The sequence below is a fragment of the Papaver somniferum genome, chromosome 1, assembly GCF_003573695.1.
Source record: "Papaver somniferum cultivar HN1 chromosome 1, ASM357369v1, whole genome shotgun sequence".
Classification (NCBI taxonomy): Eukaryota; Viridiplantae; Streptophyta; class Magnoliopsida; order Ranunculales; family Papaveraceae; genus Papaver; species Papaver somniferum.
In genome coordinates, this window is record NC_039358.1 from 175022572 (window position 1) to 175152397 (window position 129826).

Below are 129826 nucleotides of genomic sequence, written 5' to 3' on the forward strand. Positions count from 1 at the left end.
GATGCTGATTGGGCAGGATGTGTAGAAGATCGTAAAAGCACTTCTGGTGGTTGCTTCTATGTTGGTCAAAAACTTGTCGCTTGGCATAGCAAGAAACATAATATACAGTTCTTGTCAACCTGTGAAGCAGAATATATTGTTGCTGGTACATGTTGTACCCAACTATTATGGATGAAACAAATGCTCATTTATTATGGGATAAATATTTCAACTATGAGCATACTGTTTGATAACTCAAGTGCTATTGGATTGACTGAAAATCCAGTTGAACATTCTCGTACTAAACACATAGATATCAGATATCACTTTATTAGGGAATTATATGAGAATGGTGTTATCAAATTAGAATATGTTCCATCTGAGCGTCAGCTAGCTGATATTCTCACTAAACCCCTATATAGAGCAACTTTCGAAAATCTAAGGAAATCCATAGGGATAGTCAAGGTACATTAGTACCTTGTGCTTCCGGTTTTCAACTTTTGCTTGCAATAGTTAAAAAACCGGTTTTCGACCTTTCTCTGGTAAAGGTTGGTTGTTGTTATCCTTTTTTTTTTGCATAAGGATGACAACATAATGATATCTCGATATGAATTCTCCCTGGAAAAAGATGCAAACATATTGGAGAAGAGGATGCGAAATTTGAGGTAACGAGTTTGTTAGTTAATCGTTTTCCTGTTTAAGAAAAGCCTGATTTTATTTCATATATTTATTGCTTTTGCTTAACAAAATTTCGGTACAATTGATATTTTATTCCATTATTTTTGTATGGATGTGTGTGTGATTCAATTGGTTCTGGTTAAGAAAAACTATTGTTATCTTGCTTTATTGTGTAGTATCAATTGTTTAGGCTTACAAAATTTCGGTGCGATTGCGGTGCTTTAATGTCTATGTTGTTTCAATTGCTTCCGGTTGAGGTGAACAAATATGCAAGTTGATTTATTTGGTTTTTATGAATTGTTTATGGCTTAACGAAATAAAAGGTTTACGGGATGAATTGTTTAGTCCAATTCGATTCCGGATAAGAGAAACTAAGTTAATTCTGATTTTATTTAGACTTATCAAAGTGGAGGTTTCGGTTATTCAAGTCTAATCGAATGCCTTAACAATAAATGCTAGTTAACTAACCTAATACTTGTCTTCTTTAAAATTTAAAGGTCTAAGTTATATGGATAATTAAAACCTAATGAGAAAAATAGAGTTATCTTTATTTTGGTCTTATCGAACAAGCGATTGTATTTATACAATCGGTTTAGCAAAGGAACTAAGGTGCTTAGTTGATTTTTGGTTTGCTAAACTATTAGGGAAAATTGCTTCGGGCAATTGTTTTCTTGGTAATATATCAAAATAAAATTAGTTTGTAGTTTCGGTTTTTATATTGGTTATCAAAAATGGTGTGGAACCCTCGTGCTTATCTCTATAGGTTGCAAGTCTATTAAGATTTGTAAGATCCTTTCGGTTTGTCCTTTATTTTTTTGTTTCTTTGTCATTTTGTGACAAAAAGGGGGAGAAATATATGAAGTAAACAAGTGATACTGGTATTGATTTATATTGATTGGTATCACTAAGGGAAAGGACACTGGTGCTTAAACCTTTATCTAACGAAAGAGTAAAAGCATAGACTAAGGGGGAGTAGCATATCATATAATACTTGTAGTTATATGGACTACAAAGGGAATAACAAAGACGTGCGGGTTGATAAAATCTACCTATATTACCTTCAGGGGGAGTATTAGCTTTGTTATTTTAATGTCAATAGCGGCATTTATGGATTGAATGTATACAGGTTATTGTGTTGTTGAATTCGGGAATCAAGCTTATGTGTAATGAATTCTTGTAATTTTTTTATCATATGATGTAAGAGTTTTGTCACTAAAATTGACAAAGGGGGAGATTGTTAGAGCATAGCTCGGTTGAACCCACCAAGCGTTGGTATGTCAAGTTTGGTTGTCATATTTTAGTGAGCCAAAACTCATTTTAAGAGTCACTTGATTATGTACTAGAGTCAACTTAGTATAGGTTAGCTTGAAAGTATTAGGATATGAGACATTACAAGTATTGCGAAGACTTGAAGAAGTGAAGAAGTAAGGAGCTACAACGACAACATCATCCTTCCACTTGAGGTTAGTGATATTTGACTTGAACTGTTTCATTCCCTAAAGTATCTTTCAAGTCGTGCATATTGAAAACAAAACTGCGAAGCATGAATGATTATACTCTAGTTAGACATAGTATTAAGGAATACAATACGAGGTTTATTGCTTAACCATTAAACTTTGTAGATAAGACATTGACATAATCGTTTGAATGCTATTGTGATTATGTATGGGTATAAGGTGAAGATTTCATCCTAGGAAATAATGTTTTACATTTGTTTTAAGGAAGTAAATTCATGAACTTGTTTTGTGAATCGAAAGAGAAATCGCCAGACATTATTGGTATTGTTATTCATTGCATATCTTTTGAACTACCAATATGTGTGATTAGTATAACCGCTCATGACTTGTTTATGTTCTTGGTAAAACAATTCACAAAGGCCTGACTTTTGTATTGGTATAACTTTTATTAGTGAAACTGATCTTAAGTAACCACCTGAGATGGTATGATCGATTTAGTGTTATTGTTATGACCGACTCTGGGTAAAGGGGAACCGATCCTAGTAAGAGGTGCAACCTATCACAAAGGGGAATCGATCCTTGTATGAGGTGCAACAAGTTTTTAGCAGAAAGGGGAACCGATCCTATGGACATGTGCAACACGTTTTTAGGAAAAGGGGAACCGATCCTATGGACATGTGAAGCAAGTACAAGTTAGATACCATATATATGTGGGGAACCGATCCTAGAAACTAGTCAATCGAATTTTGGTAACTAGCGTGACTATGAAAAGTACTCAGATGGAGGTAGAACCGAAACTTGTTTTGGTAGAACCGTGAAACCCATGTTTAGTGATTGAGTGTTCTTGATCAATCACGTAATTCTTGAAAGTCAGATGAACCAATTCTAAACTTGTTTGTAAGTGTGGAAAATCGGTTTCAAGATTGTAAGTATGAAAGAGGACTTACAAAGTAAAGATGTCGACATACTTTGAACATGTGCAGTAACGCTTATCTTTAATTGTTCAAAGTTATTCCTTAATAGCTGAAGGAAGAAATAAATTGATAATCTTTTATTTTAGGTTTTTAATTTTATTTTTGGAAAATGAAAATTAGTAATGTTCATTTGCTAGTTGGAGATTTTCTAAGAGATTTTCGGTCATTATTTGGACAAAGCGTTTCCAGGAATTATGGAAACCGAATCTGGAATATATTGCATATCTTGAGAATATTTTCGGTTTTGGAAATTCCTTGGTGTCCAAACTTCCTTGGTCTATAAATATCAAAGTTTGCATTTCGAGCAAACTAATCCTCAGAGACAGCAAAACTATCTCAGTTGTGTTGCTACTGGTGAAGCCGCCTATCCGGAGAGGAGAGTAACCTAATTAGGCGAAATCTCTTACGGACGCGCAGTTTAAAGACTTCTTTGGGATTGAGAAGCTCTATTAATACCGTTGGTGGGAAACTAGATAATTGTGGTTTATCTTTTGTTTTCGATTGATTTGATTGACTAACAATGGTTGAACTTTGATTGCACCTAGTTTGTTTATACTTGAGAATCTTCTCTTCTGATATAAGATTCACTCAAACTAGATCGAACTTTTGACGGGGATCTTTAGACTGTTTGTAGATCTAAAGACGTCTTGTGATAATCCATTGTTAACGAACTCCGTTCTGTGCGTGATTGATCATAAGAGATTCAAGTTGATTGTGTGCAGGTGTTTATTGAAGATCTAAGAAGATTTGAAGACAAAGAAGACTTTGAAGATTTCTGATTTGGGTTCATAATCTTTGGTGTCCACAATATTTCTTTCGGTAAAATAGGATCCAACTATAATCGGTTTATCCTTGTGGTAGATTAGATTGACTAGTTGTGTAGATCGGCATCAATACAATTATTCGTGATTAAAAGTATTGATTGCAAAATCTTAACAATTACTTTGGTAGTTGATAATAAGATAGATCTAAGAACCTGACAAATAAGTTTATTGAGATAAATAGGAGAGCCTTTTGTCGAACTCACATCACTTGGTTGAAAAGAGTTGATACCAAACAGATTTGTTGTTCCTTTACTGTTTGGAATACGAACCAAAGGAATTGTTCCAAGTACGTGACTTATTACAGGTCGGAGGCGTGGGAATACAGACGGAATTAGGGGAACTATAGGTTTAGTTGCTTGGTCTCAACTATACGAAGTTGGTTTGATTTTGTATGGAGGCTTAATCCTGAGAGTATTCAATTCTGGACAAGGTCCCGGGGTTTTTCTGCATTTGCGGTTTCCTCGTTAACAAAATCTTGATGTGTCATTTACTTTTATTTTCCGAAATTATATTGTTGTTATTATAATTTAAAGTAATTTACACAAACGTTAATTCCTATTTACTTGATAAGTAATCCTATTGTGTTTGGTTAAGTCCGAACCTTTTATCAAGTAAACATACTTCGTTAGTGTATTGTCTCTGTTAGAGCATTTCTCGGTCGAACTCGCATGTGTTGCTATCTCAAGCATTTTGTCATTGTTAGTGATCAAAACTATAAGTCTTGATTTCTAGTCTACTATAGCTAAGGTCTCGGACTAGGATAGAAAGTGTAGTTGAACTCAAGAACTCGATGGCAATCTTCATACAAGACGAAGGACTACTCAAGGAACCGGTGGATCTTCATCGACTAAAAGGTATGTGGAAACTTGAACTTATCTATCACTCAAAAGTCTATTTATCTCCTATCTTGAGACAAAAGTCGTTTTGCTATATAGACTTAGATTATACACATTTACTATTTCGAGCCGAGTTTATCTCGCCTATCTATTTCTCGAAATATGTGTTGGTAAGCTTTCGCTTTAACCAAGTTCATCTTTACCTAGTGACGAAAGTCATGACAAGTTTCGATCACTTTGAAAATTGCTTACTTTGACGAAAAATAGTTTGTGAATAACAACTATAGAATATCAACGTCCTCTAAGAATATTTCAATGATTGAAATGAGAGTTTAGATTATATAACCATTGGAGGATATAAGCATTATTGTGGAAACACATATATGTATAAGTCCTTATTCCTTGAACCGAAGTTTGCGAACTTTGTTGATCAAGAGAACCGGCATGGTGGCGTGAGCCAAGTCCGCGAACTCAGTCCAGGAACTGGCGGAAGTTCTCGTCCTGAGAATTTCTGCCGGAGTATGTGAACTCCGTCCGGGAACTTAAGTCCGCGAACTTGAGTAGGTTATATCTAAAAACAATGTTTGTGAACTTATTCTTATATAAACTAACGAATGCAAATTGCAAACCGTAGCTATATAGTTCATGAACCGATTCGAGTGAATGAAATCGTTTTTGCTTCAATTGTATCTTGTTAGTTACATAAGATTTCCTTGCAATTGAACAACTCTCTAACTAGTTCGTTTGAGTCACTTGAACTAGTTATGGTGAAGAAGAATATGGTTGATATGAAAGTGATCATATGGCTAACAATTTGGTTAACTATTGTTGAACCAACAAATGTACAAGTTTGGGTACGGTTACCCAAGCCTAGAACGTGCATTTCATTTGTGTGTAACAAGCTAGTTTTCGATCTAACAGTTGAAAGATATTAGCTTGAATCTAATCAGGTTTTCATCTAACGGTGAATATTGAATGCTTTGTTACCAAGATGACATTGATTGCAAACCCTGATTTGAAAGACTATATAAGGGAGAACTCTAGAAACTGGGAAACCTAATCCCCACACCTTCTGTGTGATACTAGTTATGCTAATCTGGAGCCGATTCTCCTTTAACCTTTGGTTTCTTCTTCCAAACCAGGTTAACGACTGAAAGACTTCATTGAGATTGTGAAGCCAGACCGGTACTACTTTCTCGTAGTTGTGTGATCTGATCTTGTTGTTTCTATCGTACGAGTACAATTGTAATAATTGGCTTGAGATTGATATCTCCGATAGGAAAGATATAAAAGTAATCACAAACACTTCGTCTCATATTTTGTGATTCCACAATATCTTTTTTCGCTGCGTCGATTAAGATTATTGTGAGGTGATTGATAATACTAGGCTGTTCTTCGGGAATATAAGTCAGGTTTATCAATTGGTTCCTGTTCACCTTGATTTATCAAAAGACGGAACAAAACTCGTAGGTATATTCATGGGAGACGGATTTATCTATTACCGTAGACTTTTCTGTGCGATACAGATTTGTTTATTAAAGTTTTCGACTTTGGGTCGTAGCAACTCTTAGTTGTGGGTGAGATCAGCTAAGGGAATCAAGTACGTAGCATCCTGCTGGGATCAGAGACGTAGGAGCATAACTGTACCTTGGATCAGTGTAAGATTGGTTGGGGTTCAACTACAGTCCAGACCGAAGTTAATTTGGAGTAGGCTAGTGTCTGTAGCGGATTAATACAGTGTGTGTTCAATCTGGACTAGGTCCCGGGTTTTTCTGCGTTTGCGATTTCCTCGTTAACAAAATTCCGGTGTCTGTGTTATTTATTTTCCGCATTATATTTTGTTATATAATTGAAATATCACAGGTTGTGCGTTGTTCAATCAGTTAGAATATCCGACCTTTTGGTTGTTGATTTAAATTGATTGACACCTGGATATTGGTCTTTGGTACCATCCAAGTTATCTCTCTAGTATTTGATAAAGACTCACAGATTTCTATTTTCTTGAGTATATATCAAATCGAGAGATTTAGATATAAACTCTTTGATATACTTTTTATCTTGATTGAGTCTGACTGTCTAGTTGATTCTCTATAAAGTATATTGGAGTCTGTCCATACAGATTGCTAAGCGAAACATTGGGTGTGGTTGTTGTACCCCTTCTTTTTCAATTTGTATCAGAGCAGGAAAACACGTTCAAGACCTTACAAGTCTGTATTTGTAGCGATCTGACTCTATGGACAGTAGTGTTATCTCAATAAATGCACCACCAGATCCAGGGATTTCAGAATTCTCTTGCATGACTGATTTAATAAAATCTGTAGAAGAAATTCTATCTAAACCTCCACCAGGTTTAAAATCCCTTGAAGTGTTTTCAGGGCTTGAAAAGAAGCTTGAGAGCTTATCTATTGATGTTGAGTTATACCTCCAGAAAGAGCAAGAATCTCTTGACAGGCTAAATCAAGTTATGATGAATAACATTCATGTTGAGATTGATATTGATTTACTAATCAGTGAGAGCAATGCTCCTCCTCTGCGTAATCCAATTAGTTGTGATAAACTAAACGAATTACAAGAGGAGTTTAAATCTCAGTTATCTGAGTGTATCACCTCAAAGCATGAATTGATTCTTTGCTCAATTCCTGATACTTCCTATCAAGATAGTGGTGTTGTCTTCTTTTATGAAGAATCTAGGACGTCTCTTTTTATCAAAAGAGTTTCCCTTCGCAATACTAAAAACTGTCTGCAGAAGCTGTTTTTTATAAGTTGGAAAACAAGAAATCAGAAACACAAATCTTTTTGGGTTCTCGTGAAGTTCTTTGATAGACTTATAAAAACAGTTCCTTGGGTGTTTCTCAACACTACAAGATTTAAGAGTTGTTGGAAAGAAACTCTTTCTTGGTGCCATGGTGAGCAAGACATTGTTCACCTCAACACAACTTATTTGTGTTGAAAGTGCATCCTCACCAAGAAATGCCCTGCTATGTATACGGTGAGGGAAGCACAGCAACTGGGGCGCACAGATTATATTCGGTAAGGATGTAGAATTCAATTGGACTTTTCTAAAAAGGTATGTATATAAACTTGAGCAAGTTTTATGTTTTTATTACTTGTTTGAGTACTTGTAATGATCATGTACCTTGCTTATCGTCCATTTCTACCTAACTTGATCTGTGTTTAAGGTTCTTAAATGTTTATGAAAAAACGGGGGTCTAACAACACCACCCAATATTTCGCTTATCTATCTGTATGGACTAACTCCGAAATACTTTCTAGAGAATCAACTAGACAGTCATATTCAATCTAGGTAAAAGTATTTCAAGGAGTTAATATTTCTCTCTTGTTTTGATTTACTCAAGCTAATATAAATCAACGAGTCCTAATCAAACACAAGGAATAACTTGGACGGTACCAAAGACCAATGTCCAAGGATCAATCAATGACAATCAAACAACCAAAGGTTGGATTATACCAATTGATAATATACACGCACAACCTGTATTATTTCAATTATAAAGATAAACAATATAATGCGGAAACTGAAATAACACAGACACCAGAAATTTTGTTAACGAGGAAACCGCAAATGCAGAAAAACCCCGGGACCTAGTCGAGATTGAATACACACTGTATTAAGCCGCTACATATACTAGCTTACTCCAAGCTAACTTCGGACTGGACTATAGTTGAACCCTAATCAGTCTCCCACTGATCCAAGATACAGTTGTACTCCTTACGCCTCTGATACCAGCAGGATACTGCGCACTTGATTCCCTTATCTGATCTCACCCACAACTAAGAGTTGCTACGACCCAAAATCGCAGGCTTTAACAATAAACAAATCTGTCTCACACAAACAAGTCTATCAAAGGATCAATCTGTCTCCCACAGAAAAACCCTAAAGTTTTTGTTCCATATTTTGATAATAATCAAGGTGAACAGGAACCAACTGATAATCCAGTCTTATATTCCCGAAGAACATCCTAGATTAATCAATCACCTCACAACATATTAATCGCATGGTAGCGAAACAAGATGTCGTGGAATCACAAACAATGAGACGAAGGTGTTTGTGATTACTTTTTATATATTTCCTGTCGGAGAAATCAAACAATCTCTAGCCAATCAATATGATTGTACTATTACGATAGAAGATGCAAGATCAGATCACACAACTACGATAAAAGTAGTATCGGCCTGGATTCACAATCCCAATGATGTCTTCAAGTCGTTAACCTGGTTTTAGAAGAAGAAAACCAAAGGTTAAAGGAGAACCGACTCTAGTATGCAAACTAGTAGCACACGTAAGGTATGGGGATTAGTTTTGCAAAGTTGCTAGATGTCCCCTTATATAGTTTTTCAAATAAGGGTTTTTCCTTAGTTACAAAGCAATTAATATCCACCGTTAGATGAAAACCTGATTTAGATTCAAGTTAATATTTCTCAACCGTTAGATCGAAAACTTAGCTTGTCATACACAAATGACTGTACGCTTCTAGGTTTGTTAATCGCACCCAAACGTGTACGTTGTTGGTTCGACAATAGTTTACCAAAAAGGTTAACCATAAGAGCATTTCATACCAACCATGTTCTTCTTCACCATAACTAGTTCAAATGACTCAAATGAACTAGTTAAGAGAGTTGTTCAATTGCAAGGAAATCTTATGTAACTACACAAGACACAATTGAAGCAAAGATGATTTGATTCACAAGAATCGGTTCATGAACTTTAATAGCCACGGTTTGCAAAAGCATTCCTTAGTCTTTTAAGATTGAATTCAGAGATCATCTTTAGATATATAACCTTCTCAAGTTCGCAGACTAGGTTCGCGGACTTAAGACACCGGACAGAGTTTACAAACTCCAGCAGAAATTCTCGGGTTTGAGAACTTCGCCGGTTCGCGGACTGGGTTCGCGGACATGGCTCACGCAAGTAGTTTGTCAACTCCAGCAGAAATTCTCGGGTTTGAGAACTTCGGCAGTTCGCGGACTTGGCACTTTCCATACTTCCGGTTCTCTTGATCAACAAAGTTCGAGAACTTCGGTTCAAGGAATACATTAGTTATGTAATCTAAAATCTCATTCCAATCATTGAAACATTCTTAGAGGATGTTATATAGTTGTTACACCATTTCTCGTCAAAGCAATTTTCAAAGTGATTGAAACATTCATGACTTTCGTCACTAGGTAAAGATAAACTTGGTCGAAGCGAAAAACTTACCAACACATATTTCGAGATATAGATAGGCGAGGTATACTCGGCTCGAAATACCAAATGTGTATAATATAGTCTATATATATAGCATACGACTTTTGTATCAAAGAGTAGGAGATAGAATAGATATACTTTTGAGTGACAGATATGTTCAAGTCTCCACATACCTTTTTGTCGAGAAGTTCCACCGGTTCCTTGAGTAGTCCTTCTACTTGTATGATGAATCGCCATGAAGTCTTGAGCTCAACTACACTTGCTATCATAGTCCGAGACTTAGATATAAGAGACTAGAAATCAATACTTATAGTTTTGATCATTAACATTGACAAACATGCTTGAGATAGCAACGCATGCGAGTTTGACCGAGTAGTGCTCTAACAGTTTAGGTTTGAAAACATTAGTTTGGGATGTTTGGACTTCATGGTACACATACCAAGTATGCATAACATCAATTAAAACCAAAATCCAGGGGTTTAAGTTCGCAAACCCCGTGTGCATACTGCTCCAGGATACGAAAATTCGTTTGCAAACCCGTATGCATACTTGACGTCGATATTCGGTAAACGTGTTTTGGACGTAACTTATTCGTCCGAACTCGGATTGACCTCATTCTTTTTGCACTCTCTTCCTATTTAGATTATATTCAAAATGGAGATGAGAAACCTTGAATTTGGATGAGTTAAGATTGGTATTTGTCCTGTCTCTTGTTTTTAGAGTATTTTGCTCCGTTTCGTTGCACTTGTTCCATTTCTCTTGAACTTGGGCTCTTGGATTCTTGGAGTACTACTCTTCTAAGCTAATTTGTAGCTTTTACAAGAATGTTTTTGGTGAATCACAAAGAAGGAAGTTCAAGAATGGAAAGTAGTATGCAGTGCTGTGGAATTCTTGAATGTTCACAATCATCCTTTGTGAAATATGGTGCCTAGTCGTTATTGACTTTGTATGTTCTTCTTTGTTAAGAAAATATTTTTATACGCATTTGGTAGCTATTATTGGTGTAAATCCATGCAAAAATATTGAGTCTACCCTATAAGGACAAATCATCTTGTATGTGCATTACGAGTTTGTCTTGTTGCCTAGGAAACTTCTTATGAGAATTTATTCTTATTTTTGAGAAGGATTACTAGAGTTTGGAATAGCCATTATTGTGATTTCACATAGCTATGTCCAACGCTTTCGTCTTCCTGTTTCTCGATTTATTGGTTTAAATTCTAAATTTGTGTTGGAAGATGATTTTTGCAGTATTAATCTTTATGGTTTTATATATTGGAATATTGTTATGGGATATGTGTGTTTACGTCCGTGAACTATAATTGTCCCATAACTTGTCAAAAGTAAAGTCTTTCGTATGTCGATATGTCTATATTGATAAAAGAATGAATAGACTTTTGACAAACACAAAAGTTAAGCCTATTATGTCAATTATTGATGGAAGATAGGTTAAAATCTTTTGTTTGCAAGGATTATGTCTATTGAATGTTGTTAAGAGAATAGTGATGGAAAATAGAATGAATCCTTGTGTATTCCGCAGTATTGATCTTCCCTGATCCATATATTTATGTATTACTGTGAGGCTCCGTAAAGTGTCTTATGTTGAGCATTAAACGACCAAGTTGATTATTTTTATGATTAGCTATGTTGTTGTTCCGTGAGGTACTTTATGTCGAGCATTTTTCAACTAAATTAATCATCTTGTTTGGTTATTTAGTTGTTGCTCCGTAAGTTTTCTTATGATGAGCATGACCAATTAAATTGATTACTTTTGTGATTAGTTTGGTTGTGTATTTCGATTAGATTAATTATGGGTTCTCTTATGATTAATCTAATTGTATATTTTTGAGTCTCCATAAGTTCACTTATGTTTGAGCATTTTTCGATTAAATTAATCATGGGTTCTCTTGTGGTTAGTTTAATTGAATATTTTGGATTCAAATTCATACTTGTATGTGATTTGTTATGTCCAAAGAAATCCTTATTTTCTTTCGAAACTAAGGTCGCTCTTGTTGTTCTTTCGGGAATGACATTAAATGGGGGAGAGTTCTTAACTGAACTTGTGCTTAATTGCCAAATCTTTGTGAGGAGTGCGGCTGTGGAATATTATAGGGGTTATCTTGTATCTTTATAAACTCCTTGATGAATGCATTTAGCTTCGGATTTATGATTGCATCTAAATAAGATGATATATTTTTGCTTTCTTTTGGTCAAGAAATGTCTCTTTCGGAAATTCCATTAGGATCTCGTTCTTGTACCTTTGCCAATTTTATTGACAAAAAGGGAAAGCATTAATATGTAGTTCACACTAAAAATACATATGGTTTTCGGATCATTATGTAAGGGGGAGTGGTTTCCATGTGAGATGGAGTATTGACTAAGGGGGAGTGATACATATCACCATAGTATTGTTGTTGAAGTTGTGATACAATTGAACTCTGACGCTGTGTAATGATACTATGACACTGTAAAACAATGATTGAGAACACTTGTTTTCTCGTTTTTATAGCTACAGATTTTCAACAACGATGATGCTGAACTCACAACCTTTGGGATCATTGGAGTACTTGGAAGTGACGAAGATTTCGAGTAATGTTGAAGATTAGGCGTATGGAATAGGAGCTACAAAAGTTAATTTATTTATCTTTTGTATTCCATATGTATTGATAGTTTTGTCACTAAAATTGACAAAGGGGGAGATTGTTAGAGCATTTCTCGGTCGAACTCGCATCCGTTGCTATCTCAAGCATGTTTGTCAATGTTAGTGATCAAAACTATAAGTCTTGATTTCTAGTCTACTATAGCTAAGGTCTCGGACTAGGATAGAAAGTGTAGTTGAGCTCAAGAATTCCATGACAATCATCATACAAGACGAAGGACTACTCAAGGAACCGGTGGATCTTCATCGACTAAAAGGTATGTGGAGACTTGAACTTATTTATTACTCAAAATTCTATTTATCTCCTATCTTGAGACAAAAGTCGTTTTTCTATATAGACTTAGATTATACACATTTGCTATTTCGAGCGGAGTTTATCTCGCCTATCTATTTCTCGAAATATGTGTCGGTAAGCTTTCGCTTTAACCAAGTTCATCTTTACCTAGTGACGAAAGTCATGACAAGTTTCAATCACTTTGAAAATTGCTTACTTTGGCGAAAAATAGTTTGTGAATAACAACTATAGAATATCAACGTCCTCTAAGAATGTTTCAATGATTGGAATGAGAGGTTAGATTATATAACCATTGGAGGATATAAGCATTGTTGTGGAAACACATATATGTATAAGTCCTTATTCCTTGAACCGAAGTTTGAGAACTTTGTTGATCAAGAGAACCGGCATGGTGGCGTGAGCCAAGTCCGCGAACTCAGTCCATGAACTGGCGGAATTTCTCGTCCCGAGAATTTATGCCGGAGTTTGTGAACTCCGTCCGGGAACTTAAGTCCGCGAACTTGAGTAGGTTATATCTAAAAACGATGTTTGTGAACTTATTCTTATATAAACTAAGGAATGCAAATTGCAAACCGTGGCTATATAGTTCATGAACCGATTCGAGTGAATGAAATCGTTTTTGCTTCGATTGTGTCTTGTGTAGTTACATAAGATTTCCTTGCAATTGAACAACTCTCTATCTAGTTCATTTGAGTCACTTGAACTAGTTATGGTGAAGAAGAATATGGTTGATATGAAAGTGATCATATGGCTAACCATTTGGTTAACTATTGTTGAACCAACAAATGTACAAGTTTGGGTACGGTTACACAAGCCTAGAAACGTGCATTTAATTTGTGAGTAACAAGCTAGTTTTCGATCTAACAGTTGAAAGATATTAGCTTGAATCTAATCAGGTTTTCATCTAACGGTGAATATTGAATGTTTTGTTACCAAGCTAACATTGATTGCAAACCCTGATTTGAAAGACTATATAAGGGAGAACTCTAGCAACTGGGAAACCTAATCCCCACACCTTCTGTGTGATACTAGTTGTGCTAAGCTAGAGTCGATTCTCCTTTAATTTTTGGTTTCTTCTTCTAAACCAGGTTAACGACTTAAAGACTTCATTGGGATTGTGAAGCCAGACCGATACTAATTTCTCGTAGTTGTGTGATCTGATCTTGTTGTTTCTATCGTACGAGTACAATTGTAATAATTGGCTTGAGATTGATATCCACGATTGGCAAAATATAAAATTAATCACAAACACTTCGTCTCATCGTTTGTGATTCCACAATATCTTTTTTCGCCGCGTCGATTAAGATTATTGTGAGGTGATTGATAATACTAGGCTGTTCTTCGGGAATATAAGTCCGGTTTATCAATTGGTTCCTGTTCACCTTGATTTATCAAAAGACGAAACAAAACTCGTAGTTATATTCGTGGGAGACAGATTTATCTATTGCCGTAGACTTTTCTGTGTGATACAGATTTGTTTATTAAAGTCTTCGACTTTGGGTCGTAGCAACTCTTAGTTATGGGTGAGATCAGCTAAGGGAATAAAGTATGTAGCATCCTGCTGGGATCAGAGACGTAGGAGTATAACTGTACCTTGGATCAGTGTGAGATTGATTGGGGTTCAACTACATTCCAGACCGAAGTTAATTTGGAGTAAGCTAGTGTCTGTAGCGGCTTAATACAGTGTGTGTTCAATCTGGACTAGGTCTCGGGGTTTTTCTGCATTTGCGGTTTCCTCGTTAACAAAATTCTGGTGTTTGTGTTATTTCTTTTCTGCATTATATTTGTTATATAATTGAAATATCACAGGTTGTGCGTTGTTCAATCAATTAGAATATCCGACCTTTTGGTTGTTGATTTAAATTGATTGACACTTGGATATTGGTCTTTGGTACCATCAAGTTATCTCTCTAGTATTTGATAAAGACTCGCAGATTTATATTTTCTTGAGTATATATCAAATCGAGAGATTGAGATATAAACTCTTTGATATACTTTTTTATCTAGATTGAGTCTGACTGTCTAGTTGATTCTCTAGAAAGTATATTGGAGTTTGTCCATACATATTGCTAAGCGAAAATATTGGGTGTGGTTGTTGTACCCCCGCTTTTTCAGCCTCGATCTCGTATCCATAGACGATCACACGAAGTGTGAACCGATTTGTTGTATTGTCTCGACTCAGTCCATAGACAATCACTTTCGGAGAAAGGATTTATAGGTGGAAAAGTTTTAGTTTGAGGTATATTTGGGTACCCTCGTCTTTTCAGTTTGGACCTTTCCAGTTCAGATTATTTAGGATAGGAGACTGACTAGAAATGAGTGCCAATCTAACAACGTTAGAATTTTGCTGAGGAGTTAACTTGATTAGCTTGCCTAACACAAAAGTAATCGCTTCAAATTTACCACCATTGCTGTGAGAGTAACTTTCATGAAATCGTTCTTGAACTTCCATTTGGTATCCTTTCTTTATAGCTTGGAGGGTTTCTTCATCTTTTGCAGCAAAGTCGATGTTGGACTTCTGCATCTCCATACCCCATTCTAGTGCTAGTTGAGCTCCTCTGCTGGCTATATCTGTTCTGCTGAGTCAAATTGCTGGGTCTTTGAAGTTTCTTGCTCCCACACATTGACCTGAGAAGGACAAAGCAACAAAACCAAAGTTAGTGAAAGTTTGTGGATCACCATTAATCATGATATTATTAACTTCCATAATTTTCATGCAGATAGTGATGCCAAATTTCTCCTTGTGATTTCTGGTCAATCTCTCAATTGTCAACTGGTGATCATCTGCATTATCAGTGTAGTAAGGGTTATCAGAATATGCCCAGGATTGTTTATCACTCTGTTATAGGTGCGTAAGTGTTGAGTGATCTTCAGAGTAGTTTGGTCAGCTGTTGGAGTTGAATTCCTGAAGACCGTGTCACATCTGGCTTTCTAGATAAACCAACAAATGGTAGCAAACATAGCATTCCAGCTTAAGTTCGGGTTTTCCATGCAGAGCCAGCTGTTGAGCCAATCATGGAAGGTATTGAAAGCAGTGAAGCGTTGGTGTGACTGACCAAAGAGTTTTTCCCAAACTCTGGAGGCAGTAGGACAAGCCAGGAGCACATGAGTAATGTCTTCTTGAGCATTGTTGTAGAGGGAGCATATGGGATCAATATAGCTCAGGATACTAGCAGACTTGGCATTAATTGGCAGAATTCCATGAGCACATTTCCAAATAAATAGATGAATATCTGGTGTAGTGTCCAGCTTCCAAATTCCCCCCCCCCCCCCCATTGAGCTCTGAAGATATCACTAGCATATTTGTCATTGATTTGTTTATCATATAAAGGTTTCACAGTGAAATTTCCTGTATGAGTTAGGCTCCAACTTATAGTATCTTCATTATTGGGGTTATGATGTGTGGGGATAATGAGGTTTTGAACATCTTGAGTGAACCAAATAGCTAACAGATCCAGATCCCAGTCACCATTGGTATTGATGAGTTGATTGACAGTTGTAAGGTTTGAGGGACAATTAGGGTTTCGTTGGAGGATGTAAGGGTAGTCTTTGATCCATCTATCTTCCCAGATTTGAATGCAGGTACCTTTTCCAATCTTCCAGATATAATGGCTTTGAATTTGAGTTATTCCTTCCAGGATTCCTTTCCAGATCCATGAGTCATTGTACTTAGGCTTGATGTCCATTCTGATGACCTCAGTGTTAGGATAGTGTGATACCTTCATAGTGCAGCTCCAGAGAGAGTGTGGTTCAACAATTAGTATCCAGGCAATCTTTGTGATCATTGCTATGTTGAAAAATTCCATATTCTTGAATTCTAGGCCTCCCAGTTCTTTAGGTTTGTTGACAACATCCCAGGCTATGTAGAAGAGACCTTTATGTTTATTAGGGTCTTTATTCCAGAAGAAATTCCTTTGAATAACATTTATCTCTTTGCAGGTTGCCTTTGGGATCTTGAAACAATTCATTTGATAGATGCTGGAAGTAGAGGTGACAGTTTGGATCATAAAAACTTTTCCAGCAGTTGACATATTGGTTTTCCAACCTGCAAGTCTAAACTTTAGCTTTTCCACACAAGGCTTGAAGGATTGTACTTTTCTTCTGTTGGTGAAGAGAGGAGACCCCAAATATTATTCCTTAGGATTGATTCTTTGAACTTGCAGAGATTGACTTATGAAAAAGCGGGGGTCTAACAATACCACCCAATATTTCGCTTAGCAATCTGTATGGATTAACTCCGAAATACTTTGCTAGAGAATCAACTAGACAGTCAGACTCAATCTAGATAAAAGTATCTCAAGGAGTTAATATCTCTCTCTTGATTTGATTTTTACTCAAGCTAAAAGCAATAGCGAGTCTTTATCAAATACAAGGAATAACTTGGACGGTACCAAATACCAATGTCCAAGGATCAATCAATATCAATCAACAACCAAAGGTTGGATTTCCAATTGATGATCACGAACGCACAACCTGTATTATTTCAATTATATAAAATATAATGCGGAAAAGAAATAACACAGACACTAGAAGTTTTGTTAACGAGGAAACCGCAAATGCAGAAAAACCCCGGGACCTAGTCCAGATTGAATACACACTGTATTAAGACGCTACAGACACTAGCCTACTCCAAGCTAACTTCGGACTGGACTATAGTTGAACCCCAATCAGTCTCCCACTGATCCAAGGTACAGTTGTACTCCTACGCCTCTGATCCCAAAAGGATACTGCGCACTTGATTTCCTTAGCTGATCTCACCCACAACCAAGAGTTGCTGCAACCCAAAATCGCAGACTTGATAATAAACAAATCCGTCTCACACAGAAAAGTCTATCAAAAGATAAATCTGTCTCCCACAGATAAACCCTAGGTTTTGTTCCGTATTAAGATATGAAATCAAGGTGAACAGGAACCAATTGATAATCCAGTCTTATATTCCCGAAGAACAGCCTAGATTAATCAGTCACCTCTCTACAATCCTTCCTGACTACACAGGCGGTTTGTCGAGGAATCACAAACAGTGAGACGAAGATGTTTGTGACTTCTTTATCTTGCCTATCGGAGAACTCTCACGATCTCAAGCCAATCAAAGATTGTACTCGTACGATAGAAGATTCAAGATCAGATCACACAACTACGATAAAAGTAGTATCGGTCTGGATTCACAATCCCAATGAAGTCTTTAAGTCGTTAACCTGGTTTTAGAGAAGAAAACCAAACGTTAAAGGAGAATCGACTCTAGCGAGCGCACTAGTATCACACAGACGTGTGGGGATTAGTTTTGCACAATGTTAGATGTCTCCTTTATATAGTCTTCAAATCAGGGTTTTGCCTTAGTTACAAAGCAAGCCATACTCACGTTAGATAAAAACCTGATTTAGATTCAAGCTAATATTTCTCAACCGTTAGATCGAAAACTTAGCTTGTCACACACACTTGGGTAGACGTTTACTGGGTTTGTGAAAACCATGCCCAAATGTGTACGTGTATGTTGGTTCAACATAGTAACCCAAAAGGTTAACCATATGAGCATTTCATATTAACCTTGTTCTTCTTCACCATAACTAGTTCAATTGACTCAAATGAACTAGTTAGAGAGTTGTTCAATTGCTATGAGATCTTATGTAACTACACAAGACACAATTGAAACAAAGATGATTCGATTCGATTGAATCGGCTCATGAACTTTATAGCCACGGTTTGCATAAAGCATTCCTTAGTAATTTAAGTTTCATGTTCAGAGCACATCTTTAGATCATAACCTCTTAAGCTCACAAACAAGTTTGCGGACTTAAGACAACCGGTGGAGTTTTCCAAACTCAACAGAAAATCTCGGCAAAGATATTTTCACCAGTTCGTAGACTACGTTCGCGGACTGAGTTCGAGGACTTACACGCAAACGAGTTTTTGGAAAATCCCAGCAGAAATTCTCGGTACAAGAACTTCCGTCAGTTCGCGGACTGAGTTCGTGGACTGGGTTTGCGGACTTGGCAAAGCCAATTCCTCTGGTGTCTCTCAATCAACAAAGTTCAAAAACTTCGGATTAAGAAATACATGGTTATGTAATCTAAACTCTCATTCCAATCATTGAGACATTCTCAGAGGACGTTATATAGCCGTTATTCACAGACCGTTTCGCGTCAGAGCAATTCTCAAAGTAATTGAAACTTTTCATGACTTTCGTCACTCGGTGAAGATAAACTTGATTAAAGCGAAACGCTTTACCAACACATGATTTCGAGATATAGATAGGCGAGATATACTCAACTCAAAATATCAAATGTGTATGATCCAGTCTATATAGCATACGACTTTTGTCTCATAAGAAGAAGGAGATAGAAGAGATAGAATTTTGAGTGATACATAAGTTCAAGTCTCCACATACCTTTTTGTTGATGAAGTTCCACGTTCCTTGAGTAAATCTTCGTCGTTGTATGATGAATCGCCATGAATTCCTTGAGCTCAACTACACTTTTCTATCCTATTCCGAGACTTAGCTATGTAGTCCAGAAATCAAGACTCATATGATCAATAACATTGAAAAACATGATTGAGATAGCAACGCATGCGAGGTCGATCGAGCTATGCTCTAAAAACTTATACTATCAGCAATAGCAGGGTCAATATTTTTGCTGAATAAGATGCCAGATTTAGCAAAGTTTATCAGTTGCCCAGAAGATTGACTAAAATCTTGAAAATTTTTCTTTAAGTTGTTGCATTCCTCTTTATTGGATTTGCAGAATATCATGCAATCATCAGCAAAGAGGAGATGGCTGATTGCTGGAGCATTATTGCAGATTTTAGTTCCATGTATAAGATCTTGGGTTTCTGCAAAAACCAGATATCTTGATAAAGCTTCCATGCAGAAAAGAAATATGTATGGGGATAAGGGGTCTCTTTGTCTGAAACCTCTAGAAGGGTTGAAGAAAGTTCCTGGAGAGCCATTGACCAAAACTGCAAGGTTGGTGGTGTATATGCATTGCTATATTAAGTTGCACCATTGTGTGTTGAAGCCCATTTGAAGCATAATTTTGATGAGAAATTCCAGTTCACCCTATAAAAGGATTTTGTCATGTCAATCTTGATGCCCATAGTTGAATTAGCTCATTTTTTCCCTTTTCTGGTATTCATATGATGAATAAGCTCATGGACTATGGAAATGTTGTCAGATATTTGCCTGCCATGTATAAAGGCTGATTGGAATGGGGATATCAGGTTGGGGAGAAGAGGTTTAAGTCTTTGGGCTAGAAGTTTAGAGATGATTTTGTAGGTAGTATTGCAAAGGGATATGGGTCTGAATTGAGAAGGGGTAGTTGGGTTATCAGTTTTAGGGATGAGAGAGATAAATGTGGAGTTCATCTCTTTTAGGAGGAATCCAGTAGTGAAGAAGTTCTGGATCATGGTAATAATATCTTCACCAACAATTTCCCAATTTTCTTGAAAAAATTTGGTGGGAAACCATTTGGGCCAGGAGCTTTGTCTCCTGCCATGTCAAAGAGGATAGCTTTGATTTCAGTAGCTTCATGGGTTCTTAAAAGATTGTTATTTTCAGCATTGGTGATAATGGTGGGGATGAGGTTGATGATGGATTGGTTGATGGCTATTGGTTCAGCTGTGGACATATGAGCAAAGTGGTTTGTAAAGCATGTGGCAATTTCCTTACTGTTATGTAACCAGGTGCCATCTTCTTTTTGAATTGAAACAATGTTGTTTCTTCTGTATCTTTTCTTAGAAGAAACATGAAAAAAGTTGGTGTTTCTATCCCCTAGTTTTATGAGTTGCTCTCTGCTTTTGGTTTTCCAGAAACATTCTTGAACATTCTGTCAGTGCTCACTTTTTTATTGGCTTCTCTGATGTCACGTCCTCTAGAATTATTGAACTGCTTATTTGTGATCCATTCCAAATGCCGGAGACATTCTTCCAGATTAGTCTTGATATTTCCATAAACTTCTTTGTTCCAGGTCTTGAGCTTAATTTTGATATCTCTTAGTTTCCTTGCTATTTTGATAGCAAGAGAGCCTTTGTGCTTAGTCTTCCAGCATTCAGTTATGATGTCTTTGCATTCTTGATGTTATATCCAAGGACCAAAAAATTTGAATGGGATATGTCCATGTCTCCAATTGGGATTGGTATTGAGGATGATTGGGTTGTGATCTGAGCCAATGGCAGGGAGGTTGAAGATTGTTGAATTTGGGAATAAGTCTATCCATTCCTCAGTAGCTAAACCTCTATCAAGTGTTTGTTTTGTAAGATGAGTTCTTAGTCTTCTGTTAGTCCATGTGAATGGACACTGAGTATACCCCAAATCAGTAAGATTGACTTCCTCCACTTTTTCCAGAAAAATGTTAGCTTCACAAGAATTTAAAGCATGTTGACTAAATTTTTCATGTTCATGTAAAACAAAATTTAAATTCCCCATCGTCAGCCAAGGAAGATTATTGTGTTTGCTAGTATTTTCTATCATTTTCCAAGAATGAAGTTTATCTAAGGTAGTATAAGGACTTCCATAATAACCTACGAATAGCCAAGGGTCCCCTATACTAGGTTGCACAATAACACTAATGTGATTATTAGAAAAATCTTGGATGGTGACAATTAAATTGGTTTTCCAAGCTAAGACAAGGCCTCCTGCAGTTTTATTTTTTCCTTTAGGTTCTACAAACCAAAAGTTAGTGGCTCCTATGTTGCTAAGGATAGATTTTAGATTATCAGTTCGTTGTTTAGTTTCACACAGAAAGAAAATATCAGGATTCTGTTTGTTCAACATGTTGTTCAGATGTCTACTAGTATGAGGTTTTCCTAGTCCTTGACAGTTCCATGACATGATAGAAAAAAATTGCCAGAAATATGAGACCATTGGATATAAGAAAATAAGGATGATGTATCCTATGCATTGGAATTTATGGATTTTGTTATTGATATGGGTTAGAGCTAGGAATATTAAAATATATTAGAAATAAGCCATGCTTACTGATAGAAATTTGAATGGGGATAAGCATTTTAGTAAGAGTGTAGGATTGTACCTTGGGGGTTTGGAATGGGTTAGTTCCCACAAGGTTGCTAGTAGTTAGGTTGGTCAGATGATCTTCTTCCATATCCATATAAACAATGTAATACGGGAAAGGAAAAACATAAGACACCAATTTTCCCAAGACTGCTCATGGGAAACCAAATTACTTGGGAGCGTACTAAAGTACAGATAAGACAAAACATTCATTGTCTTTGGGATGGTACACTTCCAAGCAATTCAGAAGTGATAGGGCTACCGCGGGATTATCCCGACAGATAATCCGCCTCTCACAATTTGGCGGTCCCCGTCCCACCCAATCCCACCAAGAAAATAGGGGGTCCCATCATTATGTTAGAGGCGGGATTATCTGTCGGGATAATCCCACGGTAGCTAAATCATTTCCGCAAGCAATTTGTACCCGTATTAGTAATCTTGAATTTTCCAAGCATTCCCTTCTAGGTTGCACAGACGCGGACGTGAAACACTACAAAATTCTCAAAAAAACTAGGACACGGACATGTATATGCACTAAGGAATGACCCGTGTCGCATCACACCGTCTCATTTTGGGGTGCTTTGCTGTCGCCCAAGCCCCACAGTTCGCTGTTTTTTTCAATAAAAATTTAACTGAGGATTTTGTTGTTATATAACGATTAGTCAGAACCTCCACTACTGTTCATCAATTCAATTGACAAAGCAATAACTTCAATTGACTGAATACCATCAAAGTTCTTCAAATATGGATGAAAATTGAGAATGTTTTCATTTTAAATCGATTCGATAAAATTTCAATGGGTCAATGTAATTAAAGTTCAGGGGATTTTTTTGTAGCTGTGGAGATAATCGAAGGGAGGTTAGAATACAGTGGAGTTCCCATAGAGAATGAAGTGTATGGTGTTAGTACCCCATTTCTTGATGCGAGCTATAAGAGAAGGCGATGATTGAGATAATGGAACATCATTTAAAAATCCATGGTAACACTTCTATTTGATTAAATTTAGTCAATATCGATTTTGGTATGTGTTAAATGATATTTTGTGCTATGATTTTGGTTTCTTAGATTTTTGAATGTGAGTTAATCAATGAATATTTGGGTATTCTATTGGGTTCATTTATAGGGCACAACCTGTTTGTGAAAAAGTCTGAATGGTTGTATAATTGATTCATTGAATTTATGCAGACAAAGCTCAAAATCATGAAAACACCAACTCTTTTTGGCTTGTGGTTCTATGACATACCAAACCTCAAAAAATCATGCTACTGCGAAACAAAGCAAACTGTCCATCTCGTTTCTGCGTGGTAAAAAATATAAAAAGAAACTATCCATAAGCAAGCATTTGGTTTCATGATTTTTTGAATGAAAAAAACATGCAGCAGATAGTGCCTGTGACTATAACAAAAGAGACTAAAAATATTTTGGATGGGAAATTGTGCCAGGAAAAACAGAGTTACAAAGTGTAAGAGATGCAGTAATAACTAATAAACCATCATTACATCAACAATGTCTGTAACCCCTTCAACTTTCACAGTCGCAAAAACACCTTTGCCTAGAAGAGCAGGGGAGTTAATGCGGGTGACGGTAAAGCTGATCGGTATTTTATGTTTCATGTTGAAGGAATTGATAGTAATTTGGAAATCAACCGCTTGCTGAAGTATCTGCAAGAATCCAGATATTACCGCAGATTTTGCATTATCCTGCGATATTAAGAGTTGAATGTAACATTAATTTGATGGATGAACATGAAATAATAAGACATAAATATTTGGGTCTATAAATATCAATCTCCTCAGGTATTCAATTCAATTTCTACTCTAAACTCTCTACTTAACTCTTTTAATTTTTTCAATTTCTATACTAAACTCTCTACTTAACTCTTTTAATTTTTTTAAAAATTACCGATTGAGAATTGATTTACTGTGTTTCCTTAATTTCATTTTTCAGATGAAAGACTCCCCAAATCTTTCAAAGATATTTACAGATGAAAATAAAAAATGGGTTTATGATATATAGGTATGCACGTATGGGTGGACCAAAACTCAATCGCAAAGAATGCAAGTTTGCCGGCTAATGTCATACACAAAATATATCATCAAATCCGAAATCTAGAGACGGGTTTACCTCTGAGGCTCCTATGAGCTCAGCCGCGGTAGAACGGACCAATTTATGGACTTCACTATCTAGGCTACAAAGACTGTGGTGCCAGTGGGTCCTCCGCCTCAAAGCGGACCATGAACCTGTGATACAAAAAGGAACAAACCTGTGATACAAAAAGGAACAATCGACCCGTGCAGTGGTTAAGTGATGGATAGCTTTCGACATTTCTGAATCATTGAAAATTAGGTTCTGAGTGATTACCTTGCAATGGCATTTCAACTTTGGCTTCACATTTAGTGCACCAAAGGTCTCCATCATCACCCATAACCTTCTTGCTACACCGATGGCAGGCAAGATAGTGCCAACCATTTTCTATCAGCACATGGGTGGCGGGTTGCATTACATATGAGAACGTTAGAGGCCTGCATATAAATATGGACAAAAATAAAAAATGAAGTATTGGTTTATATAAGCATGCACACATCTGAATATGGCTTTCATTATACACACAGTGACGGCAGCGAGATAAGATTGATAATGAAAAAATCACTGCTTACCAAGTAATCTCTGAACTCGTGAAGTGGAGTGAAATACAAAATTACACATTATAGTCAATTATTCTTATCAAAACCTAATTAAATGTTTCTTTTAAACCTAATTATCCCTTGGGATACCTTGGTAGTTCTTAACAAAAGTGGAGCACACAACAACCAACACAGCACATGGGACGAAGTTGCAATCAATTGGGTCATACCCTACTTGGCGGCAGAACCCCATAGAGCAATTTTCATAGTTGTGCCCCTGTGGAAGGAAAAAAGAATTTGATTATGCATTGGCACTAACGGATTCATTATTTGTAAAATCAAAGTGCGGTCACCTGAGATTTTCAATTGTGATCTCGCGCATTCGGCTTGATTGCCCACCGGACCTTTGAAGCACCTGGATGTTGGTCACTGTTTTTAAGAAACCTACGACATCTGCATCAGAAAGGTTGCAAAGGTCAAGAAAAAAAATGCATGTGTCACAGAAGTTAAAGTAAAATTTTGTGCTACGTAAAATACATTAGACCCTTCAAAAATACTGTCAAGTTGTCATGTTACCGGTGGTTGAATTGAAAATGCTAATCATGTCGCGATCATGCTATGTGGAACTTCTAACGGTGATTAGGTGCAAATATGGTCATCAAAATGAGAAACAACACATGGATAGTACTCAGTTTCAATTTACCTGTAAGATGTATGTTCTGGAGGTTCGATTCTATGGCCTCAAACTCAGTGAAACAGAATTTCTGGGGAATAATGGACACAGAGTAGGCATCCAATGCAGAAACGGAGGTGGTGCTCCGGAAGAAAGCCAGCTTCTCATTGTGCGCAGGACGGAACTTGGGTTTAGCAGTGGTCAAGTGTAGTTTCTGCATAGAGTACAGACCTCCCTCCCGAATCAGCTTATCAAACTTCCAAATAAGATTTTTGGGTATGACCGCATGTAACTCTTCCCCTATACCAATCAACGTGTTAGCGCATCACAATTTTTAAATGGTGTATTTAAATTTAGGTGCCTATCTAGTCTGGATTGTTACCTGCTTATCAACAATAACCATATCAATGCTGGTAACGTCATTGGTCGACATGAAGTCCAGTTCTTCCCATTTCCGGGTAACACGGACGATAACGATGCTTTTTTTTCCTTCGTCAAGCGATCGTAAGCTCTTGAGTGTGTCCTGGCCCCTGGGTGGCTGAGGGCCCAACCTTCTGAATATTGCAGATAACCTGTGACGCCATTTCTGTCTTTGTATGTGAAGCTACATGCATTTATACCAAAGATCAGAGTACAATTCAAAAATTATGGTTGATCAAAACAGTTTCACTGAACATTAGCACATAACTACAGTTTGAATTGGACGATAATACTTTCAATTGAGATGGTGTATCGATTGGAAACAAATTCCCGAAATACTGTAAAATAAAAATTAACATAATTGAGATTAAATTCTTTTTTTTTTTTGGAATTTTTAAATAAAAATAAGAAGCAAGCGATTCTGTTAATGGACATTGAATCTAGATAGACCAAAAAAAGGAAAATCAAGTGCGATTTTTATCTACTGGTGCTAATTGAATCCATGGTTGCATCGTCAATCACAACCATCACTAATCAAGAAAAAATATCGACAGATGTGTTGGGGCACCGCTAACGATGTCAGAGCCTTAGACCCTAACTTGCTACCGTAAAAGATTACAATGTTCTCGCCAATACTAAGCTCGGAAAGAATTACAATTAATCGACAACACCAAACATAAGTGGAAACTCTAATGAAATTTTTTTAAAATTGTTTTTGTCAAATAACTTTGATAGAAACTGTAAACGGAAGGAAGAGAGCAGAAAATTACATATTGAACCGGTGAGACTGATGATTTCCTGTGATTTTCTGAGACAATTTATAGAGGCAGCATGCAATGAAATTCATGGCGTGCGTTTCTTTTGGTTTAATTTCACCAATTAATCATTCCGAACGGAAATCAAATTATTAGGGCAAACCTAAAATTGTTACTTATTTCAGAAGCTGTGAAATTGGTTGAAGGGGAATTTCGAGCGATCATGAGATGCTATTGGGATAACAGAATTAATGGATATGGGAGATTCAATCACAAATAATGGAAGAAGTGAATCGTACAGAGTAAATAGAGGCTTTGGAGTTTGTGGGCCATGATAATAATGTGTAGGTGGCATTTACTAACGACAACCAACGATAGCCACATGATCAAATAAATCTGGGAGGGAAGGGACAGATCACAGCCGTAAGTTGATACAAAGGATTTATCACAGCCGTCCCGTGACACAGCATACACTGTTGTGTAAGCATTTATTTATATATTATTTTTATATATATAATCATGTATTTATACAGCAAAGTCAAGTATTTTTCGACCCTAAAAATTAGAAAGTGACGCTATATGTGTATAAATTTCGAAAGAAAAAAAGAAATCGTTTGTTTATACACGTCGAATGTCAAACAATCAGTCACTATTAAATACATGACACAATTAAAATGTATTCTTAGATTAACACATGTCCAACTAATGTCATTTCCAATTACAAAATCCTAATAAAGACCTAAATTATTGATCTAAATGTTTGTCTTTCTTCATTAGGTTAATAATAATAAAAATAAAAAAAAAAATTTAAATGAAAATATTAAAAAAAGCGCCGGACACACGTTATCCAAACCAGACGCGTAAATTGGTGCGTCGGACACGGCTCAGGAAATGGAGTGTCCGTGCAACCCAGATCCCCTTCATCGTTCTCTTTCCTTCTTTACTAAGAAAAAGAAAACCGCCGAAGCTTTCCGCGGACATTGTCATCGATTAATTATTAAAATCGTTACTTCCTTAAAACCCTAACATTTTCTCAATTCAACTGAAGAAGAACCCAAAATCTTACAATTATCATGTCTCGTTTGCACACAACCTCACCTCGTTTATTTCTTGTACTCTGTCTAATTCTTTCAACTTCATTACTACCTGCCGAAGCCGTTTCTTTTGGACAGTTACGAACCCTAATTTCACTAAGCAACTCACTAATGAATAAAGTGTCAAATCTTCGAGCTTCTAGAGGGGATTATCCAGGATCACAAAGAGCTAAAAAGATAGCTGATCAATTAAAAGGAGGAGGATTAGGGCTTTATAAAGGAATGTGGTCAATGGGTATTGACTATTTGAAGAACTATGCTTGGAGAGATGTGGGTTCATCAATGGACATGTTTAGAGCCATTTCTGAAATCAAAGATATTTTGATGGGTTTGAATGAGTTGACTCGGTTGAACTCGGATCAAGAGAGAGCTGCTTGGGTTGTTAGAAATTATCAGAAATTGTTTAGTATCTCTAAATCAATCTTGTGGAAACTCCTTCAAGTGTTTCGCCGATCGGTATGTATAATATTTCATCTCTGTAAAAGCATATTTGTTATCAAAATTAGTAGGTGTAGTATAATTACCGCATTTATAACCCAACTTAGAATAATATCTGTTGATTTAGAGAAAATGATATGGAAAGCTAGGGTATCAGGTTGCAACATTAGGAAGCCCCTGACTTGCAAAAATCGATTTGAAGTGGTGCAACTATTGTAATTGAGGTCAAAACTAACTATAAAGAAGTATCAGAGCATTATTTAAGCTGCACAATCACTTTTGACTGGCTTCTGTTAATCAAATTCGTTCTCCTTATATGTGTGTACAGTGTGCGTTGTTTCTGAACAAGTGGTGGGTTAGTTAGTGTCCAGAAACTAAGAAAATTTGTTGAGTAAGAGATACTAATAGGAATGTTACCAGTGTGTTAGCATCACCTTTTGGCTAGTCAAACACCAAAACTATATGGCATCAACATAGAGAAGGACCTATAGTCTATAAGGGATCGAAGTTGTCACCAGTAATGGTGCTTGCTTGACTAAACAGTTTCCATTAGTATGTAACGAACTTACCGAATAGAAGGAATTCGACTTCAAGTACAAAGTTTTTATTTTTTCAATATTGCAATTTATAGAATAGGGAAGAAGAGATATGGCAACCATGTTAATTTTCAGTCTGTCATACGATGGTCTTCTGGTCAAAACTAACTATCAAGTATTAGAGCATCATTTAAGCTGCTCAATCACTATTGACTGGCTTCTGTTAATCAAATTCATTCTCATTGTATGTGTGTTGTTTCTGTTTAAGTGGTGGGTTAGTCAGAGTTTAGAAAGTTAAGAGAATTTGTTGAGTAAAATATGCTAATTGGAACGGCACCAATGTGTTAGCATCGCCTTTTGGTTAGTCAAAACACCAAACTATATGCGGAATCAACATAGAGAAGGACCTAGTATTCTTCATTTCTTTTCCGTGAAATGGTGTAATTATCTGGTCGTAACTTTCAAAATAAATGTTGTACTTGATACAAGTAAGAGTTCTTTTTTCGTGTCAATCCTCTGTATTGCATGGTTGTGAAACTTTGTTTTTGTTTTGCTAATCTGTTGATGGTCTTTAGGGTCCTTTGAGAGAGGTTGTACTGATATTGCAAGAAGAGATCGAAGGGGGCTTGTTGAAGGACTGCCTTGAATTGGGAGCAAATGACTTGAAAGGATTGGTTCAAATAGTAAAAGATCTCGCGTTACAGTATTCTACTGCTTCTTCCAGTAGCAGTCGGGCCGATCTGTAGTTGAATATGGATCACACTGTATCCGACAGAAAGCGTCTGGGAGGAGCACATATGGTAAGTTTGAATTTCACTTTAGTCAGTTATTGGTTTGACTATTTTGCCTAGGTGGAAACTATCTTAAAAGTGCTTTTGAGTGGATGCTCCCCAATGGTGAAGATCCGACCCTTGTAATTTTCTGGAAAACTGTAATTTGGCGACCTGTCCTGAATTAGCAATAATTCCACATATCCTCTTGAAAAAACACACCATTGATTATTTTGGTTGTGGGGCTCAAATTGATGTAAAATGATCCGAGGTATGGAGCCTCCCCCCAGTTTATTGGTGCACAGAATAGTATAAGTTTTGTTGAGGTGGCACATTGTGAGGGAGAGTGACTAGAAGACTTTAAAGATTTCTGCATTTGCTTCTTGTCTTACTTTTACATTTTACATATTGTCAGATTTTCGCTCCACCCATTGACGGGAAACTGCGGATGAATGATACATAACTGAGCAACTCAAAACGAGAAGCCATGCAATGAGTGAGTGAGGATTTTCATCAAACATCAAGAGGTTTTGGCCCCTTCCGACCCATATAATCAAGTGTAGATGATTTTGTTCGGAATCCTGAATACGAATTTATCAGGAACTGTGAATTTGGACCTCAAATCAGTTAACATAATTGGATATTGTATGAATCCATAATTGGAACTGAAATCAGTTAACTTCATGATGTTCCCACTGTCTCCATTTTTCCTTTTCACAAAAATACCCTTCCGGATTTTCTATTTTTCTTCTTAAACTTACGTAAAAAAGGAAATGTACAAAGGTTATATTAGTAAAATAATGACATAATGGATCCAAGATCGAATCCCACTGTCTCCATTTTCCCTTTTTTCTTTGTTTTTTTTTTACCTTTTCTCTCTTTCTTTTCGCATCTTTAGAGTATCTCTCTTTCGTATCTTCAGAAGAGAGAAAGACAACCTGCGTTTCGATCAGAATAGCGACAACTGATATCGTATCGATCCCTAAATTGCACAAAACAACTTCCTGCAAATGACTGAAATTTTCTATAAAATTGATGATCATGTTGTCATGTTATTTATATAAGTAATTAGATGACACTAACCTGAAGAACTTTGATTTGGGGAGAATTGTTTAATCCTGTGAATTGAAACCAAAGACAGATGTGATCGGTAATCTGAAACTTCATGTAACGATAATTTGTTCAATTGAAATCGGGAAAAAAACCCTAATAACGTTGTCGATCGATGAAAACTGTTGGATTTAATTGATTTTGATCGATACGATATCAGTTGTCGCTATTCTGATCGAAATGCAGGTTGTCTTTCTCTCTTCTGAAGATACGAAAGAGAGATATTCTAAAGATGCGAAAAGAAAGAGAGAAAAGGTAAAAAAAAAAAAAAAATGGGAAAATGGAGACAGTGGGATTCGATCATGGATCCATTATGTCGTTATTTTACTAATATAACCTTTGTACATTTCCTTTTTTACGTAAGTTTAAGAAGAAAAATAGAAAATCCGGAAGGGTATTTTTGTGATGTGAAAAAGCTTCACCAAAGTGAGAGCTTCACCAAAAAAAGGGGTCTTTTCTTTATTATAATAAGATAATTGATAAGTGATAACAGTTGGGGGTTTATCTACTTGGGGATCTTGGTAGAACTAAGTTCCTGGCATATATTTTGGATTATTTTCAATGTTAATTGTCATTTAAGCATCTCTGGGGAAAAGAAAAAGGTTCCCTGGAAATCGGTCGATGGGGTTTCTACGCGATATCTGATACATTTATGATAAAGTTTGCTTAACAAAATGTCTTGGAGTCAGAATGGCTACTGGTCTATCCAGTTAAGCCACTGTTTACACCCACAGTGCGGACATTTTCTGGATGAACGTATGGAATTCAATAATCATGACAGCTTTCAAGCAGAATTGTGTCTTCTCAGACCAAAGCCGCTCTAGTGATGTATTTTTCCGATGTCCATACTAATTCCAGTTAGAAAACTTAGTACGTACATCAGTTTATCAGTGAGTTTTGCAGTATCAGAGAAGCCTACCTTGAGGAGTAGGTAGAGGCTGGATGAATTGATGGAAGTTGTCTGGAGTTGGGTGAAGAAACATTAGTGTCTAAAAACCACATTGTCAAGATTACAAGCTGTTATCGAATATCGAAGTGCAAGCTGCGGTGTTGGACTTGTATACATGTTACTCTCGGTAGTAATAAATGACGAGGTGGTAGTTCATGAAAGACGACTAGGGTGGCAAGTGGCATCTATTATAGTTGGTAGTTGAGTTTGCCTTCCGAAAACAAGGTCACTTGTCTAGGATTGAAAAATGTGGAGGATCATAAATGACAATGTCATAAACGCATGATGGAATCATTCTGTTTCCCATTCTTGCAGAATATACATGTTCCTTTACATTGTAGGCGAGGCAGGACAATCAACAAAGTAGTAAAAAAAACCATCAAGTGTTTCTTCGTGTAGGTGAGCAAATCTTGCTATTAGATTTATCAGTCTCTTGATAAATTTGTCCACGTATACATATTTACATAAAAAAAGATAATATCAATCACTACCATTACTCAATGATCTAAACATGGAAAGAAGATTAGTAAATGCAATCTAAACATAGAAGGAAGATTAGTACATGCAAGATAATACGTGATTGATGTTATGCAAAGAAGAATATGGAAAAAAGATCAATGCATGCAGAGAAGATTATATGTGATTAAAAATATGTTGTAATTATATTTAATTCCTTTGATATATTTATAGTATTAGGATCTTTACTCTTGTTATGTAACAACAATCAGTATATATACATAATAAAATCATCAACCTTCACACTGTTGCGTGAGAAACCAAAACTTGTGTTACCCAATTTTATTTATGGTAATCTAGAGCTAGGTTTATTTTTTTTTCCCCTACAACATCATTATCATGACTAACAGAGGCGATCAATCTTCCCCTTCGACTGTCATTCCAGAGAAGGATACTGGTTTATCTCCTACCAGTCCCTATTATGTGCATCCTTCTGATAATCCCACATCAGTCATTTATTCTCCCTTGCTCACAAGTGAAAACCACTGCACCTGGAGTCGAGGTATAATGAAGGCACTAAGTGCAAAAGGCAAACTAGGATACATTGATGGAACGGTAAAAAGGTCAACTAATGCATCAGATCTTGCTCACTGGACGAGATATGATGACTTAGTAGGTAGCCGGATCTCTAATTCCGTGGATCCAGAAATCCGTTCAAGTACTCAGAACTTCCCCTCGGCATATGAACAATGGTTAGAAATGAAATCTCGTTTTTCTCATCATAATGCCTCAAAGTTATATGCTATCAAACAATCTATTGCTTTGTTGAAACAAGAGAATCTGAGTGTTGCTATGTATTATACCCGGCTCAAATCACTCTGGGATCAATTAGATGCTTTTCGACCCATTGAACCTTGTATACGCGGAGCAGGTAAGAACTATATGAGTCATCACAGTCAGGATCGCTCCATGGAGTTTTTGCAGGGTTTGCATGATAGATTTTCATCCCTGCGTAGTCAAATACTTCTTATGGAACCCATGCCAACACCTGCGAAGATATATAACCATGTCAGGCAGGAAGAAGAACATCAAGGACTCAATTCTTCTTCCATTCCTTCTGTGGACTCTGCTGCCCTGAATGTCTCTCGCAGCTTCAATCCTCGTCAGTCAAGGCCTTTTCAAAATCCTGGAAACAACAAACGACAACGACCCTTCTGTGACCACTGTAACAAACACGGTCACACTAAGCAGACCTGTTGGAAGCTTAACGGGTACCCAAAAGACTTGCCCAAGCCAAGGGATTCAGAACCTTCTGTGGTCGCTGCTATCACTCAAACCCCGGATGTTGCACCAGCTATAAGCGCTGCCCAGTATACACGCATGTTATCTCTACTTGAAGTTGATAATGATCGCACTGATGTAGCACCATATGCTCATTTTTCTGGTATGTCTCTTTCATGTTCTAATGATATTTGGATTATTGACAGTGGGGCAACTCATCATATTTGTTCTTCCTTGTCTTTTTTTCTTCTCATCTTGTGGTTAATAAACCACTCACTGTTCAGCTACCAGATGGTACACATACATCTGTGACACACATTGGCACTGTGAATTTATCTCCTCATGTTCAATTGCTAAATGTATTTCATATTCCGAGTTTTAAGTTCAACTTAATCTCCGTTAGCAAACTAACCAGCACATCTAATTGCTATGTTCAGTTCTCACACGAATCTTGTGTGTTTCAGGATCGTCAAACCAACAAAGTGATTGGATAGAGTAAGCATGTGGCAGGCCTATATCACTTTTGTTTTCAACCATTTTCTTTATCATTAGCTGCAAATAAGCCTGTTGATACATGGCATTGTCGTCTAGGACATCCGAGTGTGGATTGCTTTAAGTTTTTATCTCGTAATTTCCCTTTCATTAGTTCTTCATGTAGTCATGGTTGCGATGTGTGCCATCGTGCTAAACAGACTCGTCTCAAGTTTAATAAAAGTATTTCTTTGTCTAAACATCCATTCCAATTGATTCATGCTGACATATGGGGACCGTTCTCAACTCCCTCTCTGACTGGTGCTAAATATTTTTTGATAATTGTGGATGATTATTCGCGCTGCACTTGGGTATTTTTGATGAAATCCAAGTCAGAAACTTTAAAATATCTTCATTATTTTTTCAACTTTTTTGTCAAACAGTTTGGTCGAAAGATCTCTACCATTTCATCTGGTATCAATTCGTTGATTATCCCTAAACTCCAGACTTTCCGGTCTGATAATGGATCCGAGTTCAAATCCAATGAACTACAATCATGGTTTCACCAACAAGGAATCTTACATCAAACTAATTGTGTGTATACTCCGCAACAAAATGGCATTGTTGAAAGGAAACACCGCCATTTGCTCAATGTATCTAGAGCATTGCGTTTTCAGGCTAATCTTCCACTTCGTTTTTGGGGTGAATATGTACTTGATGCTACTTATATTATCAACAAGTTACCAACTCCTGTGTTGTCTCATAAGACTCCACATGAAATTCTCCTGCATAAACAACCAGATTATTCATCCTTGCATGTAATTGGCTGTCTTTGTTTTGCAAGAAACACTCAAATTTCTCACAAATTCGATCAACGTGCCAAGCCTGGCATCTTCATTGGTTATCCTTATGGTCAAAAGGGATACTCTATTTATGATCTAGAATCAAAATCCATATACACGTCCAGAGATGTTGTATTTCATGAGAATACTTTTCCTTTTCATGATGCTGTGAACAAACTCAATCCCACCTGTTCTGTACCTGTTCAACAATCTGAGTACATTGATTTCGATCCAATTTTTTCATCTTCATCTTCGCCTGTATTCTCCCCTGACAGTTCACGTCTGTCAGGTCCCAGACCTACCAATCCTGAAACTCAGGATTTCTCTCATTCTGGGATTCCACCTCATCCAATCTCTACGGATCCAATTGGTTCCCACACTCAGGAGTCCTCTACCGTATCTCCAACTCCACGTGGTTCTTCCACTCTGGACCCCTCCACTACATCATCATCTCCACGTGTTTTTCCTAACTCTGACGAGTTTTCTAAATAAAGTTCAACAGACACTTCTGTCACACCAGTTGTGGTATCTCATGCACCATCATCATTACGTATTGATTCTTCACGTACTTTAATCTCGTCTCATCCTTCTGAGACTTCAAACTCTTCTGTGCTGCCAACACCAGTTGTGAATCCTAGGCCAATTCGTTCCAGGAATCCGCCTGGATACTTGAAGGACTATCATTGTGCTGCAACAAGCTGTCCCTCTACATCAGTCCACCCCATGACTGATTATCTATCATTTGATACTTTCAATCCAACTCATAAAGCTTTTTTGGCTGATGTTGTCCTCACAGCTGAACCAAAATCCTTTTCCCAAACTATTCAATGTCCTAAATGGCGCGCAGCTATGGCCAAAGAAATCCTTTCTTTACAAGAAAATAATACTTGGGTTGAGGTTGATTTACCACCTGGTAAGACGGAAATTGGATGCAAGTGGGTCTTCAAAATCAAGTTTAATTCTGATGGCACCATTGAACGTTACAAGGCTCGACTTGTTGCAAAGGGTTACACTCAACAAGAAGGTATTGATTATTATGATACTTTTGCACCTGTCGCTAAGCTTGTCACTGTTCGTGTTTTATTGTCAATTGCAGTAATCAAAGGTTGGTCTCTCCATCAGTTGGATGTCAACAATGCATTTCTTCAAGGCGAGTTGGATGAAGAAATTTACATGAAAATACCTCCTGGTTTAGCTCGCAAAGGTGAGTCTAAAGTTTTTCGCCTTAATAAATCTCTCTATGGCCTTAAACAAGCCTCTAGGAAATGGTTTGCCAAACTTTATTTGGTTTTGTTAGCTGAAGGCTTTACAAAATCTCTATGTGATAATTCTCTCTTCACATATAATCGGGGTTCTACCTATATTTTCGTTCTTGTCTATGTTGACGATATCATCATCACTGGCACAAATGATAACTTCATTTGTTCTCTTAAATCACGTCTTGCCTCTCATTTTTCCATTAAGGATCTAGGTCGCTTACAATATTTCTTAGGAATTGAAGTCTCTCGATATCCTAAAGGTATTTTTCTCTGTCAAAGAAAATATGTCCTAGATATTCTAAAAGACTCAGGTCTCACTGGAGCTCGTGTTTCATCTTTTCCTATGGACACGCATATTAAATTGCTCCCTACAGATGGAAAAGCTTTAACTGATCCAAGCTCTTTTCGTCGTCTAATTGTCCGCCTTTTATATCTCACTGTCACTCGTCCTGATATTACATACGCAGTCAATTACTTAAGTCAATTTATGCAGCATCCACATACAACTCATCTTGATGCTGCTCACCGTGTCCTTCGTTATCTCAAAGGTACAATTGGACATGGTATTTTTCTCTCTTCTTCCAGTGTACTCTCATTACATGGATACACTGATTCGGATTCGGAAGGATGTCCAATTACTAGAAGATCTACTACAGGCTATTTTGTTTCCTTAGGTTCTAGTCCTATTTCATGGAAATCAAAGAAACAACCCATTGTTGCTCGCTCTTCCGCTGAAGCTGAATATCGTGCCATGGATAATCTTACGGCTGAACTTCAATGGTTATGTTATCTTTTCAAGGACTTGCATATTCCTTGTCCTTTACATATCACCATCTCCTGTGATAATCAAGCTGCAATTCACATTGCCAAAAATCATGTTTTCCACGAACGTACGAAACACATAAAAATTGATTGTTACTTTATTCGTGAGAAGTTACTGAACGGGTCGATTTTGCCAAAATATCTCCCATCTTCTGATCAACTCGCTGACGTTTTCACCAAGCCACTAGGAGCACAACAATTTGGGCGGCTGGTTGGCAAGTTGGGCGTCCATTCAGGCTCTCCCGCTCCAACTTGAGGGGGGGTATTAGATTTATCAGTCCCTTGATAAATTTGTCCATGTATACATATTTATAGAAATAAAGATAATATCAATCACTATCATTACTCAATGATCTAAACATGGAAAGAAGATTATTACATGCAATCTAAACATAGAAGGAAGATTAGTACATGCAAGATAATACGTGATTGATGTCATGCAAAGAAGAATATGGAAAGAAGATCAATGCATGCAGAGAAGATTATATGTGATTAAGAATATGTTGTAATTATATTTAATTCCTTTGATATATTTATAGTATTAGGATCTTTACTCTTGTTATGTAACAGCAATCAGTATATATATACATAATAAAATCATTAACCTTCACACTGTTGTTAATTTTCTCTACGTGGGTTTTATAAAAAAATGAAACCTATTCTGAGGCATACTCATTTTTTTGAGACATACTCATCCATTATATTATCTAGGGTGGGTTTATAAAGGGTGTCTAAAGGTAGTGTAATTACATATATATCCATAAATAATTTCAATTTTTCATAGTTCCCTTATCCTCAAAAACCTAAAATTAAAAATCAAAATAAACTTTAAACTTAAACATTTAGGACTCCAATTCAATAAAGAAATTAATCAAACAAAGGAAACACGAATCGAAGTGAGCGATGTTGGAATGCGAAATCCAAATCTCAATTGCTCTTAGATGTATTTTAGAATGTATGCGTAACAAACCCATCTTGTTTTTGATTGATTTTATTTTGTTTGATCGGTAGAATATGATTTCAAAGATGAAATTAGGGTTTTCAGAAGATCAGTTCGGCTGATCTTGCAGTATCAATTTTGATCCGAACTTAGTGTGTGATTTAGAGAAACACTATGCTCGGCTAATGCGACTTTACAATATATTCAGTCGAACCTCAATTTTCCAGCCGAACCTCAATTTTTCAAGCCGAACCTAGTGGATGATTCAGTTTTTGAGTGAAGTTCGGCTGATAACTTTTGAGTCGAACCTCTGTTTTTTTGAAATTATACCTAGGTTCGGTTGACAAGTTATCAGCCGAACCAGGTATAATTTCAAAAAAACAGAGGTTCGGCTCAAAAGTTATCAGCCGAACTGTTCATCTGGTCAGCAGATCTGGGTTTTAAAAATTCAATTTTTTGACAGATTCAACTTATAAAAGGAAATTAAACCTCGATAGAAGTTTACCTCTGATTTGAATCACACATTTTGGTCACTTCTAATCACTAAAATCTCAAAAGTCAAAACCCAAGCTTTTTTTCTTCACTTCTTCTTCTTCCTCTCAAAAATCCCAACTCTCTCACATAAATTTGATTTTTCTACTAATTCACCACTAATAATTTAATGTTTAATCAATCCTTAAAATTCATAATTAATCAATTCTAATCATAATCATTTACACTAATTATATAAGGGTAGTTATTCCATTATCAAAAATGGTGGATGAGGGGTGATGTTGTTTTTTATTTAGTGACCCTATTTTGGCATTATCTAGTATGCCTCAAAAAAATCTAGTATGCCTCAAAATAGGTTTCAAAAAAATTAGGTGCTAGACAATCATGTGGATGTTGTAACCATTTATGATTCAGAAGGAAATTCTTTTTTTTCAGCCCACAAAAATCTTAATCTATACTCTATTTTCCAGCCATGCTAATTTTTGAAAATTTCAAATTAGAGTAGTAGTACATAATGGATCAAGTGAGTTGGGGTTTGGTGTGATTTTTTTATTTATTTAAAAGTTTACTTAATTTGTATTAAAATGTTTTATTGTTTAAATTTATATGCTTATTTTGTTATCTTAAAAATCTTCGAACATCAAAAAGTTAAAATCAAGGTCAAACATTCAAATTAAAACAAGATCACAATTAAAACGAGATCACAACACACTTAATAAGAATTAAAACTGGAAAAAAATGATCAGAGTTGTCGAGTTTTGAAGAGTTATATTATATATACACTCTCACATGAACTGCTAACATATACAACCACCCCTAAGTGATATATTAACAGTTACAATCCCCTACGTGAACGTTAACATTTATGATCGCCCCACATGTGTCTCAGCAAAATATTCATTTTCTTTTGCATATTTAAGGTGCATCACTTAACCTTGGCTATTAAATCAAATAATACAAATGATACCATTCCAGAAACTATAGAATATCCTCTAATAGGTGGTTGGATATACTTCCAGAAGTTGTTTTTCAATTTAATTAAGTCGAAATTTCGGAAGTTAGTTTGGCGACACAATTTGAATATAAATTTTAGAAGAAAAAGAACTTACTTCTTGTGAAGCGGACTATTTTTGCTTATGACTTTCGGGTTCGACTTTTGTTTCTGATATCCAGACATGCTGTAAAAATTATAAGGTTTGACCTAAAACTGATTAATATAGAAAACGACAAAAAATAAGCTCGAAAGTTCAGACAGACAAACAATATTTTATTTCATATTTTTGTATGAACTTTAGGATCATTTTTAGTCATTTTCTCATATGAATTGACATTAGTTTAAAACTAAAAAGTTTAGAGGATCTTCTCCCGTTTTCAAATAGTGGCATCATTTGCATAATTTGGTTTACTAGTCAATGATAGATGATTATTTGCATGATGTGTCTCAAATTTAAATAATAAACTGAATGTTTGCTAAAAATATATGCAGTGTACGTAGACGTGTATATTATCTAGAAATTTGAGATGACATTAGCATTTCATGCAATGCAGTGTTTTTACATGTATGTGAGAATAAATCAACCGTACAAGTAATTTCATCAACGAATCATCAATTGCAACTATATGAGATATACCCTCAATGAGATCCAACAATATTCTCTCCATCTCGAAATAATTGATACATTTTTCCTCGGTCCCCAAAAAATGTTTAACTTTTCTTTTTATATATGATATATTTCCGAGCAATCTTTTATAACAATTAGTGCTGTGAGATATTGTTCGGGTAAAAAAAAATCTTTTATAATTATTAGTGTTGTGAGATCTTATTCCAGTAAAGATAAATAATTTGATATTCATGTCTCCACTCGTTCTGTAAAGCTTATGTCTGTTACTTTGAAAGACTTGTCACTTTTAAGTTTTGTTATGTTGATACACGTAAGTGTGCATATATAATGAAAAAAATAAAAAATCATCATTTCTCATATTTCCATGAATATCGCTCAAATAGAAAAAAAGATATTACGACATCAAATAACGTTATAAAACTAATATTGTTGATAATTGCTTGTACCACGAAGTTTGCTACATGGAAAGTGGGTCAAGCAGGTCTTCATCCCAGTGAATCCTAGTCTAACTGGGACTAAACAAATAAGAGGACCTTGGGATGTATCTACAAAATATTAGTAGCTCGATCGGATAATGTATTTCCAAAAAGACCAGATATATTCTATCTTCAAGATAAGATTTATATGGATGATAAGTGCGTCACGTACTTGATCAAACTTAAAGATATGAATGAACTTCTACGATTACTAGTCTGGGTACATAGTCATAACCTAATTATCATAATATATTGTTTAAATTTTTTTAGTTTCCGATCCAGATACAAAATATTTATTTAATTATCTTTAAATTGAGGATGAACTTGGAAGACAGCTGGTTCAGGTACATAATCAAAATGAATCCATATAATTATAAGTATGGATACATATCCTCTACAACCTATAAATGGAGATGAAATCCCATCTTAAAAGCAACACATTTTCTAATCATTTTCTCGTCACAATACCTGAATTGAGCTTTTACTCACTTGAGCATCGGAGAATCCTGCAGCACCCCACCCCCCCCCCCCCCCCCCCACACACACAATCTTCATTCTCCTACAACCATTAGAGAGTTAAAGTATTTATCAAGAGTGAACAAACATCACCAAATCAAACAAAATCTCGAGGATTTGTAACAATATTTTTTCTATAAGATCTTTGACGCCCAACATGGGGTAGAATATTCAGGGAAAAAATAGGAACCGAATGATTATATCATAAAAAAAGTTTGAGAACAAAAATACAAATGTAAGAATATGAGGAACTCGAAACACTATTGATCATCCACCTCGAGAAGTAGTTGAAATTGAGCATCACTCAGTCGAACTCGGTAGTATCGGTATCTCAAGTTTGTTGTTAATGTTAGATGTGCAAAACTATATCTTGATTTCTAGTCTACTAAAGTCAAGTCTCAGACTAGGACTAGAGCATGCTAGTTGAGTATCAGATATCACCGAATACATTTGAAGATTGAAAACTGAAAACAAACGGAGGCATTTGGGAGAACTTCATCAACAAAGAGGTATGTGAAAGACCTATCCTATTAATTATTCGTGGCATCCACCATTCTATCTTATGAGAGTATGTCGTATGATTTTAGTAGATTTAATATTGCAAAGAAAAAATTTCGAGCTCAAACTTATCTTGGTTAAACTCTCGAAATATGACCCTGGTAATAAATGTTCATAGATTCTTATCAATTTTAGTTAGAACAATTTATTGTTCACAAACTATTTTTGTTTGAGTTGATCATTTGGAAATTTTCTAAGCAAACAGTACAAATTGTCTATGGCTATTGGAAATGCTTCAAATTAAGCATGAGAGAATTACTGAACTGCTTGGAGCAAGGGACGCATACCCAGTGTGGATACTTATTCGATCAAAATTTCGTGAGCCTGTATAAGTGTTCATACCAGTATGCATTCCCTTTACATATGAGTTCGGGAATAAAGGGAAATACGTATACTCGATATGCATACTGAAAAAATGGGGGTATAACAACCACACCCAATAATCCGTTCGGCAATCTGTATGGACTAAACTCCAACTTAATTCCGAGAGTATCAACTTAAAAGCGAGACTCAATCAAGAATTAATTCAAAGAGTTTATATCTCTTTCTCAATACAATCAGAAAATCAAACAAATAGAAATCTGCGAGCCTGATTGATATGAGAAATAACTTGGATGATACCAAAAACCAACGCCCAAGCGTCAATCAAGTTCTATCCAACAAACAAGGTCGGATTTATCAACAGATTGATGATAGGTGTCTAAAACACCTTTATATTTATCTATTGTTTATGCTTTCTTTGCGAAGTTTTCTTGTAAATTATGTATTTTATGTTTAATTTTGAGTTTTAGGTACTTTGGAGCAAAAGAAGAGGAAACGTCGTTTAAAAGGGCTAAAGTGTCATTTCATGTGCAACTACTGTTGGAGGCGAATTATTTCTCATTATTTTCTTTTATTTCTTCATCTCTATCTGAAAAACATGTCGGCTTTAGTGATGCAAGTTATGTCTGAAAAGCATGGAAGTTTTAGTGATGAAAAGAATTGAAGAAAAGAAGTGGATATGAGAGGTAAGAGATGGCTGCTCGAGAAACTACTAAAGGCACCCCCAGAAATGACCCGGGGGAGTTGATAAAGGCACCCAGGAGTTTTCACTATTTACAGGCCAAAAGTTATCTTTGTACCCCACAAATTGCTATTTGCACTCCAGGGATTGCTAAACATAGCCCAAATTGCTAAAGGGACACCGTTGTTAGATAAGGGGAGGTCATCTTCAACCTTTTGAATTTAAATTTTGGCGGGAAAACTGGTTGCAGATTTAGGGTTTGGATTTTGGGTGATTTGTAATGAGGCTAAAGCTCTGAAATTCAATGGGTTTGCTCTAGTCCGATATACAAGGATGGTAATGGCCTTAGAAGCAATCAGAATTGACTTGATAATAAGTATTTCATGAAAACAGAGTTTTCAGTTTGGCGGGAAAATATTGTTCTTCACGGACAAATTAGGGCTCGAGTTCTGAAGGTGTTTCGATGAGATTCAATGACCGAAATCAAATGGGTTTGTTCATAGGACCTAAAAAAATATGGTATGGGTCTTTGTTTCGATCATAATTGGCTGTAAACATTGATTTGGAGAATGAACAGGTTCTCGGGTTTATCTTCATGCGGAAAATCTGTTAAGAAATTGGACGAGTTCGACTGAGACTATACCACTGGATTTGAAATTTCATTTACGCTCTGCAACCCGGCGATGAACTCGGTGACTTATTTCTTCCTTCATTTCATCATTTTCTGTGTAGATCTTCATTAATTCAGGTGTTTTTCATTGATTTAATCTTTGTTTTTATCATATCCTCATGATTAACAACCATTAATTCAGGTGGTTTCATGGATTCTGGCCTGAAATCCACCTGTTTAGATGAATCTCATTTAGATAATTCAAAACCTAATTCATATATGTCTTCAATTAAAGTTCCATCAATAGAACTGCCTGATGATTTGTTTGAAGAGGCTCTTAATCCATGGAGATTTTCACTTATCGGAAGATTAAACTTACAACATATCAAATTTGTGGATGCTGCTGTTATTTTACGACAACAGTGGAAGTTAACTGGTGAATGTAAACTCATTCCATTTGGGAGAGGATTCTTTACGATTAAGCTGGATAATGAAGTTGATCGTAGAACTATCAAAGATGGTCAATGGGAAGTACTAAATCAGGTTTTACAAGTAAGAAATTGGATTTCAAATTTCAGACCATCTAATCAACGTACTTCCAAAGCTCAAGTTGAGGTTCGTTTTCCTGGATTGGGTTTATAATTCTGGAAGGAATATATATTATTTAAGATATGTAAAGAAATTGGAACTTCTATCAAGATTGATGTTGCTACTGCAAATTGTGAATCAAGGTATTATGCAAATGTTTTGGTTGAGATGGATTTCGCTCAACCAATTCCAAACAAAATATGGATTGGAACAAAATATGGGTTTTTTTTCTTCAAAATATCTCAATTCCAATCATTCCAAAGTACTGTCATCATTGCAAGATTATTGGCCATTCAACTCCAGATTGTCGAATTGGGCAACCCAAAAGTAATACTGAAGGTAATGCTCCACAGAAAACTAAAGCAAGTGTAGGATCTCCTCACACACCTTTTGATATATGTGATAGATCAGAAATTGAAAATTCACCATCCAAGGTACATGCTAGTACTTCTTTTTTAAATCACAAGTTGCAGTTAACAGAAGACTCACTAGTCACTAATATTACAAATCCAGTAACACAACAAAATTCCAGTGCTAACATAGTAGGAGGAAGATTTAGTGTGTTGAATTCTGATGATGACAAAGAAGAAAAGGATACGAGTAAAGAAGATTCTAATGCAGAGATAGCTCCACCACAATTAATGCAAATTGCTGAGGTTACAGAACTTGAAAACAGTGTTGTCAAGTTTATTGATGCTGGCACAGGAAAGGTAACTTCACAACTTGTACCTTTTACTACTTGGTCCTCAGTAGTTAAAACTTCAGCAGAAAAGATTTCAAGTTCATCTACTATGAGTAATACCTCAAATACACAAACTAGTCCTGTTTCAAAGAATGCAAGTGAAGTTGTTAAGAATGTCATCCCAGGTAATAACTCTGGTGGAAAATTTGTTAATCCAGTAGCTCATAAATACACTTTTAGAAGAAACATTGGCAAAGGAGGTCCAAAAAATCTCCAAACCAAACCATGAAAATTCTCTTTTGGAACTTAAGGGGCCTTGGAAGACTTAGGGCTCAACAAAAGTTACATTCTTTAGTTAATCAATTTAATCCTTGTCTTGTTTGGATTGCTGAACCAAAAATTAAGTGTACTTCTTCCTTTTGTAGTAAATTAAATTTACCTGGTATGCAATATATGGTAATTCATAATGAAACTAATGATCACAAAAGTAATATATGGTTATTCCGGAGTAGATCAATTGTTGCTCCTTTTGTTTCAATTACAAGTCAAATGATTACAGTGGCTGTGGATGAAATGCTTGTTTCTGGTGTACATGCTCATGTTAATGTTGTTCAAAGAAGGTATCTATGGTCTGAAATGCAAGCTATTAGTGAACTCAAAAAACCTTGGGCTGTGTTGGGTGATTTTAATGCAATTATATCCATGGAAGAAAAGGTGGGTGGTAGATTTCCTTCAAGAAGATCAATGATTGACTTTAATGATTGTTTAAATGCTTGTGAATTAATGCAACCTCCAAAAATTGGTCTAGAATTTTCTTGGTCTAATTATCAGCAAGGTAGCAAGAGAATTTTATGTAATCTTGATAGAGTGGTTTTCAATATGAAGTGGTTACAAATACATAGTGATTGGGGATACAAGGTGGGTCTCAGGATTGCTTCTGATCATGCACCATTATTGGGTGGTTGTGCCAGTGTTCCAAAGCCAAAAAATGTTCCTCTAAGATTTCAAAAAATGTGGTTAGAACATCCCACATTCATGAAAGTGGTACAAGATAGCTGGGCAGAACAAGTACATGGTGATGTAGCTTATATATTTATGAAAAAACTCAAGAATCTCAAACAAATTCTTAGAGATTGGAACTGGAAAGTATTTGGTGATGTTAATGTTCAACTTCATAAAGCAGAAAACAATGTTAAAGTTAAAATGCAAATGTCAGATGTTAATCCTCATGATCAACAGGCTTTGGATGATTTGGTCACAGCTCAAAATGAATTAAATTCAAAAGAAGTTCAATATAGCACAATGATGAAACAAAAATACAGAATCAAGTGGGTAATGGAGGGTTCATTCAAACATTAAAATCAGGCAAACAAAAAATGCCATTTGTGAATTGGAAAATGAAAATCGTAACTTGGTTTCTGATCAAACAAGAATCACTAAAATCTTGGTGGACTTCTTTGAAAATAGATTTCAAGCTCATAATGTTGTTGTTGATGATTCTATTCTTGATGTCATTCCTAATGTTATCACTGAAGATGATCAATTCATGCTTGAAGTCATTCCAGAGGCAGAAGAAATAAAAACAGCAGTGTTCAGTATGGATGGTAATAGTGCTCCTGGACCAGATAGTTTTTCAGGAATGTTCTACAAAGCTTGCTGGGAAATTATTCAACATGACTTCATCAGAGTTGTTCAATACTGTTGGAGCAGGAAGTACGTACCTAAAGGTTTAAACTCTAACTTTTCGACTTTACTACCCAAAATTCCATGTGCAAAAAATCCCAATCAGTTTAGACCAATTGGTCTTAGCAATTTCAGTTTTAAAGTCTTCACTAAAATCATTTCCCTAAGAATGGCTAGTCTTATGCATAAATTAGTTGCTCCTCAACAAGTTGCTTACATTAAGGGTAGAAGCATTCATAAGCAAATTCTGTTAGCCTCTGAATTAGTTAATGAGATGAAAAATAAAAGAAGAGGAGGTAATTTAAGTTTAAAACTTGATATATCTCAAGCATATTGTAGTTGCAGGAAATCCTACACTACACCCCCCATATGATTTCATTGTTGATCAGCTCATTTTTAGGTTTACACTCTTAATTTTATTGATTAATTTTTTGATGTTCTTACAAGAAAGATAAAGAAGTCAAGAATGATCTCTGCTCTGAACTTTCTCTCCCCTATTTACTTGTTTCTTACTCAAAAAAGATATCTCCCCTTTTTACAACTCGGATGACTATTTATAAGGAAATACATAGTGGATGACAGCTAATCTGTCCTTTATTTTCGGATATGGTTTGCGACATTCTCGCAACCTTACAGATGTTAATTTTGCAAACTCTCTAATATTTCGCAGGATTATCATATCTTTCTCGTGATCTTAGCTGACATCATTTATTTTATCATTTCTGAAATTGTTCTGCGACGCTGTTGTATTGTGTCACTAATAATTTCGCTGAAACATCATCATTGCGAGATTCTGATCCTACATCTTGCCTCTTCTCATATCTTCTCTGTAAAGTAGAGAATGATGTGAGAAATGCCGTAGTTGTCCATCTTTTCATATTCCACATTTATCACACGTACTCTCTCTTCCATTTAATTCTTGACACGTCTTCTGTAACCTGATAGACACATTTTTCTGTTTAATTTGATCTCAATACTATATATTGTTGGCACTCGAGTTTGTACTAATTTTGGTGTTTTATGTGTTTGTAGGCACCTTTGGAAAATTCGGCTCGAAAAGTTGGTAAAAGCCCCGGAGGACACATGTTATTCGGACTCTCACCGTTGGATAAGGGGCACCTCAATTACTAAGGGGCACCCCAGGTCACCCCAAAAGGCATCTGCTATTCGCACCCCAGTACAGGATTAGGGGGAGGTCATCTTCTCCATTTGAATTTTGTTTTTGGCGGGAAAATGGAGAACACTTCTGCAGATTTTTGATCAAATTGTTGAACGTGTTCTAAGGAGATTCAATGGATGATTTTTGGTAGATAGTTGTGATATGGCCTATTAAACACACTGTGGGCGTTTGGTTCGACCAGAATTGGCTAGAATCAGCTAAACAATTCACGGGTTGAAAACAGGGCAGTTCGTGTATATCACGGGTTTCACGTGATTTGGAGAAGATTCAACGTGTTTTGTGCGTACATGGAAGACCCTCACAGCCTGTTGGAGCGTGAAGAAGTTAAATATGGTAATTTGGAGGCTTGAAAACGCGTGAGAAGATGAAACAGGAAAGAAAATATTCCCAGAAATATTTTCTTTACTGCCGAGTTAAAGAGAATTATATGGAGTGAATGAGCGAGATTCGATGGGTCTATTGGCTATAAATAGGTTGCTGGGGTTGAGTAGAAAGGGTGTCGAGAGTTTGGGGTCGACATGAGAGCTCAGGAGCGAGAAATCAAGAGTTGATGAAACACTGTTTCTGCTCCTGCTGATGATGAAGAACACCAAGAACACGAAGAACAGACTCGCAGGGACAGTCGTTTATCAACAGTGAAACAGACTCACAGGCGTGGGTCGTAGGTGTGGGTCTTAGAACCACAGCGACAATAGCACTTCTCTTTTATCGTTCTTTTGTGACGCTTCATGTGGGTCGCACATTAGCTGTTTACACCATTTTCTCTTCTTATCTTCATTGTAAACACCATTTGAGCAATAAATAAATATTTTGAGCGTGTTTTTATCATGATGAGCTAAACCCAACACTGGGACGACGGAGGAGGGTGAATTTCATACACGGGTAAATTTATTTTATTCTTTTTTATGACTTTTGCATTAATTTAAAATTGAAATATGATTTGAATTAATTGGTTGTTATTTAATTTGATGATGGATGCTTAGCTTAGGTGTTTTGATACATCATGATTAGGACTTACAATCGATGTTTTGAGAATCTATCTTGGAAAAATCAGAGTCCATGTTAATTTTATTGAGTTTTAAATTGTCAAAGAATATATGAATGAACCCTGTGTAGTGAATTCGGCCAAATCCTTAGTCCCAGTACCTCTCGCCCATTGTTAATATTTTTTGTATGTATATATTTTTTTTTAAATCTAAGAATTCCATTTCCTTCACAAGTCTGAAACGAATCTTTTTACCACTATCACTACAACCATTTGAAAATACATCAAATTTTTGGCGTCGTTGCCGGGGATTTGTGCTTAGGTAGAATTTTTAGGTTTTTATTATTTTTTATTATTCCATTTGTTCTTTTTACGTCTCTTTGGTTGTGTCTTTGTATTACAGGTTTGAAATTGGATACTAAAGACCTTGGAATCAAAGCTTAAAGCTAAAAGAGAAGGAAAAAAGACAAAGCAAACAAATAAAGAAAAAAGAGAGAAAAAAGAAAAAGAGAGAGAATTATTATTTTATTTATTTATTTTTTTTAAGAGACTTTCCTTTTTTTTTGTAATTATTATTATTATTATTTTTGTATTTCTTTTCATTGGACTGGACTTTGGACAATTTATTTTAATTTTAAACCCTACGGAAGGGTTATATATAAAAAAAAATATTAAATATAAACTGTTTGCAGGGAAGGACGACGATTGCAATATCGTCTCGACCCCTCGGGTTCGCACACTGACACCGGAGTCAGTGTCCCGAGTCGACTACAGCGGTTCTTCGCCCGTCTGGTACAGGAGGTAAACTTCTAAACACTCGCGAATCTCCTGTCAGCGGGTTTACTGTCTGCCTTAAGGTGATTATATGTTGAGGACTGAACCGGCTGCTTTAATTTCCTAGTAAAGGGCAAGAACTGGCCATATAAGATAACGGTTCGGATTTCATCACCGTTCCCTTCTTGCCCGCCTTAGGTAAACGAAACCTAACGCGAACCCAAGCTTAAAATCTGATTAGAACGAGACCGATAGGGTAACGAGCTTGGTAGGAAAATCTTTCGAAAAATATTGGTTACTCTTTTAAGCATACTTCAAAGTTCTTGATGGTTTCTGTAAGTTGAATGCGTGACTGCGCCGCCTTGTGATAGCGGTGAGGCCTTGGGTATCAAAGCTTCACTGAGCTTCCCTCGCCTCGATTCAACTTACATTAGCTCGGATTGATTCCATAGGGGTGTGCTCAAATTGTAACGAATTCCTTTTCGAAGGAATAGAAGCTGGTCTAGAAAACAATCTAAGTGGAGCCATCATGCTTTTTGTTTGCTAGATTCTATAGGTTTGATTTGGTCGAGTCAGCCTTGTTTGTGATTGTGTAGAATTCCCTTACAATTAAGAATGTCGAACTGGTATGATAGAAGCCAATACAATGATCATCGACCTGAATTTGAATATGGACATCATCCTTTTTATGACCATGTTGGGAATAGTGGTTGGGAACGCCATCCTTTGGAAGGATATGGGTCATACCCTAGTGAGCCCAATTATTATCCACACATGCATCAGTCTTACGAGCAAGAAGATTATAGTACTAGTTCTTCGTCTCTAGAGGATACAATCAAACTATTGAAAAGTAGTCCTTTTTATGATCCCTCTGTTCCTATTCCTCCTTTAGAAGAGTCCCTCATGAAGTTAGCTGAGTCGACGCGTAAGTTAGCTGAGATGAATAGTATAATTATAGACGAAAGAACTACAATAATGAGTGAACTTCTTTAGAAACCCTCAAGCGGATAGCTGAGACGAACGAAAGAATTGCTCGAAATTACTTGAATTGCCAATATAGTGTATCCAATAATACCCTTGAGAATGAAGATAGTTATTTACATAATCAAGATAACAAGGTTAGAATTGGTAGCACTACTTGTTTTGATGAGGTTCGATCATTTTTCATGTTATTATGATGAGGATAGTGTTGATGAGAATCATAATTGTAGGATAGTGATCAGGAAATGGATACCAATTGAGCTTTACAATGATATATTATTTCTATTCAAATCCAAATAATTTTAATATTATTCACCTATTCAAAAGGACGAGGATTTGACTAGAGATACCTCGTTTTAGACGATGTAGTATTTCTGTTTACAAAGCCGATAATGATTTAGAGGAAGTTTATTATGAAAATGTTTTAGAGTCTAGCGATTAGAAACAATAGTCTTAGACGAAGAAGAACTCGTAGAGCTTTAAATATGAGTGAGGATGCATCACTTGAGTATAACCTAACAGAAGCAATTGACTATTTTCAGGATTCCATGATCTAGAAATTAGGAAATTGTAGTTAGTCTACTAGAGACACCCAAAACTCTAAGTTTGGGGGTGATTATCATTCTCCTGTGCTTTACCTTTAGCTCTTAGAATCCCTCATGTAGGGCTTGACATTTGCCTCACCATTACAAGATTACTCATACACGTTTTCCCGAACCTAATATGTCCAGAAGAAGTTCAGTCGTTAGAAACCCATCCTCTGGTTGATGTGGTTTGCCCAGGCTATGATACCCATTGACTTTGTTTTCCCACCAAATAGTTTTCTTCCAAATGTGGGAACGTTTATATTTCAAATGTGTCGAATATTAAGTTGTGAGACTAAACCTAAATGCTTTAGGAAATTAGAATCGACACATTTGCTTAAGAGTGACCACTACTCTCATTGTGGTCAATTTTGTAAGTCAAATCTTATGACTTAGAGGATCCTCAGTTATTTAGGTTATTATTGTGCGCTTCTAAGATCATATTGAGTTTTTCCAGACTCTAGGACCTAATGATTCGGATCCCACCTATGAAGAAACGCAACCAATGAAAATATTTTATTTAGACCCTTTCTTAGAACCTGAACCTGAACCACAATTAGATATAAATATCTTAATCAGGAAACTAGATAAGGGCATGCTATCCTTGTTCACTTTCTTGGGTTATTGTAGTTTCCTTTGGTCAGCTCTTTTTGGTTTTGAAGACCCACAGTTATTTCGGCTGTTACTTTTTGATTCTATGAGGTGACTAATTCCTTCCGATGTCTGGCTGAAGACTTTAAACTTAGCACTTCTTGGGAGGTAACCCAATCTCATGCGACACGGTAATATCTTTCCTTAACTCTTTTGCTTCAAATGGTAACAGTTTCTCCTTGTTCATATGCTTTTAATTTTATCTTTAGAACATTGAGGACAATGTTAGATTTAAGTTTGGGGGTATGGGAGAAACTTTTTAGTTGCACTTTTGAAACTTCTAGCGTCACATGGTATCCGGTTAGCTAAGTTTACATACTGTTTCTCACCGAAAAGATAGAAATTGGAATGCTAGAGATAACAACTTATTGAGACATTAGAGAAAAAGACATTGAGATCCTTGAAATTCAGGAGAGAACTTGTTCCTTTTAGAGGGTAACCGTGATGGACCTAACCATACATGATGGAAAGGCAAGTAGGTCAGGAAATGCCAGAAAGACAAAGCAACCTCACAATGTAGTCTTAGTTACTGGATTGCGACTCTCTCTCAGTAGAAACTTATCATCATCAACAAGCGGAGCGACATCAAAATCTATGAAGAAAGTTGAAGACGTTTTAGGTTTAGAAGCAACAATAGAAGAGAATAATTCAAAAATCAAAGTTGAAGTTATAAGAGCAAATGATATAAGTTGTTAGAATCCATGATACCAAGACATCACAAGTTGCGAAGATCCAAGTTTTGAAAGTCCTTCTCTCATGGCCATGTAAATTTTTGTCTTGTAATTTTTTTTTCAAAAAAAAGAAAAATGAAAAAAAAAAATGAAAAATGAAAAATAAAATAAAAAATGAAACATCATTACGTTCTTTTTGTTCAATAAGGCCATAGGGAAGAAGAAATTTATAAGTCAAACAAGAAATCGAAGAGAAGAGTTAATTGTCAAGGTTCTATGAGGTTCGAGAGTTTATCATCAACAGTTGAAGACCGAAGAAGGCGTTGTTTCTACTGAGCACTGTGAGAGAGTCGAAGAAAGATGCATTTTGGTTGCTTTGTTAGTCTGCTTTCAATCTGGCACAAAATATTTCTAGCACTGGTTTAACTCATCACACGTAATTAGTCCAGCTGTGTAGCAGATGTCCCTCTCATTTTTATCTCTCTCCTAATCTTATCCAGCTGTAAAGCAGCGGACGCATCTTATAATGTTTATCTAGCTGTGTAGCGGATATCTCTTTATCTTGCAGTGGTGTGGATGTGTCTCCCCTTTTCTTCAGTCATCTTTAGAGCTGACACCTTTAATTTCTCTGGCATTCTACTTACTTGGAGATAGGTTGAGAATATGTATGTCCTCATAGCTCTTTGGATACTTGTGACCAATTAGGAGTAAAGGTTTTTTGGGTACACCTCTGGTAAACCCTCCGGAGACAACACTCCGTCGCTAGGGCCATCTAGCGGTTTAACGGCCTGCTGCACGTGCTAAGTGTAGTCTTTTTATCTTTTCAAAAATAAATTTTGCTCGAGGACTAGCAAATAATAAGTTTGGGGGTATTTGATAGACACATTTTTGTGTTTAATTTGATCTCAATACTATATATTGTTGGCACTCGAGTTTGTACTAATTTTGGTGTTTTATGTGTTTGTAGGCACCTTTGGAAAATAAACATTTTTTGGAAAATTCGGCTCGAAAAGTTGGTAAAAGCCCCGGAGGACACGTGTTATTCGGACTCTCACCGTTGGATAAGGGGCACCTCAATTACCAAGGGGCACCCAAGGTCACCCCAAAAGGCATCTGCTATTCGCACCCCAGTACAGGATTAGGGGGAGGTCATCTTCTCCATTTGAATTTTGTTTTTGGCGGGAAAATGGAGAACACTTCTGCAGATTTTTGATCGAATTGTTGAACGTGTTCTAGGGAGATTCAATGGCTGATTTTTGGTAGATAGTTGTGATATGGCCTATTAAACACATTGTGGGCGTTTGGTTCGACCAGAATTGGCTAGAATCATCTAAACAATTCATGGGTTGAAAACAGGGAAGTTCGTGTATATCACGGGTTACACGTAATTTGGAGAAGATTCAACGTGTTTTTTGCGTGCATGGAAGACCCTCACAGCCTGTTGGAGCGTGAATGAGTTAAATATGGTAATTTGGAGGCTTGAAGACGTGTGAGAAGATGAAACAGGAAAGAAAATATTCCCAGAAATATTTTCTTTACTGCTGAGTTAAAGAGAATTATATGGAGTGAATGAGAGAGTTTCGATGGGTCTGTTGGCTATAAATATGTTGCTGGGGTTGAGCAGAAAGGGTGTCAAGAGTTTGGGGTCGATAGGAGAGCTCAGGAGCGAGTAATCAAGAGTTGATGAAACACTGTTTATGCTCCTGCTGATGATGAAGAACACCAAGAACACGAAGAACAGACTCGCAGGGACAGTCGTTTATCAACAGTGAAACCGACTCACAGGCGTGGGTCGTAGGTGTGGGTCTTAGAACCACAGCGACAATAACACTTCTCTTTTATCGTTATTTTGTGATGCTTCCTGTTGGTCGCACATTAGTTGTTTACACCATTTTCTCTTCTTCTATTCATTGTAAACACCATTTGAGCAATAAATAAATATTTTGAGCGTGTTTTTATCATGATGAGCTAAACCCAACACTGGGACGACGGAGGAGGGTGAATTTCATACACGGGTAAATTTATTTTATTCTTTTTTATGACATTTGCATTAATTTAAAATTAAAATATGATTTGAATTAATTGGTTGTTATTTAATTTGATGATGTATGCTTAGCTTAGGTGTTTTGATACATCATGCTTAGGACTTACAATCGATGTTTTGAGAATCTATCTTGGCAAAATCAGAGTCCATATTAATTTTATTGAGTTTTAAATTGTCAAAGAATATATGAATGAACCCTGTGTAGTGAATTCGGCCAAATCCTTAGTCCCAGTACCTCTCGCCCATTGTTAATATTTTTTGTATATATATATATATTTTTTTTAAATCTAAAAATTCCATTTCATTCACAAGTCTGAAACGAATCTTTTTACCACTATCACTACAACCATTTGAAAATACATCATAACCGCTGCTTTTCAACCGCTCATGTCTCTTCGTCTTAATGGTGTTTATTTCTTCGAGTAAAAAATCTCTTTTATATACTCTTCTTACCCCCTTATTCCACTTTTCTTTTTACTTTCTCTTCTATTTTTATTCTCTCATCTCTGCAACTCTGTTATTCTTCTGCAAATTCTGCTGCTATAATTTTTTCTTCCTTCAATCCTTTTACTTCTATACATTCCCATACTCTATATTCAAACATGGCTCCAAGTGGTCATAGATATGAGAAGAATTTACAAGATGTCCAAAAAGATCTTGCTGATAAAGGTTTCACACTCTCCACCATTCCTGGTGAGAATGCCAAATCAATTCTTTCTGTCAAGCTTTTATCTGATCAATATTGTGATGATCAATCAATCATAATTTCGCTAGGTCAGATTCTCGCAGGTCTCCCTATTCCTCTTTATAACCCAGATCTTCCTTTATTTTATGAAATTCTCGCTCATTCGGGATTTTCGCGAGCCATCTTCCAACTGAGTGGGGACTGCATCCTTCTGATGTTAGAGTTCGCTAATCGTGGTGCTTGTAGAGGATCTCTTTACTCCAAAGAAATTATGGATCCAAAGTTCGCAAACCTAGAGATAGTTGTTGAGAAGTATACAGTGGCGAATTTCTTTGAGAACTACGAACTTATCTCCATGAAGAAAGAGAATACTCGCTGGGGTATTCGCTTAAAAAGGAAAGATAACATTGACGAAGCCAAAATTCTTATGCAAGATATTGATTGGCATTCTGGTAAAAACACAACTCCTCGCCAATCCAAAGATGATAAATGTTGTGTTTTTCCTTTAATGTTAAAGGGACCCTACATTGTTGGGTCAAATGTTCTTCCTGCGAATCTCGCCGCTTATCAACCTTGGGTTTTCTCTTGGCCCGAAAAGGAGAAAGAGGTATGTTTCTCCCCTTTAACTCATTTTATATTTCTTTATTGATTTTTACTATTCTATTCGCTAACTCTTGCGACATTCCTCAGATCCAAAAACTGAAGGATAGTTATAACAGGACTGGGAAATCTAGTACTCTGTTAGCTCTTCGCTCATACACAGATGAGGTAAGAAATTTTCTCTTATGATTTTAAATAGTACTGTTACTTCCATGCTTCCATTTCTTATTTTTATCTGTATGTGAAGATTATTGCTGAAGTAGAAGAATCTGTTGATGCTGCGAAGATTGGTGATAAAGGTAAAGGTGCTCTTCGCAGGGAAAAATCAACTGGTCCTCCTCCAAAGAAAAGGAAAGTTCGTTCTTCTTCTCCTTCAAATGTTCCTCCTAACAAAAATTCTGAAAGTGACAAGGGTGATGAGGATAACGATGATCTTGTTGCAACTGAATATTCTCCACCCGAATCGTCTATGGCGAAGCTTTCTGGCCTCTTTTCTGATTCTCTACAAGGAATGGGAGATAGCCAATTCGCGAATACTTGCAAAGATCTAGCTACCCTTTGCGATGTCCCTTTACTAGATGGTGATAGATCTCTTCGTGGAGTTTCTAGATCAGTGACTCCCGACTTCTTGCATTCTCTCAATAGTCTGGTATACTTTTATCCTTTTACTTCTTCATTGTTATGACTCAAAATTTCTTTCTATATTAATATTTCTTATATTTTTTCGCAGGCTGGAAAAGCTTCTTTTGCTTTTGCCTCAGATCTAGAGAGAAGACGTGAAAATCTTGAAAAGAAGAATCTTCAATTTCGCAAAAACAATGAAGAATTAGAAGCTGAAGTTAAAGTTCTTCGCGAGAAGAATAGACAATTGGAAATTGATTCTTCCTCATATAAGAACAAAATTTCTAGTCTTCAACAAACTAATAATCAACTTTACGGTATGTTACTTTTCTCTTGTCTCTTTATTCATTCATCCTGTTGTTTTATCTTATTCACATGATCCTTTTTGCAGACATTTATGGTCTTTCTAATGAAGCTACCCTTCTTCGCTCATTTCCTAATGCCTTGGACAATGATACCCTTCTTGAACGTTTCAACAATTCCTTAAATTTCGCCTCTTAGAAATTGATCATAGATCCAGTTTAGGCTTAGCCAACAGATTTAAGCATCTCCTTATTGATTCCAAAGAGAAAACCAATGGGTTAAGAACCAAAATTAGCGGTCTCATAGATGATAAAGATCGTATCTCTGATCAAGGTGCCAAGGCTTTGGAGAAATTCCAAGAGGCTCTCCTTGAAGTTCAACTTGAGCGAGATGAAGCTAACCGCAAGAATACTGAACTCTGCGAAACGGAAAATCAAATTCGTTCTCGTCTTCTCATAAGTAGTGAGGATGAATTTGTTTGGGCTGCGAAAATTTTGGATGATGCTAGAAAAGATTTAGGCGTAAATGTTAGTCTCCAAGTTGAACATACAGCCTTGATTAGAGATATGATTTCTGACAGAGAAGGTTTCTAATTGCTATTCTTTACTAATCTTTTGCTCCTTATGAATTTTCATCAAGTTAATGATTAATTATCTTTTGTTCGCAGATTCTGAGAATAAATATCGTGAAAAGATTGAACAACTTGAAGCTGAAAAGGAGGAACTCGCAAAGAATCTTTCTTCTCGCAACGACAAGTATTCTAGATTAAAGAATCAAATCAAGATCACTGTTGCGAATTTTAAGAATGACGATATGTATTTTCGCAATCAAACCATCCAAATGGTTTGTGATGATCAGAATATCCCACATTCCGATTATCCTTGTCTTTTAGAAGAAATCCCACAAAATACTCCCAGTTTGATTATCTCTGATAGCGAAGCTGACGATGAAGAATCTGATAGTGATGGAAGCTCTGATGGTGATGAAGATTCTGATGCAGATAAAGAGGAAACAAATCTGATGAAGATAATGAAGGATTAACCAAGAAATAGTATTTACTTCTTTCTTTGATTCTTTGTAATATTTATACATTTATTTCTTCTTTCTGTATATTTGTGTTTCTTTCATTTTGACCTGCATAAATTAAAACAATTCTTCTTTGCAATACAGTTAATTAATATAATCATTAATTCTTGAATTTTTGAGTAAGTCTCTCATATGGAGACAAATAAGATTTTCTAATTTCATACATTGCCATACTTGCCTCTGTTATTTGAATCCAAATGAGAGATTTCATAAAAAAATTCTTATTGTATAACTTCGCAACCTTTTGCGAAGTGAATTTTGTTTCTTTTCAAAATCTCATTCATGTGTGGTCTTATTTTGCCTTCCTAATTAAAGGTCTTATTATGCCACCTCTTGTCATTGCGACAAAATCGCAGGACGTCCTTGCACTTTCATGCAAAAACCCATTGATCTTGCCTTAACTTTTTCTTTTGTATTATGGCCTCTTCAGGAATGTTGCGACAATATGACAGGCCTAAATATTCTTGCGAAAATGAAGCCTCATCACATTGTCGTCTTGCGACGAAATCGCAGGACGTCTTCGCACTTTCATGCGAAAACCCATTGATCTCGTCTTATCCTTTTCTTTTGTATTATTGCCTCTTCAGGATTATTGCACAAATATGACAAGCCTTAATATCCTTGCGAATAAGAAGCCTCATGACATTTGTGTCTTAAGACACTTATCAGCTCCCTAATGGAGGGTGCCGCCCTTATTCCCCCTGGTTGCCCCTTCAAGGAGACGTACTTCTACCATACAAGGTTAGCTCCTCCCATCCAGTCTTAATAACAACCAATTGTTTTCGCAGCCTCTTATCCCTTTTACCTATAGGGTTTATGGTTACGAGACTGCACCCTAAGTGGGGTTTTCTTCAGGCCGAGTGCAGCATAAGCCAAGACTTGTCAAGAATGGCAAGGTACGCTTCAAACGTCCCCGGCACTCTTGACTCAACCGTGTACCTCGGCGCCTTGATCAGATCTGCACTCCTTGGGAGAGTCCTTATTACCTTAGTCGCCCAACCAAAGTCATCTGCTTAAGTTGAGAATCCAAGGTGCCTCTCCCGGATGGGCTTCATTGACCCCAAATCTCCATGACTCAGGTACCGGTGGCGGTGTAGCCTTTCCCCGAGCCATGCAATAGGTACCCCCTAATATGACGTACTTTAGGTCTTACATTTGCCTCTTGCAAAATTGTATTCGCGAACTAGGGTGTACGCCATAAAGGTTCGCTTCTTTCTCTTTTGTCATTCTTCTCTGATTATTTTCTGTAAAATTCATTATCTCTGCGAGAGTCTCGCAAATCATTATATTGTATCTGAATTTCGCAATCTCAATTTTGTTGTTCAATCAAATGTATTTTGAGAATTTTACTTATTGCGAGATTATCGCAACAACTTAATCATTCATACATTTCTTGTTTTTATATCTTTGCCATCCTCTGCTTCTTTATTATTTTCTGCTACTGCTTCCTTGGTAGTGGTATGTTCATCATTTTTATTCTGAGCTAGCATTAATTTCGCAACATCTCTTATCCTTTCCTTTCGATTGTATCCACCATCAACCTCTCACTTATTTGTATATCTTTGATTTTGTGTCGCCAGTTTTCCTTCTTGTTTGCTCTTCCTTCGCAAGATTCTATCTCAGTTTCGTAACATCTCTTTCCTTCGACCCAATCTCCCTTTATGATTCCTACACCATTGGGGTGAGGGAATTTGATGCATTGGTGGAAAGTTGAAGCTACACCTAGAGTCCCATGTAGCCAAGGTCGACCAATTAACGCATTGTAAGGTGATTCTACATCAACGACACAGAATGAAATTTCAGAAGATATTCCCTTCAATGAAATTCGCATAGTCACCTCCCTTTTAGGCTTGTTAGCAGTACCATTAAAACCATATATCTTATATGTTGATGGTATAAGATCATCATCTCTTCCACCCATGGTTTTATAAGTATGATAAAATAAGATGTTCACAGAGCTTCCAGTATCGACTAGAATTCTATTGATTGCCCATGAATATTCAGCTTCATCATCCTCATCTTCTTTCGGTTTTGGATTAATTTCTAATTTTATTACCAATGGATTGTCATGCACCTCTTCCCCTTCGGGAATTTCTTCTGCGGTAAAAGAAATGATATGTTTCTGCCATTCCTCTAGTGGCGAAATTTTCGCAATATTCATAATTTCTCTTCCATCATTATCTCTTGCGAATACCCTACTCAAAACATTATCATGAAAATCTTCAATTGTCTTATATGAATGTACGATAGAGTGACAGAATAGATTTTTTGCTTTTGCACCAACTTCTATGAAGAATGTTTTTTCTTATTCATCGTATTCACTTTGTGATGATCTGGTGGTAGTGTCAGTGGTTGAGATTGTGGATGCCCTACGAGAAAATCGTTTAGTTTTCCTTGATATATCATTCTCAAAATAATTCTCTTTATATTTCTGTAATCGTTTGTGGTATGTCCATGAAAATGATGATAAGAACAAAATTCATGACTTCTGTGGTTTGGAGGTGGTTCCGTTCCCATGTTCCATGGTGTTGGTATATTCTCCATCAAGATTATAGCTTCCCATATCTTCTCCACACTTGCATTTAGAGGTGGTATCTTTATTTCTTCCCATACTACCTTGTGACCTCCTTGTCCTCCATTAAAGTTTGGTCTTTGACCTCCATAAGTTTCTTGCAGTTGATCGAGTCTTTGAATCTTGTTATTTCCTCCACGATTGTAGAAATTTCTTTCTCTTTGATACTCTTCTTGATCTCGGCTCCCCATGGCTACCAATTTCTGCTGATTGTTACTTGTCACATTCTCTTGTTGTACTTGCGAAGTATTCGCCACTGTGTTTATTATCTTGGGTAATAAGCTTTCATTCGTTGTTTGTGAGCTGGTGTACGCAACTGGATATGATTCCATTTCATTTTGTCTTTCTTCTAGAGCAATGTATTCTTCTTGAAGTTCTCGCAATTCAGTCATTGTAATCGTATTCTTGACTCTGAAAATTTGGACATACAATAGGTTTGTTGCAAACATAGCATTGATAAATGATAATATGAGATATCTCTCATCTACACGGCCAGCCATTTCGCTATACATAGTTCTCCATCTTTTAGTCAAGTGTTTCAAACTTTCTCCAATCCTTTGTTTTAATCCAAACACATCTTCTATACCAGGTCGTAAGAAATTATTACTTATATATGCTCCCAAGAATGTGGTCTGCAAATGATTGAAGGAGGTTATTGTATTCTTTGGTAAACCTTCAAACCATTTTAACGCTTCTCCTGTTAAGCTGGATGCGAAATATTTGCACAATACCGCATCATGATTTTCCCATTGTAACATGCACCTCACATAAGCTTTAATGTGCTGAATTGCACAAGTTGTTCCATCAAAAATGCTGGTTAATGCGGGAAAATTGCATTTCGGTGGTATTCCTCCTAATTCTACTTCCCTTGTAAATGGAGTTTTCGCAGATTCTTCTATTGCTTCATCCAATTGTCTTCTACCTACTTCTCCTCTGTTATTTAGCATTCTTCTCATTTCTTCTAATTCTTTCAAGATTTGTTTATTTACACCTGAATCTTGACCCATTGGTCTCTTTAATTTTGCTTCTCTTCTTCTGCGTTCACGTCTATTTTCTCTTGCGAAATTTTGTATCTCTTCTTCGTTATCCTCATCTCGTCTTCTTTTGCGATTCTCTTCCTCATTCCTATCTTGAATTCGCAAATGATGATGTCTTTCATTTTCCCCTCCATAATTTTGTTCATTTCTTATCAATTCAATTCGATGTCTTTCAGCCATTCTTTTTACTCTATTATACCCCTCATTGGGTTTTGTGTACGCCTTCTTTCTCGATTGTCATGATTGTTCTGGCGAATTGTCTTCTGAAGCTCTTGTTCTTCCATTTCCGCTCTCAATCTTTCACGTTCGCAGATTAAACGTGTTTGTTCAGCATTATGTCTTTCAATTTCTTCTTCAATTGTTTGTTGATTTCTTTGAGTTTCTCTCACATGTAAAATTCTTCTTCCTTCCTCTTGATTTCCTTCGCCATCTTGGTTATTTTGTCTCTGATTTTGGTTGTTCTCTTGATTTCCTCCAATTTGCCTATCATCAAAAGTTTCATTTTGTGGAATGTAACGATCATCGGTTCTTTCTCTATTTTAGGATATTCTTCATTAGGATTTGATATTTCTTCTTGAATATTGTTTCCAGCATTGATTGTGGATGAATTTCGCCTCATTTCTCTTCTAGTCGATCTTGAATATGATTTTGTAATACTTCTCGATCTTCTATTCTGTAGTCTTATATTCTCCATCCTTAATTCGTGATTTTGCCTTGTTAAATTCGCACGTTCTTCTGCCTCATCTCTTCTTTCTTCATGTATTCTTCGTCTCAATGTTTCTAACGCTCCAATTTCCTCACCTCCATGAATTATTCCTTCATCTGCTTCTTGATTTCTCTCTTCCTGTCTATAATTTCTATTTTGTTACTCTTCTTCTATTTCTTCTGCTGAATTTGATCGCCAAGTGTGTACGCTCACCCTGTCATAATCTGTATTCCTCTCTTGAACTAGTGTTTGTTGAATTAGCGATTGAATTTGATTTTCTCTATTATTTCTCATTCTAGCAGATTCTCCCATTTCACTTCTTTCTCTTCCAGCAATTCTTTTGCTTCTTCTAATAGTAGTCGGTTGTTCGGATGTATTTCTTCTTCTAGCCATTTCTTCAATGTTAACAGTATTGCAAGAAATTATGAAAATTTCTTAATCAATCACTTTTAAATTTTCACAAATCTCGATATCAATCTTTAGCTTTTTCTAGAATAATCTTCAATTGGTCCCTGTTTCTAGCGCCATTATGTAGTTGCAGGAAATCCTACACTACACACCCCATATGATTTCATTGTTGATCAGCTCATTTTTATGTTTACACTCTTAATTTTATTGATTAATTTTTGAATGTTCTTACAAGAAAGATAAAGAAGTCAAGAATGATCTCTACTCTGAACTTTCTCTCTCCTATTTACTTGTTTCTTACTCCAAAAAGATCTCTCCCCTTTTTACAACTCGGATGACTATTTATAAGGAAATACATAGTGGATGACAGCTAATCTGTCCTTTATTTTCGGATATGGTTTGCGACATTCTCGCAACCTTACAGATGTTAATTTCGCAAACTCTCTAATATTTCGCAGGATTATCATATCTTTCTCGTGATCTTAGCTGACATCATTTATTTTATCATTTCTGAAATTGTTCTGCGACGCTGTTGTATTGTGTCACTGATAATTTCGCTGAAACATCATCATTGCGAGATTCTGATCCTACACATATGATCCAGTGAACTGGGATTTCTTATTTAAAGTTCTTCAAAAATTTGGTTTTTCTGTGGATTAGTGTCAGTGGCTGAGAGTACTATTATCTTCTGCCAAAAATTCTGTCATGGTCAATGGTGGACCAAATGGTTTCTTCTCTATGCACAGGGGACTCAAACAAGGGGATCCACTATCTCCAATCTTGTTTGTTTTAATGGAGGAAGTCTTAAGCAGAGGTTTAACAAAGTTGGTAGAAACAAACAAGTTACAGCCAATGGTGACAAGAAATGGTATTGCTCCTACACGCATGCTTTTTGCTGATGATATTTTTCTTTTCAGTAATGGTTCAAAAAGAAGCATAACCAACCTCTTAAAATTGCTTGAATATTATCAGAATTGCCTTAGTCAAATCATTAACAGGGTTAAAAGCAAATGTTTTATAGATGGATGTTCTAATGCTAGAAAAGCTCAGATAGTTGAATTGTTACAAATGGAATTAACTTCTTTCCCAGAAAAATATTTGGGAGTTATCATTCATCCAGGTAGAATCAAGACTGCAACTTTATGGCCCATGGTTGAAATGATGCAAGATTACTTCGCAATTTGGAAAGGAAAACTTTTGTCTTTTCATGACAGATTGATATTGATCAAGCATGTGTTAAGTAGTATTCCTATATACAACATGGTTGTGTACAAATTGCCATCTTCAGTTATCAAGGAATGTGAGAAAATTATGAGGAATTTTCTATGGTCAGGTAATGCTGAAGTTAAAAAACCAAAAACCATTTCTTGGGAAGGGTATGTACTCCTTTTGCTGAAGGTGGTTTGGGGATTAAAAGATTATCAGATGTTAATAAAGCTCTGTTGATGAAAATGATGTGGAAGCTTATAAATTCTATGGAAGAATGGTCTTTATTTCTTGCTGCTAAATTTAAAGATAAAAATGAGCAATGGATTCATCAATGAAAACTGTCTTCTGTGTGGCCTGGTTTAAAGTGGGCGTGGCAATCTCTTAAAAGTGATGTCAGATGGCTTATAGGAAATGGAGAGCATATTTCAGTATGGTTTGATCTTTGGAATGGTGATTGTCCAATAATTGATACAACTTGCTTTACTGATTATGTAAATCTGAATATACATATGAAGGTCAAGGAATTGATACAAGATAATACATGAATCATTCACATTGAATTACAATGTTTCATTCACTATCCTCTACCAAAAATAAGTGGTGGTCAAGATGTAATGATCTGGAGTGGTGATATTAACGGAGTTTTTTCAACAGCAGCTGCAGTTGATAAAATTAGACACAGAGAACCAAAAGTCCAGTGGACTTCCAACATATGGAAATTTTTCATTCATCCCAGCATATCAAGCAACATTTGGAAAATTCAGCAAGAGGCTTTTATTGATGACCAGAAGAAAATTGATCAGGGTTACTCATTGGCATCTATATGTTGTGTATGCAAACAAGATCAAGATAGTATGACTCATCTATTGTGGTTCTGCAATTTCAGTGTGAAAATCTGGCAATGGCTAGGTAATATTTTCAACTTCCCCAATCCTTTCTTTTTTGATAGTGTGAAAATCTGGCAATGACTAGGTAATATTTTCGATGATGCACTAATCTCTCTGTTGAAATATGTCTTCGAAAAATGTAGTACTAGATTGTATATTCTTAAAAATTATCAAGTTAACTGGGGCATACGGTAATGTTTGATAATTTTTGTTTTCTTGAAAAAATAATTAAGCAGCTTAATCGAGGGAGTATAACACTAGAGTCCATAAAGGCAGGATTTCTTTTGAGTTTCAGATTGAAGTTCTCGCACCAAATAAAATATCTCAAGGAGTCGGAGCCTACAGCTTGCACAGAACTCAAATCCACGTTCTTTGTCTTGCGCGTACAATTTAATGCCAACGACCAATTGCCATCCGACTGCAAAAGGGCGAAAACATGGCACCCACTGGCCTGGTCTCCCCCATCCCTCTCCCTTTGACCACTCTCACCCTATCTCTAATGTTTCTCTTTTAGAACTAAGTGAATAGTGAGTCAACTTTATATCATTGATATCTATATATTCTCCTCCTTTTGCCATTAACTTCCTCACACATTACCCATTTTTTTCAGCACTAGCCTTTTCATTCCCTATGTTTGTTTCTCTCAGTTTAGGAACTCCAGCTACTTTCTCATTCTCTCTACATAATGATGATGAGGGATAGTGAGGTTAAGATAATGTGGGTAGTGGTTGCAGTAGCAGCAGTATTCTTGGTGTGTATGAGTAGTATAAATAAAGTAGAAGCTCAACCTCAAGTACCATGTTATTTCATATTTGGAGATTCCTTAGTTGATAATGGAAACAACAATAGAATGGCTTCACTTGCTAGAGCAAATTATTTACCTTATGGAATTGATTTCCCCAGCGGACCTACCGGAAGGTTTTGTAATGGAAAGACTACCACTGATGTTATTGGTAAGTTAGTTATGTCACCAAATTTCTCTGCTTCTATTTTTCTCTCACTATTCATCATAGTTCAGCAAATTTTGAGTTTTTTTTTCTCCAATGAGACTAGAGAAAACTACTCTTTGGATTGTTTTATTTTCTAGTAGTAGTTTTTAGTACTGGAGTAGTATTTTTTTTTTCCCCGATTGAAAGATAATCTATTCATTGAATCATCCTCGGTCCTCACAAGATACATGAGAGAAGATAAAAATTAAAAGAGTATGGCAATAACACCTAACACTAATGGCCAATGGATGGGTCTTCTTCAATTTATCACTGACCAAGTTGTTTATGTTCGCTGTACATATTACCTATCATTGATCGGCCTAAAGTTGTGTGATAGTAAATTCAACCATTAAATGATTCGGTGTCTTATTTTCAAAGGTTCATTGAAAAGTGAAAACAACAGTAAATGACAAGTTAAACCAAATGACTGCAAGTTTCCCATTTACTTAAACCGATTAAAAGATGTTGAGAGCCAATGTAAAAAAAATTCTTGGTTGTTTTGGTTGCAGCTGAATTGCTAGGATTTGATGATTACATTCCACCATATGCAAGCACAAGAGGCCGAGCTATTCTCGGTGGAGTCAATTTTGCATCCGCAGCTGCTGGTATTAGGGATGAAACTGGTCAATAACTGGTACTGATTACTCTGAAATACTTAAATGTTTGTATAGTGTAATCTATAACAAAATTCCCCTCACAATCCTTTGATCTCTCAGGGCGGACGAACAAGTATGAATGGACAGGTAAATAACTACAAGAATACAGTCTCACAGATTGTAAATATACTTGGAGATGAGGATTCGGCAGCAGATTACCTAAGTAGGTGTATCTATACGGTTGGAATGGGTAGCAATGATTACCTCAACAACTACTTCATGACTGCCTATTACACTACAAGTCGTCGTTACACCCCTCAACAATATGCTGATGTTCTTGCTCAACAATATTCACAGCAACCAAGGGTATATTATGCAAAAATTTCATCAAATCAGTCGAAATTGTTGATTAAGTTCATAGATATACCATTATGCTAGCTGAAATCTGACATGATTCAGGGCATAACATTATAATTTAAAGTGTTGCTAAAATCAAGCACATTTTTTCTAAGATTTTCCTGTTTCTTCTATTGGGCAGACTTTGTACAATTATGGAGCAAGAAAGGTGGCAGTGATCGGTGTGGGTCAAGTTGGTTGTAGTCCAAATGAATTAGCTCAAAACAGTGCTAATGGGGTGCAGTGTGTTCAAAAGATCAACGACGCGAATGACATGTTCAATGTTAGACTGAGATCTCTCGTTGATAACTTTAACCGTAACCTGGCTGGTGCTAAATTTATTTACATAAATGCTGCTGGAGTTTTTAATGACATACTGACGAATCCCTCACGTTATGGTATGTGAACATGAACAGAACCCACATGTTTCTGTCATTTTTTTTTTCTTTCACATATCGGTCTGTTAACTGTGGGGGTTTCCTAATATATTTATCATCTGATTCTGCCAACAGGTTTTACTAATACAAATTCAGGGTGTTGTGGGGTTGGGAAGAACAACGGTGAAATTACTTGTCTACCTTATCAAACTCCTTGCCAGAATAGGGATGAATATGTGTTCTGGGATGCTTTCCATCCGAGTGAGGCTGCAAACTTGATCATTGGAAGACGAGCTTACGCTGCTGAATCTCCATCTGATGCTTATCCATATGACATTAGGCAATTAGCGCAGGTATAAACTGGGATGATCATAATAATGGTGCCGGCTAGCAAATATTTTGCAACCATGCAATATTTCAGATTGCTATATCTATATTACTGCTATTGTTATGTTAATTTTTTATGTACGCCATTGTTGTAAAGGATGCGTAGCTATTAATGAAAAGAAGTTTAACTATTGTATCCATAAGAGAAGAGTACAATAAGCGAAAACACAGAGCTGGTAAAGAAGCTTAAAATGATGGACAGACAAACGGAAAGCCTCCATATGAACACAAAATCCATTGAAGATCTGACTCTCAGTTCTAGGAGAATGAAATAATTTTGCAACCTTATTCAGTTCGCTAACCTATAAAACTGCATCAGGGAGAGCCAATTTGGGTACTTGGCCTTGGCATTAACCTAATCTTACTGATACATTGGCATGTCTGAATTAGGAAAAAAAATGAGTTTGACCCTAAATTTTAACACACATCAAGCAAAATAAGAATAAAAGTCACATTAGAGAAACATACATGTCCCACATGCATGTATCTTATTTTATGACAGTAAAATAGAATTTTGGCGTGTCATCAACATAGAATAGACTCAGCTAAAACACAAGTCCTGATGTCACAACATAAATGATTATGAATCGGTCTTATACATAAATCTACTAGGAGGCTTGAGAGTAGAGAGAATGCCGAATATTATGATATTTCTAGCTTGAAGTAGTAGGAATAGTGATGGTACTAGAATAGGTAGTAGCGATATCTTCATATTTATGAATGAGGGATAATGAACCATTCAGAGATAGTACTCTGGTTCTTGAAAGAGAATGCCATCATCAACTGCAAACAATTCCAATAAACAAAACATATATCAACTAAAATAATAAGTACTTCAGAAAGCTACAAGCATTTTCCTAGTATCAGAAAAAAAACTATGTAGTAACTGATAACTCAATAATATCATCGAAACCTGTCAAACTGCAAATCTAAGAAACCCACATTTGCAAACAGAATATAATGAAACTTGCAACTTCACCGACCAAAAATATCTAAGTAATGTAGTCAAATCCAGATGTTTTAAGGGATATCAAAGTAGAATAATTCCAGTTCAATTAAAAGATGAAGTCTAGTTAATTTGGCCCCCTCTCTTTGTCAGACAACACAAAACACACTTTATAACAAATCTTCACGCATGAGTCTAACTTCCATAAGCCTCCTCGCCTCCAAAACCGTAGCTACTGTATTCCAATGGTTTGATGTCTTCTATCTTCGCTCTGAAAAACATTTTGGATAAACTAAGCTTACAACTTGGGTTACTAGTGTATGGAAGTTGCTACATCATAAAGAGTTATGATATGAGTGCCTCCAGTTCCATAAAGAGTTACAATAGGAGTACCACAAGGTGCACCACTCAACTGTTACTTGTCTCACAGGTAAGCAAACAGATGCCAGTACCAAACAAGTTTCTAATCAGCACAAGTGACACATCCATTTGCTGGTGTAGGTAGATGGAGGACCACGGTTCTTAGCACATCCCCATACATTACATAATTTGGTCTAAGAACTGGTCTGAAGAGACTTCGACCACTAAGGATTTTGATGTTAGCAAAGCTAACTAATGATTTGAAATTGTGTTATACTTGAGGCCTCTCATCATTATAGACTGAAACTTGTCATCTATTTGATCATAATAAATTTAGCCCAGTCAAGAAAAATCATAAAAGACCTCAAGCCTCACTTTACGAGCATTATGCAAATGCATTATGAAGAAGGCCAATTTGATATATGAACTATGTGTATACCCCGCGTAGAAGAGCCCTAATATTCCTAAACAGGATCTCCTATGGGTATTAACAACCTAAGGAGTTTATTCTCATTATTAGGTGAGATGTCTTATTTTCTACAATGTTAAGAATTAAACATTTGAATTCCCAGTTATGAATTGCGTACTTTAGGCAGAATTAAATTCTTAACAACTTTCTCATATACAAGTCTAGCCAGGTGCTGGTTTGCACTTATCATCAAGCATCAGCCCTTGAGTGACAAATTCACAGGCACTTTTATAATCTCTTCTAGAGTTTATTTATAAAACAGCCTACTAATTTGTATCCCTAACTTCTGTAGAAAGTGAAAATGGTGGCATGACACAAAGATCTGTGTTTTTCACTCAAGAAAGAAAAAGAACAACTGATGTTTGAATGTGTTATTTTCTGTTTTCCATTTCTTTACTAACAAAATTATGGTTAGTACCACTCTGTTATTAGATGGGTGCATGAAGTGGTGGATGTAAAAATTGCTTGTGAATGCCAGAAAGGTATGGTGATGAAGTAAAGTTCTTACCCAAGTTGAAGTGCTGTCTGCTCTTGGCGGGAGTAATGGTGATTGGCTGATTCGAGTAAATTATTTACTTGGAGAAAGTTCCGAGAGTCATAAGCAGAAGAAGTCATGACATCATACTCATTTCCAGGCATCAAATTCATCTGCTGTCCAGCTCTTTCATTGTCTGCTATCTGTATATGTTTAAGAATCACAAAGCAAACCTTTCTTGTTAATATCATGCATATATCGAACAATATTAAACTGCTCATATATTATAAGTAAACATGGAGAAAAAGAGAGAGCATAAACTTACCTTTGCTCGGAGATACATGTTATCATTCTGCAAGTCAAGTTCCTGCAAAAATTATAGGTTCATTTGTGATATTCAGTTGGTGAGAAATTTAAGAAACAGTTAAGTATGTTAAAATAAGATTTCATTCAGATAAAGATAGATATTACCATTGTAGTAGTCCGCATATATTCTAAATGATAACTTTAAAATTATAAGTGCTTTTATAGAACTTTCATATCAATTATTAACGGTTGTTGGGAAGTTTAACAAGCCAACCATGATGGAAAATTCATAATTCTGATTTATTTTTTTTAAGTCGAAGCCCAAGATTATTTCGAAGACTCCTAGCACTTTATGATCTAATGAGGGAGAAAGATAGCTTTCATTGGTTAAATCAATCAAAAGCAGTTCTATTGAAAACCACAATCGAAATTTTTCTTGGAGAAGGCAAGATCTTTTTGAAAGAAAATAGTCATTGTCATTAATCACAAGAACACAAGAACGGTCTCAATTTTCTATTATAAATGCAGTTTCATTTGAGCTATAGCGAGTCTATCCAGAACAATCATTCTACAATTGTTTTGTGCTTCATAATCTTCTACTGCTGCTGAGATAATTAAGATGTTGAGAACAAGTTATGGGAGATAGGAATGTAGTTACCCTCTTCTGCATGTACTCGATTTCGGCGAACAATAACTCATTCTGGTAAAAACAACCGAAAAGAAGTTCAAAAAGTAGTTAGTGAACGAACTACATATGGTGGACATAGACTGTCTAAAACGAACAAATGGATCAGCTTATACTATTGTAAGAGGAAACAGTTTCTCTCTACCTTCTTTGACCGAATTCTGCTTATGCCTTTCTCTAATCTACCTTCCAGCTGCTTGAGTTCTTTAACACTCATTGAACTAAGAGCTTCTCCCATCAGATGCCTGAGACTATAAATGTGTTATTAGTATATGTAAATGAGTTATACGATTATCCCACACATGTATGAGCTAATTTTGTTTGCCATATCACCTGTTGGAGTTCTGTAAAATCCCAATTTGCTGACGGAGTTTCGTAGCTTCTTGCTGGTAAAACTGAATCAATGTGGATAAAACAAATCAAAGGTTAAGAAAGTCTTACGATATCCCACAAGCAAAACCCTACAATGTACATATTCTTAATTTTGCAAGACCTTTTATAACTACATTTTAGAAGGTAAGCTCTTGTTAGATTCTCATTTCAAATTCTTAGAGAAACACAGAAGACCTGAAGCAACGAAACAAAGTAAAAAGACCCTGACTTACTTGAGTATTGGCTTCTGAAGCACATATGGTACTGGAGGGATCTGCACACGTCTTCTTGTACCTGTCAATTGTTGACTTTACACTGCACACACAGTAAATTAAGTTCATGCACAATTTGTAATTTTAGTTTAATACTGAACGTAAAACTAATAGCGAGTGTAATCACAATTATAAAATGTAGTAGAAATGAAATACAACAATCATCAACATTTCAATGTAAAGTCTGTATTGTCTGGTTCAGTTTGAGAGATGTAGTTTTTTTTACAGTTTATTTGGTCATCAGATCTAACCTCGGTGAAGTCACTCAATATATAGTAACAAATCCCACCTACGCATGTATATATAGTTACACTATAATCTATCAGATCATTAACTCGAGAACTGATATCTTAGGCCAGGCTAGTGGAAAATCATTAATGAATCTGAAACTGCCTTAAAACGACATAGATTCATGTATTTAATGAACCAACCTGTACAAGTATGCTTTATTGCATCATTATTCTTAGCTCCAAGTTTTTTTTTTTTTTGTTACTTATAGAACACGTTATCTCTACTCTACAAAGGCTTAGGTCGGCTCAAGTTCATAGATGAAGAGTTGCAAGTAACTAAGCTGTATAGATAATTCATCAGCGTAAGTGTTAAGAAAGTTGAACATGCCAGACATCGAAACAATTCCTGCTTCTCTAGTACTAATGTTGTCCAAAACCTTTTAACTTCACTTTTGCTCTCTTTGACTCTTTCTCAAAGGCTTTGGTACTCTTTCTCAAAGGCTTCTTTTGGTGTTTTGAAGAATTACACAAAATAAGACTTCCTAAAAGTTTTTTCACATAAGCTATCTTCAACATTCTTTCAACCATTACCCTTGAAATATCACTAACACTAAGTTCCGTCTATGAAAACTAAATGCAAAAAATTGTGATCTACCAGAGAATTTATAGATTCAGATGTGAGTTGGCCTTGTTTGATCTGTGTCAGCATTATAATCCAAATTAGCATTTGGACTGTTGTTAGAAATAGGCTACAACTAATAATGTTTTATTTTCTTCTTCATAATAGTTATACTGTTATTCATGTTTTGTATGAAGGGATACTAAATACTAAGTTACATCTTTGGTAAAAAAAAAATCTATGCAAATACACATCTGCAAACAGGAAAAATATCGCGCTGGTTCTAACATCTATATAAGAACATCTGACCAATAAACATACAAAACTATATGGACCAAAGATCCCCTCATAAAAAAATGGTTATGGCAATAGTAGTGATACCAGAAAGTATACTCTAAGAATATATGAGTAATCCTGCGTCTCGACAACAAATGCTATGCAGCTACATTTTGCTGTCATTATCCCTCTAGACTGGACTGGTCGAAATTTACAAGTATGGCATATTTAATAAATTCAGACTATTGAACTAATAAATTTAGTATCAAACTAAAAGGGGCAACATTCCTATACTCTCACTATTGCTGTTATGTCATTATTTTTCCCTCCTTTTTGCTACTAATAATTCTTCTATTGTATGCTTTGAGAGCTAATTTGTTTTATACATACAGACACCAGTCAAACATGGATCATTGTGTTGCAGAAATTAGATATACATTATAAATTCATAAGAAGAATAAAAATAATACTAAATCATATTAATGTTGCCAACAATATTATCATATTTCACACACAGGAATTATCAAAACAGTATAGCCGAAGTAAAAATTTAAAGACAAAATGAAGCATTTGAGCCTAACCTAGAGTCTTGTACTGACATTGTACTCATTATGTTAAAATTGGGTGTATTCACTAAAGCTACAATTCAATGGTTTGTGCAAACATAAAAATACAATACAAAAGGCATTGCTACAAACCAATATGGACATAGCTCAAATGTTGGGTAGAAGCCTTTTATACCTTTATGGACACAAACTGCCTTATTATATGATGAAAATGTCCAGCTAAATAATTACTAGTAGTAAGTAAAAGTGAAAACATTTTTTTGGTTTTCCTTTCAACTGATTTGAAAATCCATAAATGGTTTCCAGAACAATATCTTACACTAATAACTGACATTAAATCCAGTGTAATCCAAATATAACCCAGAAAAAAGAGAACAAAATAACTCAAGCACCATTGTGTGGGTAATCAAACATGGACGGCTGAGATTGGATGATCAAATCACTCTACTATTACTCCTAAAACCTAGCTAGGGTTTCATTTTTGGATTACACGACAACCAATGAAATATTAGTATCCCCTCCAATAACAAAAGGACACGAGTACACCTAACTATATTCCCGACATTTAAGAATTCTACGATCACTACAGTGTATTCGTGTGTATCAAAACATAAAGTAATGAAAAAAACCTCAATTTCCGAATAGATGTTACCTTAACATTATCGAGCTATTGATTGGTTCTTCACTGCCACGCTGGCGTTATTCCGACATTATGATTGGTTATAGGATATCTACCGTTAGATATTCGACACGTATTATTCATCTATTACCCAGTGGGTAAAAACCAAGGAATTCAATCTTCTATCCCAAAAAACCCTAATTTATTTAATCTGTCACCATTTGTACGGATCTTCATGCATGTAAGCTTAAATGTACAGTAACCTAATTGGTTTGCAGTCGTCGTACCTTCTGTTCTCTGCCGAAACCCCTTTTCTCTCTCACCCTACAAACCCTATTCTATCTCTCTTTCTATCTAGAAAACAACAAAAAAAAAAATGAAGTTCTGCATTTACGTTGTTGGTTTAACCTAATTGGTTCAAATTTCTTTTCTTTTTTTGTATTTCATTTTGTTCTTCTCTAAAAATGGGATCCTCAGAAGAAAAAAAAACATACTCAGAGGAGATTTAAAGAAGAGATCCGTCCAATCATGGATGAAGAAGAAGAATAAGGAAGAAATGAAATTTAAGGGAGTAAAGTGAGGATTTGATTTTGAAAAGTATGCGAAAAGTAAATCACAAATGAAGAAACCGTGATCTAAGCTTTTTTATTTTATTTGTCAGAACAAAATTTATAAACAAGAACTGTAAAATCCTGTATGACGCAACAAAAGATTCTGGAAAAAATTTTCATTGGAAAAAACTAACCAGAAATCGGAGAAACAAAAAATAGATTTAAACCCTAGCTCTATATAGATCCATAAGGGCAAAACAGTCCAGAAAAGAAGCTAATCTTAATTTAGCTGTTTTGATGATCAGAACTACTTTATGACATGTTTCAATTAAACCCTAATTAGGAAGAAGTTGGGATTTTCAAAGAGGAAAGAAAAAGAGAAAGAGCCTATTAGTGAAATATGTAACCCTAAGTTAGTTTTGATTTAACAGTATCTTTTTCAAGAAATAAAATCTCTTTTTTTTTTTGGGTTGATAATCATGATGATGAGAACTGACATAACATATTACTGAGGAAGTGTCAAAAGAGAAAGGAAATTGGACTACTAATAAGAGAACGACAGCTTTTTAACATTTCTAGGGTTATCAACACTAGAGGAGACAGAGTAGAGGAATAACCGGGACTTATACAAAAGAAGAAGAGAAACAGCAAAGCCGAAGAAAGAGTTTGAGAGAGAGAAACTGGTAAAAGATTGATTTCTACTAACCTTATTTCATATAACAAACACAACTACCACTACTCCTTTTCTATTCTAGAAAGAGAGTCTCTTAACAGATCTATCTATATGTCCATCAAACTATCACCCAAACTAGAGCACTGATAAAACTCAAGTCTATAAACAAAAGAAAAGGAAACTCTACCCAAGGAGAAAAACAAAACAGAAAGGCGACTCAATCTTTGCTACAACAAAATATTTTTATGCATGATTAATGATGATTATACTAGTATAACATAAAATAATGTAAAATTTTTATTCTTTAAGATCTAACAGAGAAGAACACAAACAAAACAAAATGAAATCACCAAACAGAAAAAAGCTCCGAGGTGTCTAACTAAATTAGTCCATGATAATTAGTACTTCTAGAAACCACAAAAAACGAGAAATCAGTTTATTATTTAGTAAGAATCTCTATTAAACAAAGAAAGTAAAACAGGACTAATTCTTTTTACTTTAAGAGAACGTATGTATCGTTTCGTTATACCTATTGTTGGCGTACTCATAGAGGCGTCCACGATTGGAGAAGACAATAAGAGCAACTTCAGCATCACAGAGCACAGATAATTCATAAGCTTTCTTAAGAAGACCATTGCGACGCTTACAGAACGTAACCTGGCGATTTGTTGTGTTTTCGATCCTTTTGATTTCAATCTTTCCTCTTCCCATTCTTCTACTACAACTTCCGATATTGAAATTGTTTGGAGATACCTCCTCCTCCTCCTCCACCTCCTCGGCCTCCGTTACTTGATTTAGGAAATCCGTGATGATAATCTGATCATACATCATCACCAAACAAACAAACATTAATCCCATGTCCCGAATTAATTTCATTTCTTTCCAAAGAATATAGAAGAGTACTACTAGAAGGTATGATCATATCTATTCGAGATTTTAGCCTCGATAAAATAGAAGACTCAGAATCCTTAGAATAAGAATAGATCCGAAAGAAGTGAAGCAACAGAAAAGAGATAGAAAGAATTGTTTACCTGTGAAAGTGAAGAGAAAAGAGGTTAAGATTGATTGACAGGTAGAAGGAAAAGAAAGAAAAAAGGCAAAGGAATGTAGTAATCAAACTGGGTATTTATAAAAATTGTTATGTCTTAACAAAAACAATATCCATGAACAGTAGTAACCTTACTGATTGGTGGTGATCTAACTTTGTGTTTGTGATTCTTTTGAAGTTATATAAGGTGGTGTAGAAAGAGCTAGCAGCTATGTCTGATGATATATTACTCTCTCTTTATTAAATAGTAGTTGGTGTATAAGCTATTAGAACAAAGGAGGAGGGGGTAAGACAACAGAGAGAGGGACTTATTACTCGCACTTCACACACACACACACACACACAGATAGGGAGTTTATTGAGAGAGAGAGAGAGAGAGAGATGGAAAGTAACAAAGAGAGGCCATTAGAGTCCAATTTGGATGTGTGTGTGTGTGTGATGGGGCAGTGAAGAGGGAGAGAAAAAAGGATGGGGACTTTGTTTGAGAGAGGAGGAGGAGGAGGAGAGAGATATTAATGGGTGAATATGACATTTGGGGGGAGTTGCACTCAAGCTAATACAATAGATGGATAGAGGTTTAGTGATTCATCCTCCCACTCTCTCTAGATCCCTCTGTTTTCATCTCTCTCTCTTTTTTATTTTTTACATATGGTTCTTCTTGTCTTTAGAGAGAGTTGGGATGATGCTTAAGAGATTTGATTAGAGAGTTAAGAGTTTTGTTTAAGATTTGTATTCCTTCCTCTAATGATGATGATCATCATCATGATTTCATTCTCTTCTATATTATATACCTATGGGCTATGGCTATACATGATATAATGGAAGTTTTGACTTGGAGCACTCTGCAAACAACAGTTATGCTACTCCAAATTGCCAATTTACATACCCTTTTCATAACGAAAACAAATGAAATGTAGAAAGGGAAACACCAAAATGCTTATTCAAAATCGAGGAAGAAGTATACTTGAAACAACAATATTTTGTACCTACCAACACTACTATAGCTTTTTTCTCAAAAAAAATGCGCATCAGCCTTTATTTCACAACAAAAATGCCCTCCTTAACAAGCAAGGGACATCAATAACCTTACAAAACTGTCATTTGCAAATCTGCTCAGTTTCTACCAATATTTTCTTATTATGCATATATCTCTAGGTGGAATTTGAATTTTAGTACATGGATTTAACTACACTAGTTAATATGCTATACCAATTTGCCATTTGTTACATTAATATAAAACCCTTTTTCCTTTTTCTTAAATCGGTAACATCTGCACTGGTTGTTGCGCGCTCTTATATCGTTTTGATCTCTACATATTGACAAGCATACCGGAGAAGGGAACTGTTTTCAGCTTCACGTGCTCATACAAACGTTTTTTGCAAATATTAAAGAAAGAAATCAATCCGAGTCCTATTATGGATCAATGAAAAAAACTTCAATTCATCTGCATAATAAGCGTATGTATATTCAGCTAGAAATTCAGCCTCATTTAGCAAGCATTTATCTCTATTAACCACGGAAGAATGGCAAGATGTAATGCCTTCTTGGCTAGAATCAGCAATATCTATTAACCAAGTTCGGAAAGTTCAGCAGTGTGGTGGAACAAACATCTCCGTTGACAAGTCTTTTTGATCAATTAAAAGCAACAAGAGACCATGAAAAGTTGACAAAGTCCTAAAAACAAAGCCAAGAAATTGCATATATAACAACCAATAAGTTGCATTAGCCAGATTGAAAGACGTATCTGATGATGTCAAGGGACATCCACTTTACCTTTTCTTGCTAAGGTGTCTTGTAATTTGGGACGACCATTAGCTAAATCCTTGGAGTAAGTTTCCACGTAGACAATGAAGGATCTAATGAATCCTTAGAAAAAATTAGGGCAAGACATCATTCACACGAGACATAAAAAACCGCAACCATCTGCCAAGAGGTAGCAGTACAACTGTAGATTTTCTTTCTTTTATTGGTTCAAAACATTGAAGAGCCAATTATGTGTTCATGGCATCTGCCACTCAATTTGTCAGTTGCAAACATAAGCAATCAGATAAAGCTTATTACCTACAAAATCTCTCCCACCAAAACAAAGAAGACCACCAAATCTCTCCTCGGTGCTTCAAAAAAATAAAAAATCTCTCCTTAGTCCTTTAATTAAGGAACCTAAAAACTCCAAACACCAATGAACTCTGCTCTTACTTACTGACTGGTATAATGGCAACTGCAAGATGAAACTTAGCTTATATAAAGATAACTCTCTTTATTGATGTTTAGAAAATCTCTCAAAACTAAACACAAGCTCTAATCTTGCTCCTATGATCAACCACAACTTTGGTGATCATATATATATAGAACTATGAATTCCTTTTCCTAGTCTTATTACCTTATTACATGTCTTTCCTTTTCTTAGAACTAGATGACTTCTAATTCCCTTAGGATTACATCAATTTTCTGATCTTGTCCTAACCAGCTTGTTAGTGACTTCTATGTTGAAGTTTAACCAACATTCTCCCCGTTAAGCTTCAACCTTACCCGTGACATATCTTGTTCTCCAATCAATTGTCTTATTTCTTCAAACTTGATCCGAGCTAATGCCTTTGTCAATATATCTGCTTTCTGCTCAGTTCCTGGTATGTGTTCAACGTTAATGACCTCCTTCTCGATGCATTCTCGTATGAAATGATACCTTTTGTGAATGTGTTTCGTCTTCCCATGAAACACTGGATTTTTAGTGAGTGCAATTGCAGACTTATTATCAATCTTGATGAGAACTTTTTCAGGTTCTCTTCCTTTGATTTCACCCAACAGTTCTTGAAGCCATATTGATTGTTTAGCTGCTTCTGTTGCGGTCATAAACTCAGCTTCACAGGATGAGAGGGCTACAGTATCTTGCTTCTGTGAACACCATGTAATAGGTGCTTCTCCTAGATAAAATATATGACCAGTTGTACTTTTCCATCATCTTGGTCAATATTATGACTGATGTCACTATACCCAACAATTTCTTTTGATCCTCCTCGACCATACTTCAATCCATAGCTGATTGTTCCTCTTAGATATCTCAATATCTTCTTTATTACATCACCATGAGACTTGCGTGGACTCTGCATATAACGGCTTCCTACTCCCACAGAGAAAGCCAAGTCTGGTCTTGTGTGTAACAAGTATCTAAGGCATCCAACATTTCTTCTATAACTCGTTGAATCAATCTTTGCTTCTTCTTGTGCCTTTGAAACTTTAATTCCAAACTCCATTGGTATCTTAGTTGGATTACAAGTTTCAAGTCCTGCTTCTTTCAGAATTCTCCTTGCATAAGCTTCTTGTTTAATCTGAATCCCATCTACTCCTTGATGGACTTATATGCCAAGGTAATAAGTGAGTTTTCCGAGGTCTGACATCTCAAAATTTGATGACATTTCTCTCTTGAACTCATTGATCACCTTAACGGAGTTGCTAGTCAAAAATAGATCATCTACATAGACTGCAATCACAAGAAGCGTTCCCTTTTCTTCTCTTCTGTATACTGATGTTTCTTTAGAGCACTTAACATCATTGTTTCCATTGGTGTTGATGATTATGGGTCCTTCGCCTTCATCAATTACTTGACCCCATCTCATGTGAAACATTCCTGGATCCCTACTTGGTCCATCATTAGTTTCTTTCCAGTTCCAGTTTGCTTTTTCATCGAATACCACATCTCGACTCACTATCACTCTTTTCGTTGTTGGATTGAATAATATGTAAGCTTTGGATCCAGGCTCAATTCCTAGATTCACAAGAGTCTGAGATCGATCATCCAGTTTCTTAAGAGTTGCAGAATCAACTTTTGCGTATGCTTTGCAACCAAACACTCTTAAATGATTTATGTTTGGTTTTCTCTTTGTAAACTTTCATATGGAGTCATGTCTTTCAGAGCTTTCGTAGGTATCCTGTTTATTAGGTATGTGGAGTGTCGTACAGCTTCTCCCCATAGATAATTAGGTACCTGCATAGCCTTTAAAGAACTTATTGTCATCTCCATTAGAGTCCTGTTTCTCCTCTCCACCACTCCGTTTTGTTGTGGTGTATATGGTGCTGTGAGTTGCCTTTTGATTCCATTTGACTCACAGAACTTGTTGAACTCTAAGGAAGTGAACTCTCCTCCTCTATCAGTTCTAAGCATTTTGACCTCCTCTTTTAACTATTTTTCTATCAGATTTCTGAAAGCTTTGAATCTGTCAAATGCTTCACTCTTTTCTTTCATAAGAATAGACCACATATATCTTGAGAAGTCATCTATAATAACAAATATGTATTTGTTATTTGCAAGGGTTTGTGGTGTAATAGGACCAGCATGAAGAAGCTCTAATGGCTTTGAGGCTCTGAATGTTGTTGCTTTTGGAAAACCTTGACGCGTTTGTTTCCCAACTAAACATGATTCACAGATCCTTGATTCATCGTTTATCTGTGGTAGCCCTCGAACCATCTTGTTCTGAGACATTGCCTTTAAAGTTCTAAAGCTTATGTGTCCTAACCTTGCGTGCCACTTCCATGTCTGATCTTCCAGTCTCATATTCAGACACAATGGCCTTCCAATCATGAGACTTATCTTTTAGATTCTATTCTGTGAGCGTGAGACTCTAACTAAAAGTCTTCCACTTGGGTCATGAACTGTTACATAATCTTGTCGCATTCTAACATCACATCCAACTTCTGTAGCTTGTCCTAAACTTAGAATGTTGCTTTGTAAGTTTGAGATGAAGTAGATGTTTGTTACAAGCTTTTGTTCTCCGGTCTTGCTCTGAAATAGAATTTGATCCTTTCCCTTCAATTTCTACAGAAGATCCATCCCCAAACTTCACTTGTCCTTTGATTTTCTCATTGAGTTCAGAAAAGCAGTGTCTCTTACCAGTCATGTGATTGCTGGCTCCATTATCTAAATACCAGATTCCTTCTTCTCCATCCTTTGATTCATAGTTCTTTGGTATTAGTTTCCCTTCGTTTAAGAATACAACTTCGTGCATGAAAAGAGTTGTATTTGCTTCCCTTATTTCATTCTTGTTTGCTTCTTCCATCTTTTGTATTCTTTCAGGGCATACAGAGGAGAAGTGTCCTGGTTTATCACATCTGTAACAAATAATTTTTGATCTATCCTTCTTTTCTTTCCCTTGGTTTTGATCATTCTGACTTGTTGTTCTATCTTGTGAGTTAAACCTTCCTCCCCTTCCTCGGCCTATGTTTCCTCTTCCACCTCTTCCACGACCTCTTCCTCTTGTCGCAGAGTTTTGTTGGTAAGAGTTTGTGTACAAGAGTTTTCCTTGAGTTTCTTCATCAAGGATTCTTTCTTCATATGCTTTCAATCTTCCAATTATATCTTCATAGCTAGTCTTCTTTAAATCTAAGACTTGTTGGAGAGAATCTATGATATGAATATACTTGGATCTTGGTAAACTATTGAGAAACTTCTTTACCAGTTTATCTTCATCAATGGATTGTCCAAGTGACGCAGCTTTTGAGGCTATCTCTGATAGCTTTCCTGCAAAGCTATCAATAGTATCGGTGTCTTTCATCTTCATTCTTTCAAATTCAGACATTAAGGTTTGCAGACGGGCTTCTTTAACTCGATCAGCTCCGAGATTACGTGCCTTTATTGCATCCCAAATTTTCTTTGAAGTTTCCTGTTCACCAACTTGTAGAACAAGACATTCTGGTATTGTTTGAAAGAGTAATCCAATGGCAACATTGTTTTTGTCTGGGTCCAATGTACCAGGATCAATTGTTTCCCAAACTTTGTAGATTTTCATCAGTACCTTCATTCTCATGGCCCATACTGTGTAGTTTGTGGCGTTGAGGATTGGAACTTGTATTGATGGTGGCGTGAACTGTTTTGCACCCACAATGGTGGTTTCGTTTGCCATGGCTCAGAAACAAGCTCTGATACCAATTAATGGCAACTGCAAGATGAAACTTAGCTTATATAAAGACAACTCTCTTTATTGATGTTTAGAAAATCTCTCAAAACTAAACACAAGCTCTAATCTTGCTCCTATGATCAACCACAACTTTGGTGATCATATATATATAGAACTATGAATTCCTTTTCCTAGTCCTATTACCTTATTACATGTCTTTCCTTTTCTTAGAACTAGATGACTTCTAATTCCCTTAGGATTACATCAATTTTCTAATCTTGTCCTAACCAGCTTGTTAGTGACTTCTATGTTGAAGTTTAACCAACATGGTAGTTCGTAACAAACCTCGATAAATAAGTTAAAAACGTGTATTAGTTTAAATTGAAAAAGATTAAAAAAAAAAAAAAAAAAAAGAGTGTTCTCACAAAAAATCAGCTTCAAAGTCCATTCCATTGGGACCCCATAAACTCCAACAAAATGCCTTTTTTCACATGCTTAAATGACATTTTCTATAGGACCCACATAATGAAAACCCAAAAGATGATGAGATTCACGTACCTTGAATACAAAATCAATGTTTCTATGAAAAAAAAAGAAAATTGAAAATCATTGTCAGCTCTAGAAGTTGTAACCACATCATATATGTCCTGTACAAGCAACTGAGTGGCGACCGATAAGCTGCTTACATGAATAAAGCTTGAGTTTGTAACCATAATGCATTAAGCAGAGCAGATGCTTTAGAAATGTATAACCCTAATGTTTTTCACCAACTTTTTCATCGGATGAATGATAAATTTTACCTGAAATTTCCAGCCATTCAATTAAGGCATTTTTCCTATAAAGGGGGATTCTTAGTTATGGTGAACAAATGCTAATCTAGTTATAGAAGTTTCTCACATCAATAACTTAAAATGTATATATCCACAATTGGCAAGTATAGCCTACATTTATAGGCACCGAAAGTGAATTCCACATGATAGAATAAAGCTATACCCAACTCCTGAATGCACCATTTACTTTTGTGTTAAACTACACTTAACAAGCGGTATTCAGTCAGAATCAAAATTCTATGTCTAGCTCAAATAATTTTGGGTCCCTTAAGCAATCGGTCTATTCTTTTACACTTTGAGTAATGTAATTCAATCTTACAAATTTCCACAACTTCTCTGACAACACAAATAATTGATCAAAAACTCCTACTGAAGCCTCCTTACATTAGTGGTAGTAATGAAGCGTTGCGAGAGCATGTTTACTAAGTTGGTAAAATATAACGATGTAGCTAGGTTGATTTTGTAGACTCTCTCGAATCTAAGTCTCGTTGCATCAAACTAAATAGCGGAATAGTCACGGTAAAAGATGGAGAATAAGATTAGACTTTCGAGAAAAACAGTGGTTAGCTAGTGATTTTTTTCCCCTGACCTTGATTAAGCTTGATGTCGTTTCCATATGGCTAATTTCTATGTTATATTCTACTCATAGAGGTTGTCCAGATTGGTCTTCTATCTCGTCAGTAACCATTCTGAAAACAAGGGTATATTTATCAAAGTAAAGGCAACAATTAATCATCTAAAATTATTAGTTTTCCTAATCAAACCATTTAAGCCTTTTTTAAGCAAAAAAATAAAAAAATCAACAATTTGAGCCATTTAAACCTTTTAATCCAATTCTGTTAATGTTCAACTATCATAAATATGTTATCAATGTTTTATTTTTCAGAACATTTATGTTTTTCTTGGATGATTTCCTTATCTTTAACAAGGCAAACTTGCAGAGCTATAAAAATTTACTAAATGCATTAGATGAATTCAGTCTGGTTTCTGGGAAGATGGTAAATTTTGAAAAATCAGGCATTTTCTTTAGTGAAAAAATACATCATAAACTTAAAAAAAAAATGATGTCCAAACTCCTGAAAATAAAGGAAATAGACATTGAAGATTCTTACTTGGGAGTTCCCTGTTTATTGATAAATCTAAGTTAAAAACCTTTGACTTCATTGTAAGTAGAATGGAAGAAAGGGTAAAAAGTTGGAAAAGTAAAATTCTTAATCAGATGGGATGTTTTAAATTGCCTAAAAAGATAACTACTAAAATAAATGCCATCCAGAGAGATTTCTGGTGGGGAAAGGAAGCAAATCCTGGTGGGCATTATATAAAATCTTGGAGTGTCATGTGTAAGCCAATTATTGTGGGAGGTTTGGGTTTTAAAGATGCTGACCAGGCAATGATGGATAAAATTGCCTGGAGAATTATTTCTCAACCAAACTCTTGGTGGATTAAGATGTTTAAACAAAAAAAAAAAAATCAGAAAAAAAAATCTGTTTTTGCTGTTAAAAAATCTACTAATTCTTCTTGGATGTGGAAGTGTGTTTTACAAGGAGCTAATTTGATCCATAAATACATCTGTTGGGAAGTAGGAGATGGACAGTCCATATGTTTATGGACTGATCAATGGATACCTGATCTAGATATCACTCTGCTAGATCAATTCTGTTCTGAGAAGAACAATATTTAACACTTGTATCAGATTTGATCAACCCTAATACGAATAAGTGGAACCATGAACTAATCACATCTTCTTTTCCGCACATAATTGCTCAATCCATTTTAAATATAGGTTGTTCTTAGATAGGAATATTGATATTTTAGAACAAGATAAACCTAGATGGAGGTTACCTACGAACGATATCTTCACAGTAAAGTTATTGTATGATGGACTCTGTGGAGTACAAACTGTTGACACTGAAAAAGAATTATTCTGGATTTTTTTTTTTTGGAAAGCACAGCTGCCTCAAAGAGTGAAGCTTTTCTTATGCAAATGCTTGAATGATGATGTTCCTGTAACTCAGATTGTGAATCGTTATATGCCTGACATAGATAATAAATGTATTTTCTGTAAAAACAACATAGAATCTTTACAACATTTACTCTTTGAATGTTGTTTTGCTAAATCTCTATGGATGCAGCCATTTTTTTCTGGTAGTTGGCAAAATATCAGTAGATATGTCTTTCAAAAATCACTATGAATTGTGGCAGGTACAAGATGTATATGAAATTAATGCAACTAAATGTTGGTACATATCGAAGGAATATGCAACAAAGTTTTTGAAGAAAAACTGCATCGTCTCTTCAGACTTCTATAACAACTCAAAGACATCTGAATTTCTAGAGTAACAGTGGCATTCGTAATGCTTGCAGTAGCTCAAAATCAACACAATTGTTCCTTGGAAAGCACCAAATTTTAATTGTTTTAAACTTAAATTCATGCTTCCTAGATTTCTGAAACCATGAATGATGGGTTCGGCCTATCTTACGGGATGATGCAGGTAACAGAAGAGGTGCTAAGTCAGGAATACTCAAGGCTTCATGTGTAGAAAAAGCTGAAGCTCTAGCTTTGCTGCAGGGAGCTAAATGGGCCAGAGATGGAGGGATGGAACATTTCTGGATTAAAGGAGATTATGAAATATTGGTTGGTTTCATTGAAGGAAATAAAACAATGATGGATTGGAGAAATCAAAAACTGGTTAAAGAGGCTATGGAGATTCTGGCAGATTGCATCAACTTTTTGGGGTTCAAATTCACTCACAGAACTGGAAATTCGGTGGCTAATAAACTGCCGGTGGAGGCAAGAAAATCTTCTATTTTTAACACTTGGAAGGAAGATTTACCTGCTTTCTTAAATATTTCTATTAGTTTATATAAAATTAACTAAAAATCAAATTAGAGGTAGTGGCAGTACCAGTTTGTTGTCCAAATCTCATAACATGGCCTGTCCTGTTAAAACATGGTAACATTCTCTTTTCATTGTATTTCTGTTCTTTGGCAATACAGTTCTCCTTTACTTTCCAAAAAAAAAAATCACATATTTACATACCATTCTTTCTTTATTTCTTTGTTTTTCTTTTCCTCCGTGGGAAACATATTAGAATAAGGATCCCGATTACGTAGTTGTGTATAAGAATATCAAAAACACTAAAAATATCAAAACCCAAATACATACGAAGACGTCTACTGCAAGTAATTAGATTGCGAAGATAAGGAACAACCGCAAAGATACCCAAAAAAATTTTATAAATAGTTGTGAGAAAGGATGATGTAATCCGGAATTAACTCTTACGTAGCGTTTAAACATAGTGTCTTCTTATTTGATAAGAAATGCTCCAAATGAGTATTGTACCCCATAATGTTGTAAATCCAAAAGAACTTGGATGCCTAAATTCCTCGTATTGAATAAGAAAAGTGATGTTGAGTTGAATCATCGATGTTCCTGATGAATCAAGAATAGCAAACCACGAACACCATGAAGATTTGATATAATAGCTCTTAAAGCGAAAAAATATTATGTGACAAAGAGAAAATCATCCGAATAATGAAAATTATGAATCGACTGATACAATAAAACAAAATAAATAAAAGCTACAAACACAAACCAAACAACTAAAATTCATAAAGTCGAAAAAGTTATTGCTCAGATCAAAACCCACATAGACTGGATTTGAGCAAGACAGTGACTAAAGCTCTGTTTTTATTTTATTCTTTTTTTTTTTCATTTAGAGATCATGAATAAAAAAATATGGCTTCTCTTAAATATAGATCACACTTTTACTAAGTTAAAAATATTAGGAGAAAGTCAAGATATGACCAATTTCCTTTTACTCGACTTTGTGGTCGTTTGTTATAAATAATTGTCCTGATTTCTCATGGTATTATTTGGTACTCAATCCTATCAAGAGAAAAAATTGATCAAATTTCTTAAAATTAAGCTTTAATTTCTTTTAATATCATTGATTCAATATATTTTTCACCAATTATTGATCTTCATTATCATTTTTCAAACCTTCCAAAATATTTTTCTCAACAATTTTTTGTCTTTGTTTAGATTCTTTGTTTTCTTGAAAGTTTTTTTAATAATAAGCTTTGTACCTTTGATGGTATCCACAAGAATGATGATAAATAACAATAATTAACAATAATATTTGTATTTTTTTTTTTGAAGCATTTCGTTCGTTGATGATGGAACTATTAACTTCATATTCAAACTCTAGTAATTCCTCTTTACCATTTTACTAACACTAATTTCTTGTCATGCAAAGATCAATTTGAGTGAATATTAATTTATTGATCAATACAATTATGTATTCGGTGAAATTCAAGCACCTCCATCTGAAATTCTTAATAATGGAGTTTTAAGTTGTTAATCCAAAGTAGGTTATACTGGAGAAAGCTTGACCAATTTGTTGGAAGTTGTTTGAAGGCCACATTTACCTTTACTCTAAATATATTGATGTTTTAAGACTTCAATATGCCCGAGATATTATCTTGGTATTTCGTGAAACAAGTTTCAAACATCAGTTGATTGCACGCAAGAAGTCAATTTCATGATATCGGAATGTGTAATCATTTAATTATACACCATCTTTACACTATTAAGTACATTGCTGATTCATTTAGTGAAAGGCTTAGCGAATGGTCATACATGATGATAAATTTCCAAAATGAACTAGGTTATAATTATGATAGTTTGTTATCTCAACTTAAAATCCTGAAAATTCTTTAAGGTTAGGTTGTACATGTTGAATTATGAGCAATGTTGCAATGATTAAGAGAAGGTTGTTAGTAGTGAATGTGTTTCACTACTACAACAAAACTTCTGTATAAGAATATCCTAGAGATCACCCAAAAAAAAAAAACTTATAACTGGGTTATTCTTATATGGGGGTCTACCTTAAATAGATCAAAAGAAAAAAAATTCATACATGTACTTGGAAATACTTATACATAGGGAACACAAAATGTATCTAGGTTTTGTTTTACATATATGTATATATGAAATTTGTTATGACACAATCCACGCAAAACTCAACTTTGATAACAAAAATTCACAAATGAAATTAGATGAGAGAAAGATATTTTTATTAAGTTATGCACAAAAAAGTAAAAGAATCCACTTTGAAGCAAAATGATATTGCAAAATGGTCACAAGAATCTCTTCATCTTAAACTTTAATGAATGACAAAACTTATTTTATTATATTATAATGTCAATTATTCTTATAGTGAGGTAGGTTCCTTAAGATGGGACCAGAAAATATTATGACTTATTCCAATTTGGAGTTTATTCTTAAATATAACTGACCCAAGTCAGGACCAAAATTTTTTATTCTTATATGAAGTTTTCCTATATGGAGTATTCTTTCGGAAAAAATTTATTGTAATATCCTTCTGCTTATTACAATAAGAATTTCAATTCTGTATTTGGTTCCGGTGATAGTAATAAGAGGTGACACTAAGAATTCTCTTAGTTAAGATCATTCCTACTTTGAAAAATAACGTTTTTATAAAGGCATTGGTTTTACTTAGAACATCTCCAATAGAGGGTGAAAATTTTACTTTTCATTGACACATAGGATTTTAGACCCTCATTTAATAGAAACCCATCTCCAATAGTTAGGTCCTAAAAATTAGGATGGATGAAATACTAAATATGGAGGTGTTAAAGAAAGTCGTAACGACACCTTCAGATGCACCTCCACGTCATTAATTTTATGTAAATATATTCATTATTTAATATAAAACTATTCTAAAAATAGATAATATTATTTTTATCTAAATCTAAAATGCAGGGTATAACCTTAACTACTGGAGAGGAGTTTTAAGACAAATGTCTTATTTGAACCAAAGTATGAAAATCCCCATAAATGGAGGTCTAACAATGACCTCCACATAGGATTTTTTCGACCCACTATTGGAGATGCTCTTATGTCTCAACTAGTGATTCCGGTGAATCTCAAAGATCTCGTGTTAATTTTTATCAAGTTGAGCATCAACTTCTTTGGAAAGATAGATCATAGTTCAAGTAGGTATTTCTACATACATGCACTACCTAAGAACAATGCATCCACTCCAAATCATTCATCTAATGTTTTTTCAGTGCAACAACTTTCTGAAGCTCATGTTAATGTTGCTTGACTTAATAATGATCCTTATGATCTTCAATGTCGTATTAGCTTTCAGACTCAAGTGTTTTAGCTCATATGACTAATTATCACACCCCTTGCAAAATACTTCCTCTTATACCGGTAAGGTCGACAGTGTTATGGTGGGTTTAATGATACAGTCAGAACACATTCGTGGGAGCCCAGAATACAAGTTCCAGTTTTATAATTATGTATCTAAGAAAATGAAATATAGTCGTTATTATTTATAATCAATCTTCTCAAAAATATTCATGATTTTTAATTTCTTTTCCTGAAAGTCTTTTCATAGCTTAGTAAAAATGATGGAATTTTGTGAAATCCCGCAATTAAAGTAGCTAATTTGCATTACCTCTTATGATAATTGATAATAAGTGAGTGCAACCCTTGATCTTACATGTCAACTTTGTCATGACAACCCACCAGTTTCTTCTAATACTTTTATCACCAGGTCAAATGAACGAATTCTGAGAACTATGAAATTAATATAGTGTTATTTTATTTGTAGATGATTTTTCTGCGAAAAACAAAATTACCAATCATCACTTCACTTATAAAATATATATATGTTATCCAAAATTTGGAATTTAATTATTTCTCTAATGGATAATAGATAAATAAATGAAAACTTTCACAGAAGAACACGTGAAAAATCCCAAAACCCTTTGGTAGAAGCAAGGTAGTTAATTTCGGATTCCGGTTCATCTCGGTCCCGAACGAGACACTGGTACAACGTTGTCTCGGAGAAATTCCGTTTTCAAATTTCGGTGTAATTTCGGTTCCAACTTTTATATATATACTTTCTAGATATGTTAAGATATAATGAAATAATATCCAAACGAAACAAATATTCATTAAGAAAAAACAAAGGCATCGAGTTCATCTTCATTGGATTTCAAGATGGAGGTAGAGAATTAACTGTCCAGCCTTACTAGGTCTGACACTCTGATTTAGGTTGAACCATCTTTAAATTTAGACAAATCAATAGGTACGAGAGACGGAAGTAATGCCCCGCTTTATTGAATGATGGAGCAATTTTTGGAGGAAATCCTCACGTTTTGTATCAGCTAGCACTATATTTAGGAGGGTCATATCTATAATTAGTAAATGATGGAACAAAGTGAAAACAGAACATTGGGTGAATTTAGCACCTTCAAGCTGCAATGTCGCTGGCAATTCACAACGGTCATGTATTGTGCTAGTACAATTCAAGATGCAAATTGGATGGAAATTCATGTAACCTCTGCAGAATTTCGGTAACTTTCCGTCTTGACGAAATTCGTTGTTTCGCTATGCTATGAGCCGAAAAGGAAAAATTCGGCGGAATTTCGGCCGAGATGGCCGAAATTGACTACATAGGGTAGAAGTATGATTGTTTAACGAGTGTGCACGTAACAAATTCACCGGATTGGTCGTTTTTAACTAATGGTTATCCCATTTCATTAAATTAGGTTTTATTCTATTTTAATTTAATGTAAATATAAAAAAGGAAATCATATCTAATCTTCTCCTAAATTTTAGTGTACTCAATATTCAGCTTCTCTGAAATATGCTAACTAATCTATGCAATATGCTAACGAATAGTAGTAATCTTTGTTGATCGATGATAGAGCATTAAAGCAATCTGGATTCTGAATCATATACGCTGAATTACTGAATTAACTAGTAATGAGTAAGGATCCACATTCACGAGTGCGACTTTGTAATGAAAAATCTTTACATTGATTCTTTGAATACAAAAATATTGATGATCAAAATTTAAACATATGCTTCAAAATAAAAATAAAAAATGGAAGGAACAAATTTTTTTCCTTGTTCCATACAGTCGACCGCTTGTAATTAATTTTATGTTTCCGAAATCAGGTGCCAAACCGGTGATTGGAAGACATCGATCAAAATTCTGAGTATCGTCAATCTTGACACCTGATTTCGGAAATCTTCTTCCTAAAATTAGCTTCGGAATCCAACGATCCGGTGAAAATTCGAACTCAATTGGAATACCTTTGCTTTCAAAATAAGCAAACAGATGCTTGAGAAGAGAATTTGAATCAACCAAAAGAGTGATATCATGCATCTGTTCCTCATCTTCTGCTTTTCCCCCATTTCCCAATACTTTTTACCTCTCATTTATGGTAAAAAGAAAAAAGCGACCAACTAGTACCAATTATGATAAACAAATTCAATCTTTTGCTATAATTTGAGACCCACAATTACTTTTGGAACTTGTGGATTTTCCAACCTTTTGGATCTGTTCTCGTCTCTCTTTGTCTTTCCTCACTTTGTCATTGTATTCTACTTCTGTGCCATGGCCATGTTAGCATTTGTTATAGGCCAACTGGAGCCCCTCTCTCTTAAATATCATAAACCTGGGAGAAGTCAATGTCTGTTTTCCATACACGAGTAATCCTGATTAACATGGGTTAACTGCTGTGACAATTGCATAAAATTTACTACTATAGTAACTCACTTGCTTGGGGTGCCTTTAATACTTATGCTTTTGGTGAAGGTGTTGTTGGTGGTAATGTCTTTTCTTAAAAAAACAGGATTCCATTCAAGTGTTAAGATATCCGGTGTTTAAGTTTCGTAGGTGATATAGTCGTTTTTCCAGTACTCTTCTTCTTCAAATACCGTTATGCAGTACCATATATAGTGCTTACTACTGAAATGCAGTTCCTACAAATGGCCTTATATATACATGGTCTCATCTCATGAACACAACATTCACCAAATGCTCAGTTCTAAATTTTGATGACCGTTCCGTTATAGCTAGCTTTGTACCAAACAGGAAGCATAAAAACCGTGCATGAGAAATCTAGATAAGATCCAGAGAGAGAAATGAACAGAGATCAAACGAGAGTGAGAGATGAAGAAACCCCTTGTTACAGAGCTGACATGATAAAAATAAATAACCAGACTCCAGAAACAAAATACTAGTAGTAATTATTATGTGTACTTTTTTTAGGGTTTTCACATAACATAACACACCTTGGAAAACGGCGAAAAACTTGTTCTGTCTAGTTACTGGAATATTATCTTTTTTGTGGTGGGTTGCAACTGAATGATTGAAAATCATCATGCCTAGATTTATCTCACTTGCAAATTCATTGTAGATTCTTTTTGATAAAAATTTCAATTGGTCCCCTCAAACATATATGAAGTGCCCCATAAATAAACATGAACGGATGCAATGGCTCTAAAATATATACACATATATCAGTTTCTCAATATGTCATATGTTTCTACATTTTGGATAGACATAAGCACATAAAATTCAGCTCAATCAGGTTTATGCCAAGCCGAATTCATCATACTAAAACTCTTTTATGTACAAACAAAGCAGGTTTTTGCAATAAATAATTATATGCCCTAAACCGTACCTATTTGTTCCTATCTTCTTAACTTATAATATCCCCTAGGCCAAGTAGCTATGGGGTCACTCTACGTATGCTATTTCGGGATCTCTCATCTCTCTCTCGTCATAGCAAAAATTGATCTTTGTGGCCTAACGTAAATCCTTGGTGGTGGCTTCTTTCTACTCAGCACCGGCAACACGATTGCCGAGCAAAAAAACACAATGCCATAAAGGGTTTGGGCAAAGTATGATCAGCTGGAAATACGCAGTTGAGCCATGAGAATACCACCCTTTTGTAGGAAACATAGATAATCCAAGGGACGACTTCAAATGTTGTCACAGCAAGAAAGAAAACAGACACTTCAAATGTTGTCACAGCAAGGAAGAAAACAGACCCACTCCCCATACTGGTTGTCCCGACTTAAAAACAAGTTGGGTGAAAATGAAAGACTACTGCCAAACCTCAACACAAGTAGCCAAAATCCACTCACTTACAATGGAGCACAGGATGTAGTTTAGAACTAGGGCTCCACAACCGGTAGGGTGGGTAGGATATGGCCTATACCCGTCACCCTACCCGTTTACTGGCGGTTAAGAAAATCTTTACCCGCCATCCTACCCGCCAAATAATGGATAGGGTAGGATACGATTAAAAAACTGGCGGGTAGGGTAGAGTTGGCGGGTATGGGTAGGGTATGTGCACTCCTAGGTAGGGTGGGTAAGATATGGCCTATACCCGCCATCCTACCCATTTACTGACGGTTAAGAAAATCTTTACCCGCCACCCTACCCGCCAAATAGTGGATAGGGTAGGATATGGTTAAAAAACTGACGGGTAGGGTAGGGTTGGCGGATATGGATAGGGTATGTGCACCCCTATTTAGAACCCAGCTGCAATTCTCAAATAAAACCTAGCAACATAGTCGGTGAAAGCTCCTTAGAGCAACTGCAGTGGTGCGATCAAAATCAAAGATCAAAAAAAAGACCAAAATTTGGGTTTAGTCCGTGTTGTGACGCAACGGTACATGATTAAAATTTCATCAGGCGGACTTTAAAAGTCCGCCCCATTTTTTTTTAAAAAATTTTATCAGGCGGACTTTAAAAGTCCGCCCCATTTTTTGTAAATTTCATCAGGCGGACTTTAAAAGTCCGCCCCATTCTTTGCAACTAAAGTCCGCCTCATTCTTTTTTTTTTATTTAATTAAAATTTCATCGGGCGTAATTTAAATCTCCGCCCGTTAACAAGCGTACTTTAAATTTACGCCCAGCAACAAGCGTACTTTAAATTTACGCCCGACTATATTAGAATTTGGGATTTGGTCGCGACCATATTTGGTTTGGAATTTGATCTTTGGTTGGGATTTGATCTTTATTCCGTCCCACTGTGTTACGATCTCATCCCAAATTTTTGGTTATACTCGCCCACCGTGGATGCTCTTACGACCTACGAAAGAGGGAAAATTTTCAAAACTCTTTATTTTGTACCTGGGACCACCAAACGGGAAAGATGCAAGTATTAAATTTTAGGTATCAATCTGCACTGAAACTGTTAAATGGACCCATCAACAATTGTACCAACTCCTACCCTTAAACTTGCTTAATGTGAATCAATCATATAAAGATTATATAAGTAAGGATTACACTCGATCCCTGAAATAGATAGAAAGAAAATGTTCACAATTCCGAACGATAAAAAGTGTTCCTAAACAAATGTTGCGGGGGAATTATCTTTGACTAGTGCATGCCTCTCGTTACAATCTGTAACGAAGATGTTAAAATTTGCGGGCATCTAACTCAAAACTAATTGACAATGAGTGGAATGGTCTTTCCATCTTATATTTCAAGTTCATTATGCGGATACTAGCGATGCGGAAGTATTGTTCTTCCACACGCCCACTCACGTGTAAGACCAGTATCTCGGCCTAACACCTGGACCTATGTACGAGTGACCAAGTTCGGATCAAGGGTGTACAAGTTACATTTGGTCAAAGTGGCCTATAATCCTACCTACACCCCCATACGGACCTAGTTTTGATACCTTGTTAAAGTTTATAGGCATCCAACTCAAAATCAATTGGCAATGAGTGGCGTGGCCCTTTCCATTCAAGTTCATTATGCAGATACTAGCGACGCCGGAGTATCGTCCTTCCACAGGACATATCTTTTAGCTAGAGACAATCATATTATTGCTACTATAGGGTTGAGCAATTTTTGAACGCCATATAGGTCGGTTAGGCACCAGAAGAACATATTGAATACCACTAAGGTTGTTAAATCGTGAATCGCATCGCGAATCGTTTTTTATTTTTAAGAATCGAATTGTATGTTGAATTGTGAATGGAAGATTCATAATAAAATCTCTAATTAAGTAATATTTATTGGTAATATAAATATGAATAATGAAGAATACATAACACAACTTAATGTTCGGATTAGTGGTTATGCACTTAATTAGGTGGACATAGCTCTTGGGTTCGAATCTTGTGCTCTCTATCCCGAGTCAAATGTCTCAAAAAATTTATTTTTAATAAGAATCACATGGAAACAACAAATTCAGACTTTTTTGGCTTATGAATCGGTGCAAATTGTACGAGTCAAAATATGAATCGTAAGATTCATTGTAAAATTGATCCATAGTAGGGATTCGAATCATTTTGGGAAACTTTAAAACGAATCGTAATATTAGAATCATAAATCGTAAGATTTTAAAAATTGTACCACTAATTAGGCGCCGGAAGAACAACTGATGCCGCCAAGTGAGTGGATATTATTTTCATATATAACGATTCATTTTCTAGTAAGGTGGATTTTAGACTTTTGCTTTCATTTGCATGGTATATTCCATTTCCGTAGAGTTCAATATTAAACTTTCTTTTCTTTTATTTTTCTTTTTCTATAAAAATTTAAGCACATACTCTCTTTCTTTAGGAAAAATGTACTACATGCCTCCGTTATAAAAAGGTGAGCTTGTTTCATGTGTAATTTGTATATGAAACAAGCTTAAGATGGAAGTAGTATCAATTTTCATTTTTACCTAAAATTGACTTGTCCTCTGAGATTGGCAGATATTAATAGCATTGTAGCACAAAAATAAGATAATGAAAATGGATCCTAGCTTTTTTTGGCTTTGATGTCCTCCGCGACATTTCTAGTGCATGGTGTATGAGTATGTGTTTCCCTGGTAGTTCATCTAAGGTTGTATACAACATGAGTTATGTTTTCTTTCTCTGCTATCAGATGCAACCTAAGAGTGTTTAACAACTCCGAATACTAAGTTTTAGCCAACAAAAAATAGCCTAGTTGGGGTCGAAATCTCAAGTTATGTGGTTAGAGGCTTGAGTCCCCTGGTGCCCCGCTAATCATATCAGCAAAATAAAAAATAAAAAAACAGGTTTTAGTTCTCGGTCGAAGTCGGGTTATGAACTATGTCAACCAATTGTATGCAATCGATTAGGCTGATCACCGGTGACAAAATGTTTTCTCTAAGGCCTATTCCTATGCACATGCCAAACATCATATTTTGTCATATATGCACCCACTATGGGTATGCCAAAGTGCCAAACATATATGCATATATGTCAATTATAGCATATAGGCATACACGATAGACTTTCCAGCGAGCGATGGAGTTTTGATCCCTAGATGTCAAAATATCGCTCGCGGTCATTCCAGCACAAGCGCTAGTCATTACACCGCTCGTTGATCTGATCATCGCTTATCAATTCCTCATCCAACGGGTACAATTTCCCCCCCTCTATAAATACCCAATTTCAAACTCATTTCAACTCACACAAGAATTTCTAAATCTCTCTAGAATTTCTCAATCTCTCAATCTTCTTCGAATCTAAAACAATCACACATTCTCTACAATTCTTACTTTCTTGTAATATGAATTCACAATCTCAAAGTCAAGGAAAAGGTAAAAAAACCAAAATTTGTGGTGCAAAATACAACATGACAGAAGATGAATGCATTTGTCGTAATTATGTTTTTTTACCCAAGATTGTATCGATGGTGTACAACAACATGGTAACACCATGTGGGTAAATATATTTCTTAAATATGAAGAACAAACCATGAACATCAATTGTCGTGATGCAACAGGGTTGACAGAAAACTTCATTGTAATCAACAGGGAAGTAACCGCTTATGTTGGATTGATAATACAATCCAAGAGAGGTCGGGAGAGTGGTCTTGTGGATATTGATGTTGAAAGACAGGTTCGTACAGAGTGGTAGCGATAACATGGAAAACAGTTCACTTTCGAAAGTTGTTATCATATTTTGAAGGTGTTGAACAAATATAATCCAGATGTGTTAGCAAGTAATCAACAAGTACCTGAAAGGTCGCCATATAATTCTTCTCCCTCAATACCAAATTCTTCACCATTTTCACCAGTTCCATCAAATTTTTCACCAAATACCCCAAGAAACCCAAATGTCAACTTAGTTCTCAATAATGATGATGGTAAGAGAAAACTTTCTGGGAGGAACCATGCAAGACTAGCTAGAAAATTAGCTCAACAAGGAGGAAGTTCCAGTGGATTTAACATGGTGGAGTTTATGGAACATCAGAGGACCGTCGAGAAGCAAAGAGCAGTTGATAGGAAATTTCAAAACAGAGAGAGTAAAAAAATTATGAAATTATGAAATTTAAAATTGAGAATAGAGATAAAGAAATTGGTGAAATATGTATACAAGTAGGTGTGAGTAACTTGGAGAAGTACAAGGACGTATATATATGAATCAGCAGGGGGGAAATAGTCGTTGTAAAATACCTATTGATCGATAATTTTAATATCGCCAGCGATACTATTTATATCACGCGATTGGATGTAGAATATCGCTGGCGTTTTAGATAATAACGGTCGATAGAATTTTTGTCGCTCCGTAGTTTTTCCATAGTGGCGCATTTCGTTTGCCATACCACCTGATACGCCCGACAAATTTGTTTTGGCATACGCATAATAACAGGCCTAAAGCATGTGAGAGTTTCCAAGAGAGCCTTTGTTTCCGCATGAAGTGCCACGGAGGCTCACCCTAGTTCCTCAATGATTTTCATGTTATCTGCATCAGTATCTTGCTTCATAAAGAAGACATCCGATGTTAAGCTTCCAATCAATGGGTAGGTTGGATGAAGCATGCAGAACCGCATTGGTTAAAGAGGTTAGAGCATCTCCAATGCTAGGGGTGAAGGTCTTAAAAAGACATGACACCTAGGATTTAACACTTTTTTAACCAAGAATTTATTTCCAATGCCAAGGTCAAGGTGAAGGTAAAAACATGACATGGATGTCATCTCATAAGAAGGTCATGTTAACTTGTATACTCGTATACAAGTTAACAAGGGCATAATCGACTATTAGTTACATTGGAAATGAAAATCAGTTACTAAAATAGCAATAACTTATTATTCTTGAAGATTGAGATATATATTCCACTATCACCCTTACTCCCTTAGATTATTTTTAATGAAATTCTCCCCGAAAGGAAGCTGCTAAAGCAGATCACAAAATTTTTCTCCTTGTCTCACTTTTCTTCCTTTTCGTCTTCTTCTTCTTCTCCATTTTTGTTACACAATAAAACCTTAATCTTATAGTTTCAAAATAATTCAAATATCTGATGAATCTTGCCTTCTTCCATCGAAATTTTTTGTGAGAAACTCAAAAAAATCCCAGTTGCAAGTTAATACGCAGGTTTCTTTTCCTTTTCTCTTTCTACAATTACCCTAATCTTTCTGAAGCTGAATGAACAAATATCATACCCAGTCTTAAAACATCAGAGTGACAACAATTATTTCGAAATCATTTACTGCCCTAATTTCCCCTAAGATTACAAGCTTAATTTCCCAATGAAGAAGATCTTGGTTTTGGAGCAAAATTGATTTGAATCAATTTGGTTTTAGCGGTCAAGGCTAAGTAAAATTGGATTCTAAACTACTGATTTTCTAAAAGTTTTTTTTAATTAGATTTTAATTAAACAGAAACACAATCAAAAGGGGTTTCAATTTTAACGGGTTTGAGTTGATTTTATGATGGATTGAGATTTTATCAGTTCCCAGTTCTCACCCGTTCTGCCATTAATGTTCCTAAGAAATCAATCACCTTCAAAGCCTTAAATTGCCCAAGTTTGGTAGATCTAATTTTTCTCAGTTGGTATGGGTGATTAATGTGAAGATAATCATTAATTTTATTTTGGATTTTATGATGTCAGATCTATGGTTTCTAAAACAATTACTTGATTTGAATGATTAAATATTATGATATAGATTTTTCTCATCGAAGATTTAATCTTAATCTTAAGCAGTTTGATTGTTTTTTCAAAAGATGTCGAGTTTCAATAGGGTTTGGGTATTTTCCGGAGAATGTAAAGAGAAGAAGACGAGATTTGTGTTTCCCGTCCATATAAAAACAAAATACAAATACTCCCTTGTCCTACAATTTCGAGGGTATTTATGGAAAATCACACTCTTTGTTAAGCCATTTCCTTAAAAATCCAGTGTAAAACTCCAAGACAAAAAGTGATGGAATCTATACAGAAATATCAGAGCAACTCCAAGACAAAAAGTGATGGAATCTATACAAAAATATCAGAGCCTAACGTGTACATGTTAACAAGACCCCTCGTAAACGGTAAACGACAAAGTCATATCTTTATCTTCTCCAAGACCCAAGGTCTTTTAACTTATAATCAATTTTTTATTTCAAAATTAATTTGTCTCTAAGTTCTAGGGTAGTAATACGGAAAAATAATCGTTTGGTCCTTTTTTAGGTGGGTCCATGTCAGTTTAGTCCTTTGGTCAACGCTTTTATTGTTTGGTCCATAATTATTTAAAAATATTAAATGAACAAAAGTACCCTTCCGGGTTAAATTCTACTTTTTTTTTGTGGCAGTTCATTCGTCAAAATGAACTCCTGTTAATTTCTACTTATTTTTCCAGAAATCACATAAAAACCAGAGTTCATTCCAGAAATGAACTCCATATAAAAACCTAAGAAAACATAGTACATTCCAGAAATGAACTCCATATAAAACATAAAAAAACCAGAGTTCATTTCAGAAATGAACTCCATATAAAAACCTAAGAAAACATAGTTCATTCCAGAAATGAACTCCATATAAAACATAAAAAAACCAGAGTTCATTCCAAAAATGAACTCCATATAAAAAACCTAAAAAACCATAGTTCATTCCCAGAAATGAACTCCATATAATCACCTAAAAAAACAGAGTTCATTCCAGAAATGAACTCCGTATAATCACCTAAAAAAACAGAGTTCATTCTAGAAATGAACTCCATATAAAAACCTAAAAAAACAGAGTTCATTCTTTACATGAACACACACAAAAAAAATCCATAAAAATCAGAGTTCATTCGTAGAAATGAACTGCAGTAGCATCATCTTCATCATCTTCGTTGTCTTCAAACAGCAGCAGCAACAGATCCATGAAATCGTCGTCATCGTTTTCTTCTTCTTCATCATCAACAACAACATCAAATTCAAGATCTTCAACACGAGCAGCAAACATCAAAAAATCAAGATCCATCGTCTTTATCGTCATCTTCAACATAAATCTATCGTCGTCTTCATCATCTTCATCGTTTTCATCATCATCTTCAAAAGAAAACAGAGTTCATTTCAAGAATGAACTTCATCAAATTCATCATCTTCAACAATAGCAGCAACAGCGATGAAGAAAAACATAAATCTATCTTCATCAAGAAAAAACATCAAACTCTTCATCACAAACCAGAGTTCATTCCTGAAATGAACTCCGTCATCTTCATCTTCTTCATCAACAACAACAACTCATCTTCATCATCTTCATCCTCTCCATCATCAGCAGCAACAACAGACGGAAAAACATCAAAATCTTCATCACAAACCAGAGTTCATTCCAGAAATGAACTCCGTCATCTTCATCTTCTTTTGTAGATCCGAAACTTACCCAAGCATGTAAGATGATAAAGGTTCATCATCATCATAAATAGCAGCAGAATCTTCAACCTCACCGTCTTCATCATCAAAACAGAAGCAAAACATCAAAAAAAAAAACGCAAAACTTCATCGTATTCATCATCATCATCGTTCATCGTTCATCTTCTTCATCACTAGCACAACAAAAAATAGAGAGAAGAGAGAATCGTTCATCATCATCTTCATCTTCTTCATCACTAGCAGGAAGAAAATAAAAAAGAAAAAGAGAGAGAAATTCTAGATCTGAAAATATAGGAGAGAGAAATTAAATCTGAGAATGATTCTTTTTCTCTTACTTTTTGACTATATATATGGTCCTTATCCAAAAGGGTATTTCTTCCACTACAAGATGACATTTACATCATCCATGACATCACTCTAGGATCAAAGTATACTTTTTAGGACCGAACTATAATTTATATTACTAAATAGGACCAAACAGACAATTGACTAGGTCAATTGGACTAGACTCTCTCTAATATATTATTTGTATGACCAATTGGTATTTCCTACTAGTAATATCTTGGCATTGGAGATGAAATTTTAAGTAAAAGTAAACTTTCATTTTTTTTAGCCACATAGGAATGACTCACAACAAAAAAGTATTAATAGGACCTCCACTTAGGATTATCTTCACCCTAGCATTGGAGATCCTCCTATAATTGTAGGGCTCAGATTAATGGTTATAGGGCTGAGATGATGATGCATAGAAAGGGGATTCAAGTTTGTAAATCAAACCCCCCACGCTCTCGAGTTTCGATTGTTATGCCTCATTGCACTCAACGTCCTTCTAGTTTCGTATACATTCAAATCTGTATTAAATAGCTTTACCGGAACACTCGACTTATATTTGGATTTAAATTTGGACCACAGATGAATGCTAGTCTATGACTTGCCTTAGGAAATTGTAGAATTCTCAGTTAATCATAAAAAGTTTGATTATGACATTTCCAATGACCACGTGGAAGAACCTTTTAAAGTCCCCACTATCAAATATATACCATGTGCATGTTTGGTCCCCACCCCAGTTTAGTGGTTTTTAATTCGTCCTATCAAGTTCCACGATAACGACGTCCAAATTTTAGGGTTTTAGATGTCTCCGATCGGTCACCCTATTCTTGTATACCTCCGACTGCGACCATTGATACGGATAGAGGTGGTATAATGTTAAACTAGTAAACATCATGTATGTTTGTTTGTTTGTTTTTTTTTTTTTTTTTTTTTTTTTTTTTTTTTTTTTTTTGAGTAGAATGGTTGAACTTGTATTAAGAAAAAATAAGTCTAAGACTTGATAGTTACATCAACATGTTTACAATAAAAGAGTTAATGCAATCTACAATCTATAATAACATTCCAATGAGAAACTAGGTCTCTAAATGAATCAAACTTAAACCAATTCTCCACTAAACCCCATTTGAAAATTGTAGCTTTAACCTCATTAATGATGGTACCTGTGGATCTTGGGATTTTACCTGCCATGGTTCTCCTGTTCCTTTAATTCCAAAGCTCCCAACAGATTGCAAAAACTAGTAAAGGTCAAATTTTCCTTCCTCTGTTTCTTCCTCTTCTAAATTTCCAAGCTTGTAACTGAGATTTTATATCTCTTGGTTGTACCCACCTTATGTTAAGTGTTTATGAAGTAATTCCAGAGTTGTGTTGAAAATGGACAGTGTAATAATAGATGACTTACATATTCCTCTGATTGGGAGCATAGAGAGCATGTAGTGCCGGGGATGTTGCAGCCTCTTCTTACCAAATTGTCAGTAGTGGGGATAGCATTCTGAGCAGCTGACCATAGAAAAAATTGCACCTTTGGAGGAACATTCTTGATCCAAATACAGGTATAGGGAACATCTAAAGATTGTGTGTCTGATCTTTGTATGAGCCAATTGTAAACAAATTTTGTTGAGAATCCAGTAGGTCCAATACAGGATAACTTGTCTTCTTATTCTGTAAGCACAGGTGGCTCTCCCAATAAATGTAATAACTCAGTAATTTCATTAATCTCTATATTATTCAGGTGTCTTTTTAGCTGACAATTCCATGAACCATTTGAAATCATATCTCTTAAAGTGGCATTTTTGTTTTGAGACAGTTTAAAAATTCTAGGAAATTTCTCTTTTAATGGAGTATCTATCTTCCACTTGTCCCACCAGAATTTGAGAGATATCCCATTTCCAATATGTGTGACTGATATGTCTTCAATGACATTTTTTATGTTTCTGTATTGCTTTCCATAGTCCTCTTCCTTGTGGTAATGTTGAATCTTTGACCCATAACTCCTTGTCTTCTCATTGTGCTTTACTTTGCACCACTCTTCCCCAAAGATGCTTATTTTCATGTGCATATCCCCATGTCCATTTGGATAATAATGCTTTGTTTGTTAATCTCAAACTTTTAATTCCAACTCCACCAAGCTTTTTTGGTTTACTCATCTTGTCCCAGCCAATCCAAGCAATCTTTCTTTTATCTGCAGTTGATCCCCAAAGAAAATCTCTCATGATTTGTATCAATTTCTTCTCTACCTTGACTGGCATATGAAAAATGGAGAGGAAGTAAATTGGTAAAATGGATAGTACAGGTTTTATAAGAGTTATTCTGCCTGCTTTGGTGAAGAATCTCCTCTTCCATAATGCTAACTTTTTTTGGAATTTTTCTATGACAACCTCCCAAATAGATGTATTCCTGCTCGTGGCTCCAACTGGCAGTCCTAAATATTTTAGAGGAAGTGATTCTATATTGCAATTAAGAATGTCAGCCATTGCTTGCATCTTATGATCTGCCGCCACACTAAGAATTGAACTTATAGATAGATTGACTTGCAGACCTGTCATGGCTTCAAAAATCTGCAATATTATGAGTAAGTTTTCTGCTTCTTCTTCTTTGGCATCAAGAAACATAATGTGTCATCTGCATACTGTAGATGAGATACTCTTATCCCATTTATAGAAAACCCAGAGATCATATTCAGTTCTACAGCTTTGTTCATCAATTTTGTAAATATTTCCGCCACCATAATGAATAAAAAAGAAGAAAGTGAATCTCCTTGTCTCAGTCCCTTTTGTGGTTTGAATTTCTCAGTTGAAGACCCATTGATAAGGACTGAATGTTGTGCAGAGTTGATGCACCAATATATCCAGCTGATCCACTTCTCCCCAAAACCAGAAGCTTTAAGTATATGAACTATTGTGTGCCAACTGACATTATCAAAGGCCTTGTGTAGATCAAGCTTGCATAATACCCCTGGGACTTTACTTTTCAGCCTAGCTCAATAAGTTCTCCATCTACCAAGATTCCATCTAAATTTTTTTTATTTTTTATGAAGGCTCCTTGATTTTCAGAAATTAGCTTAGGTAAAACTTTCTTTAATCTTTGAGTTAAAACCTTTGAAATCACTTTATACATGTTGTTCACTAAACTTATGGGTCTAAAATCTTTTGGAGAACCCACCTGCTCTTTTTTAGGAATTAGACTTATAAATGAGCAATTAGTCCTCCAATCTAGCCTTTCTTTAGAGTGAAATTCTTCAACCACTGCAATGAAGTCCCCTTTGATTATGTCCCATGCTATTTTATAAAATTCCATACAATACCCATCTAGACCTGGAGATTTCCCATTTTTGAAACTTCTAATTACTTGTAATACATCCTATTCTTTTATGGCTCTTTCCATCCATTCTTTATCTTCTTCTGAAATTTTTGTGAAGTGTATGTCCTCCAATTGAGGTCGGGTAGGATGCTGCTCTTGAAAGAGGTTCTGAAAGTAGCTTGAGATTTCCTTTTTAATATCTTCTTGATTAATGTTTTCTTCACCATTTATAATCAACTTCTGAATTGTATTTCTATTTCTTCTTCCATTGGCCAGCATATGAAAATAGTTGGTGTTTGCATCACCTTCTTTAAAAATTTTTGTCTTTGATCTGACTAGCCATTTCCTAGCATTCTCAAGATTCAGTTGTTTAAGTTGAGCTCTTAATTCCACTCTTTCACTAAAAAGATTAGTAGGTAAAGCTATATATTCCTCCAGTGCATTTATATTGTCTATTATTGAAGAGAGAACAACTTTCCTCTCACTAATTTTGCCATAAGTAGCTCTACTCCATCTTTTTAAGATAAATTTTAAGTTTAGTATTTTTTTTGAAAAAATGTAACTAGCAGACCCTCTAAACTCTAAAGAAGACCACCAAATTTTTAAGTTGTCAAGAAAATCTGGGTGTTAAAACCAGTAGCTTTCTACTTTGAAAGGTGGTTTTTGTTTAACAAAATTAGATGTAGTAAGTAATAAAGCTGAGTGATCTGAGATTGTTCTGGAAAGCACTGTTTGAGTGATTAAGGAAATTTTGAAATCAAATTTGGTGTAACTAAAGTTCTATCTAATCTACTCAGAATTGGATCACTTTGCATATTGGACCAAGCGTACATACCTCCATGAAGTGGTAAGTCGACCAGCTCATGCACCTCCATGAAGTCATTGAAGAATTTCCTTCCTCTTCTTGATCCACCAGGTTTGTTCCTTTCTCTGCTTCTTCTTAAAGCATTAAAATCTCCAGCTATACACCAGTTATCATTTACCCATCCTGTTAAGTCTTCAAACTCTTCCCAAACTCATATCTTCCCCAATAAGAACAAGGAGAATAAACATTTGTGAGGCACCATTCATACTCCTCCACTTACATTTAAATTTCTGAGAAAGAGTGTTTGGCCCTACAACCTCATCAATGCAATCTAGTATATTATCATCCCATATTGTTAATAAGCCATCTGAGAGACCCTGTGATGGAATATATCTCCACTTGAAATTCTCATTTCCCCAAATATGCTTCACCCACCAATCATTTATTTTCATCATATGAGTCTCTTGAATTAATATACATGTAGGTTTGGTTTTCTTCACTAAGTCTTTCAAGCCATCCATTTTATCTACTGCTGTTAACCCTCTCATGTTCCAATTCAAAATTCTAATATCCATTGGGACCATTTGTGCCCAAGTTTACAGTGTGTTGCACTAGTTCCATATTGTCTTCATTTGAACATTTTATTGTCTCTTCCACTTCCACAATGTCATCAATTGCAGCCATTTTGTTCTTGATTCTGTCTTCACTGCGCATCATATGTTTTGCCACTATTTCAACATATACTCTCCTTGCTTTCTTTGGGTCTTATCCTACGTTACCCCCCACATTTTTTGTTGCGTCCATAAGCATGTAGACTGTATTGAAAATTACTTGTCTTCTTACTGAATCTACAATTGCAATTGCCTGTGGAGACCCTTCATTTTGTCTTAACTGATTTGGTGTTAAATTTCCAGATGCGCTTGTTATTGTTTCAAAAATAATTTGAGTATTGTCAGTGTGATTGAGATCCACAGTTTGACAATTGGGATTATGATGTTCTGCCTGTTCTAAGTTGTTGTTCTTCTTACTAAAAAAACGTTTGAAAAAATCTGGAATAGTTTTGGGTTTTTGAGTTTCTGTTACCTCTGTATCTTGACCTTGACCCTGACTTTGAGCTGGACTTGTATTTGAATTATTCTATTGCCGACGTGTATTCTTTTTTTCGAAAAATCTCCCAAAATAATCTTTAATTGTTTTTGGATTTTGAATGTGCAGGTTGCTCATTCTTGAGTGCTGGCCCACCTCCATGTGTCCTCTTCTCCTCCATTCAATTGGTACGGTTGTAGCAGCTGTATGTATGACATTGGTTTGAAAATTTGAATTTGAATTTGCATTGACCATATTCAACGGTCCCTTTTCTCTCTCCAACTGGTTGATTATTCTCCGGTAACCTTCCACGGTGACGTTTGTAGCCGACCTGTATTCGTAATCCCATTCAATCCCGAGAACATAAGAAATGTCGTCTATAGTTACCTGAGTTGCTGCGGGAATTTCTAGAGCTTTGCATTTGACTCTAATTCTGCAGCAGGATGGATTACGGTTCACCGTTGCTTTGTCTATTTCTGCTTGGTATAAAGCGAAAGGCACATGGTATTAATATAAGTCAGGTACGATAAAAAAAATCATATGATTTATAAAGATCTGCAACATCATCATGCTATAGGGACTAGGAGTGTAAGGTTTATGAATTATAGTAGTCCCAAATGGAAGAGTCAAATATCATATATGTTGTATGTTCAACTTTTGGACCATGGATTAACTACAAGCTTAACTAAGCGAAATTATATAGCCTAGTTGAGCAGGGTCGAGATCAGAAACCTGAATTTCCAAACAAACAAATAAAAACACAGACTACAAACACCTGCAAACATAATGCAATTGTCAATTGAGAATCCATATTATCAAAGGTGTCTTACTATATAATTGGAAATTACAAACATTGTTATAATATAATGGTAAAATTATTAAGTTATTATAACAACGCTTTGAGTTCGAGACGTTATTGAAAATTTGTTAGACATTAACTGTTAAAATCCAGAGTATATATAAATCCACATTTGCTGCACTTTGCTTAAGAAGCAGAGTGCAGCAAGTTAACAGACATTTCAAGAGGGTTCCAACCCACCCAAATTCTCCCCGAGTTATCATTATCATAATTATCCAAAAAACACTAACTACATCCTTATTTTGAGCCCGAACATGAGTTTCCACAATACCCATCATGGATAACTTATTTGATATAATAATTCAACTACTTCATGATGTTTTAGAGGGTCAATTAACACTCTAGTATTCCATCATCCAATTTTAAACATTACATTTAAAGCAATAAGAGGCCTCTTAGCAAGCCTAAGTTTCTTAAGTTTCATTCCTTTAGGAGCGAGACTAGATAAAACTGAAGCACTGCCTTCTTTAGACAAGAATTTACCTTTAGGAGCACTAGAGATAAGCAGTATATGACCTTCAGAATCAATTCCATATTGACTACCATCTCCATTAGAATTGACTGAATCCAAATTCTTACCAGAATTACACACTATTAGAGGTTGGATCTCTTTTCCTATCCCAATCAAAGCGTAAAACCTATTTGCAATAGGTAAAGCGACACTAGTCTCTTGCTCTAACATTTTTCTTATTACCCTCCAGAAAAATGACCCCATCCTCCTTAAGATCATTATCTGAACTAGAACTATTCTTCTTTGAAATGTCAATAATAAGCTTTGAGTTTGAATTTCTAAAACCTTTCACAACCCAAGCTTGCTAATTCCCAGCAATACTAGTCTGTTTAGGCCACCTACAGAGGAATATCCTTTGGTTTAACCCATGGACATTTGGCAGCAACATGACCAAATTTTTTTTTACAGTCAGAGTATTTAGGAACCTTCCATGGATACTCCACATCCATATTAACTACATGTTTCCCTTCATAATATACCAGAATAAATGAAGGATACTCACAATCAACATCAATTTCAATCAAAACCCTCGCAAAACCCATTCTAGCTCTGGTAGAAGTAAGTTTATTCTTCATTATTGGTTTACCAATATATTACATTTGCAATATTTGATATGGCTTTAGAATTCTATAAATGTCAAGGAACCTTCCTAAAATTTACCCAAACGGGAACAAATTTCATCTCTGTAATTTCTTGCTCATTAAGAGGATGCCAAGGACGTAGAAAAAACAATTGTTAAAAAATGTAAACATGACCATATTTAACAGCTGCGATACAATCAAATTCATCATCAAATTCAAACACATCAAAGACTCACCATGGGTAGTCATATGCATCAAACATTTTGTATCCTTCACTGACATATAAGGTAGTTTCCTACCAACAATTGTCTCAATAACTAGATCTTTACAATGTTCAAGATCCTCTTCAACATCATCAAAAACATATCAGCAACTCTCTTACCCTCAGCTGAACCAGGTTCTTCAAAATCCAAAGAAGAATCAGGTGTTTAACTCTATCTTCTTAGTAAAACATTCAGACCAAATAATTTTTGATTCAAAAACCCCAGAAACTCCAGACCGGGAACCTTTAGATGCAGACCCCTCTACCTGTTGGGAGAAAATAGGTAGAGAAAAACCCCCTTTAGCACTTACAGAACCTCCATCATCATCCATGATGGAAGAAACCATAAAGAAATCGGAAATGAGAAGAAAAATGAAACCGTAATCAGCTTGACTTTTGGTCAAAATCGTCCGACCAAAATCAATTATCTTTCCTCTATTATCTTAGAAAAGAAAATTCTAATTGGTCCAAAAATTGAAATCTTTTCCTTGAAACCTTTGGCATTTTTCATATAATATTCCAGAGCAATGATCAACTACAAACTCATGAATTTTTGGATAATATTTTCTTATACGCATGCTGTTGGGAAGGCTTGGTTGCAAGGTTCGGTATCGTTTTCCCCTAAAAGAAGATGCAAAAGTAGATCATTGAATGTCGGCTCTCTTGATATCTAAGCCCCATAAGATGTTAGGTCACTTTCCATTTCATGCACAACATGTTTTAAACAATTACGTGCCCACATTTCTCCTTCAAATGCCTTATAAAGAGCACATGCAAGTGAAGCCAACCAGGATCTTGATATTCTCATTATCGCGATTGTGTTTCTTGGCAAATTTAGTTAATCAGCACTATTCTCACACTAAATAAATGTCATAATTTAAGACACCAATTTTATTTTATTTTTCTACAAAACCAATCAATCATCTCCCTTCTTGACAAATTTAGTTAATAAGCAATACCGGGTTTAAGCAGATTTTAGCAGAAAATTTAAGTTTGACTACTTGAGTTGCAGATCCAAACAACTGTGTTTTTCTTTCTTTCTTTCTTTCTTTATGCTATTCATATTCATTGGTCACACAGCATTGGAAGGAAATGGAAGTAAAAGCGAAGTCTGATAATAACAATAAGTAGATCTCAATACTAGCTAGGTGGAAAGATATGCCCATGTTCAACAACGCCATTGTTACATACCAGATTGAGAAACATATCATTAATTGGCTGCTGTCACTAAAATGCAACAGCTGAAAATAGATTTCTTATAACCTAAGATAACAATGAACCCAACCCATGATATCACCCACCAAATTCTCAGCAGTGTGTTAGAGTTCTTATAAATCTACAGCAATACAAGGAAATCATGAAATCATAAACATACTAGCCTTCTAGGTCTAGTCCTAGAATTTGAGCTTAAGGTTGATGGACGGACGTATAGGGCTCAGTTAAATTCATATGACAGGTTTTCATAAAATAGAGATGAAAATCCAAGAGCAGCCCAAGCTTAAGGTTGGGACCTTATGTGTGATCAAAACGAATAGTCTTTCGCACCGGTGAACTGAACTACACAGAAAGGGAGTTTTGGGTTTCAAACAAACTCAGGATGCTGGGCCAAGAAAGAAAATCTGAACCAGCTATCTCGGGAGATAATCACCCTAGAAGAGATGTTCACCCTATCTTCATTTCAATGATAAAGTAGGAAATACCATATAGTCCTAGACTCCTAGGAATAATATATTAGGATGAGTTTGGTCCAGTTGACTCAGTCAACCTTCTATATGGTCCTTTTTGGAAAAATAAATTATAGTTTGGTCCTAAAAAATATGGTTTGGTCCTAGGGTGATGTCATGAATGATGTAATTGTCATGTGTGGTGACAGAAATATCCTTTTGGGACCACATATATATAGAAAAAAATCCTTGAAAATATCTTATTTTTATTATTACTTTCCCTCTCTTCCTATTTTTCAGATCTAGAATCTCTTTGTTCTAGAATTTTCTTTTCCGTGCCACTGTTGAAGATGAACCTTGCTTTTCTTGATTTGCTACTGCGGTTGAAGATAATAAATCTTTATAAAAACGACGATGAACTCGCGATGATGTTTTTTTTTTTTGCTGTTTGAAGATGAACTCGTGATGATGTTTGAAGACGAACTCGTGATGTTGTTTTTCTGTTTGAAGATGAACTCGTGATGATGTTTTGAAGATGAACTCGTGATTGTTGTTGTTGAAGATGTGAAGACGATGAAAGAAGATGATGAACGACGGAGTTTTTAGGTTTTGTTTGGTGTTGCTGCTGTTGAAGATGAAGATGTTGAAGATATTGACTTTTAGATCTTTGTCTTGCTGTTGTTGTTGTTGAAGACGATGAAGATGAAGATTTGTGTGTTGTTTCATCGTTTTTTTAGGATTTTTCATGGAGTTCATTTCTGGAATGAACTCTGTTTTTTTAGGTTTTTATATGGAGTTCATTCCATAAATGAACTCTATTTTTTTTAGGTTTTTATATGGAGTTCATTTCTGGAATGAACTCTGTTTTATTAGGTTTTTATATGGAGTTCATTTCTAGAATGAACTCTGTTTTTTTTAGGTTTTTATATGGAGTTCATTTCTGTAATGAACTCTGTTTTTTTAGTTGTGTTTCCTCCCCTATTAAGATCGCTAATTAGCGTTTCCTCCCCAAATAGATTAAAATTAGCGTTTCCTCCCGTCGTTAGTTTTTCCATCCATTACTCGGTTAGCTGAGTCAGCGCATGTGCACGCGTGGCATAAAATGTACACGTGTTTCGTGATCTTCCGAAAATACCCTCTAATGTGCTCCTCCTTCTCCGGCACCTGTACGCTGGCCTTTTAATTTCCGCCATTAACCAACACCGGAACTTCCATTAACCCAAAAAATCAAATCCACAATTGTTCCTGATACTGCAAACATCTAATTTATTCGGTAAAATAATCAAATTAGCTATGAATCGATCAACTTCTTCTCGGTATTTTTGCTGTATAATTTCTCTTCAAGAACTTTCATCTCAATTTTGTACCACATCAAAACCCGAAAACAGATGAATATGAGAACCCCCAAATTTGATGTTATCAAACCATCAGATAGGGACTGAAGCTGTAATAGTGGGGAGGAAATTAGCCTAATATTTGTTGTTGTCAAACCCTCTACAACAACAACAGTTGTTCCATACACCACCAACACCAATTTCATCCATTTTTATTCTCTACCCAGCTGCAATCACCAGCACAGAGGCAATCGTGTTCTTTCCCCAATTACAAACTCATCACGACCCATCTCCCCCAATCATACTCAAATTCCATCGGTACTGTCAAGTCCTAAATCCACCAAACAACCACCATCCACAAATTAAACCCATATACAACCATAAACTCCTCCAAATCCATTAAATTTGAACCAAACCCATATTTAATTCATCATCTGATTAATCCAGCCATCAAATCCCCTAATTTCTAACCATCAAATTCATTTCCTCTCTTCCATTTTTATCGACAGTAAAAATTCTCGGCTATAATTGTACCACCAGACTCAACCAAATCGATGCCATCATCACCAAATACGATCTTTGATAAACCCTTCTTTAACCTGTTCAATTTATCACCTCAATCGACAGCAGCTACAATTCTTCCATCACCTTAATCGAACTCCATTAATCTTCTTACAAACTCTCGAGTACTTCTGATCTTCAAATTTATTAGCAATACTCGGTGAATACCCATCTGAATCCATGGTCTCCGGCAGCTGGGGCAGAGGTCTTGGTGTTGTTGAGAAGAGAAGGGAAGGGCTAAGTGAATACGACCTAGGTTGTAGGGTTAAGAATTAAGAATTAAGATCCGTTGTTGGCACCCGACTCAGCCAGGTGCGTGAGATCTAATTTGTTTTTAGACTAGGGTATTTTCGGAAGATCACGAAACACGTGTACAGTTTATGCCACGCATGCATAGGCGCTGACTCAGCTAACCGAGCAATGGATGGAAAAACTAACGATTGGAGGAAACACTAATTTTAATCTATTTGGGGAGGAAACGCTAATTAGCGATCTTAATAGGGGAGGAAACGCAAAATAGCCCGTTTTTATATATAGTTCAGTTCTGGAATGAACTCCGTTTTTTTAGGTTTTTATATGGAGTTCATTTCGGGAATGAACTCTGGTTTTTTTAGGTGATTTCTGAAAAAGTAAGTAGAAATTAACAGGAGTTCATTTTGAAGAATGAATTGCTACAAAAAAAAATAAGTAGAAATTAACACGGAAGGGTAATACTTTTAAATAATTATGGACCAAACAGTAAAAGTGTTTACCTAAAGGACTAAACAGACATGGGATCACCTAAAAAGGGACCAAACGATATTTTTCCCAATGATAAATTGGATTCAATCTCTCGACACGGTATGAATTGGTCTTCGAGTTGTCAATAATGCGAGTGTTAACAGCGTTTTGAATCATCCTGCACCCATTTAAAGGGACTAGAGATTATGATATGATTGTCGAGAAACCTCATAAAATATGAATTACAACGAAAGTCCGAGATAACTGTATTCTGTATTTATAACCATGGTATGTTACCATATACTCCAATATATACCAAAGATAATTCTTATTTTTATGTGACCATCATCTAAGGCTGAGTTTGGTAATGCTTTTATTTTTCCAAAAGCAATTTCAAAACCTATATATGTTAATAATTTTTGAATTTGGTGTTTGGTAAAAGGAAATCAAAGTGCTTTTTACCCAAAGCACTTTCCAAATTCCTCAATTTTTAAAAACCGGGGAGGAGGAACTTATAAAAGCTACAAAAGCATAAGTTTTGGTCCCACCAAAATTTAATGTTTGATTTATCCTTTTTATACCTATTTTATTTTGTAAATGACAAAAATTAACCTTAAATATATATACAATCTATTTTTATTTCTTATATTTTATTCTTTAAATATTATTATATTTTATTTTCAAACTATTTTATGATACCATTTCATTTAGTTTGTCAAAAATACAAATATTAAATAATAAAATGTTTGTTTAATAACACAGTTGATAATAATATTAAATAATTACTTAATTTTAATTTGATTTTTTGTTTGAAAAATATATATACATATATTAGCATATATATATTAAAAAGTGGTTAAGTAAATTTAATATTATATATGTTTATATTTAATAGTAAAAAAATAAATTATTTTAAGCCCAATAAAATTGAGACAAAATTATTTTCAGATATATGTCTGTTTTTGTCATTTGCTACAACAACAATGGTTGAATATGATATTTTACCAAACACACTTTGATTGCTTTTGTTAATTAGCTTTAACTTTATTTAATATTTTACCAAACGTCTAACTGCTTTTTTCTCACAGCACAACACAACAACGCACAACAGAAAAGTGCTTTTGCAAAAGCTGCGGCAACACCAAACTAGGCCTAAGTAGGGGTATTTCAAGATATGCTGCTTCTCTCATCTCTTCCGGTGTCGAGTCAGATTCTGACGCTTCCATCCACCTTTGTTGCATAAGTTGTCCTCAAATCAGCAATTAAAATCCACTATTGATAGTTTGACACTACCAAGATTTGCTTCCATTGTTGATCAATTGCAGATATAGGGAAGGCCTTCCCTCCTAGGTTAATTATGCACTTCACGCACAACAAGAACACCATGCGTATAGCCAAGCAGACAACTACTAGAAGTTACTCCAAAACTTACTTCTGGCGAATGGTTAAGTTCAAATCGTACAAGGTCCATGCATGCCAACAGACATGGTTCTTCTACTATACATCTGCTGATTGTATCTTCAAATTGTACAAGACCCAAAGCATGCTGAGAGACATAGTTCAACAACTCTTCGCAAGCTGATTGGTCAAGTTCAAGTAATGTAAGTTCCCATGAATTGCTGAGAGTCAACTCCCGGAAAGCAGGTACCTGATGTTTATGGTTCGCATAAGTTGAGGTCTTCTCAATGAGTTAATGAAGACACCCTTCTTATCAATCTGGTCCTTTATAATTCAACGCTTTATCTCCTAAGAAGGAAATAAAAATCTGTCGTATCACCGTGCTGTGTGCTTCCGCAATTGATCATGCTCAATTTTCTTATGTAGCTATTTCAGTTTAAAATGAAGTGCTAATCTTCTCTAACCATGAAAAATAAAGCTTTCCTTGTGCAGTATCAATGTACCACATGTGTGTAGGCTAGTTGATCATACCCATTTGACGATTGTTGAAGATCCTCGGCAAATATACTTAATCCTGTGTACTCGACCAGTCCAGTGGCTACTGATGCAGGCAATATCAAATAAGCTTCTCTTGACCGAAAATTTTCCATCTTTATGCTTTCCTCATATAGTTGGGCAACACCACAGTTGGACCTTTTCCAACATCTGGCCAAATATGATGTTCCAATAGTACTCGAGGCACTAAATTTATAATGGAAGGCCCAGTGATAAGTACAATAATATCCCTTCAACGCCATCGAAATCATTCCATACAATTTGAAAGGAGTCTAGTGCATGGACTCGAGATTTCCAAATCCTACAAATAGAAATGAAAAAATATAAAAAATGTCATTACTAGTAATCAAAAGTCATCCACTTCACAGTTAATATGCACTACCAATCCCTACACAATCAACAGTCTACAGCTTCGCATATATAAAACCTGAACAGGCCACTCACCCACATTATTGATTTCGAAATAGAAATTGCCAATTGTACAGTGTACCAAAAACAAACCAAATGCAGGTATGAGAATGTAAATCAAAGTAAGCTACTCACAAGAATAAGAGTGCAACATTGCAGCCTAATTAACTATTAACTAATCAAGTTAGACCTTTGCGCAACATGAATTTCCAAAGAGAAAATTGTACATAAGTAGACTCACACAAAAACAAGCAAGCAAGACCTACAACTTTAATGAAGATGAAGTTACAAATATAACAAACAGGTTTGATGGACTGTGGGAACCCTAGAGTGCACAAAATGGTACTGATCAAGCACTGACTTATTCCTAGACAAAAGTTGTTGATCAGTCTGAAGTGCTCTACAACAGAACATGTTCGATGGACTACAATGTTATGAACGTCGGTAGTACTATATGCAGATACCTTGGGAGCAGCGTCATTAGTTCCACCAATATTAACCCTAAATAGACTGTTCAGGATTACATGTCCTTCCAACATCCAACTCTAACTCAACACGTGATTATGAACACCACTGTGTAAGCCACCATAGAGCACATTATCATGCGCTGCAGATGCCAAGCCTTGCTCAATGGTTCAGGGAACATTTTAAGAACCATCAGCATGATGCACACTGAAATCAAATGAGAGTATAACCATAACTCTAGAAACAATAAACAAGGATACTACAGTTTGCATTTTGAAACCAAGGTCCAAGATTGCAATTAATTCTATACTGGGCTAAATGCTCCTGGATTAATCAACACTAATTGTCATCTAAACACGTACCTTTTTGTTAAGACCATGTGATCTAACACAATGCAAGTTCCTTTATCTTCTCAGCAAGTGAGCAGCGTTCAAGTTCCTCAGATTCAATCCATCTCTGCCGTAGAAGTTGTGCTTCCGGTAGCCAATCAAAATCAACATTTGTCTCCACTCTCGGTACTATTGACAGTTGCTTCCACTGTGGGTCAATAGCAGAAAGAGGGATTGGGCTACCCTCTTGGGTATACTTCACTACTTCGTGAGGACAAGGAAGACCATGTGTAGAACGAATTAAACACCTGCAGGGGCCCATATCACTGCTTTGATTCGATGATTTGTCAAGCTCCAACTGTAAAAGTTCCAAAGCACGCTGAGATACCTGGTTCCTCAACTCACTAAAAATAGGTGACTGATGTCCACGATTAACAGAAGTCAAGCTCCTATCAAAGGAGGTTTTAATATGCGTAATCTGACTGTTTATCATGTTGTGCAGTGTTTCCCAACAAGAAAGAAACTATGCCCCGAAGACTCCATGCACTTCTTCAATTGATCACGCTCATTTTCAACCCTATTTATTACTGTATAACCGAAGTGTTTAATCTTCTGGGCCCAAGCTATAATAAAGCTCTCTTTGTGCACCAACCACGTATCTCGTATATATGTGATGCACGTGACATTCCTTGCCACCCACGTCGTTACAAACTCGGTATACATATCCACATAGTCTTCCTTTGTCTCTGCTTTCCAAACGTTCTCCCAATCCTGACAGAAATTATTCCACATTTCACTATTCTCAAATGCATTCTTGCAATTGATTTCAATAGTTTTTGCTATATGATTTGGACAAATCAACTTATCTGCTCCAGGGAACACGATGCTGATTGCATTTATTAATGGAAGCTTCCCATTAACCAAAACTACAGATGGCAAGTTATTTGGCGAGTATAAAGATTTCAATTGCATCAGTGCCCAACTAAAGTGCTCTTCTGTCTCCTCCTCGATAAAGGCGTACGCAACTGTGAAAGATGTTCCAACAGAAGAAACCCCAGCTACATGAAAGAACGGAATCTTAAACTTACTGGTCTTGTAGGTGCAATCAATCATCAGCATAAAAGGGAAACACTGAGCCAACAATGTAGATTCAGGGTGAGCCCATATTATATCTTTCAATTCACATGTCTCTTTATCTTTCCTGTGCCATTCCATGTAATGGTATTGAGCTGACAACTTCATGACCTGTTGCATCACTGAGCTTCTTCCAGTGCCATGTAGTTTTAGTCTTGTTCTTCTATTGTATATGGTTTTGATGTCCAGGAAATTTTCTTTGCTCCTCTCTTTCAATGCATGAAGTACCTGTCGAGGACGGAGACCGCTCGCAGTCAATTCACACAGTAGTTGATCCTCGTCTTCTTTCCACCGTCTGAAGTATGAATGGCCTGGAGGTATGCGTTCCACCTCATGATTATGTCTTCCACAACATACCCGAAGTTTCCATTTATTTCCTTCCACACACGTACTTCTCAGTTTAAAAGGACATCGACACTTTTTACTAAGTACTTTCCTTTTACGTAAAACCTTGTCACCATTTTTCCTATGGGACCTGTAAGCACCACTTCTGACACATCCAAGCTCAACCAGACTGCCCTTTCCCCCTGGTTTTTTGAGTGTCTTACTGATCACAAGTCCTGTGTTGTTGCTTCTTGCAACCTCTTGGCACCAATGAATTACAGCTTCTCTAGTGTCAAATTCCTAAACTTAACAAAAATTAAGTTAGTAAATATTTCAGTCATATACTCTTTTAAGAAATGACGAAATGCAAACTTACCTTATCAGTCTGAAAACACTGAGTCAAGTCGATCCCTTCCTTGAAGATGGAAACATCTTCCTCCATGACATTGGTGTCTTTTTGTAGATGACTATCCGAACATTTTTCCCCATCCAAATCCTAAACAATGAGTACAAATAAAAGAAAGTAAAGCAGTGATAAACAAATGAAATATTCTATGGTATTCCTCATACAGACAAATTATCCTCAGCTCCACATTTAATTGTCATAATACATCAAACTTGACTTCAGTAGTACCTTATCAGTTTGGCAACAGTGAGTCAAGCCGATCCCTTCCTCAAAGACGAGAACCTCTTCCTCCATGACACTGGTGTCTTTCTCGGGTTGACTAACTGATCCTTTTTTCACATTGAAATCCTAAACAGCAATGAGAAAAGGTATGGAACACTGCATATTATTCCTCATAGAAACAGAGCTCAACAGTTAACTGCCATGAAAAAACATAAAACCCGACTTCAACAGTTCAGCCTAAGGAAACTCAAACTAGCTGATATCTGGAAGATGCTAAACTTTTGTTCGACAAAAATGAAATACTTGAAGACCTTTTATAATGAGACCATACAAAAGAAAGAGCTTTTGGATTGAACACGTTATGAAATCTACATGTATCTTCACAAAAAAGAAAGAAATACGTAAAAACACTTTCGAGATAGTTAAAATTACATCAGAAGGGCGTGATTCTGAATCTCTAATAGCATTTAGGGACCTGCTAGCCTCCCTACATGAGCCGTTTGAAGAACCACCTTCTGTTGATAAATTTTCCTTTACAGCATTATTGTCCTCTATAATTACTGCATCCTCCATGCTTAGTACATCCACTGCATTCAAATAGAGTTGGAAAACATTGCCACAAATTACCCTTGAAGATTGTATGAACAAATGATAAGCTGATATCTCAACATTCGCAGCCTTTTTTTTCTTCTTTTTTTGAAAAAGTTCACAAGTGGACAGCTATGACATATAAACCTTTCCATTTTGTCAAATAGTGAGCTGACCACGTTGTTCATAACAAAAACCAGAAATATGTAATTCATGTTGCTGATACCGAAGCGTATCTCTTTCTGAAATCATAAAGTAACACATGCTGCTATATGCATAATTTTTGAAATGAACCTCTAAAATCACAATTATTGGTTATCATTGCTGACAGATGCTTTAATGCAGAATCTTTTTTTCCTAACTCAGTTATCAGTCGCATACTAAGACAAAAATATTTCAACTCAAAATCAGACTAGGATTCAAAGAGTCATCATAGTTTAGTAATAATATCACATAAAACTTCCAGGCAGGAGACAAAATCAGTTTGAAATAATATACTATAATACCTCCAAAGTTTGAGAAGAAACAAATAAATAACGAAATTAACCTTTCAAATTCGAGAGAGAGAGAGAGAGAGAGAGAGAGAGAGAGAGAGAGAGAGAGAGAGAGAGAGAGAGAGACCTGCTTGTGTTCTTTCTACCTCGTGATTATGTTTTCCACAACATACTCGAAGCTTCCATTTGTTTCCGCCTATACATGTACATCTCAATTTCAAAGGACAACCACACTTTTTAGATTCTCTTTTTCGTTTCTGACCGGACTTAGAAATGTTGCTCATTCTCCTGCTGTAAACACCACTTCTTTCGCATCCAAGCTCAACCACAGAACCCTTTCCCCCTTGTTTTTTAACTGACTTTATGGTTGCAAGTACTGTATTGTTCTTTCCTGCAACCTCCTGGCACCACTTAATTATTGCTTCTCGTGAGTCAAATTCCTACAAAACCAAAATCAAATTATTATTCTGTTAAAAAAATCTTGTCAGCAGTGGTGAAAATAAAACCAGTACCTTATCGATTTGAAAACATTGAGTCAAGTCGATTCCTTCCATCGAGACCGGATCATTTTCTTCGTTTATGTCGGTTTCATTCTGTGGATGATTAACCAATCCTCCATCCACATTCAAACCCTAAACAACAAGTAGACATAAATGAAAGTAAGACGCGACAAAAGGATCAAAACTTGTATTGCTCAATCCTAGTGGCCAACTAACTACATCCAGCACCAATGTGATCCTTCAAATCAAACAACAAATATTGACTTTAAAATCCAGTCTATTGTGGTCACGTTATTGAAAGATTTGAAGGATGCTGACCTTTAATTCCTCGCTAAATCTAGGTTTTCTTTTGGGTGAAAACAAAAAAGAACAAGTATAGGAGGATAATTTAGACTACCTCAGAAGGAAATGATTGTGGCTCTTCCTTGACAATATCATAGTCTTCCATCATTATTACATCTCCTCCATGTTTAACAAGTCTTCTATGTAGTAACAAAGTTCAAACAATCAACATGATATGTAACTTTATAAAGTTGTTGCTGAAGGATCACTACACCATAAAATCTTCTTTTCGTTTTGTCAAAAGACGATTGACCTGTGTTGACCACAAATCTGAGATAATGCCAGTACTCTTCCTACTACTACTGGATTTGAGGCAACCCCATCGGCAATTTTCATACAAGCAGAAGATATCTTAAAGCTACCATCTTTTACCCTAAAACCAAACATTTTGACAAAATTACCAAACAGAAAATGAATTAAAAGAATAACATACCTGTAAGACGAAATATCAGAAGAGACAACGAACGAATGAATGAAATTAATCCTTCGAACTTCAGAACTTTATTTAGGGAAAAATCGAAATGACCATTCTCAGCTGATATTGAGAGGGATGGAGGATTTGCAATTAGATCGGAGGAAATCGCATATTTTAGTTAACGGTGTGTTTGGTCGCAGAATAATTTCAAGGGATTGCAAATACGTAGATTCGTACAAATTCGTAGTTTGGTTGGTAGAGCAGTTCCTATGAACTCAACGAACATGAAGTTTGTTCATTTTGCTCTCATCATGGACAAACCAACAATTTGGTTTGTTGAGTGAGGAAGAAGTCTAGAAGATCTTACGTGCGCTTGATGGAAAACTTGACGGATACCAAATACGCGGGCGTGTGGACCACAAATGATGGCGTGTGATCCTAACCCGCCAGTTTTTTCTTCACACACCTGCGTCTATGGTAAATCCTCCAGTGTGTGATCCAAAACCGCCAACGACTAAATCTCGACGCTTGAAAATTCTTGTCGTCCAGCGGCTAGAATTTGGAATTTATAAATATTTTTCATTTCAACTCCAAATTCACACATTCTACACCTCTAATCTTGTTTACGCTTCTTCTCTAAGCTTAAAAAAACCTTCAATTCAACAAATTTGTCGAAAGAAGATGTCTCGGCCCTTGTTAGTTCGGCGAGCTTCGTATACTAAAGAAGAAGATGAATCTATTTGCAGAAACTATGTTTTTTTATTTACTCAGCTTGCTTCAGCAAACTATCCATGGATGAATTTCTAGGCGGTTATTCACGACGGGTTCTGCAGTGACATCTGGAATCCGAGTCGTCGTGCTATATGCGAAATTGAAAATCGTTTTCGTACAGTTAAGAAATAAGTAAGTGAATTTGTAGCTTTAACTATGCAGGCCAATCGATATAGACTAAGAGGTGAAACTGATGCTGAGATGGTAACAAGACCTTTGACTGAATGGCGAAGATGGAAAATTATGGCTTTTCGTTTCGAAATGTTTCGAAATCCTTAAGGTGTTGAACAATTTCAACCCCTTCTTTATAGTTGTTGTTCCACCTAGTACTTCTCATCAGTGAAAATAACTCATTCTTCATATGCTTGATTCCAAGTCCCAACAGCAAAATAACTTGCATATATTCAATCAATAAATGTCGTTATTGACATCTGAATAACAAAAGTTTTTACTAGTACTCCCCCTAAAGGAAAGCTAGGTAAATATTCAATCCGAACATCTTTGTCATTCCCCTTTTGTAGTAAGAATTACTACACAACAATATGATATGTTTCTCCCCCTTACTCAATGCATTACTCTTTCGTTAGATATAGCGTTTAGGCACAATCGTCCTTTCCTAGTGATTAAAAATCACTTGTTTACTCCATATATTTCTCCCCCTTTTGTCAGAAAATGACAAAGGTTCGAGAAAATAAAGGACAAACCGAAAGGATCTTACAAATCTATAAGACTTGTACAACCTATAATAGTAAGCACGAAGGTTTCACATACAATTTTAGATAACCTGTTAGAGCATTGCTCGGTCGAACTCGCATGCGTTGCTATCTCAAGCATGTTTGTCAATATTAGTGATCAAAACTATATGTCTTGATTTCTAGTATACTTATGACTAAGTATCGGTCTAGGATAGTTAAGAATAGTTGAGCTCCAGACTCCATGGCAATTATCTTGCAAAGACGAAGAACTACTCAAGGAACCAGTGGAACTTCATCCGACCAAAAGGTATGTGGAGACTTGAACTCATCTTGTCACTCAAAAGTCTATCTACTCTATCTCCTACTCTTGAGACAAAAGTCGTATAAATATGATAGTTTTCATACATACACATTTGCTATTTCGAGTCGAGTTTACTCGCCTATCTTTTTCTCGAAATACGTGTTGGTAAGCTTTTGCTTTAACCATCTTCATCTTTACCCGTGACGAAAGTCATGATGACGTTTCAATCTGGAAAATAGCTTTGATGATGATAGTCAATTCTTTATGTCTAACGACTGTTATAACATTATAGAAGAATGTTTCAACGATTGAAATGTAGAGTTGAGAATATGTAACCACCTATGGATGTAAGAATATAGTGTGCTCTCACATTAGTGTATAAATCCATGTGCCGGAAACCAAGTGTGTGCATATGTGTGCATGCGGTATTGGTGAAGGAGACAGGTTGGGTATGCATACTGGAGGAAATTCACGTCCGTGAAATTCTGCTGAGTTTGAAGTTTACGAACTCAAAAACCAGTCACCTTAGGTACGCATACTGGCGGAACTTTTTCACCCGAAAAAGTCCGTTGAGTTTGGAAACTAAAACCAACTCAAAATCCGGTAGCTAAGGTAAGCATACCCGGACGCGTACCCAAGCTAGTTATTTCTCAAATCGGTAGTTCATGGACTTAAAACAATAAATTACAAGAAATGCAATCTTTGCAAACCGTGGGTATATTGTTCATGAATTGATTCAAATGAATCAAACCGATTTTGTTTCAATTGTGTCTATGTATAAAGACCTAAGCAATTGAAAAACTCTTGAACTAGTTCTTATGAGTCATTTGAACTAGTTATGAGAAAGATGAATACGGTTAATATGAAAGCACTCATATGGCTAACCATTGGTCAACCATTTGTGAATCAACCTATGTACACATTTAGGTACAGTTACTCAAACCTAAATGAATACATTTCATTTGTGTGTGACAAACTAAGTTTCGATCTAACGGTTGAAAGATATTAGCTTGGATAAATCAGGTTTTTCATCTAACGGTGATTATTGAATGCTTTGTGACCAAGGTAACTTAGATTGCAAACCCTGATTTGAAAACTATATAAGGAGACGTCTAGCGACTGTGCAAAACTAATCCCCACACCTCCTGTGTGATACTAGTTGGTTTGCTAGAGTCGATTCTCCTTTAATCGTAGGTTTCTTCTCGAGACCCTGTCGATTAACGACTGAAAGACTTCATTGGGATTGTGAAGCCATACAAAACTACTTCTCTTGTAGTTGAGCGATCTGATTTTGCCATTTTCTATCGTACGAGTTCAATTGAATAATTGACTTGAGATTATATCTCCGATATGGCAAGATAAAAAGAAATCACAAACATCTTCGACTCATCGTTTGTGATTCCACAATATCTAGTTTCTCTACCATACGATTTAGATTATTGTGAGGTGATTGATAATACTAGGTTTTTCTTCGGGAATATAAGTCCGGTCTATCAATTGGTTCTTGTTCACCTTGACTTTTATCAAAAGACAGAACAAAACTTTTAGGTTCATCTGTGGGAGGCAGATTTATCTATCCTTGTAGACTTTTCTGTGTGATACAGATTTGTTTACTAAAGTCTTCGACTTTGGGTCGTAACAACTCTTGTTTGTGGGTGAGATCAGCTAAGGGAATCAAGTGTGTAGTATCCTGCTGGTATCAGAGACGTAAGGAGCGCAACTGTACCTTGAATCAGTGTGAGATTGATTAGGGTTCAACTACAGTCCAGACCGAAGTTAGTTTGTGGTAGACTAGTGTCTGTAGCGGCTTAATACAGTGTGGTGTTCAATCTGGACTAGGTCCGAGGTTTTTATTCATTTGCGGTTTCCTCGTTAACAAAATTTCTGGTGTCTGTGTTATTTCTGTTCCGCATTATATTTTGTTATATAATTGAAATATCACAGGTTGTGCGTTTGTATCGATCAATTGTAAAATCCAACCTTTGGTTGTTGATTGGAAATTGATTGATCCTTGGATATTGGTCTTTGGTACCATCCAAGTTTATTATCCTTGTATTTGATAAAGACTCGCAGATTTCTATCTGCTTGAGTAAAATCAAATCAAGAGAGAGATATTAACTCCTCGATATACTTTTCTCTAGATTGAATCTGACTGTCTAGTTGATTATCTAGAAAGTATATTGGAGTTAGTCCATACATATTGCTAATCGAAATATTGGGTGAGGTTGTTAGACCCCCGCATTTTCAATTGGTATCAGAGCAGGCATACACGTTCAAGACCTCAAAAGTCTGTGTTTGTAGCGATCCGACTCTATGGACAAAGGTGCTATCTCTATTAACGTACCACCAGTCTTCGATGGCTCTAATTACTTATGGTGGAAAATTGTTATGCGAGCGTTTCTTCAAGTGCGTGATTTTCAATCATGGGTATATGTTGTTAATGCTATGATGCTCCCGTTGTTGCAGTAGGTGACGTTAATGTTCCAAAAAATATTGGCGAATACGATGCTGCTGAGATACTTGCTGCAAAGCAAAACTCCGACGGTTTGAATGCCATCATACATGCCATTACCCCAAATCTTCATCACCATGTGTCAAATTACACTAGGTCTAAAGATGCGTGGGATATCTTAGAAACCGTATTCGAAGGAAATACCCGTGAAAAGGAAGCTAGGCTTCAAAACCTTAATTCTGATTGGGAAAACCTCTGTATAGCAGATGAGGATTCATTTGATGAATTTAATCACAAAGTGTCTGAAATTGTTAATGCATCTTTTGCATTGGGTAAGACTATTCCTGAAAAGGACATTGTGATGAAAATTCTCAGATCGCTGCCATCTAGATACGATTCCAAGAAGCATGCCATCGTTGAGGGAAATAACCTTGATAACCTCTCCAGAAATACACTGGTTGGGAAGCTTAAGATCTTTGATCATGAACACTCGTCCAAATCTAAGGATGTTGCGTTCAAAGCACCGAAAGACACAAAATTACTTTATAAAAGTAAAAATGTGTATATCTCTAACGATGATCACTCTGAAACAGATTCATCAGATGAATATCTTGACAAATCGGTCTTGATTATCACAAGACAGTTTAGAGATCTTCTGTTCAAGAGAAGTAAACGGTTCTCCAGAGATAAGCCAAAAGCATCAGTCAAACCTCATAATCGTATTCCTCCCAAAAACAGGGACACGGATGAGACTGATGACGAGGATATGCCTCAGTGCTTTAAGTGTAAACGAATGCCCAAATCGTAGAAAATACACTGGGAACAAAGGTCTTGCTGCGACACTTGACGAAATGTCTGACAATTATGATTCTGATGAAGACAAGAAATCAAGTGTTGCTCTTATGTCTGAAAATATTGATTTTGATAATTGTAGCAATACATACATCAATCTTGATAATCTTTTAGAAGAGAGCCCAATCAAGATGGAAGAATTAATTGACCCATCCTTTGGAAACTCTTTGCTTAATGTTTCAGGATCTACTTTGTGCCTAGCAGCTTGCGTTTCAAAGGCTCCTGAACCATCCTTTGCGTTGACATGCTCCTATTGTTCTCTCAAGGGACATGAATTTTCAAAGTGTTTCAAGTACAAACACAAGATGAGATATGTCAACAAGCTTCAACGAATAGCAGATCGTCTAGCCAATAAGCTTAAACTCGCGGAGAAAACAGCTAAGGTATGTAAGATCTTGTCCTCTTCGAAAAGACTAGTTTCCAAGGAAAAATATAGACCATTAGAGAGGAAAACCTGGTCTAAACATGCGGAAAGGCAGAGCTCCATTGATTCCGTACAAAAGGGTCATGGTGGACAAATCACTGTTCACCACTGTACAACCTGATTGTGTTGTTTTTGTGCATCTTGTCTCATGTGCCTGTTCAAAAGAGACAAGATCTTGCACACCTCAGGCTTTAAAATATATATATATATATATATATATATATTTATTTATTTATTTTTAGCTTTGAGTTGTTTGTCCTTGAAATTTCTTCATATCACTATTGATATTGGAAGGGACCGATTTGCCAAAAGAAGAGGGTTATTATCGACAATTCCGCTCTTTATAGGGTTGTGAGTTGGACATGTATGAACCTGTTTAAAGGTTTCAAATCCCTACATTTTTTTTTCCTTCTCTGATATTCTTTATATCTTAAGACTGCTTGTTGAAGTTGAATTGTGAATTCCTCTCGCACAACCGTGCTTTCATGCATACTCCAAGCATCATGTCTTCAGATGGAAAAGATATCAATATGATTGTTAAGCCATCAATCACCAAGGAAAAATAAAAATCTCTGGTGTCCCCATCCTTGAAAAGAAAAAGAAGGAATGTGAGGAAGCCAAGGGCAGTTCCTTCTAACTCTCAGAAATTCTCTGATGTTCTTGATGAGTTGAAAGAGACAAGAAAGGAGATTCGACAAATAAAGGCTTGTGTGTTAAGATCTTTGGAAATTCAGAAGACCCTGGTTCGACATCTTCAACCAAGACGGTTTGTTGGTATTGACTCCTTCCTCCACGAACCCTATGTTCCAATGGTTGTTGACGACAAGGAGTTCGGGAACGATACAAATTTTCTCAAAGATATCAATGTCTAGAAAGTCTTCTTATGAGAATTTATTTCTTATGTCTTAGGAAGAATAACTAGAGTTTCGAATAGCCATTATTGTGAGTACACATAGCTATGTCCATCGTTTTTTCATCTTTATTTTTTAGGTTTATTTATTTAAATTCTAAAAATTGTTTGGAAGATGATTTTTGCAGTATTAATCTTTATGGTTTTATATATTGCAATATGTTATGGGATATGTGTGTTTGCGTCCGTGAACTATTATTGTCCCATATGATGTCAAAAGTTATCTCTTTTATATGTCGATATGCGAGTATTGATACAAGATCGATGAACTTTTGATAAAAAGTTAAGCCTATTATGTCAATTATTGATGGAAGATAGGTTAAAATCTTTTGTTTACAAGGATTATGTCTATTGTATGTCATTGTGCAAATAGTGATGGAAAATAGAATGAATCCTTGTATATGCCGCAGTATTGATCATTCCCTTATCCATATTTTATGTGCATACTGCAATGCTCCATAAGTTTTTCTTATGTTGAGCATAAGACGATTGAGTTAATCATTATTTTATGGTGAACTTAGTCATAGCTCCGTAAGCTCTCTCATGTCGAGCATTTCCAACTAGATTAATCATAAATTCGTTTGTGGTTATTTTGGTTGTGTATTCCGATTAAATTAATCATGGGCTCTCTTGTGGTTAGTTTAATTGAGAATTTTGGATATAGAAAATCATTTTTTATGGTTTTTGGTGTCCAATAAAATCCTTCTTTTCTTGTAAAAGTAAGATCGCTCTTGTTGTTCTCTTGGGAATGACATCAAATGGGGGAGAGTTCTTTTGAACTTGCACTTAATTTCCATATCTTTGTGGGGAGTGCGGCTGTGGAATTATTTAGGGGTTATCTTGTATCTTTATAAACTCCTTGATGAATGCATTTAGCCTCGGCTTTATGATTGCATCTAAACAAGTTGATATGTACTTTTCTTTGGTATTGAAGCGTCTTCGTGGAAATTTCATTAGGATCCCGTTTTCGTACCTTTGCCAATTTTATTGACAAAAAGGCGGAGAATTAATGTGTAGTTCACAATACAAATACATATGATTTACGTGATTTACGGGTCATTATGTAAGGGGGAGTGGTTTTCATGTTGAGACGAAAGTATTGACTAAGGGGGAGTGATACATATCACCATAGTATTGTTGTCGAAGTTGTGATATGAGAACTTTGATTCTGTGTAATAATACTATGACATTGTATGACAATGATCGAGAGATTTTGTTTTCTCATTGTTATGGCTATGGAACTTCAACAACTATGATGCTGAATTGAACATCTATGGAACCATGGGAGTACTTGGAAAAGACGAAGTTTTCAAGTAAGTTGAAGCACCAAGGAGATCAAGCATGTGGACGAGAAGCTAAAAAGTTTTTTTTATTTTGTAATCCATATGTATTGATAGTTTTGTCAGTAAAATTGACAAAGGGGGAGATTGTTAGAGCATTGCTCGGTCGAAATCGCGTGCGTTGCTATCTCAAGCATGTTTGTCAATATTAGTGATCAAAACTACATGTCTTGATTTCTAGTATACTTATGACTAAGTCTCGGTCTAGGATAGTTAGGAATAGTTGAGCTCTAGACTCCATGGCGATTATCTTGCAAAGACGAAGAACTACTCAAGGAACCAGTGGAACTTCATCCGACCAAAAGGTATGTGGAGACTTGAACACATCTTGTCACTCAAAAGTCTATCTAATCTATCTCCTACTCTTGAGACAAAAGTCGTATAAGTATGATAGTTTTCATACATACACATTTGCTATTTAGAGCCGAGTTTACTCGCCTATATTTTTCTCGAAAAACGTGTTGGTAAGATTTTTCTTTAACCATCTTCATCTTTACCCGTGACGAAAGTCATGATGACGTTTCAATCTTGAAAATAGCTTTGATGACGATGGTCGATTCTTTATGTCTAACGATTTTTATAACATTATAGAAGAATGTTTCAACGATTGAAATGTAGAGTTGAGAATATGTAACCACCTATGGATGTAAGCATATAGTGTGTTCGCACATTAGTGTATAAATCCATGTGCCGAAAACCAAGTGCGTGCATATGCGTGCATGCGGTATTGGTGAAGGAGACAGGTTGGGTACGCGTACCGTACGCGTACTCATGTCCGTGAAATTCTGCTGAGTTTGAAGTTTACGAACTCAAAAACCAGTCACCTTACGTACGCGTACGCGTACCCATACGCGTACTTGCGGAACTTTTTCACCCGGAAAAGTCTGCTGAGTTTGGAAACTAAAACCAACTCAAAATCCGGTAGCTAAGGTACGCATACCCGGACGCGTACCCAAGCTAGTTATTTCTCAAATCGGTAGTTCATGGACTTAAAACGATAAATTATAAGGAATGCAATCTTTGAAAACCGTGGGTATATTGTTCATGAATTGATTCAAATGAATCAAATCGATTTTGTTTCAATTGTGTCTATGTATAAAGACCTAAGCAATTGAAAAACTCTTGAACTAGTTCTTATGAGTCATTTGAACTAGTTATGGGAAAGATGAATACGGTTAATATGAAAGCACTCATATGGCTAACTATTGGTCAACCATTTGTGAATCAACCAATGTACACATTTAGGTACGGTTACTCAAACCTAAATGAATACATTTCATTTGTGTGTGACAAGCTAAGTTTCGATCTAACGGTTGAAAGATATTAGCTTGGATAAATCAGGTTTTTCATCTAACGGTGATTATTGAATGCTTTGTTACCAAGGTAACTTAGATTGCAAATCCTGATTTTAAAACTATATAAGGAGACGTCTAGCAACAGTGCAAAACTAATCCCCACACCTCCTTGTGATACTAGTTGGTTTGCTAGAGTCGATTCTCCTTTAATTGTAGGTTTCTTCTCGAGACCCTGTCGATTAACGACTGAAAGACTTCATTGGGATTGTGAAGCCAGACGAAACTACTTCTCTTATAGTTGAGCGATATGATCTTTCCATTTTCTATCGTACGAGTTCAATTGAATAATTGACTTGAGATTATATCTCCGATAGGGCAAGATAAAAAGAAATCACAAACATTCGTCTCATCGTTTGTGATTCCACAATATCTAGTTTCGCTACCATATGATTTAGATTATTGTGAGGTGATTGATAATACTAGGTTGTTCTTCGGGAATAGAAGTCTGGTTTATCAATTGGTTCTTGTTCACCTTGATTTTTATCAAAAGACAAAACAAAGCTTTTAGGTTTATCTGTGGGAGACAGATTTATCTATCCTTGTAGACTTTTCTGTGTGATACATATTTGTTTACTAAAGTCTTCGACTTTGGGTCATAGCAACTCTTGGTTGTGGGTGAGATCAGCTAAGCGAATCAAGTGCATAGTATCCTGCTGAGATCAGAGACGTAAGGAGCGCAACTGTACCTTGAATCAGTGTGAGATTGATTAGGGTTCAACTACAGTCCAGACCGAAGTTAGTTTGTAGTAGGCTAGTGTCTGTAGCGGCTTAATACAGTGTGGTGTTCAATCTGGACTAGGTCCCGGGGTTTTTCTGCATTTGCGGTTTCCTCGTTAACAAAATTTCTGGTGTCTGTGTTATTTCTATTACGCATTATATTTTGTTATATAATTGAAATATCATAGGTTGTGCGTTTGTATCGACCAATTGTGAAATCCAACCTTTGGTTGTTGATTGGAAATTGATTGATCCTTGGATATTGGTCTTTGGTACCATCCAAGTTTATTATCCTTGTATTTGATAAAGACTCGCAGATTTCTATTTGCTTGAGTAAAATCAAATCAAGAGAGATATATTAACTCCTCGATATACTTTTCTCTAGATTGAATCTGACTGTCTAGTTGATTCTCTAGAAAGTATATTGGAGTTAGTCCATACAGATTGCTAATCGAAATATCGGGTGAGGTTGTTAGACCCCGCATTTTCATAACCAATATTAAAACCGAAACTACAAAAGTAATTTAGTTTCAATATGTTATCAAGGAAACAATTGCCCGAATCAATTTTCCCTATAGTCCAACAAATTGACTAAGAAACTTAATTTTATTGTTGAGACGATTGCGTATGTACATTCGCTTGTTTCGATAAGACCAAAATAAAGATGAGAATTAACTTTATTTTTCTTATCAGGCTCTAATTATTCAGACAAAAACTTATACCTTTCCCTTTAGACAAGACAAACACTAGGTTAGTTAACTAGTTTTTCTTGTCAAGGTATTCGATTAGACTTGAATAACCGAATTCTCCAATTGATAAGTCTAACTAAGATCAGAGTTCACTTAGTTTATCTTATCCAGAATCAATTGGACTAAACAAATGACCTTGTATTTTTGTTAAGCCAAAAACAATAGATACAAACCAAAATAAATTGACTTGTAATTATTTTTCTTAACCAGAAGCAATTGAAACAAATATATACATTGCAGCACCTCAATTTCACCGAATTTCGTTAAGCAAAAACATTTGATACCCAACAATAAAAAAAAAGAAGATACAAAACCATAAGCCAAATAAATTGACACGGTTTTTCTTAACCGAAAACAATTGAATCACATAAACAATCCATACACAATAATGGAACATATCAATTGTACCGAAATTTTGTTAAGCAAAAGCAAAATATATGCAATATAAACATGCTTTTATTAAAAATAAAAAGATTAACTAACAAATAAAATGGTTACCTCAATTTTCGCAGCCACTTCTCCCTAGAAAGATATATCATTAAGAGCAAGTTCGAATAAGAACTCTCCCCCTGTGTGTTGTCATCCTCTTTCAAGAACAAAAGAACAACAACAAAAGCAACCTTTACCAGAGAAAGGTTGAATCGGTTTTAACTAATGTCTGCCAATAGCAAAAGTTGAAAGTTGAAAACTGAAAAGTAAGGTATTAATGTACCTTACAATACCAATAGAGTTCTTGAGATTTTCAAA

General features: G+C 35.7%; 5 protein-coding genes, 2 long non-coding RNA genes and 1 pseudogene across 17 annotated transcripts; 4 read left to right on the forward strand and 4 right to left on the reverse strand.

The window, feature by feature from the left end:
• Positions 1–23307: 23307 nt before the first annotated feature.
• On the reverse strand, positions 23308–26639 carry LOC113308570. 2 transcript variants are annotated; one of them, XR_003339918.1, is made up of 8 exons: positions 26397–26639; positions 25589–25810; positions 25237–25506; positions 24887–24986; positions 24684–24810; positions 24271–24431; positions 24034–24149; positions 23308–23609 (listed from the first exon to the last, which is right to left on the reverse strand). XR_003339918.1 is itself a non-coding variant. In XM_026557035.1 (8 exons), exons 5-8 carry the CDS (start codon positions 24784–24786, stop codon positions 23391–23393), a joined length of 519 nt encoding a protein of 172 aa, XP_026412820.1. In that variant the 5' UTR covers positions 24787–24810; positions 24887–24986; positions 25237–25506; positions 25589–25810; positions 26397–26639; the 3' UTR covers positions 23308–23390. The 2 variants fall into 2 exon arrangements, 1 of the variants encoding a protein (XP_026412820.1); XM_026557035.1 differs by having other exon boundaries at positions 24764–24810.
• Positions 26640–27249: 610 nt separating this feature from the next.
• Positions 27250–29906, forward strand: LOC113308579. Of its 2 annotated transcripts, XR_003339922.1 has the most exons (3): positions 27250–27931; positions 29025–29249; positions 29635–29875. XR_003339922.1 is itself a non-coding variant. In XM_026557050.1 (2 exons), exons 1-2 carry the CDS (start codon positions 27455–27457, stop codon positions 29193–29195), a joined length of 648 nt encoding a protein of 215 aa, XP_026412835.1. In that variant the 5' UTR covers positions 27250–27454; the 3' UTR covers positions 29196–29906. The 2 variants fall into 2 exon arrangements, 1 of the variants encoding a protein (XP_026412835.1); XM_026557050.1 differs by having other exon boundaries at positions 29025–29906.
• A 170-nt stretch (positions 29907–30076) lies between these two features.
• LOC113308590 lies at positions 30077–30555 on the reverse strand. The gene is made up of 2 exons (XR_003339931.1): positions 30303–30555; positions 30077–30223 (listed from the first exon to the last, which is right to left on the reverse strand). It is a non-coding gene; the product is annotated as an uncharacterized LOC113308590 (long non-coding RNA).
• A 13794-nt stretch (positions 30556–44349) lies between these two features.
• Positions 44350–62913, forward strand: LOC113354436. The gene is made up of 3 exons (XM_026597769.1): positions 44350–45224; positions 45364–45613; positions 62128–62913. The coding sequence occupies exons 1-3, from the start codon at positions 44350–44352 to the stop codon at positions 62911–62913; spliced, it is 1911 nt and encodes a 636-aa protein (XP_026453554.1).
• Positions 62914–64248: 1335 nt separating this feature from the next.
• LOC113354446 lies at positions 64249–66387 on the forward strand (annotated as a pseudogene).
• Positions 66388–66742: 355 nt separating this feature from the next.
• Positions 66743–75139, reverse strand: LOC113308598 (floral homeotic protein AGAMOUS-like). Of its 5 annotated transcripts, none has more exons than XM_026557073.1 (9): positions 74759–75126; positions 74257–74543; positions 70155–70236; positions 69883–69944; positions 69695–69800; positions 69523–69564; positions 68884–68925; positions 68592–68761; positions 66743–67091 (listed from the first exon to the last, which is right to left on the reverse strand). In XM_026557073.1, the coding sequence occupies exons 2-9, from the start codon at positions 74436–74438 to the stop codon at positions 67088–67090; spliced, it is 690 nt and encodes a 229-aa protein (XP_026412858.1). In that variant the 5' UTR covers positions 74439–74543; positions 74759–75126; the 3' UTR covers positions 66743–67087. The 5 variants fall into 5 exon arrangements, with proteins under 5 accessions (XP_026412858.1, XP_026412871.1, XP_026412847.1 ...); XM_026557086.1 differs by having other exon boundaries at positions 69695–69794; positions 74759–75119; XM_026557062.1 differs by lacking the exon at positions 66743–67091 and adding an exon at positions 67186–67525 and having other exon boundaries at positions 74759–75139.
• A 26117-nt stretch (positions 75140–101256) lies between these two features.
• LOC113334218 lies at positions 101257–105106 on the forward strand. The gene is made up of 3 exons (XR_003352654.1): positions 101257–101822; positions 103348–103466; positions 104571–105106. It is a non-coding gene; the product is annotated as an uncharacterized LOC113334218 (long non-coding RNA).
• Positions 105107–111952: 6846 nt separating this feature from the next.
• LOC113308630 (protein FAR1-RELATED SEQUENCE 5-like) lies at positions 111953–118848 on the reverse strand. Of its 5 annotated transcripts, XM_026557102.1 has the most exons (10): positions 118532–118848; positions 118154–118351; positions 117769–117888; positions 117384–117696; positions 116607–116761; positions 116181–116300; positions 115923–116042; positions 114122–115846; positions 113759–113966; positions 111953–113187 (listed from the first exon to the last, which is right to left on the reverse strand). In XM_026557102.1, the coding sequence occupies exons 2-8, from the start codon at positions 118205–118207 to the stop codon at positions 114578–114580; spliced, it is 2151 nt and encodes a 716-aa protein (XP_026412887.1). In that variant the 5' UTR covers positions 118208–118351; positions 118532–118848; the 3' UTR covers positions 111953–113187; positions 113759–113966; positions 114122–114577. The 5 variants fall into 5 exon arrangements, with proteins under 5 accessions (XP_026412887.1, XP_026412896.1, XP_026412891.1 ...); XM_026557111.1 differs by lacking the exon at positions 113759–113966 and having other exon boundaries at positions 118154–118235; XM_026557106.1 differs by lacking the exon at positions 113759–113966 and having other exon boundaries at positions 118154–118238.
• Between the last annotated feature and the right edge of the window lie 10978 nt (positions 118849–129826).

Excerpts from the sequence above, each read along its gene's own strand:
- LOC113308570 (XM_026557035.1), bottom strand. The coding sequence starts at position 24,786 with ATGGGGTTCTGCCGCCAAGTAGG. Across the intron at positions 24,432-24,763 it reads GGGTTCTGCCGCCAAGTAGG|GCCTCTAACGTTCTCATATG; the intron begins GTATGACCCAAT and ends ATTTATATGCAG. Across the intron at positions 23,610-24,033 it reads AGCTCATAGGAGCCTCAGAG|GATAATGCAAAATCTGCGGT; the intron begins GTAAACCCGTCT and ends TTAATATCGCAG.
- LOC113308579 (XM_026557050.1), top strand. The coding sequence starts at position 27,455 with ATGTCTCGTTTGCACACAACCTCACCTCGTTTATTTCTTGTACTCTGT. Across the intron at positions 27,932-29,024 it reads TTCAAGTGTTTCGCCGATCG|GGTCCTTTGAGAGAGGTTGT; the intron begins GTATGTATAATA and ends GATGGTCTTTAG.
- LOC113354436 (XM_026597769.1), top strand. The coding sequence starts at position 44,350 with ATGGTAATTCATAATGAAACTAATGATCACAAAAGTAATATATGGTTA. Across the intron at positions 45,225-45,363 it reads AAACAAAAATACAGAATCAA|ATTTCAAGCTCATAATGTTG; the intron begins GTGGGTAATGGA and ends CTTTGAAAATAG. Across the intron at positions 45,614-62,127 it reads ACTGTTGGAGCAGGAAGTAC|TGTCAGTGGCTGAGAGTACT; the intron begins GTACCTAAAGGT and ends TCTGTGGATTAG.
- LOC113308598 (XM_026557062.1), bottom strand. The coding sequence starts at position 74,438 with ATGGGAAGAGGAAAGATTGAAATCAAAAGGATCGAAAACACAACAAAT. Across the intron at positions 70,237-74,256 it reads TATGAGTACGCCAACAATAG|TGTAAAGTCAACAATTGACA; the intron begins GTATAACGAAAC and ends CTGTGTGTGCAG. Across the intron at positions 69,801-69,882 it reads ATTTTACAGAACTCCAACAG|TCTCAGGCATCTGATGGGAG; the intron begins GTGATATGGCAA and ends ACACATTTATAG.
- LOC113308630 (XM_026557111.1), bottom strand. The coding sequence starts at position 118,207 with ATGATGGAAGACTATGATATTGTCAAGGAAGAGCCACAATCATTTCCT. Across the intron at positions 116,762-117,383 it reads GGTAGAAAGAACACAAGCAG|TGGATGTACTAAGCATGGAG; the intron begins GTCTCTCTCTCT and ends ATTTGAATGCAG. Across the intron at positions 116,043-116,180 it reads ACTGTTGCCAAACTGATAAG|GATTTGGATGGGGAAAAATG; the intron begins GTACTACTGAAG and ends CTCATTGTTTAG.